Genomic DNA, 144,179 nt, shown 5'->3' with positions numbered 1-144,179 from the left:
ATAAAGTGAGTAATTTGATTGAATTGTGTATTGCCTTATTCGGTTCCCTGAGTTCGAACTGGTCTTACCACTAGTGTAAGCTGATTTATTTTTATTATTTGGTGTACAGTTTACATGAGAGTTTTATTGAAAAATATATTGTTTTAAAAATTATTATTTTTATAAAGTTACACCAGGCACAATAATTCTCGAAGTCCAAATTAATTTCTAGTTGTAGCTTAAAACACAATTTGTATTTTATTACTCAGTTCCACACCTGTTTTTCGACTGATATTATGAATCAACACCATACATTGAAATATTAGAAATCAACACCTAATATTGGGACATCAGGAAAATCAGCATCCACCGATGCCACTTTTTTGATATACCAATAACAACAGTTGTGTCATAACACCACCCTCAGGCAAAGTGGCTGAAAACTGCCTAAAACTGTGGGCAGGAGGTAAGCCACCATATCAAGTTCAGGAGCACAAACACACACGGAGTTTTATTATTCTCATGGTTTTCCCAAAACCGCCATCCAGGATTCTCACACTGTGGAAGGGACATTCAGGAAGAAAAATTAATTACACCATTTATCTCTTTTATCTTTTTGAAAAAAGTCAAGTACTTTACAAAAAAACCGTTTTGCAAATCAACATGAAAAACCCAACACTGGACCTGGCCCACTACAATTTAACAATGCAATTAAATTAAAAAGCCAATAATTTCAAAATAAATTTTGCAATGCATAAAACAAGTCTTGGAGCAACACATGCTCCTGGTCCATATAGCCTATAATGGTTCACACCTGACCATCAATGCATCTTACGCAAAATCCATAGTGAACTTGTACACACAGTTGTTTCAAACATGTCCACAATGCATATTCAATCACACAACAAAAATGTACATATAAAACAATTTGCATATGCATATGAACAAATGCTTGCAATATACATTTTTCATTATCTATTTTACGTATAAGCTCTCAATTATGCACATGATCATATTCATGCATACAATAACTTTTCATACTCTTCCATGCATATGACATAAGCATTGAAATGAGGACAATTCAACAAATAATTTATACAACAAGTGCTCCGCAATTTATATGGATCAGATCTGAACATAACTACATAGTTCAGGAAGCATATCATACCAACTTGATCAGGCATATGTCATAGCCCATGCACAAGACAACATGTTGTTCCTGGGCATTGGTATGTTGTGGCAGCATGTTTCTCATGCAAAAACATGCAACCACACGTGTTGTGGATAACAGACAGTCCTGCACAAAAATGTGTCATAATATTCTTCCCTACAACAACCCATAAAACTCAAGCGTACAAGCATTAATCAACGCTTATGACAAACATATGACAACATTAAAAATAATTTTAGAATTCATCCAATCATGACAACATGAAAGAAATATCTTACGAGGGTGCTAACATGGATCGACAACAAATTAAGAACTCAATGTAATGCTCCCAAAATTTTAACCTTAATTATTGTTCAAATTTTGAAATTTTGAAGCCAATTTTTTTTTGATAAGTATAAGTAAATCAGATCTTATAATGCGGAAACAATTTTAAAAAATGGTTAAGATTTTGGGTAAGGTTACACTAAAGATAACAATCAAATCAAAATATATGAGATATACACATTTCAAGCCATGTACAATATAAGACTGAAATATGAAGAGTTTTAATTTCATTTCAAATCAGAGTATAAAAACAACACTTCAGTCTCTACATTATCAAGTACTTAAAACAAAAAGATCATGAATACCAAGATCGCAAGGTAAGAGTGGACCCTCGAGGATGCAGTTCGACCAGCCCTTTGCTCCAACTACTCATTATACTTTACCTGCATTACCTGTCCCCTATAAAATGGGGTAGGACTTGCTAAATTCTGGTAAAGCAACCCAAACTCAAACTTAAAGAAAATTATCAAGCATTTAACGGTAAAGACATGATATATTATTCATCAATCTCCAGGTGATAGACAAAGGAACAACGTCCTATGAGTCATTTATTTTAAGCATTCGAACATAAAGCATTTCATCACTTAATATTTTATTCAACATTAACTCACACAATAAAGCATAATCTATGTGCATTCAAGTCATACACGTCATCATATATATATATATATATATATATATATATATATATATATATATATATATATATATATATATATATATATATATATATATATATATATATATATATATATATATATATATATGCATCTAAGACATTTTGATCATTGCATCATTTTCATATGCATTCGTAATTCTTATAAACAATAAGTCAAATTATATTTAACCATTCCAGCATGAAACACACGCACATACATTCTAAATAATTTAGTTAGATATTCATGATACACATTAATCATGATACATAAGTATGATATATTCACTCAGACAATTATAATGCAATCATTTGCAATGAAACTATGTAGGCGTGATGTATCATTTACCTAATAAGTCAAAACTAGTTATTTGTAAGTGTGTCACCTATACGCTAATATAAGCGTCACAATCATAACCCCATATCAAGATATAAAATCAATAAGGATCCGATTCTCATATTTGAGTTCAACATAAAATCATGCTATAACAGAAAAGCCAAATCTATAGATTCATAACTGTCTATCTCAATCAACTCATAAGATCACCATAATTCATCATAATATTTTGTTTAATCATAATAAAGATTTACAAGATCCACGCTGAATCACCTGGTCTGGGAAATGTATAACCTCATAAGGAGTTACCGCCCTAGACGGATGGTCTGCCTGGTCTTGGAAATGCACTTTCTCACAGGAATATATCATCCTCGCGGGCTACCCGCTCTTGGACAATGCATTTCCTCACAATGACTTACCGCTCTAGCCGGATTACCTGATCTGGTCATGCACACCCTCACAGAGAATCCTTTGGGAACAGTTCCTCAACGGGTACCATATCCAATGAAAACTATTGTGATACATGCATCAATACAATAGACCACTCTCAGGATCGATAGTCACCAACATGGCACAAGCATGTATATAATCAATATGCATCACTTTATATGACACTTAAATCATAAAATCATACATTTAACCAATAAGGTTCCATGAACCATAGTTCATTATTGAACTTAAACATTTATCGCATGCTTTCATAATTTTATATCACATGACATTTAAATCATATCATGCATAAGCATATTATCCTACACATCATATCATCGCCACAAGAAACATTGCATTTCGTAAATTGAATATTGAAGCATGTGTAAACAAAACATGAGTTCTATGCATGCATACGTGAATATGCACATTTCATAATACGAAGCAACTAAACCTCAACATACATAACTCCTATATAGTTCAAGATTTGTACATTCGATAAAAGTCAGATGCATTTTTCATCACATGAATCAATATATCACCTTAGATATAATTATATAAGGGTAGGTCAAAATCTCATTGACCATCCCACCGTACATCATACACATATATTTCTCAAGCAAACAAGACATACAAGTTTAAAACAATTTATAACATTCGCAGTATGCATCGAACATGACTTATATACATTCATAGTAGTTATATGTGCACCATGTATCAAATTTATACAAACACACAAAGAAATATAGTATGCGCAAACCAAAGTATAATGACACACATTGTGTACATATTATACATTCATAAGTGCACGAGCATTCAAACTCACACACAGGTATACCTGCAGCAAATACACTCCATATTCCGTTAACTACAATCATGACAAGCATGATCTCTGAACTACAATCACAAGAGTCCTAGATATCCACAACTAAGTAAAGTATGTGAGCATAACTTGTATTTACAATTCATTTAGATATTCAGTGCAACAACATCATGCTTACATAATTAGTGCCTAAACATGCTCTCTATAATTTCAGTTAAGGTATCTTACCTTAATAATGTGAAGAATAATTAATTGATACCCAAAAGACCGAAGGCTTTCGAAGTCTGCAAAGACCGCTACCCAAGCAATACAACGAACCCTTCGTGTGCGATATAGCAAATGCCAAAAACTCAAAAAAATATCAATTATAACAAGATTAGCCAAAAATAGCAAATTACTCTATAAATCATTACCAAGAGCCACATAACACACAAATACACTCCAATAATTTATAAACTCCATCAAAAATATATTTAAATATAATATATATATATATAAATAGTGATTTATAGTCCAAAATAGTTCTATAAATGCAAATTATTCCCTGATTGACTTGAATAAACAAATGAACATGTAATATATCAATAAATGAAATTCAAAAGCTAAAAACACATTTCTAATTTAGAGATAAAAAATGAGTTCTTTATTTATTAACAATCCTTAAAAATTATGGGTTTTACACTCAAGGTTGGTTCGATGCCAACCCATACGATAACAACATAGTAACAACCATAAAATATACACAAAATAAAGTTCAAATAATATGATCATGACCCTTACAGCGGTCAGTTCAACGTACTCATGCCATATAATAGTGATTTTAATGAAATCAAGAAATAACCAACAAATTTAAATGGGAATCAACACTATCGGCTCATCCAGATTTATTTTTCTACATAACAACCCACAAATTGCTTGTATAGGAATTTTGGACAGGCCTTACACAGATCAACGTAATGGCCAAATCATAATATGATTTGCGTATTCGGTTTTGGAGAATCGACACACCAAGAAAGTCAGCCAGCACAAATTGAACAGCTTAGACAGATCTGGACCAGACCTGTCCAAGAGAAATACAGTGTCAGATCTGTCCAGATCTGCATGCATATACACAACAGATCTGATCTAGATCTGTCCATGAGAGGTAAAGTGACAGATCTGTCCATATCTGCCTGCATAAATTCAACATATCTTATCCAGATCTGTCTACAAGTAATGGCCTGTAAATCTATCCAAATTTACTTGTGTGAACATGGTAAGTCTGGACCAGATTGTCTGTATGTAGTGTTTCTAAAGAAAATAATATGATGACAGAAAATATGTATTAGCCGATGACTGTAAACATGTATGCAGTTGTATGCTTATAAAGCATGATATGTATATATTTTCTGATACATAAGTATGCCATATAATAAACTAATTATCAGATTCGTTTGCATGCATAATAGGCAGACTTGAACAAAAATATAAATTTCAGATACGGGAACAAGGAAATTATATGGATCTGAATTTTAATCAACACTTGTTTGCCTATATACAGTTAGCGGTTCTAGAATAAAACAGAAACTGCACTACAACATATTTTAAGTCAAAAATTAAAACCCATTTTTGAATATTAACTACATCCAAATACAATTTTAATATAAAAATACTATGACAGCCTATAAAATAACTTTATCAGCCATTGATTTAACGCATGAACCTATGCCTTAATGGTAGTTTAAAAAACATAACTATTTTAGCAATTGTAATCAGTATGCTGAGAATCGGGTTTGGATGAGATCTAATCCAAAACCAGACCTTGATGGGTCATCCAGATGCACGATCAGTCCCTTCCCCCCTATATATATATATATATATATATATATATATATATATATATATATATATATATATATCCAACATGCTTTTGCTATATCAATAATTTAGACATGGATTTATACATGAATAAACAAGAAACAAAACGTGCTTTCATAAAAAAATATTGAGTTACATGCAACCATGCATTGAGGCATGTGTTTATATAAACTTAAAAAATAAATAAATTTCTTATTTTCCAACTAAAATATCATATAAACGTGATTTAGCCTATTTCTTTTCGTTCAAATCAAGGGAGGAACCCAAGGCTTCGATCGAAGACAAAAAAAGACCGAAAAATACTCGTCGGATGATTAGAACGAAAGGTGATCCACCCTTTCTTCTTCTTCCTTCTCTTTTTTATTTCTTTCTTTCTTCGCTTTTTCTCTTTTCTCTCTCCCAAAAGTTTTCCTCTCTCTCTAGAATAACTATTCTAGAGGGAGAGAAAAACTCAAAACTCAACCCTTATATAAGCTTTCTCTAGATTTTTCTACTTTATCTTTTCCTCTCTCTTTTTTGTAGTTTATTATTTATGGACTCCTCTAGAGGGTGACGCCCCTCTAGAGTCCCAATCTTGTTGAGGATAGAGTTCTACAAGTGTAGAACTTTATCTCTCTTCCCAACTACCTCTCTTATCTATTTATCATATATTTTATTTTTTTTAATTTATTTATCTCTAACTACCCTGGGATCTTTTTAGAGGGTGATGCCCTTCTAGAATCCCCTCATAATAGGTAGAGTTCTACAAATGTAAAACTTCACCCTATCCAAAATAAAAAATTTGAAATTTATTAATTATTATATTTTTATTAATTGTTTATTATTAAAATATTAAATAATAAATTTTAAGAATGTTCCAAAGTGTGTCACCCCCCTCTGAGAGTCTTCTTAACATGGCATTTTACTCAATTTAACCTTTGAATTGAATTTAAAGTTTTAAATTGGTTGGACTTAGATTTTGGATCTGAATCTATATCCAATATCCATATTTAAAGTCCATATGGATCTCAACCTGGACCAGATCTTAGTTAATATGGGTCTTGGACTGGGTCCAGATCTATATAAACTTAGATCAAATAGATCGGATCCAACCCAGAAAAATGGTAAAACAGAGGCGGGTCATTTTTTAAAAAATGTATTTTTTGGGCCAACCGTAGCCTGAATTCGAAAAAATGAACTATCAATGTTCTCAAAATTAAGAGACATATCTAATGATCTTCTACCTGGTTTTCGCTTCTGAATTTTGCCTGAATTTTACTCAATTTTTCCTTGATTTTAAAGGTCAAAAACAAAAAAGTTTTACAAATCTTATTTGCCTCGTTTTGGTCTTGCCAATGGGTCATGGACCACGCCTAGACTCAGCTAATGTCACCTAAAATAAAAAAAATCTATTAACTTACAAAATACTTAGCCAAATTTTCAAAAATTTTAGAATTTAAAATGAAGGAAAAATACACTATATTACAAATTCTGTCCATAGTCTTTGAAAATGGGTGTGAACAGTGAACATTGTCAGTCACGAGACTGTATTTATGTGTGCTAGTTTGTTCTAGTGTTTAGGCGATATCTCTGCATCCTAGTGTTGATTCTCAGTGTTCTTGGAGTAATTGGAAAGTGTTCTTGGAATAATTGGAAAGGCATCAAAAATATCTCTGACTTGGACGTAAGCATATTCTATCAATACAGTCTCTGAAAATGGATGTAAATAGAGTTTCTGTTCGATGTGTGACTGGGCTCCGAGTGTATTTGTCTACCCTATTCATTGGATCATATCTTTGTGCCCCGATATTAGAACACTTTGATCTTTGGTGTTTTGAAAAGATAATTATCTTGACTATGTTTTCTCGGTTTATTGTTTTTTTAAATTTTGTGATCTACTGGGACAAATTCCAGCATTATCGGACACTACCCTATTTTTTATTTTTCACTCAAGTGCTTCCACAATAGAACTAGTAAGGTCGGTGTCTTGGTTGCAAACAGATTCACTGTCGGTCTGCACCATTTTTGGTTGTAGAGAAGCATGTTTGATGCTATGATATAGCTGAGGAATCTGCTGAGCAAGAGAGGCAAACAACACTTGTTGCATTGCTTACATCATGTCCATTTGAGTCTTTGGATGTCCTCAAAATTGTTATATTCTCTACATGTAGATATTGATATTAACTACATATGAAATATTAAAATCCCTTTCTCAGCATGTTGTTAAATTGTCAATGTTGAAATCTCCAAATGTACATATTGACATTCTCTTTCCAAGCATTGTTAATTATATGAAATGTTTTCATTTGCACCGATGATGCCTGAAAAAAATCAAATTTTTACTGGCGCAAATCTGCACCAATGAACATTATTTTTTCTGGCATAGGTTTTGTGCCAGTGAAGCATTTTCACTGGAAAAAATCTGATTGCCACAACTAGTGAAGAATTTTCACTGGTGCAAATTTGCACTAGTGAAAATGCTTTTTGTCTGCTTAGAGAATCTTCACTGGCGCAAGTTTGCGCCAGGTAAAATTGTTTACTGGCGTAGAAATTATGCCAGTAAAAATTATGTGAATGTAAAGTGCGCCAATAAAACATAATACCAGCGAGATCTTTATTGTCACTACTTCCAGCACATATTTGCGCTAGTAAAGGTTTTCAATGGCACTATTCATGCACCATTAAAACCCTTTTTCTTGTAGTGTATGATTGAAAATCTGCATGGTATGTCCAGTTCAACACCCTAATCTCTTCCAAAATATGTATTATTATACTCTACAAAATCCAAACGAACTTGGCCTCGCATGTGCACAACACGTGAGTTACCCTAGTGTTTACTATGTTAGGACTATCATTTCTAATATGCATGATTCTTCTTTTGAGACATGAAAATCTAATGGTTTACAATTCACAAAATTAAAGATGGCTTATAAATAGTCTATAATATCATGTTTAAGTAAAAAAAATTGTTCGAGGGAAAACATTTATGAAGTTTGTGTCAACTTTTAACATAATAAAATGACAAATATAACATGTTAAATATGCTGTTTGAGTTAGTTTTTTGTTTCAAAGCTTAAATGCCTAGGGTGGCCAAACGGCCGGTCATAAGTGCCCAAATGGCTAGCTCAAGGACACTGAAAAAGGATAGAAAGAGCATAAATAGGATCCAAAATGACCTTGGCAAGGTCAATATTCAGTCAAAGGTTAATGGTCAACATGTCTGAGTGGCTATAGATTGTTTTGAACCATAAATGCTCATGCAAAGACGTTGGGGCAAGGTCCAAACAGATTCAGGTAAGAACCAAAGGACATAAATATAAAGTCAGTCCATTAATGGGTTGGTCAAAGTCGGTTTTAGACTTAGAGATTAAATCCGTCTCAAGTACTAAAAAGATAGATCTAAACCCAATATTTAAATCCAAATACAAGTCCAAAGTCAAAGGTCAATATCAAGATCAAAGGTCCAAGAATAAAGAGATGCATAAACCCAAAATCTAATGACCTTGAGGACCTTGACTTTTAAGGCACCACCCATTTATATAAGAACAAGGAAGTTTCTACAACTTTTAATATGGGACTAAACTTGTACGAAAGATTAGAAACCCACAAACTTAGGAAAATAGGAAAAATAAAGAAAAAACTTAGGTAGTTTTGAACCAAAATTCAATAATTTCCCACGTCGATCAAAACTATAGAAATGCACTTAAGAGGCTCTTCCTGAAGATCCAATGCATAAATGATGGCACTTTTTGGGTTTGAACCCTCATGTTAGTATTATATAGTCTTAGTTAGTTTGGACCTCAATAGCATTAGCTTTGAATTGATAATCCTAATTGACATTTCAGATATCGTAACACACACTTTCATCTTAAGTGGTCATAGCATGTCTACCAATATATAAAAGATGCACATTAAAGGTTTAAGTTGTATCATAGTTTCATGAATATTCTAGAGACAAACTCCAAGTCCTGTAAAAGGTGACCCCTACCTTTACACTCACATAGGTAAGTCCACCAATTTTGTAAATATGTTTGAAACACTCCAGCCATAAGGCCTATGAATCTCATTAATAGTTGAATTTAACGCAGCCTCTGTACACAGGTTTTGAGCACTTGACATCAGGAATGAGAAAATATCAAGTGCTCAATCTAATCACTCAGAGAGTTGTTTTTCTCATTGAACCACTAGACATGGTTTGACCCTTATCATGTGGTTGAGTTTTCATCAACAGTGATTGCTTTTATAGACTTGATATAAAACCTACGATTTTTTTTATAATTGATTTAAATAAATAAATATGAATTTTATATGAATTTATGACTTGAATTTAGTTCATATTTGATTTCGAATTTATGTTGAAGTTATGGTTGAATTCCCTTTTTATTTGAATTTCAAGAAGAAAAATTTGATTCGAATTTGAAGTTGTATTTAGGAGGAAATCCAAATCTCAATTCGGATTTGGATTGAATTTCAATGTGAGTTTAATGAGAACTGAATTTAGGTTAAATTTGAATTTAATTTGGTCTATGTGGGTCCCACTTGAATCCAATTGCCTAGGTGGCATTTAGTTAATTAAATTAATATTTAACACACTAGGGTGGGATGTCCCCACTCTCTCTCTCTCATGTAATGCAATATATAAAAATAATTGGTTAATGAGGATGCTTATGTGGCAAGGAAGTTAACCAAAAGACTTTGTAGCTAAGCCTCCTAGGTAGTTTCTTAAATTAAAATACTTAATCAATAAGTAACCTAATCTAAATTAATACCTATTAAGAGATTGTGTTGGGTTGAAATATGACTCTCACCCCCCTACACAATTTTGAGAGGAGTCATTCTCATAGTTTGGTTGTTTGTGGGGATGCCAAGTGGCATAGCCCCTTTGATAATATAATATATTAATTAATATTTAAATAGATTAGAGTTTATTTGGTGTATATTCTACCTTGCGAGGAGGTTGGGGTAGAGCCCAAGCCCTCTACGTGATTATGAGGAAGAGACCTCATTGGATATGACTCTTGTTGAGGCGATGCCAATTGACACTCCCTCATAGATTGATTATTTTGGTAATTATTTAAACTAGCTATTATGATGTGGCATTAGATTAAAGGGTTTAGAGTGAGATCAAGGGTTGAGATTGGTTTAGAAGTGAGATTAAGTTTAGGAAAACTTATAAAATGGAGGTGAAGGACCCCCTATCATGTTTTTCAATGTGAGCACTTTCTCTCTTCTTGGTCGACCCTCTCTCTCTATTCTCTTCTCCCTCACACGCCCTAGGTGGAGATCCTTCATTGTTTGTTCATGTTTAGAGCTACACTTTCGTTTGTGGCATAGCGAGAATGATTTGTACCCTTTGAAGACAAAGGATACATAGACCCAACTTGATTGAGATAGGGTTTCACTAACCTTGGATGCGTGTATGGGCTAGGGTACACAATCCATGCATGGGGATGAGTTCTCTATGCATCATACGATCGAATAACAGTCTAGATTTAAGTAGGATATGAGATTTAATGTGATCTAAAGTATTTTCATGATTTTAAAACCCGAAATAGGCTTTTAGAAGATCGGTTTTGGAAAAGTCATTTTCCTTATGCTTTCTTGATGTGTTTCATATATGAAAGCATGGTTCAATTTGTAGATTTGTATGTGTAACATGATTAGATGGTATTTTAATGGATCAAAGTCTTTTTTGGAGGCTTTCTATGGTAGATCTTGATGTATTTCTTGAATAACATATTATCTATGATTTTGGTTCCGAGCAGTGTTTTTGTAAAATCTATTTCTTGATGTGTTTAGTATATGAAAGCATGATTCAATTTATAAGTCTGTATGTGTAGCATGTTTAGATATATTTAATCATGATTAGATGATATTTTAAAGGATCAAATTCATTTTTTGAAGATTTCTACGGTGGATCTTGATGTATCTTGGATTGTTGATGTATTTCTTGAATAATAAGTTATCTACGATTTTTCTTTTGAGCAACGTTTTGTAAAATCTAATTTCCAAATCTAACCATAAAAAAATCTAAAAATTTATGGAGACATTCTACTCATGTAGACAAAGATTTTGACCCAAACCTTGCATTCATTTAATTCTGTATGAGAGAGATATGGCTTCTGCAGGGTAAAATAGAAAATTTTTTCGGGATAGTAAACCTGTTTTGACAGTTTTTCATTAGAAAAAGCATAACCCTCTGATTATGTATTTTTTTATCCAATTTCTTTATGATTGATTCTTGGTACATATGTGAACCTGTAATAAAAATCTTGTTTCTAGTTCATTGTATTTTTTGAATTAAAAATCGAGCAAGATGTTCCAAATTATGTGTTTGTTTGTGTCATGTCATGTCCAGGGATAAAAATTATAGATAATATAAAAATTTTAATAAAAGTTTGGTAACATATTTGGCTCTAATTTTTGGTGATTTTATTTTGGACATGTCTAGTTTTACATAAAATAATTGCAAAAATTTATTTTTGTTGATTATTATATCTTGATTGAGCTTGCATGGATGGACAGGTTCAGACATGTCGGTTCTGTCAACAAAAAATAGACTTTCATTGTAGAATTTGTATAAATTCATTTATAATGCTTTTAAGGAAGTTTTCGCCTATATTTAGGTAAGACAAGTGGGAGTACACTGAACTAATTTGAAGGTCAAATATGCACGCATGAATTATCGATAGATTTTACAAGTTGGGTAAAATTTTGTCAATAGTTCTAAATATGGAACATGTATTTGCTTGGTTGTTCAGGTTCCAAAAGTGGACCCTATGTACATGTAATGGTTTCTTGATATCTTACCACCCTAGGAAGACAAATGTTGTCCCAAATGCCTTAAGCAGGAAGTCAAGTAATTTGTCATGTGTCGTTATTAGCCAGTGAAAATTATTGGAAGACTTCATTGAGTGAAGACCCTTCGAACCAGAGCAAAGCAAGATCAGTATAGCTAACATGGTTGTGAGGACCGATATTATGAAACATATCATAACAGAGCAAAAGGATGATCCCAATTTTCAGAAATTGATAGCAACATGTCAATAGGATGAGTCAACCCTACACTTGGAGGAAGACAGTAACATTTGGTTTGGAGAGAGGTTTTGGGTGCCAGAGGATCCTAAGTTGAAGAAAAAATTACTTGATGAGGCATATAAATCTAAGTATACCATTCACCCCAGCAATACCAAGATGTTTAAGGATCTACAATAAAAAATTTAGTGGAATGGTATGAAGCATGACATAACAAAGTATGTTTCTGAGTGTTTGGTTTGCCAACAGATCAAGGTAGAACACCAGAATCCTGGATGGATGATGCAGAAGCTCAAGATACCTCAGTGAAAGTGAAAAGATTTTACCATGGATTTGTGGTAGGTTTGCCCAAGACAAGATATCAGTATGATGCCGTTTTGGTTATCATTGATCGCCTTACAAAATCAACACATTTCTTGTTGATTAGGGCGAACCAGTCTTGACAGAGTCTTGTAGACTTGTACGTGGAGGAGATTGTGAGACTTCATGGTATTTTTTTTATCTATTATTTATGATAGAAACCCGAGGTTTATTTCAATGTTTTGGGGGAAACTTCAGAAGGCTTTAGATACAAAGCTCAAGTTCAGTATAACCTTTCACTCTCAAACAGATAGACAATAGAAAAGAACCATTTAGACACTTGAGGATATGTTGTGTGCATATGCTTTGGATTGGACAGGTCACTGGAGTAAATATTTGAAACTAGTACAATTCGCATACAACAACACTTACCATGCGAGCATTGAAATGAAACTGTATGAAGCATTATATGGATGACCTTACAGATCCCCAGTTTGCTGGAATGAGGTAGGTGAGAGAATTATGGAATCACCCATCATACTTTAACATTACAAGATCAGGTAAAGATGATTCATGAGAGGTTATTGAAACTCTGAGTTAACAGAAGAGTTATGCCAACAAAAGACCTTGGTGCTTACCTTTTCTGTAGGAGATCGTGTGTTTGTTAAAGTCTCACTGATGAAGAGCATGCTTTGTTTTGGTAAGAAGGGCAAACTTAGCTCTAAATATGTAAAACCTTTCGAGATTCTCAAAGAGATTGGTAAAACAGCATACTGTGTAATGTTACCTCCTCAGTACTCACAGATTCATAATGTTTTTCATGTATTTATATTGAGAAAGTATGTTCATGATCCCTCACATGTGATCCAGTATGCGGATGTGGAGATCTGAGAAGAATTAACTATGGAAGAGAAACAAGTGAAGATTTTAGATCCTAGGGAACAAGTGTTGAGATCCAAGATGGTTCTTCTTGTCAAAGTACAGTGGCAACATCATGAAATAGAAGAATGTACATGAGAGATAGAGGCGAGCATGAAAGACAAATACCCCTTCATGTTTCTATAGTACTTGTACTAAATTTCATGATCAATTTTTTTTTAGGGGGGTTGGATGTAAAACCCATAAATTTTTAATAATTTATTTAAATCAATAAAGATGAATTTTCTGTGAATTTATGACTTGAATTTAATTCATATTTAATTTCAAATTTATGTTGAAGATATGGTTGAATTTTCTTTTAATTTGAATTTCAAGAAGCGAATTTTGATTCGAATTTAAAGTTTGATTTGGGAGGTAATCTGAATCCCAATTTGGATTTGGATTGGATTTCAATGTGAGTATAATTAGAATTGAATTTAGGTTAAATCTGAATTTAATTTGGTTGTTTTTATGGGGTTTGGATTCTATAGGGTGGGACACCCCTCTATGTGGGCCCCACTTGAATCCAATTGCCTAGGTGGCATTTAGTTAATTAAATTAATATTTAATACACTAAGGTGGGATGTCCTCCACTCTCTCTCATGCGATATAATATATAAAATTAATTGGTTAATTAGGATGCTTATGTGGCAAGGAGTTTAACCAAAAGACTTGGTAACTAGACCTCCTAGGTAGTTTCATAAATTAGAATACTTAGTCAATAAGTAACCTAACCTAAATTAATACTTATTAAGAGATTGTGCCGGGTTGAGATAGGACTCTCTCCCTCTTTACATGATTTTGAGAGAGGAGTCCTTCTCATAGTTTGATTGTTTGTGGGGATGCCAAGTGGCATAGCCTCTTAGATAATATAATATATTCATTAATATTTTAATAAATTAGGGTTTATTTTGGGGGTATATTCCACCTTGTGAGGAGGTTGGGATAGAGCCCAAACCCTCTACACGATTTTGAGGAAGACACCTCATTTGATATGGCTTTTATTGAAGTGGTTCCAAGTGTCACTTCCTCCTAAATTGATTATTTTGTTAATTATTTAAACTACCTATTATGATGTAGAATTAGATTAGAGGGTTTAGAGGGAGAACAACAGTTGAGATTGGTTTAGAGGTAAAATTAGGTTTAGAAAAACCTATAAAAGGGAGATGAAGCACCCCCTTTTACGTTTTTTTATGTGAGCACTCTATCTCCTATTGGTCGACCTCTTCTCTCTCTACTCTATTCTCCCTCACACGCCCTAGGTGGAGATCCTTCATTGTTTGTTTGTGTTTAGAGTTATACTTTTGTTCGTGGCATAGCAAGAATGATCTATACCTTTTAAAGACAAAGGATACATAGACTGGGCTTGATCGAGGTAGGGTTTCACTAACCTTGGATGCATGTACGAGATAGGGTACATGATCCATGCATGGGGATGAGTTTTCTATACATCTTACAACCGAATAACGATCCGGATATAAGTAGGATATGAGATTTGATACGATCTAAAGTATTTTCATGTTTTTAAAATCCGAAATAGCCTTTCGAGAGATCTATTTTGAAAAACCCGTGTTCCTTATGATTTCTTGATATGTTTCATATATAAAAGCATGATTCGATTTATAGATGTGTATGTGTAGCATGTTTAGATATATAAGCATAATTAGATGATATTTGAATAGATCAAAGTCATTTTTTAAGGATTTCTATGGTGGATCTTGATATATCTTGTATGCTTGATGTATTTCTTGAATAACATGTTATTTGTGATTTTTGTTTTGAGCAGTGTTTTGTGAAATTGATTTTTTCAAATTTAACTATGAAAAAATCTAAAATGTTATAGAAACATTTTATTTACATAGATAAAAAATTTGGCCTAAACCTTTCATTCATCTGATTCCAGATGAGCAGTTATGACTTCCGCAATGTGAAATAGAAAATCTATCTAGGACAATAAACCTATTTTGATAGATCTTTATTATAAAAATCATAACTCTCCAATTCTGTATTTTTTTTACCCAATATTTTTATGATTGATTATTATATATATGTAAACCTACAATAAAAAGTTTGTGTTCTAATTTACTGTATTTTTAGAATTAAAAATTGGGCAGGATGGCCTAGATTTTATGTTTGTCTATTATGTCCTGTTCAAGGATAAAATTATAGTCTGTGCAAAATTTTTAATAAAAGTATGGTAATATATTTAGCTTTAATTTTTTGTGAGAACATTATAACATATCAATATTTTCATAAAATAATTGTCAAAATTTATTTTGCTATGTATGATGCCTTGATTGAGCTTGCATGGATGGATAGGTCCAAACCGATTTGTTTTGTCAATAGAAAATAGATCTCTATTGTAGAATTTTTATAAATTCATTCGTAATGCTTTTGTTGTCAAGTTTTCTTATGTATTCAGGTAAGACATGTGGGAGTGCACTGAATTAATTTAAGGGTCAAATATGCTTGTATGAATTGTTGGCCGATTTTATAAGTTGGGTAAAATTTTGTATACACATTTTCAAATATGAAACATGTGTTTCTTGGTTTTTCGGGATCCAAAAGTGGACCCCATATACATATAATGGTTCTATAGGTGAACCTAGTTTGAAATTGACTTATTGATGCACTGTATATAGACTTAATAAGACGTTGAACTATACTTTGGTTTTTATGCATGATTTATATGCTTTTATGCATGTATGGTTTGTGGTTTGTTTATATAACATGAATAATACATGTGCATGATGCTTTAATGTATTACATGAACATGCTATGTGTTATGCATCATGATATTCTTAAATGTTATATTTGTGTTGTAAGTCTTAAAAAATGCATTCACATTGGAAGGCTAAAAAACAGACTGTGGTTTGTCGATAACCAATGTTTTGCCCCAAAAGTAGGCGATACTTGAGCCTCACACAAAGACTCTTAACCCCATCTATGGGTGGTTATATATGTTAAAAATGCATAAACAAACAAGAGAATTAATAATTAAATATGAACATAAATTAATTTTCTTGGACATACAAGGAGAAGGTAAGTAGTACAAATGTGCATCATGGGTTGCTTTAAGCCCAGAAGGTGGCTCTCCCTAGCCTTGGAGTTGGGGGAAAATGCCTCCCTTAGTACCGCAGAGTGTTGACGAACTGATTTCGGCTAAATGAGTACTGATATATCAGTGATTGCATTTTGGGATTCTCTCTCAACATTGGATCACCCAATTCTGCAGTTAGACAGTGTGCAATGCCAGGTTAATAAAGCATAAATTGTTGAATGTACACCCTGAGCCTCTTTTTATTGTGTCGGCATTTGTGTATAACTGATGGTTCTTTTTGGTGGTGTTATTTTTAAAACCTTATTTCTTCATTGAAATGTTTTGGAAAATCACCCATCAAGTAATAATAAACCGCCTTTCCACGAATGTGGCGAGTGCGGGTCAAATCCACAGGGAACGGGATACATTCGCATTATATCTAAAACTTCAATTTATTAATATCACAAATGTTTACAACTATGTTAACATTACAATTCTAACTAAACAACAATGTAAAAATGAAAATGAACTGAAACATGGTTGCTAAGTCTTCTCCAGATCGCCAGGGGTAATTCGGTCTTTTCACCATACGTGCATCTGCACTTCGCATTGTGAATACACCTGTAGATATGTTTCTAACTTATCAACCTAAAACAATGAAAATAAAGAGTCAGTAAATCATCACTAATTAATTCTAAGTTACCTCTACAATTATTTCTGAACTAATTATTAAATTAAACTATAATTAAAAACAAAGAAAACTAAAACTATAATTTCTAACTAAACTAACTAATTAAATACATTCTAACTAGTCTAACTATTGTTAATTCACTAACTATTTGCTAGAAAACACGAAAAACTATCGAAAATCAACTAAGTAAGTGAATGACTGTTTTGTCCCTAGATAGTGCAAAATCGGATTCAAATAGGTTTTCACAAAAAGGAAGTATGAAGGGGCAAACTAAGTCTGATTCTAAGTATTTCTCTTTTGTTCTCTTTCTGACAGACTCAAGAGTCTGTCAGATTTTACGGAACTGAAAAACTCATCCAGAAACTCCGGATATAAGCATTTCAAGTTCGATAAAATTATAGAACTGTTTGACCCGAAATCTAAAATCACGAAAACCTAATTTTGCAGAACGCTTAAAAGGCAAACCAAATCAACTCGAAACGAGTTGATTTTTGGTTTGCACATAGTTAACACACTAATGAATAGCGTAGAATAATAATTTCAAGAAAACTCAGATGGTTGCACGTAAGGTATCGAGCTGAAATTAATGCAAAAACTGGGTTTCTACTTCAATACACTATTCACTAGAATAACTGCAATGTTCGCACTATCTAATCAACACATCTGCAAAAACAGCCTTCTACCTACCTAATGACATTAAACAAAACTAAACATCAGTAAATGAAACTAACTATGTTACGCATTACCTTAAACTATATAAAACTAAAACTAACTTATCATGCACAACTAATGCTAAGACAGCTTCACTCTAATTAAGCACTTAAAACACAACACAATCTTAATATCATAACTACACTATGTAGCTATCTAAATAGTAATTACTTGAAATTAAAATAGGTTGCCAACCCAAACCTAATGAGCAATGCAAAAATCAATAGAAGTGAGACTACTTCTAACCGACACTGGGATTAGGTCTAAACTAATTATGGTTAATCTAAATTAACTAAAATAATCGATGCAGCAGTTGATAATCATTTACTACATACTGAAAATAGAAATCTACCTAAAAACGCATAAACCCTATCCTATATGCAAAACTAACATCAACTAGCCTAGAGATAAATCTAATTAAGGCTAGCACACTAACTAAACTAATTAGGAAACCCAATCTAACACTAGTATAGCCCACACATTTGCAAACTAATTGACTCTAGCTGCTGCTCACACAAACAGGATAACACTTAAACCTACCTACACTATGACGCTTAAATCGGGTGGAGGAAGTCCACCCGATTTTGGTCGTTTTGCACTTTCTAAAACAAACAAATATAACACAGTAATGTAAACAAAATTAGCAACTCATTAAACACAAAAAGAACCTATTTAATTTCTGTTATTCAACCAAACTAACCTTATACGAAACAGCTTCAACCGGCTGGAAGCAATCGAGCCGGTTTAGGCGCAATTAGAGAAAATCGGGCAGCATTAGTTCGATTCAAAACAGAATGTTAATCTATGAATCTACCATACTTAAGCTAATTAAACCTGTACAGCAAACACAACTAATTTTGTACATTTTCTAAACTAAACTATAGCATATAATGATTCAGCCGATTGGAACCAGTCCAACCGGTTTGGGCGTTAACAGCAGCAATAGATTTTACAATCTACAAAAATGCAATTCAATCTTAAACAAAATCCTAAATGCAATTATAGTGCTGGCTTAAGCACTACACACCTATGCTAGGGCTGATAGAAAAACAGAGAAACAGAAAAATGCAGACCATTCAAAAATAAAAACCAAAAACCACACGCACGATTTGGGGTTTTAACTAGAAGAGGGGGCAAAGAAGACATACCTCATATTGGGATGTCCGACGAATGGAGGGGTAGATGAGGAGCGGAATTTGCCATGGATTTGTGCCACAAGGAAACCTCGTTGATGTTGTGCTATACCCTCTTTGCTGAAGATTCATTGGAAGGGGCAGGATGAAGACTTTGAAGGTGGCGTGATGGTTGGGATGATACAGAGAGTCGTCGGGGAAAGGAGTGGCTAGCCATGGAAGAGCAGACAATGCCCTTGCCATAGCTGGAGTGCTCCATTGCTGCCTCAACCTGCAAAAATGCAGCATGGGGTATTAGTCACAACAAGGGGAAAAGAAAAGGAAGGTGTGGAACGAATGGAAATGGAAGAACGAAGGGTGACAGCTCCAATGGATGTTGTGATTTCTCTACACGTCCATGGATGTTGAAGAACGTGGCTGCAAGGGGCAGCTAGGGAAGAAGATGAAGGAGCAAGAATTGTGCCCCTAGGGCACAAAATCCCAGGCAAAGACGCCTATTGCTTGGGCGTCTCTTTGGTTTTATACTTCAAGCCCTCTTTTCTGGAATTTTCAGAAAAGAGATTAAAAAATACTTAATGGTTGGGCGTCTATTGTGGAAGGGCTTTTAGCAAATACTTTTAAAAACGAGTTTGGGGTGGAGTGTGGGTCGGATTAAGGTGTTTTCGCCCAGATTCAATGCCTAGATGGGCAATTTGGATCTGAAATGACCCGGTTTGCCCCAAGGTTTGACCCGCTTCACTGTAAATGCAATAACTTTCTCGTTTTAAGTCTGATTCGAACGAAATTCGAACTGTAGCTCAATGCCATCTATATGCACCTAAGTGTGGGTTCTAAACCTATAAATGATGCATTTATGTAATGAAAATGTATTAAGATTATGCATATTTAATGCATCATCAATAACCGCAAACTATTCGGGAAGAGAAACAAAACTTGTATTATGCATGTGAATATAAGATTTACAAAATTTTAGAATTTTAAATAGGAATTTGGATGAACAATGCAAAAATTATAATTTTTCTATCAAATTGGCATGTGTGACTTGATTGTGTTTAATTATCATTTTTTTCTCGTTTATTTTTGGTATAGTTGATGATTGTTGATTAACTGCCATATAAATTATGATTTTTTATGTATTATCAAATCAGTGATTAAAATTAATACTTGGGTTGATTTATTTCATTAAGGTGCTAACTACACTATTAAAGCATAATTAACTAAGCTAGGGAATTAAAATAATAGTTAGAAAATAATTAATACCAAGTGAAGAATAAATAGAAATTATTTATTCTTTAATTCTTATTGGATAAAAAACAAATTAAAGAACAAAGGAAATAAAAATATAAAAAATATAATAATTATCATCTAACCGGATTAGGGGTTGGTTAGAGTTGGATTTGGACCAACCCATTCTCAATGGGTTGGGTCGATTTCCAAGAGGATGCCCCTTGAAAACCGCATGGAGGTGAAGAGGAGTGGGGCCCACTTGATAGTGACCTCTCACTCGCTTCTCTCTATCCTAAAAGATCTTTCTATCTTTTCAAAACAAGGACCACACTCAATCCCTATGTTAATTCCGAATGGGCAATTCTTTTTTAACCTTCTTTTAGCTTGTTTTCATTCTAGTGAAATTATGAAAAAGAGAGATCCCCTTAAAAGTTAGTTTATGGGAGGAGGGGATTGACTCAATCTCCATCCTCCATCCTCCCTCAAACACTCTCATCCATTTATCTCTCTCTAAACCCTCCCTATTTCACAATTTTTAGAGGGGTCCAAGGCATCCCCTTTCATTTGCATTTTAGGTTTTCTTTGTGCTCATATCTCTTCTCTCTCTTTCCTTGTTCTCTTTCCATCCCCATCGAATTTTTTGAAGTTCTTGAAGCTCTAACCAAAGATTTGGAGGAAGGTTTCTTTTTTTGTGTTTAGCATCTTCATTCCGTCTAACTTCATTTAGTGTAGTGTGAGGTACCTATTGGGACTTCACCCTATACCTTTTGGAGAGAAGGTTTTCTTGTTTTTATTGTTCTCTTGTGATGTTTGTTCTTCAAGAAAGTAACTAAAATTACTCATATTTATGGTTGGGATGTTATAACATTCATCCACTATCTGTATATATATTTTTGTAGTACATATAGATATTGTATTGATGTGTATGAGAAAGCCCATATTAATGTCTTTAAAAGCTTTCAATGATTTATTTGTGTAAACTAAAAATGCTTATAGAGTTAATGGTTTGTATCTTTCATTCTATATATATCTCTAGATATAGATGCTTATATGGATGTTAGTTCATCTAGTTGCATATGCATGTTAGTTTCATTTAAATGCATGTGTATGTTAGTTTTATCCAAATGCATGTTATATTAGGTTCATTTAAATTCATGCATATGTTAGTTTCATGTGTATGTTAGTTTTATCTAAATGCATGTGTATGTTAATTCACCTAAACACATTTACATGTTGTTGAATAGTTCCTTTTTGTAAATACTTATGAAATATAAGTTGTTGCATACATAGTGTTAGATGTGTTACTCATAAAATCGGTTTGCCTATGAGGGTTTAACAAAAAAATGGGTTACTTATAAGTTATGACCACTTGAAAAAATGGTTTCTATGTATGCAAAGTTTAAAAAATAAGAGAATGTAAATAAGAAATGATTTTTGGACCATGTCTTAATGTCCAAGAGTATAGGTATATTAATTTCCTTAAATCTAGTATGTAAATAAATGTTTAAAAATAATTATATATATTGCTTTAAATATGTTCAACAAAAAAAATATGAATATGCAGTTTTAGAACCTAGGTATGTGCAGTTTTTAGAACCTAGGTATATACGGTTTGAACTATATATATATATATATATATATATATATATATATATATATTCAGTTTGGAACTATGATATAGTTATATATATATACATATATAAATCAGTTGGCCTATATGTGTAAGGGTTCAGTCCAGCTGAACCAATATACTTCATGGTTGAACCGGTGCACGTTAAGGTTCAGCCCAGCTAAACCGGTACATGCATGAGTTCAGCCCAGCTGAACCATGCCTAGTCACTTTAAAAAAATAAAAAAATAAATAATATATATATATATATACAAACGACAACATATGTGTGTGCATATAGGTGTCAGCCCGACAGAATCATCCCTTTCCAACTTCTAGCATATATATATGTTTCAATATATATATATATATATATATATATATATTTTTATTTATTTATTTATATGTGATGTTCTATGTATGAGATGCATATTTTTTCAATTATTGCCTATGTTTGAGTATATGGTTCAAGGAACCTTCGTGGTGCTATTGGACACCAATGTGTAGATAATATTGTTGTGCATTGAATATTGTGCTGCATGTAAGCCATGTTTGTATGTTTGATAGCTCATGTACGAGCTCGGGTCTAATAATAACTCATGAGGTATGCAAGGAAGCATCGTACTCGTGCATAGCATCTACACCCTTGACTTGTTATACCCGTCTTCAGTGTCGGAGTGCTCATATGGGCTAAAGGTATCTGAACAACACATAATGAGTTTGGGTATATAAAATTGTATCATGATGTAACTGCTGCCTTAGAAGTGGTACTCGGGCTTCTGAGCCCTCATTGCCTCTTTAAATGATATACATGAAATGATAAAATATTTAATTAAAAAAAAACTTTGTAACCCATTAACATTGATAATCTACCTTGGAGAGGGTAGCTTATGGCCTCCAATGCAATGCAATATAGGGTGATCTTACCATAATAAAAGCATAAAACTCTAACTATGTTATGAAAACCAGCAAATATTCCTCTCTACTCGAATTCCTTACATAAGTACTCTCCGTGCCACAATGCAGGAGCAACGTCCAGTCAGCCTTGCATCTGCAGCAACATCTTCCATGCCTCTATCTTCCTCCTATCAACACTATCCATAGTAGAAGCAGGACACTGCCCAACAAAGACACACATAAGACCCAAGCATATAGACACCTTACTAAAACTTCTTAAGACTTCACAAATAAACCATTGAGTTAACCAAGCAAAAGTAAATGGGCAGAAAAAAAATGACATCATCTGAAACCCAAGAAGAAAAGTGATGAATTGGACAAATACATCGGAAACATATCCTCAAACCAAATCATAAAAAACAAAGCATACAATAAGTGCCAGACAACCAAACATGAAACACCTCTATCTTTCCCGTGTCAAGATTGTGCATAGTGACATTCATTGAAGCAACGAATGCATAGAAAACTTAATAATAATTGTAACAATATTGAAATGACAAGAAAAAAACATCATTCTGAGGCCGATAAGAAGGGAAGAAAAGACATAACCAAGCAATGCATGAACAAAACACCAACAAATCTAGAAAGAACTAAATTGACAAGAAAAAACAACACCATCATGAGGCCAATAAGATGGTAAGAAAGGAAGAAAAGACATGACCCAAGCAACACACAAACAAAACACCAACAGATCCAGAAAGAGAATCATAAACAACACAACGTACAATAATCAGAGGGTCGTAAACCAAAGCATAAATAACAAATGTTGTATTAACTCCAAACGAAAAAAAAGGACCCACATGTATGTTCCTACCCTTAGGACCGTGCACACTGATATTCACTTCAGCAACGAAAAAAAAAAAACAATGAATCCTACATTAATTCCAAATCAAAGAAACATGCTATGTTCCTCCCCTCAACACCATGCACAGTGACATTCACTTCAACAACAGACACAGAGAAAACTTAGTGATCTAACAACACCAATGCAGCAAAAAAAAAAAGCAATACCATTCGAATGCCAAGCGAGCATTGTCAGCGAAAAATAACGAAGCATAAACGTTCACAAACAAAAAATTATGCCCAGCAACTGACGAATAGAACACGAACATATCCCAAAAGCAAACCAAACAACAGAGCAAACAATAACTATAAATGAAAAAAGGAATATCGAACACCGAAATTACATGACTTTCCAAACGTTTCCCTCCTCGTCTCTTCCTTTTTCATCAACCTTCGTAACCAGAAGAATAAGCATCTATTGTGTTTATTCTTTCTTCTTATAGTGTTTCTTAATCAGGAGACATGCACAAATTTACAGAAAGGTGCATGTTTTTTCAAAATCAGGTATGGATCGTTATATATATTGGCTTCAATTTCTTTCTCACAACCTGGCATACGTTTGTTGGCTATACTAGATCCAATTCCCACCTTCCACAAAGAACCCATTAAGGGAACGATCGTCTTTCAAACGAACTTGCATGCAGCCTCCTTATAACATGTGGCATCGAAAGGGCCATAAGGGTATCCGTTTGTGGCTGAAATTAAGCGGTGTTGAATTTATGGTTGAGTATATACAATGTGACACCAGTGTAAGTTGATGTGATGGCCAATTACTTATGCATACCATTCTCCCTTTCCTCCTACTGATATACTATGAAACAGAACTAAATGCAAAACTGAATGAAAACTACACAAAAAAAAAAAAAAAATCTTCACAATGTGACCCCTCAAAAAGAAAAAATAAAGAAAAAAATAAATTTACCCTCCATCACGTCACAACAAGAAAGGGAAGAAACATTGCTAGACGCATACAACAAGGAGACAACATATGGCGACCCCAACCTTAAACCGGTCGACCAGTCCAACAAGGGCCCATAACGAGGGGTACCTGTCACAAGCTATCGAGTACACGTATCCTACAAAACCTTAAAAATTGATAAGCCGATAAAGGACAAAGCAGAAACTCGCTAGAGGCCGAAGAAACTTGAAGCAGGTTATATGTTACCCCCCCCCCCCGAACAGGGCCGGTAGCTACGTCTCATGTTCGGGGGTCCCAATGAGCGCCACGTATAAGATCCAGCCCGGCTAGTATCCCCATGTGTGTCCGCATCACATAGCATCGTAATTTGTTGTCGTCGCAAAGACTTAAGTACCATTTACCGTCATTCTCTTCCTCTTCCTGGAACGGACATAAATGCCCTCCATGTAGAAAACGAAAATGGCGGTTCGTGAAAAGGACAAAATTGCCCTCCATCGTAATCGCGCCAAAATTTTCAGCAAAGTTTGCGTATGTAGCAAGCTTTATCTCTAGGATTTAAATAGTTCAAAACAAGCCATTTTCGCTTTAAGCAGAAAAGTCTACCGGAGCATACTTTGCCTTCATCTGTTGTCGCCGGATCATATGTTTCCTTCATCTGTTGTCGCCGGATCATCTGTTGCCGCCGGAGCATCCTTTCCTTTGCTCTACTACCGCCAGAGCATCCGTTTCTGTCTTATGCGCAGTCGCAACATCCTTGCCACCATCTATTGCGTATATGTTCTGAGTGTTTCTTACTCTACAGTTGGACTACCCAAACTCCTATCGTTTCGGTGAGTTTCGTGTAAAGTTTTGTTATGCAATCTGAAGGTTGTGATTTATAAAACGATTTGTAAGTTTGAATCTGCGACGATTTATACATTCAAAGCAATAGTTATGTGTTTATTAAGATACCTCGATTTGTACATAAGTTTGCTAAATCTTACAACAATGTGTACTTATGAAGCCAAATATTGCAACGATTTGTAATCATGATAATCGTTTAACAAATGGGATAATTTGTATGATTAATGTGTTGTGCAGGTTAGCAATGTCCGCGGCTCATCAGAGAAGAAATACCTCATCGTTCTATAGGTTGTGTATTAGAGAAGTGATTTGTCAGTCCCATCTATCTCAGTTTTTTGAAAGATACCAAAATATACTTAAGATTGAGAATGATAAAGACAAGGAAAAAGTGTTAGAATTGTATTATGCGGAGGATTATCCATCAGATATTGAGGTTGCAGACCAAAGGAAGAATGTTGAAGAACTAAAGATGCAGAAGAAGGATGACCAAGAGAAGGCAAAGCAAAGAAATAAGGAGGAGAATGAAAAGAAAAGGCAAAGGAAGAAGGCAAAGGAGAGGGAAAGGCAAAAAAAGAATGAGAAGGAGAGGGAAAGGCAATTGAACAATCTAAAGGAGGATGCTAAGACGGAAGTGTGAAAGCTGTTGTTGGAGCATATAGCAATGCGAAAGAGGGTAAAGCTACTGAAGGAGGTGGAGGAGAGGCCAAGGCAATTGAATAAGGACGAGCAAGAGAAGGAACGGAATAAGCTTCAGGATGAGGAAGAAAAGGAAAAGCGAAGGAGGGAGAAGGTGTTTGAGAAAGAGAAGGAAAGGCAAAGGAAGGAGAAGGAGTTTGAGGAAGAGAAGGAAAGGCAAAGGAAGGAGAAGGAGGATGAGGAAAAGAAGGAAAGAGAAAGGAAGGAGGAGGATGAAGAAGAAAAGGAAAGAGAAAGAAAGAAGCAGGAGGAGGAAGTGGAGGAAAGAAGGAAACAACATGAGGAAGAGAAAGAAAGGCGACGGAAGGAGAAGGAGGACGAGGAAAAGAAAGAAAAAGAAAGGAAGGAGAAGGAGGAGGAAGAGAAGAAAAGGGAAAGGAAGGAACAAATTGAAAATCAGATGATACCAGTGATGGAGCTAGGGACGGTAGAAGTGGAAAAGCAGTGGAAGGCAGTGGACCAACCAGAAAGGCCTAGGTTGGAGGGATTGGTTGAACAGGAGAAAAGTGCGACCAAGGTAAATAAATTTGTCCTGTCTATGAAGATTTAATACTATGTTTAGCAATTTTTGTATAGCGATTACTATGTTATGTATTAATATGTATAGCGATTCATGTGATAGTGTGTGTGCAACCAATATTATTTATAGCGATTAGTAGAATATTATTTATAAGTACAAATGGTACTAATTTATAATTGGTACGAATAATATGTTATTGTGTGTTACAGGGAGGTCAGAAGAGAAGTAAAGCACCAAGTGAAAAGCTCGGAGGTCGGTGTCAGTGGCCTGTAGTTCTGTCGTAGTATGGTCAGCTGAGTGCATATCAGAAGGACCGATTACGAAATATGCACTTCGGTGGCCTTTTGGACCAGCAATATTTTGAAACTTGATGGAAGACCATGACCCACCTGGTAAATAAGTGGAATGATAAGATGAACACATTCCAATTTGATTCTTTTAAGATCACCATGACCCTAGAAGATGTGGCGCGGATAACTGGCCTTAATTGTGTTGGCAGTGTTGTCCTATTACGGGATTCAAACTATAACGCAAGGGAAAATGCACAACCCTTCTAGGAATCTAGATGGACGAATGGAGTCAATGTATTTTTGGTGGAATCAATTCCACATCAATGAAGGTCTCATCTTTTCGTAATAAATGGGAAGGTCACTCCGCTACTTATGCATCTGAAATAGCTGACCAAAAGTTGCACGGCTTCCTTCTTTATTTTTTTGGTCTTACTTTATTTTCCGATTGTTCTGGTTCGAGAATAAGTTACATGTTGCTATAGTACTTGGAAGACTTAGACGCAATCGACAACTATGCATGGGGTGCCGCTATGCTCGCACACTTGTACAGTCAACTCTACCGTGCGAGTAAGGGTACGAAAACAGTCAGGGGATTTTGGCCATTTGTTCAAGTATTTGTTTATTACATACTTAGTACTTGTAGACTAAGCTCATTAAAGGTTGTAGTGTTACTAATATATTGTTTTTGTTAGGCTTGGGCGTGAGAACATATTATCCCATTGAGTCTACATTGTGGCCTTGCAATTTGTGGTTTTTCAAAGATCGGTCACTGAGCTAGAATAAATTTCACAGTTCATAATGCTAAGTTTATTTTTGATGGGTTGTAACTAAATGAGGTAAGCGTTCTAAAATTGTTTACAATCGGTTCAGCATTTATCATTCTGTATTATAAATCGTTGAAATGTTTAATATTCTTAAGTAATCATCGCTGCAGGATTTTGTCTTCCTTAGTACATATCGTTGTCGCCATATCATTCTTAAGTAAATTATAATATATTTGTCACTCGTTATTAAAAAGAATTACCAATGTATAGGTTTTGTGGAGATCATATGGAGATGGGGAGGACGATGACCAAGACGTTGTTACCGAGGCTGTTAGATTGTCTGACCGCGATTTGTGGTTGTTTTGCAATTATAAAGCTGAGTTGCAGCATGGTAATTGAGTTCTCCTACAATCTGGCTTGGGGCAGTCCATCCTAAATAAGCCTTTGTAAGTGAGAAGGAAGATGAATAGTGGGGGGGCAGGAACGTGAATTGGCACGAACGTTACAAGGACGAATTATTAATTTGGAACACAAGTGGTGTCTGTGCTTTAGCATATGATTATAAAGGACGATAATTTGATTCTTTCTATTTCCAAAGGTATTGGGGACCTATGCGGCGAAATCTGGAGATTGAGAAAATTGGGAACCCATGCTTCCCAACTGCCCCCTTTTATGTTGCATCCCAGCATCTACAACCTGTCTGTTGTCCCCCTCCGACTACAACAACGATTCCCTCAATAACAAATCGTGATGAGGAGCGAACACATGTTACAAAAGAGAACGTTGTCTTCATCGCAAGGTTCGAACTGATGGAGAGGGAGAATAAGAAATTAAGGACGGATGTAAGGAGTATGGGGAGACAATTGAACTCAGTGGTAGAGATGATGACCAGTTTTTTTAATCAGATGGACACAACCAAGAGGCCATCGAGGATAGACAGTCCACCAAGAAAAAGAAAGAGACGAGTTCTCTATCATATTTTATATGATTCGTCAAGTGCCACGAAATAAACCCTAGCTATTCTTTTTTATCACGATAGTTATTTGTTGTAATTCTACAAGTAATTGTCGTAACGTGACATTCTTTTATTGTTTAATTCTTTTTTATTACATCTAACAGACATGTTTCGTCTATGGATCTCGTAAATAAATAAACTTTAATAAAAAATAGATGTCTGTTATTCAAAAATCGTGGCATTGACTAACCTCCTTGATTGAATGAAAATCGCAATATAACTCGCAATATAACTCGTCATTTTTTAATGAAAATCGCAATGAAAATCACAATAGATGTCTGATTGGCATGAGTAATATTGTTCATAAATCGCAATATAACTCGTCATTTTTTAATGAAAATCGCAGAACACATATGTGATTTATGTGGTCAACAAGGTCCCGTAATCGACGTTAGAAAATGATTAAGGTCAACATCGATATAATAGATAATTTCTGTTCAGCAATCGTTGTATTTCTCTCCGTCTTGATAGAAAATTGCAAAAAGGATTTGTGATATATGTCGTGAACAATAATTGAACAAGTTCTGACGTCGTAAATGATAACAGTCAACAGCGATAAGAAAAGTTTGATGCTCAGGAATTGCTATTGATCAGTAAATTAAAATCGCGCAATAGGTTGGCCGCCAAAAGCGGTAAGATATGGTTCCTGCTCAGAAATCGCTCATTTGCAGGGACACCTTAAATGCAAATCGCGAGATAGGATTGCAATTCATGAGGTCAACAATGCCTTATAATATTCGGCTTTCGTAAACGAAATCATGGATAAGAAGATTTTGATGATCGCAAATGGTTATATTGCTCAACAACATGCACAAAGCAGTAATCGAGGTCATAAGGCATTCTCATCCAATTGTCGTACTACTGACACGCCTCGTATGTTCTAGATTACACTAAGTGGAAAGGGATATAGGTCATCAATAGGCTTGCCATGTAGGAAATGGAACGTTTGTTGTTTACAAATCGCAATTTTTCTCGTCGCCAATGAATAAAAATCGCAAAACTCATACGCGATTAATAGAGCCAAAAATGCCTGTTATAGCATAGCCTCTTTGAATGTGACATATACTGTCAACAATCACTGTACACGTTAATTTTAATTGTATGCAATTAACAAAGGTTACTAATGTTTGGTCGTGTAATAGGTTAGTGATTCATGCAACCGCCAATGGCTTGTAATAATCGCCCTTTGTAAACGGTGTCAGTCAACATCGATTTGCGATATATGCGGATAACAAGACAGAACAATTTTGTCGTTGTTAAATGATAATAGTCTAAAGCGATAATGAATGTTTGTTGTTAAAAAAGCGATAAGGAACGTATGTGTCATGAATATATCGATGTATCCACATATGATAACCAATACAATAATCATCAAAGATTATACATACCTGGACAAAGAGTTTGGTCGGGTCGGGTCAATCTCTCACCCAACTATTGTTATAATATGCAGTCGAAACGACATTTTTTTTTATTTATTTAAAACGCAATCAATTAATTTGCGCATGGTTTTTGAAAAAGGGATGTATATGAAACGACGTTTCCTTTATATTTGACTGGCAGGTCGATTTTGTAGTTGCGTCGCAAAGGGGTCATCGATATCTTCGTTCAGGCATGGCACCGAAGAAGAGGACGATGGGAGCAATATGACCAGGCATGACGCTGAAGAAGAAGGCGACAGATAGACAGTCAGCGTTGACGAAGAAGAAGACAACCACATCTACAAGACCAGCACTAGCGCTTAAGGCATATATTTTTTGAACCTCATGACCGGTTTAGGCAATATTTGCCTTTTTATGTCGTATATTCGATTTGTGTTGTTTGCTGTAAAAAATAATTTCAATGTCGAATTCTGAATACTATGCTCATGGTGCACTCAGTGCAACATCCACAAACAAGGGTGGGCGACAACGCCCTAAAGAGTTCAAAGAGAATATCAATCAGATGCAAGATGAATTTGCAGACAAGAACACTATCAGTAATTTTGTACGTATGTAACCACTATCATTTTCTAGGTCATTGGTTTGTATGTTTTGAAGTTCGTAAATTTTTACAACCAGAGAATATGTGATTTCGTCAATTATATTCAAAGCAACGCAACAAGCAATATCGTACGCATCATCACCCCTTATTTCATGGTATGGTTGTTCTGTTATTGTTTTATTTGCTTTTATGACTTACTCACATTTCTTGGTGGTTAAACCTTACTATTTCGTGCAACAGACATACGTCCGGCGAAAGCCATACAGCAGTAGATTCGTATATGCACTACCTTGTTGGAATACTGATGATCACTGCGTAGACTTTTCGAATTTTGAAAAGGTATGTGAACAAACCTCTTCTCAAAGGTTTAGTCCTAACATCCCCATCACGATATGTCTATGAATTTATAAAATATTGTATCGATTCACAGATTTTACTTCCTACACTCTGGCAAAATCCTGAACATTGGGTCTTATACGAGATGAATTTATAGGAAAAACAACTATGGTGCTACAACTCATTGGATTGCCACAGTGGTGTAGAACGTGACGTTATGCATTTGGTACGCTTCTGTCCATAGGTGAATCGTATCTTTTTGCGGTGGACCGGATTGTACTATATTCTTCATTTATCACAGGCGAGATTCCTAAATGACGTTTTGGGTGTCGACATTGCCGAGTGGATGTTGCTTTGTGCTGACGATGCTCCTTTATAAAGTAATGGGGTCGATTGTAGCATATTCGTAATGAAGCATATTGAAGCAATATATAATAAAGAAGAACCTTGTTTCGAAGTTGTATGAATTTTGTATCCGCTGTTATTGGGGAATCCTTTTATATATTGGTTTCACATTACATATTTTGTTGCAGAAAGATATACCGGAATTACGCAACGAACTATGCCGAAATTTGATTGAGTTTAAAAAGTCGACGGACATAAATAATCAGCCAACAACACTACTTATAAAGGAAACGAACGGCAAGATCCAGAAAAGTTTAAAAGGATGTAAATAGATTTCTAACAAATTTTGGAGACTGTCTACACCATTTTCCGTAGGCAAATTTTGTAAATCTGTCTCGGTTGAAATATAATTTGAACTTTACTAAACACACTTGTAAATCGTTGTACTGCTTCATCTACAAAAATTAAATCGTAACGAAAAATAGTTTTGTGTTGTATGCGGTGAACCAATGCTAGTAATGTTGCTCTTCAGTAATTAAAAATACTGCACAACGAAATATATTTTGTTGTTGTTCCGAAATCTTTGTATAACTCACACTCCGTGAATGAAAATCGTGGAAATAGATTTCCGCTTTATGTGGTCAACAAAGGCATGTAATATTCGCCCTTAACAAATGACGAAGTAATTATCGATAAGAAAGGTTTGTTCCTCAGAAATCGATGTATTGTTGAACTTACGAGAGTGAAAATCGTAATATATATGCCCCATCGTGAATGAAAATAGTACATAGTTAGAAGAGATGTTTGATGCTTAATGCTTAGAAATCGTTCTATTGCTCAATCGCATTGAATTAAAATCGCAAATGGCGAACCAGTCTGAACAGTGTCTCATTTTCTGTGATGGGTTTAGTTGGGAGAGTGACTCGGGCCGACCCATTGTCGATGTGTAAATCCATAATCTAGACCTAAGGCAATTTGTTGGGACGAGGGTGGACGAAGTTATGGATTTATATAAGACCAAAAAAGATTTCTATAATCAAACCCACACGATACGTGCTACCGTGATTTGAACTATTATGTCCAATCGCATTGATTAGTTTTGTATATAGCCATATGAAATGACATTGTTTAATTTCATTAATGCGGAGTGTATTTTATTTGAGATTTGCTCGCTATTTTTGAAAATTGTCGTATTTATTTGAAAACTGGCGGAGGGTGATAGGATGTTTCATTTATATATGAATGACACATCACACAGGTTAAAGATGTGTTCCACTTTGCTTCATGAATAAGGAACTAACAAACCGACAATTCCTGCATAAACGACTTGTTCGTGAATCGAGTGTATAACCAGCTTTGTTGAAATTCAGGTATCCGTCTAGACTTATTTCAGATGTCCGCAAACTCATAATTAAAGGAAACGTCGTTTCACAGTTCAAAATTTTTCAAATTATTACACAAGATTTCAGGGTAGTAGCAGTCAAAATGACGTTAGACCATGATTTCTGAATAGCGAACTTGTGTACTATTTCTAATTACGAAAGCGACATTAATGGCACTTGTTGACCACACTCATCGCGAATCTCTTTTGCGATTTTCATTCAGGGAGTGTGAGCAATAAAGTGATGTGTGAACATCAAGCATTTCCTATCGATGTTGACTATTATCATTTCAAATATTACAAGCCTTTGTTGATTGCATACACCGCAATCTAATTTTGCGATTGTCAATCATGCGGGTTGAGCGCACATCTTTTATCAATTAAAAGATTTCATAACTTGCGCATGTTGACCATATAAATTGTATATTTTCCTTGCGATTTGCATTCAATGACGATGAAGAATATTGCGATTTCTGAACAACAAACGTTCCTTATCGTTGTTGAGTATTATTATTTTAGGGCGAACATATACATATTTTTTGAGAGCATGCATAAATCATGTTTGCTGTAAGATATGCGCTCATGATAAAGGTCAAAAGCGGTAAGATATGTTTGCTGATCAGAAATTGCTCTTTTGCTGAGACACTTTAAATGCAAACCGAGAAATAGGATTGTGATTCATGCGGTCAACAACAGCTTGTAATATTCGGTCGAAATAGGATTAATTATACACAAGTTGGTTGTACCGTCTCTAAAATCTGCTTGAAATAGACGAACATGAAATTACTCTGGCGTGGTGGGCACCGCTGTCCGTTGCCTTTTAGATCCTCGTGGCGGCTGCGTTAGTTTTTCCTCCACAATTAGAAATGTCATCGTTTTTTGGCAGAGTTCTTTACAGAATCCAGGTATATCAACCTGCAAAAAATTTTGTAATGTGGAACCAATAAACATCATTTAATCCCCAATAACAGAGGCCAAGAAATGGCATACAGCATCGAAACAAGGTTCTGCACCATTATATATCGCTTCAATGTACTTCATTACAAATACGTCGCAATCAACGCCATTATTTTGTAAAGGAGCATGGTCTGTCGTGCGATAGATCCACTCGCTAACGTCGACTCTCAAAATGCCTTTGACGAAACCGATCTGAGAATAATGTTGTCGAAAATAAATTCATGACTCCAGTACATGACACGATACTCCTATAGATGAAATCTTACGATATGGGAAATGTCAAGCTATAAACCACTGTCAACATCCAACGAATTGTAACACCATAGTTGTTTTTCATGTAAATCTATCACGTATAAGACCCAATGCTTTTCAGATTGCCAGAGTGTAGGAATCAATATCTGCAAATGGATCATAAAAATGTTGTTAGCACTGTTATGTTGTAACCTTGCACTCTAGGTTTGTTTACTTACTTTTTCACTTGACAAAAGGTCTCTACAATGATTATCGTTAACCCAGTAAGGTAGGTCGTCTTTAAATCCACTGGAGTATGGCAAATGACGTACGATAGTCTGTAAATCGAAACATTATTAACAACAATGTTAAAATACGAATCAACTGGACTAAATCAATAACCAAAAAAAATATAAAATACAACCGATATACCATGAAATAAGGGTTGACGATGCTTATAGTTTTGCTTGTAGCGTTGCTTTTAATATAACTGACGAAGTCAGATATAGTCTGTTTGCAGCAAATATGATGTTGTTAACGTACGTACACTTGGCTTACGTATATAGATAACTCCTACTAGCTTCATACGAACAAAATTACTGATCATGTTGCATTATACGAATTCATCGTGCATCCGTTTGATGTCCTCCAAGAGTGATTGACTGAGTTTTCACCCAACTTCCTCGGTGAATGTTCTATTGAAATGAATAAGGAATTTGCAATGAACGATATTGAAATTACATTAAACAGTATACAACACAAATCGCAAAAATGGCATGAAAGAGACAGATTTTGATGAAAATGGAGACTATGTGTAGAAAATATACGCCTGATTCGCCATCGTTGGTCGTGTAGTTGTCTTCGTCTGCCTCATCAACCACAATTTGCTATGTAGCTGGTTACATGTTCGAGTGACGAACTTGAGGTTTATAAAGGAACCGTCGATTTGATTGTTGCTCGTTCACGAAGTAGAAGATAATCACACCATCCAGTACTTGTACGACTATTTATGAGCTAAAAGATTTATTGCTCAACCACCGTGATCAATGAATAATGTACGATCAATGAAAAAATTGTCAATATATCCTTTGTTGTCTGTATGAATTGCATGTGTCCTGCGATTTACATTCAATGACTATGAGGAAAATTGTGATTTCTGAACGACAAACGTACCTTATCGCTGCTGACTATTATTATTCAACGGAGAACATTACCATGTTTTTTTTACAGCATACAGCACAAATTTATTTTGCGATTTTCAGTATAGGAGGTAGAGAATTACATTGATTTGTGAACGTCAATCATTTCTTATCGATCTTTACTTATTATCATTTCCGAACGTCGATTACATGCCTGTGTTGACCGAATAAATTGCAAATATGTTCTCCGATGTTCATTCAGTTTAGGGTATAGGGTTTATGTTATAGGGAATCGGGTTGAGGCTTCATGTTCAATTTTCATCTTGATTTGTACTGTATTATGTTATACGTACATCGATTTCTGTATTGAAATCATTACTTTGTTATAAATTTCTCATAAAATCGATGCACAGTATTTGAACTACGAATTGTTGTAAATCTGTATTAAGCGTATACGAATGATTGTTATAGATTTCTCATACAAATCGCAGTCGGATGACTGCACAAATCGCTATACAGTGAATACGAAATCGATTCACGCACCACCAAGCACGGACCACAAATCGTCACTGACAAATCAAAATTCAGCGAATACGAAAGACTTCATCGGCAAGATCAGTGGACGTCCTAGGAGTTCTGTTGCGGTCCGAATAAGAAGGGAAACCCAAAAATTTCTCAGTAAATGAGCTCTGCTGTAAACCCTAAACTCTTAACAAATCCGACAATGTGAAAATCGGGTCATGCAAAGAGGCATGACAACTTAATTAATAGCCCAAACGAGATTCCTGTGTACCAGTTTTCTCTTGCGAATTCATCAAAGCCTGTCATAAAACAGAAAATATAAAACATTGCCTTAAGTTTCACAAGAAATGCAAACCTCATCCCAAGATTGATTACATACCAAAAGCCTTGTAAAACTGAAGCTATCGTTGCCGGAAATCTGGTCTGGAGGAATGAAGGTTAACGCGTTGGGTATTACATATTTAGGGTATTGCTGCATGTTGGACATTACATGAGTTAGATATTGACAAGCTTCACGTAATGCGAAGCAATATAATGTCTTACATACATATTCATGAGAAGGGCTTTGTTGCTTTTGATTAGAGGTTGATTATTTCTTAGACCTTTTCTTGCCAACCAATTCTAGTGCACCCTTTGTCCTCCGACGACTGCGATCAGAGGCAGGTTTTCTTTTAATACCCTTCGCTTCATGAATATGTTCATCATAATCAATAACGTTCACTACTGACTTGTTGAAGATGATGTTTAGGATACGGTGCAACTTCTCAGGAGTGTCAAGCGAAACATGATTTTCACCTACGTTGTTCGATCTCATTATCTTCGACTGGTATTCATTTACCGCAACGGACTGAAGGTTAATTAACTGCACGTTTTAAAGAAACTCCCTTGATGCTTTTCTCATGCATACATAGCCTTCTTTACTTCTCGATGACAAATCAGCAACATGCATAAATGACCTACACAGTTGTTGGTAACGGAAGGCTATGTGGCACTTCTCGTCGACACCAGATTTACTCACATTGTCCATAACAAGCATTTCAATCTTTGCTTGTCTTCTCCATCTTCGCATTACATAAGACTCCGGTATTTCTTGTATCTTCTCTTGATTAAGTGTCATTAATGCATGACAGCATAAAATACCTTTGAATTCATACATTTTGCACGAACATTCAACTCTTCCATTGTCTACATTGTACGTGACATGTGCTTCTTGCCTTTTGTGATGCTTTTCGCCCTCCCATAAAATATGGTATTTGCGCATATTCTCGGTTTGCACGGGTCCTTCTATATTGCAATTCATGACATGAAACACATTTTTCTTGATCCATTCAAATATAGTTAGTGTATACAAATCTGCAAGTCGCATCAATATTTTCATGTCAAAAGTTGGAGGTCGTGTATTGAAGCATTTCACGTCTTGTTCAAGCTCATTCTGTCTTAGACCGTCTACAAATAATTCATATTGTTTCATGAAGCGAAACATTATTAAACATGAATACAGGGTTTTCTTCAGCGTGGCATGCATAGATTCAGCTCTTTGTGTGCTTAACATACCTGCACAAAAGTATTGTCTTTCATATGCCAAAGCCCACTTCTCTTTTTCTGCATATACATTTTGTAACCACAGACAATCTTCAAAGTCATATATCTTAATCATTTCCTCTCATTCAGACATAAAGGTGATCTCGTCTACGCTCTCAAGTACACACCTAGTAAACTTTTTATCAAACCCTGTCTTCTGATTAAATATGTGTCCTATGTTCTTTGCTGCATTTTGAAAGATATGCCACAAACATAGGCGATGATGTGCATCTGGCCACACATGAAGCACTGCAGCCGCAAACCTAGTAAACTTTGAGAATTATAGTTTCAATGGGATATCTACTTGAAAACTTTACATGATGGTTTACTGCATTAATGTATGCATCTCTATCTGATTATTTCATTTTGTAGTTACGATGATATATTTGTTGATAATCTCATTATTCTATCTTACTTCTTACGTTCGTATGCATCTTCATTAAATACACTCTTTTAAATTTTCACTGGCTAAAACTTGGGGCCATATTCCCCTAAAAAAACAAGAGAAAAACTCCGCACAATATAAAAAGTGTTTGATTTAAAGTTATATCTTGCAAAAACATCTCTTTAGTTTTAAAAAGCACCTTGCTTATCATGTAAGACTCCACTAGATTGTCTCTACTTCATTTATTTGACTTACACAAATCCCTATTGTTTCATTAAATTCATCAACTTGTTATAGATAATAAAGTATTAATATATTTTTCATTTTTATACTATAAGGCATTCTATTCTAATTATTTTTATCGAATTCATCAACTTATTATATAATAAAAAGATCAATATGGTTTAGCTCAGTACAACAAGGTATTCCACTTTAATTACGTATAGATTTTACTAGCCTTTACATTTAATTAGTACTCAATGTATTTTACTTTTATTATGTTAACTTTTGATCCATTTTTAAGGGTGAAAAGATCAGGTGCAATATGATTGCACAAATATTTGTGCATTAAGCACCTGATCAACCTCTATCTTTGGGACAGGGCCTGTCAGGTGTGGTACCCAAGACCTGAGAATTATAGTTTCAATGGGATATCTAATTCTCAAAGGCAAGGAGGCATGCCACAAACCTAGTAAACTTTTTATCAGACCCTGTCTTCAGGTGGTTTCTCGTTCATTGCCTGTGTAAATACTCTGAACAACCACTCAAAGCTTTCCTTGGTCTGGTCATACAAAAACGCGCCGCCTAATATATAACTCTGTGAGTGATGGTTCACTCTGACAAACTGGGCAAATGGCCACTGTTCAGTATTAATCTTTACTGTAGTATCAAATACAAGCACATCATTGAAGCATTCATAATCTACTCTTGACTTTGAATCTGCCCAAAACATATTCATAGCATATCCATCTTCATCCAGTTGCATTGCACTAAAGAAACCAGCGTCATTGTTTGATTTCTTCTGTAAGTAATCAACCAAAGAACATATTTCTCTATTCTTCATGTTATTTGTCCTCTTCTTTCTCAAGTGGTTTCTTAGATCTAGAGGTGTGAATGACACATTATCGCGACCACCATCTATGTGGGCAAACAAATTGTATGTCTTCCTTGGTACAATGTCGGCACTATCGGCTATTTCAGCCATTGCGGCATGCGCTACAGTTACTTTACGATGTGACCTTAACATAGGAGTCATAAATGATGTAGATAAATCATGATTATGATCACTGATTAAAGTACGAACTAGAAATTTCCTATTCGGATGTCTTCTCAAAACCATTCTCGCTTGACATCCACATCTTGATTCTGGCATGCTCCTTGTTGGATTTTCCATTGATTTCTTCCAACCTTGCTTGGAACAAACATATGTCTTTCTCACCACGACACCCTGTGTATTTTTTGACCAAAAAAACCTTCTCACACTGAAGCCAACTTTTAAGGCATAATCATTGTAAAATTTATATGCAGCTTCCTCATTATTAAACTGCATTCCTTCTACCGGAACATAGTCAAGTGTACTTCCATGTTCATTCCCAGTGCCTATACTTTTATTATGTGTATTGTCATGATAATCTACTTCATTATTGAATTGCATTTCTTCTACTGGAACATTCAAGTCAAGAGTGGGTCTAATGCCTGCACCCTGTTACGACAATGAAGCCATACATGATACTTCAAGTACAAGGTTTTGATGATGAGCAAGTAGAATCAACTGCATTTTAGCTAAGGCTATGAATAAATTGAAGAATTCAGTGAAGAATCCTTGAAGACTAGTGTGCAAATGTTTAATTCATTAAAAGTCTTAGATTCTTGTAAGAGCCTTACTTAGAGTGCATATTTAGGTTGCATTTCACCTTAAAAGTCTTTAGAAAAACTTTTCTAAAAGAAACTCTTTTGAAAATCTTTTTAGAAAACTCTTTTCTTAAATTTTCATGTTTATTAGTCGACCAATAGACTTATCAGTCGACTAATCCTTTCGCGCCATATTTTTTAAAAAGTCATTCTTATCAAATTAGTCGACCGAAGGTTTTATCAGTCGACTGGACAGAATGACTGTTTTTTAGAAAATTAGCAGCAGTCGACTAATGGTTTTATCAGTCGACTGAACAGAACATGTGTTTTCTGAAAATTTAGCAGCAGTCGACTAATGCTTTTATCAGTCGACCAAACAGAATGTTTGTTTTTCAAAAGTTTTTAGCAGCAGTCGATTGAAAGGTTTTTCAGTCTACTGATGATATTATCAGTCGACTAATTTTTCTCTAGTCGACTAAGTTTCAAAAGTTCAGATTTTCAAACGGCTCGATTAACAGATCAGTCGACCGACGATAACTGTCAGTCTACTAATAACTAACTATTAGTCGACTAACTGATGTTTCAGTCGACTAATTTTGCCATTTTCCTGAAACTTCAAAAAAGGCGTGTCTTTTCATTTTTCAAACGTTTTGATCGTTCGAAATAGACCGTTTTGACACTCTTTCATACTCTCAACGTATGGAATCTTTTAACTATAAATATGAGTGCATTTTACACTCAAAGAACAACAATTCAATCGATTTGAATCTTGCTTTTCACTCTTATTCAGTCAAGTATTGATTTTCTCACTCACGTGATATTTTCACCTCAGTTTTTTACTCAAATCACTTTGAGAGATAGTGAATTTGTGAGTAGAGTGTTTCAACAACCTCAAAAGTCAATTGCATCTCATTTGCATTCAAAAGGAAGGCTCATAGGTTGTATTGTAAGTTGTTATTTCTTTTGTGTAAAAAAGAAGGACTCCTTGGTGTAAAGGAGTTGTTTGCTTTCAGTGGGATTGTTACTGAAAGTGGGACCGGTTATGGTCTGTGTGATCTTGTAGTTTACAAGGTTGATAGTGGAAAATCTCAAGCGGGTTTTGCTTGGGGACTGGATGTAGGTCGGGTTTGACCGAACCAGGATAAAATCTTGTGTTCTTTGTGTGTTTGCTTTGAGATTTGCAAAATCCTTCAATATTCCGCAGAAAGTTTTAAAAGCACTATTCACCCCCCTCTAGTGCTCGTTGCCTCGATCCTAGTGCACTTTCACACCCTTCTTATCATGTGCATCATTAGTGCAGATGTCCAATTCTTCAGTTGCGTCATTAGTATAGATGTTCAATTCTCCATATCTTTCAATTGATTGAGCTAGAACATCTTCATTACAACCTGATGATAAGCTCAACAATGTTATAATCAATATATCAGTTTGTGTTGCCAGCAAAATAGCAAACAAATCGATATTAACTAACAAAACAATATCTCACAAATCGGTAGTATGTTACTAATACAGTGGTTTGAGATACAATGCATATAATGAGTGAATGTAGGATACCTAATGGGGTAGAGGCCCTTCCTAGCATTTATAAACAAGCATTCTTGTCAACAGGTCCCAACGTCTTACAAATATCGATAAGTTTCCAACCATCGTAAGAACAAGATCTATCTGCAGTAACAAAACAATGCCTTAATGGCACACAAGACGACATGCGTTCTTTATCGATAGCATGATGAGATGGAAAGCTACTCACGACGCTTTAATGGCACTGATCGGAATGTTTATGCGTCATTGCTTTCTTCCATAATGCCTAACGACAACGCAAAAGAAGAGAAGACACAAGAATGTTTTGTAAGCAATTTATCATATTGCGTTAGCAAGCTCATATGTTTACTACGATTTAATCAGGATGCATATAACAATGGATACCGATAAGGGTTAGCAAGTCAAAGAAATGATTTAATGAATGACAGTATAAAAGCAAGTGTGGTTTGATATTTGCTTATACTAAGCATCGAGTTGTCACTTACCATGCCAATAAAAGACACGAAATGTCGTACATGTGTGTTGACGATAACGTCGTCAGTACATCCAAGAGGCTGTGAAGCGAGTTCAATAAAAATCGCTGACAGAGCAGCGATTTGAATGCGAAAATCGCCACTGCATGCGTGTAATGCGAAAATCGCCACTGCATGCGTGTAATGATGTGTTTCTGCATGCACATGTTTTCAAAGTCTGTGTACAAATATCTTATGAATACATATTACAAAACATATAATATCTTACAAATCGATATATATATATATATATATATCGAATAATATATTGAAAATCGATACGGTAGTTCAGCATAATAACTTACAAATCGACAATACAAAACCATAATATCTAAAAGGTCGATAAATATATCGCACAATAAATTATAAATCAATGCGGAAAAAATTGAGCATAATAGCAAACAAGTCGATATTAACTAACAAAACAATATCTCACAAATCGATAGTATGTTACTAATACAGTGGTTTGAGATACAATGCATATAATGAGTGAATGTAGGTTACTTGATGGGGTAGAGGCCCTTCCTAGCATTTGTAAACAAGCATTCTTGTCAACAGGTCCCAATGTCTTACAAATATCGATAAGTTTCTAACCATCATAAGAACAAGATCTACCTGCAGTAACAAAACAATGCCTTAATGGCACACAAGGCGACATGCGTTCTTCATCGATAGCATGATGAGATGAAAAGCTACTCACGCCGCCTTAATGGCACTGGTTGGAATGTTTGTGCATCATTGATTTCTTCCATAATGCCTAACGACAACGAAAATGAAGAGAAGACACAGGACTGTTTTGTAACACAAGGCAAGCACGAGAAGGCAACAATGTGTTGTAAAACAGGATAAAAAACAAGGCAAAAACCTCGACTGGAGACAAAGGCAAAGTTTGTGTTGACAATGGGAGCTACTGTTACAGCAGATGGCACAAGAGTTTAATGAATAGCGAACGTCTACACCTTAAATAGTTAACATCAAACTTTCTGGATGGAGGACTTTTTTGTCCTTTTCTCGAACCGTAGTTTCCAAACTTTTGAATGGAGGATATTTTTGTCATTTCCTCGAACCGTAGTTTTCCAACTTTTGAATGAAGGATATTTTTGTCATTTCCTCGAACCGTCATTTCAGAGCAAGAAAAGCAAGTAAGAGTGATTAAGTCTTTGCAACAACACCAGAGTCTGATGCAAAGTTATGTCAACATACACGGGAATACGAGCCTCATGTGCGCAAATACGTGGCGCTCATTTGCCCCCCCCCCCCCCGAGCACAGACGTGGGATTCAGTGAATCATCGGGGGGTAGCATACACCACCCAAACTCGTGAGAACACAAAAAATACAAACAAGGTACAATACGTTGGGCAAATCCAATATATGGAAAATAAGCTAAAAGAAAATGAAATAAATGAAAATAAAGGAGAATGATACTGATCACAAGCTTAGGTAGCCCTCCTAGACGATTTGGCGAAAGTAACACCATTCTGACAGATGGAGCTCCGTGGACGTAGGTCTGGTAGACGAATGAACCCCAATAGGCTTGGGGGGTTGACCTAGAAACTAGGCTAGATGGTCGCAAGTTAAATATTCTAAATAGAACATTCCACTTGAGAGTGGCTGTTAGAGAAGGTGGTTCGGGTTCGTTGGATCAGGTCATGGATCCACCAAAAGCTAACGTGAATCCTATCTCAGACATGGCAAGAAAGCAATGTGTGTAGGTTTCCATGAGAGACAAGATGAATCAGTAAAGCACAACTTATGAGGACTCCAGGAATCCTCTAATTAATTAAGAAAGATCGACTAAGAGGAAGTCATGCTCATCAAGGAAACCTTGCTCACCAAGGAAACATATTGAGCTCTGATTGTAATCAAGATTGTGTTAGTCCCTTGATCAAAGGTAACACGTACTGTCCTTATAAAAGAATCAATGGAAAGCTCTCTTTGTGCATGAGTTGGGAGGGAGAGAGAGAGCTCTAGTGGACGTGTGTGTGTTTGATATCGTTTAAACTCAAGGTAGTTCCTACCAAACAATGTCTAACACATCCAATGATCTAGATTGAGTGCTGCGAGATGTTCTTAACCTCGATGCACATAGCTAGGGGGGCACACTAAAATTTGGAGAACATCTCTCTCTCTCTCTCTCTCTCTCTCTCTCTCTTACCCATATTATTTGCATGGATTTAGTCACTGAATGTTAGATTTAACCATGTATGTGTCTAACATGGTTTTATTTACTGTGTTGGCAGGTTTGATCATATTCAATGTGTGGAACAATTCAATTTCCAATATGGTAAAAAACTGACTGCTCATAGTCCATGTAGGGATCATTGAGTAAAGCCCATTTTTTTCCTTTTTGCTAGGCCAAGAGAATACCCTCCATCACTGACTGCATATTGGCAAGTCTTTGGTTAGTAAAACCCTTGAGGTTCCTCCTGCCCACCAGTTGGTATAAAATTAGTTTCCATGATCCAAGCTTGTTTTTTGCTTCTGCTTTTGGAAACCAGATCTTCGTAATTAAAGAGTTGTGTATGACAGTAAGTTATTGCAGTTTAATACAACACAAACCGTATCATATATAATTGTTTTAAACATTTGAGCGTGCAACGTGATTTGGAAAAGGGCGGTTTAGCATACAAACCCTACTACTAAAAACACTAAAAGTGAGTGTGTGTGTGTGTGTGTGTGTGTGTGTATATATATATATAAATGGTTGGTACCATGATATTATCGTATGGTGCACACTCTTGTGTGTATGGATTTGGCTACCAAATATCCGATATAACCTTAGAAATATTTTAACATGGTTTCTAAATTATGTTAAATGATTTATCACGTCTAATACACTATAAAATTCAGCTTTTAAAGCAGTGAAAAAAGGACAAACCAAGTTATTTTTAATTTCATTGGATGATTTAATGTGTCAGCTAGTCATTTGGAGCCTTAAACCAACTTCAGTGTATCATATATTAAACTTCAAAAACAAATTTATATTGTGATCACTAGTGCGAAAAACTTCCTTCGAAAAAAAACTATTTTCAAGATTATGGGCATCTTGCTAATAAATAAAAAAGAAAATATGGGCATTCTTTTAAATAACAATTGGATGCTATGTGACTAATGGAAATTGGAAATAATGTTTTAACGTCATACTTCCGGAACCGCTAATATATGCAAATGTTCTACAAAATAGACAAAATACAAAAATCTCATGGGTATTTAATATGGTTCTTTATTGAATAATAATTTTGTTTCCTATTTGAACAAGATGCAGCACTTTAATGTTGGAACCCCACTACATATCCACGTTACAGCACTAAAATCCCATTTATGAGTTGCTAAAAAACTAGCCTATATTGAATTATAGTGTCATTAAATGGTGTTTAAATTTGAACTGGTGGATAGTTTGAAAAGTCACCAGTTTGGTAACTAGACTTGGCTCAGCCACAACTGGTAAATGAGACAAGCTTAAGTGTTCAAGCTTGACTCATTCTTATGGCTAACCAAGCTGAGTTTGAGCTAATAATGTGTCTGAGTTATATGAGCAGAGGTCGAGCTAGCTTATGCGGAGCCGGAAGCAATATGATTATTTAAGAGCAAGTTGTTTCATACTTGAGAGTCATAAGATCTTATCTCTAAAATTATTGCTTGCAAACTTCTATTATTTTCTTTACACTATATCTTACTACTTAAAGATGGAAGAGGGTCATTAATGCTCCCAAATATTTTGCTTTAGAATCTTTTTAGAAATTACAAAGATGTTTTGCGGGTTTGATTGTTGTTTTTAAATTCTCAAGATATTTGACATAATGCCCCCATCACGTACAAGAGAGAGAGATTAGGAAAGTTAGAGAGAGAATCTCCAATGTCATATTATCAAAGAGAGAGAGATTAGGAAAATCTTAACAGTTACCAAAATAAAATTATGCAAAATATTGAAAGTTATAGAGAAGGAGAGAGAGAGATTAGAAAAACTTATGTACGTGGGGATGTTAGAGAGAGGGAGTCCACTGAGAACATTAGAAAGAGAGAGATCCTATTAAAATTACCAAATGTTTTTTTTGAAAGAAAAACAAATTTACGTTAAAATTATAAATTATATTAATAGTTAAAGTTAACTATAGATAATTTTTGAGTAACCACGAGAGAGCGAGAGAAGGTAAATCCTACTAATTAAATTTACCAAAGTTAAAATTATCTAACTGAATTTAAAGGTAAATATAGATAATTTTAGAGTAACCAAGAGAGAGATTTTTAAGTTACCAAAATCCAAAACCCAAAGAATTCATATAGATCTTTCATCCTATTTATTAAATGAAAAATTATCATATTGTATGGTAAAAATGACGTGTTTACCTAAAAACTCCACAATTTGCTAAAATTTGCTCGATTACCAAAATTGTAAATAGCTAATTTTGTTAGGACCTTTTTACCCTTCGTATATACGAAACTTATGAAGTTCACGTGCGCCCATCGGATATTGCAAACTCTCACTTAAAAGGAAGTCTGCGTGTTTTTTTTTTTGCCAACATCACAAGAGCGTAAAATATTATGTTATTTATGTAGTCTTCTTTGTTAATCATAAAATTGTAAATACCTTAGTAAAATTACATATTTTATACAAAAGTTATGGAAAATCATGTGAACCGCTTTTCTCCTTTCTTTAACCCTCACTTAAATGTATGTTCATACATATTTTTTTGTGGTCTTCACGAAATGCACAAAAACAAGTTTTGTGAACCACCTTATGATAGTAACTTCACAAATATCTTAGCAAAATCATATATATCCAGTACCTATAGAATGCGATCTTCTTATAAAATTTATGAATTTTCGTACAAGCATATTATAAAAGCAAAGGTAGGTTTTACATAATCTAAGGTTTTTGTAGTCTCTAACCAGTGAAAACTTATGGTCATTTTTTTAGGGCCAAGCATCAATAGTGAGAAAATCAACGGTGCTTCATCGACAAAAGATCATCAATAGTGAGTTTTTTCGATAAAGGCATCTTATTGTATGGGTGACATTGGAAATGAAATTTGCAACCCATTCTTATTATAAAGAACAAGAATAATGATGATGTAGAAACGATGATATATTATATTTTCTTCCTATAAGCACAAAGTTGATTATCTCATAGTTAGCATTTAATCACATAGTAAAAAATTGATGATATGCAGTATTCTTGAGGCTCAGAGGTACCTTAGCATATACTTTGTTTTCTCTCCATTAAAGAGACAGTGTGAAGCAACATTCTTGTGAAAGAATAAAATGAATATAATGTATGACCAACTTCGTTTTGTAAAAAAATTGAATGAATGCAATGTATTACTATTTATTCATTTTGTAAAAGAATGACATAAATGCAATGTATGAGCAACTTTATTTTGTAAAAGAATAAAATGAATGCAATGCTTGAGTATACATGCTTTGCAAAATGTAGGATTTGTTAAGAGTTGTTTAATAATGTATGAGCCGATTTAGTTTTGAACGAATAAAATAAATGCAATGTATGAGCATGCTTATTTTTTGAATGAATGAAATGAATGCAATATATGAGCATGTTCATGGTTTTTAATAAATACAATGTATGAGCAGAATCATTTTCTTAAATGAATGCAATGAATGCAATGTATTAGTAAGTTCATTTTTTTTATATGAATTGAATGCAATGCAATGCATAAACATGCTCATTTTTTTTAATGAATGACATGTATGAGAAAGTTCATTAAACAATTAAACTATAAACTATGTTTTGTAAGTGAAGGATATTCCTTAAATAGTTAAACTTGTGAGAATGAAGAAGTTCACATAAAATATTAGAGAAAAATGGCAAATATTTGTAAGGTTAAAGAAGTCTGGATAAAATATAAGTGAATAATGACAAATATTTGTGAGGATGAGGAAGTTCAAATAAAATATAGGTGAATAATGATCAATATTTGTGAAGATGAGGAAGTCATAATAATGATAAATATTTATGAAGATAAAAAAGTCAGCATAATGATAAATATTTACGAGGATGAGGAAGTCCACATAAAATATAGGTGGATAATAACCAAATATTTGCAAGGATGAAGAAGTTCGTATAAAATATAGGCAAAAGAATACAATGTATTATTATTCATTCATTTTATAAAAGAATGACATAAATGCAATGTATGAACAACTCCATTTTATGAAAGAATGGAATGATTACAATATATGAGCAACTTTATTTTGTGAAGAAATAAAATGAATGCAATGCTAGAGTATGTATGCTTTGTAAAATATAGGAGTTGTTAGGAGTTGTTTAGACTAAGTTCATATATACCTTACGAACTTCCTCATCCTTGCAAATATATTCACCTATATTTTATGCAGACTTCCTCATCCTCACAAATATTGGTCATTATTTGCTTATATTTTATGCAAACTTCCTTATCTTCGCTTATACATTGCATTCATTTCATTTTTTCTCTAGAATGTTATATATCACTGCATCTTTGATGAAGAGAAAACACAACATATCATCGTTGATTCTACACTCTTGTTGTTTTCTTAATTTTTCTTATCTACCCATACCATATGATCAAATGTTGACTGTGAAATATGTCAACTCTATGCTGATGGAGAGAAAATACAACATACCTTCATCATCATTGCTCAAATTCTCTATGAAGAGAATGAGTTTTCAGCTAATCAACTACAACACTCATGATGAATTTTCTATCTCACCCATACCAAAAAATACCCTTATCGAAAAAACTCATCGTCGATGATTTTTCATCGATGAAGCATCACGAATCTTCTCACCACTGATGCTTGGCCCTAGGAAAATAGCCATAATTTTCCACTGGTTTAAGACCACAAATCCCTAGATTCTATAAAACTGTAGCTTTATTTTATACTATGCTCGTACAAAAATTTGCATATTTTATAAGATCACATATCTAATTATGAGAAGAGATGCAATTATGTCATGTCTCGAAATTCCCCAAGATAAGCAATGTAGTATTCAAAATTTTAGTAAATATTTAAATAAAAACTGTATGAAAATTTTAAGGCATATTTCATGATTTTTTAATATACGATTGTATTCATATCAAAATTTTGATGAGAACGATCTTTGTTTCATAGAAAACGGAATTGAAATGAGTTTGAAACATGCCTGAAAAGTTTTGGGGGCAAAATAATTATTTTAGAAAAGATTCGACTACAATTATGACCCAAGGGTCATAGTTATCCAACCAGTGTTTATCGACTCCGTCAACTACACTAGGGACATAGGTGTCATTCTATTTAATTAAAATGTCAATTTTAGATATTTTTCTATTAAGGATTTATTTGAAAATTCTATAAATAGGTAGGGGTTTTGGATCTAGTTTCATTAACTAGGTTGGAACCTAGTTAGTGAAACTAGGTCCCCAACCAAAAACTTGTTGGATCGAAATTAAATCACACAAGATCCAACCCAAATCCAAAACCCACCCATGGGTTTCACACCCATGATTTTTGCACACATAGTTTTTTTCTCCTCCTACACTTGGCCATCACACCCAATCCACGTGGTTACCACCCCTCCATGTGTCACCTCCCCACTCCTCCTCTCTCCCTATAAATACCTCCCCTCCCTTCTTATTTTTTTTCAAGAAATCTCTCTATATATAATATTCGGGATTTTTTTAGACCATTTCGTGAATTTTTTAATTTTCTTATTAGGTGCCAAAATGAAATCTTAAATTTGGTTGAAAAAATACCTTGGAGGACTCGTAGGGTTTAGATAAAAAATAAAATAAAACCCTACATGCCTAGAGCTTTTGGAAATTCGAGTCATATTTCGATAAAATTTGGATTTTTACCTTAGTAGAATCAATTAAAATAGATAAATTAAATATTTAAATCTTTGAAAATATATTAATAAAATTCAATTAGGCATTAATCTACTTAAATTACATTCATTAGAATTTATGTGAATTTTGATTTAATTAAGAAAGTATTTAAATTTAATTTATAATGAATTTGGCTTGAATTTTATGGAATGGATTTCAAAAACTAACTAGAATTTTTAAAAGGGTAGGAGTCCATAGGTGGGCCCTCCCATGTGATGTGGCATCCTAATTTAATGTTTAAAATGTTAAAAACCAAAAAAATCAACTTGAAAAAAAGAAGAAGTTAAAATCAAGTTACCAAAAAAATAAAACAAGGTTGAAAAAGTCAATACTTACTAAAGTTTTTAAAAAGAGCCCCATAGTGGGGGCGTCAAGTTTGGAAGACCCTAGAAGGGTCCAGCATGGGCTGGACCCAATAGGAAAATAGGAAAGAAAAGAAGGAAAGTAAAAGGAGGAAGAAGAAAGGGAAAAAAAAAAGAAAAAAAGACTACTTAGAATTGACTTGGCAAGTCACTTGCCAAATCCATTTTTGGGAAAGGGGGCCAACCCATGGGAGTCGACCACCCTTCTCCATTTTAGTATGAGTAGTACACATATAATATAATGTGTGAAATATATATATATTACATTATGTGCTTAGGCCAATTTAGAAAAAAACTTATATACATAATTATGTGTAAAGGGATTTTTTTTTTAGAAAAAAGTAATGAATAGGAAAGGGGATTGCTTGGGATATAGAAAAGGGTTTTCATTTGGATTAAGGGCTGAGATTAGCCCCAACCCCACTCTCTATATAAGGAGAAGAGGGGCTCACGCCCCCCTCATTTTGCCATTATTTTTTTTAAAGCACTCTCTCTATATTAAAACATCTTCTTCTCTACCCCTTCTCCTATCTCAACTACATTGGTTTTCACCTCGGAACTTCAAGAAAAACCTTCATTTTATTGAAGAAGGCTAAAGGAGATCCTAGTCAAGGTCGTAGTGTGCGTGGATTGGCCGAAGCTTGCAAAAAGACCCATCGAATTAGTAAGAGTGATTTTTTCGACAAAAATGTAGGTGGATTTCTACTTTTCTTGTGAAACGGAATTCGTTGCATGAATTCCACTGATTTTTTTTAATAATAGATCCTAAACAAACCCTCTCATACGTGGTTTTGTCCTAGGGCTATCGAAAGATGTAAAAAAAAGGTTTTTACGAGAGAAAACCCTTTTTCAAAACAAGTTTTGCTTAAAAACTGGTTTTTCAGAAAATAAATCTATAAATTTTGAAAATACGCAAATTATGATATGATTTTCTGAAAGTAATGATTTGGATTAGTAGAGTATGTTTTTGTAGATATTTTGTAAAAAATTGGTGAATTTCTATGGTCGAAATTTTGAGATATTGCAATTTTAGTCAAATCAAGTTTTTTAGAAAATATTTTAGTAATTTAGGAAAATCATGAATTTTGTGACTTAGATCATATAATTTTTTTATTGTAGTTGCTATAATATATGCATGTAGATATTCTGTAATTTTTATAGATTTTTTTGAATTTTATTTGCATATAAATTCTATGATTTATTTCATTAATTATGTATTTTCCTGAATTAATTTTTGAGCAAATAATGCGTGTGAGAGACGGGTCAATTTTTCTGGCCAAATGGCTGAGAAAAAATATGATTTGTCTCATTTATAGAAGATCAGACTTAATTGTGTAGTTTTATTTTAGATTTTAATTAAAATTATGTCAAAAAAATAGGAGTGTATAGATTCAAGTAACCCAGTTTGGGCCTACCCGAACGCATAGACGCAAAATTACAGTTTTACAGCTAGACATCTGACCAGTAAAATACTCAAAACTCTCACGTTCAGAAGAGTTTTGATGATAAATTTATTGCGTTGGAAAGCTAACAAAATTTCCTACCTTATGTGAAATTTTGAGCTCTGCTCATGAATTGAGCATGACTCTATGATAGTCGAAACAGAAAAAGATATATTAGCGGTAAAATATTCATAATTTCTTCATACGAAAAAAAAATTATGAGCAGTTTGTGGCTACAGAAAGCTGACAAAATTTTCTTCAATGTATAAAAATTTTAGCTGTGTTTACAGAATATAAAATTTTCTGTTAATTCTGTAACAGTCGGTTAGAATTGTGGATTTCACAAATCGGAATCGGTCTAAGGATGGAACCCTGATATTTGTATAGTTTATGTATTTCATAAATTCAGTTATTTTAGAATATGTATGCAGGTAAATGTTAGATTTTATACAGGGTGTGAAGTACCTATGATAAGGCATATAGGCCTGATAAAAAAAAGGATAATAAGTACATTTGCTCGAAAGGGGGCTATACATATACAAAGGACCGAAGAGTCCAAACCTGTGTAAAGTGTATATGTTCATAAAATCCCTGTTGAGATTTGTATGAAATGCTCATGATTATATTGATAATGGTGATGTTGCCATGTATGAATGGATGTATGCCAGGTAGTGAATGAAATTTTGCATTTATGCATATGCACTTGTTCATGTTTAAAAGCGTGAAATATATGAAATTTTCATTTATGCATATGTATGTATTTATGTTTAAATGCATAAATGAATTAATGTTTCACTGCTTTGCAAGTGCATCCATTGCCCTATACGAGGCCAAATCTTTTGATGGATTCAAGTATGATTTCATAAAAACATCAAGTAATCAAGTAAAACAATGCAACATCGCACATAAAATATACTTGCTGGGAGTGTGACAAGTGGTACAAAACTTCGTGGGTCAAGTAAGTTTCAAGGGTGAAAGGTTGCTCCTCCCCTCCCATGATTTTATAGGAAAACTGTTGCATTAGACTGCAACGTAGATGGTTAAGGTACTCATGAGAAAATCTGATGCATCAAGATTGAAGGTGTTGGAAATCTCTCTTGAATTATCATCCCTCACTCTGTCACTGGTGAAAGGTGTATGGTCAGGTCAAAGCCACCCTTATGTATGAAAATACCCCTGTGTTATGACCCTGATCCAATTTTCAAGCCTGTGTCATACCAGCGGGACTAAGAAGTGATAACTTAAATATATATGCGCATTAGTTAGGCATTGTATTCATCATTTAAAAAAGAACACTTAATCAAAGATAAAAATTTATGCATGCATTCGATGACTTCTGCATTTGGTAAGTTCATGTATTTTATTTCTTCATGCATTGAATTTGATTCGAATTAAAAATGAAGAATGCATGTTTATTCACATTTGATATGCCTGTGCTTGTTGCTTAATTAAAATGCATGATTAGTCATTTAGATTTAATTTACTATGAAAAATTAGATAAAGTTCCTGTTTAGTATTTCTGTTTTACAAGTTTAGTATGATTTATCCTACTGAGACAAATTGTGTCTGACCTCTCTGATTTTAATGATTTTCAGGTGATAAATATCTATTGACATGCAAAGGCGGAAGGTTGTGACGGGGATTGAGCCTACCTTTCCTTTGCCTTCACAAGAATTTTGGACTCTGATTTTATTTTAATTCAATTCAAAGACAATTATAATAAATTTTGGATATTGTGGACATTTAATTTTATTTTATGCATGGTTAATTAGTTGTTAAATTCTGAATTCCATAATTATATGTTTGCAAGTGTTCGAAGTAGAATGCCAAACTTTTGACCTGATATGTTTTTCTGCTATATTTGTTAAAGTATTTCAAAAAAAAAATCCACCATTTTTGGTATTATAAAAATTGAAGTGTTACATTCTCGCACCTACCATGACTCCTTCTCTATTTCGGTGAGCCAAACCCCCCATCGACCACCACCATTTTCTTCACTTTTTTTCCCCTTCTCTCTTCCTCTCACCATCGTGGAGAGTCGACCCCCCCCCCCCCCTCTCCCGCGTAACCTCACTATCTTTACTCAAACTCTCTTACTTTGTTTTTTAGTAAGGGTGTCAGCCCTCACCACCCAACTTCTTGTTTTTCCACCCCCATTGGTTAACCAAGCCAACCTCCATGCACATTGTGCCACCACTTGCGAAGAAGGCCATCACTCGATGACTTTTCCTCACTTCCTCTCTAATAGTGTTTTGTCACTCGCATTGTTGGAGTTTCGCAGCCACCTACTCCACCACCTCTTGAAAAGGTTTCTTTTGCCAGTGTTAAGACCACGCTCGGATCTATAATGCTATCCACGTTACACGTTTTGATGAAAAAATGCTCTGGGGAATTTTGGATTTTTTTTGCTTCTAATAAATCCACACGCGTTATAAGGTAGGTTTATATTGGCTAAGGATATATGTGTAGGTTTTCTTGCACAAATTGCATGATTCTATGTAATGTTTTAATATATATTTTTACACGTAACTTGTGAGTAAATCATGCAGAATTATCTCATTTTGAAAAATGACACTCGATGTTGTGAAGTACATGAGTCAACTCCTGTAAGCAAGGGTCGACCTCTGGTTGCTTCAAAGGTAGTGGCCAGACCAGAGGGTCGACCCTTGATTCTAGTGGGTCCACTCTCGTAAATCCCTGTTAAAAAGGAGTTGACCCCTGGACTTTAAATAGTCAACCCCCTTGGTTGCTTCATAGGTCACTATTCAGATCTGAGGGTTGACTATTGATTCTAGAGGGTTGACTCTCGTAAATCCCTGTTAAAAAGGAGTTGACCCCTAGACTTCAAATAGTCGAATCTGGTTAAAAAGAGTTGACCCCTACTGCATAAAGTTAACTTTTCTGAGCAAAGAGTCGACCCCTACTCTCAAAAGAGTCAACTTATGGGTAGCAAAATGTGTCTTATGGTTGTTTTAAGTTAAGGAAAGGGCATTTAAGCATGTGATTCAAGTGGATCACCACGAGAACAGACTGTGAGACCTATTCTTGCTATGATTTCGATGAAAATGCAACGATAAGTACTCAGTGGTCCAACAAAATACCCGTTTTGTGCCAAGATGCATAGGTATGCAAACAAGCATATAAAGATGTGATGTGTATGCACGATATTGGAATGTGAATGTATGAAATTGAAAATATGCCTTGCATTGTACTAAAAAAGTATATTGCTTATTAAGGAACTATGTAAATGAATAGTATGCTAATGCACAATGTTGAACATGCATGTAAATATCGGTTGATTATGCATATGGATAAGGTGTCGTAAAGTTGCATGTTCGAGCCCAAATGGATGACTCCTGATTTTGTGTATGCTCATGATTTTGTGTATGGCTAATTGAATTGAGATATGTTAGAGCCCTAAATGGGTGGCCGATAGCCTTATAATAAGTTAATTCAAATCATGCATGCTTAGGATTTATAGAGGATATTGAATATGTGAAAGATTAATTATTGTTTAAAGGCATGTATATCAAGAGAATTAGTAAATGATAAAGAATGTGTATGTTAATCCTTTTATGGCTTACAATGAGAGAGTAAGTGGTACAAAAGGTTGCTTTTTCAGCCACTGAGATAGGGGATAATTACTATTGATGCCACGGGATGGTAGTGAGATTATTTCAATTGAAAAGAAATTCTAATATATCAGGTTACAATTGTTGGGATTTCTCTCTCAATTGGATCATCCCTCACCAAAAATAAGAAAGAAGATGTAAGACTAAGATAATAAGATACAAATTAATTGAATATGCCCCTGGGCTGAGCCTCTAATTTTCGTATTGTCAGTGTTGTATGATGATGCATAAATATCACATTTTATTAATACAATTTCACTGCATAAATGCATCATCTATAGGTTTAAAGCATACACTTAGGTGCATAATGATGTTAGGGAGCTCTGGTTCGAATTTCATCAAAATCAGAGTTAATTTGAAGGAATTATGACATTTACAGTGTAACGGGTCAAATATCGGAACCAATTTAAGAGATTTGGATCCAGACGCCCATTTGGACTTTGCATTTGGACCAAATTACATGGATTTAACCCAACTCCATCCCACTTAAGTTTTGTAAAAACATTTTCTAAAAACCCCCTGCAGAAAGAGGTGCCCAGTAATTATTTTTATTTTAATCGTGTTTTTGTAAAATAGCCAAAAATAGCCAAATCGTCTAAAAGGAGAGGGGCGCCCATTGATGCTCTTGTCTTTGCCTTGGTTTTTGTGCCCTAGGGGCACGATTCTAGCTCCATCCCCCTTCTCATCTTCCACCTCCTTCCACTTCCATTGAAGACATGGAGAAAAGCTTGAGAACCAAGCATTCAACCTTGTCTCCCTTTCAATTCTTTCCATTTCTTTATCTTCCATGTTGTTTAATCTCCATTGTTGCTGTGTTTTGCAGGTGCAGCAGAGGTGGGAAACACTTTTCTCGGGTGGAAGTGCGAAACACTCCAACGAGAAGGGCCGGCTCTACCTCCATCCGGTCTTCTACGCCCCCCGATCGAGAATCGGCTCATATTCCATCGTCGGTGGATCTCCAACGTGTAGCAGCTGCAAAGATGCTGTTTTTTGGTGAAGACCAGCATTCTCGAACTCTTTAGGACGTCCAACTCCAGCCACGGTCCGCCCTTCTTCATCCCCCCGGTCGTCGAATCTTCCAAAAGGTAGGTCTTCTTCTTCCTTCTCTTCTAGCTAAAACCGAATTGGGTGTTGGTTTTCTTTTTTTTATTTTCTGAGTGTTTGTTGTTTTCTTTTTGTTTTCAACCTTAGAATAGAGTTCGTGCATAGGCCAGCACGTTAGCTTAGGTTTATTTGTTTGATTGATTCATTTCAATCGAGTTTTTTTTAGATTTTTCATCCTTTTCACTGAAATCGGCTAGATCTTCATCTAGTCGATTCTTCAAGTTTGTCATAGGTGTTCTTGGGTATGTTCTACTGAAATTCCAATTATAAAATTCCATTTTTATTCATTTTAGTCGTGGGATTTGAGTGTGTCTTGTTTGCTTTCATTTTTGAAAAAGAAAAAAAAATCGGCTAGATCTATTCTAGCCGATCTTTGCATTTTAGTTAAATTTGTGTTTTTAAGTTAGTAAGTTGTGTGGTTTGCTGTATGTTTTGTATGTTAACAGCAGCATAAAATTGTGTTAAGTCATTTCATTATTTTCGGATTGTTCTAGAGAATCGTTTTTAGCATTTTGTGTTTTTGGTGTTTTGGTTCTATTGAAAAACAAAAATTACAAAAGTCGAATTTTTATTTCTTTATGTTTTTAATAAATTCCAGCATATTATTGTTCATGTTTGCATTTGTGTAATTAGAAGTTTGTTTTACATTTTAATTTAGTTTTATCAAATTGTTTGATATTTAGTTTAATCGTTTTTTTTAATTTAGTTTGTATTTATTTGTTTTTTTTCTTTGTCTTCTTCTTCCCCAAGGAGGGGCGGCAGCCATTAGAGCTCAAATTGAGCTCTAGGTCGATTTTCTTAGAAAGCATTCATTGCAATTTGGTAGATTAGGAAGGTGTCTAGATTCAATGTATTACGGTTTAGTGTCTTAGCCATTTTTAGGGGTCATTTAAGTTAAGTTTTGGGAATTAGGGTAGCATTCAATCCTAGAAAATCGTTCTTCTATTTAAGTTCTTTTATTCCCTAGGTAGCTTTAAGTGCATTAGTTTAGAAAGTAGGACTTTTAGAAGTTGGCGATTTTTGAGAAGGGAGGTAATTAAATTAATTGACATTTGAAAAGCTTTTGGAAAAAGGAGGTTCTTCAAAAATCGTGTGAGGCATTTAAGGAAGATTTGAATTTTGAATATGCATTAAAGAAGGAGTTACTCTTTCACTTTGGAAAGTGTTTTTTGAATTTAAACAAAAATTCTAATTTAGGCTCCACGATTTCCATAAAGAATTAAAGGCAATTCAATTCCATCTTGAAAAGCAAAAATCGTGGATTTCTATATTGAACTTTTCATTTTTCCAAAATGAGCTTTAAAGGCAATTAAGGAGTGTAACTCCCTCTTTAAATGGGGCGATTTTTGAGAATCCAAAGATTTCAAAGTTTGAACATTGGTAATTATTACATTCTTTTTCCAACCTCCTCCATTAAAATCGGTAACTTTGAATTAATTGTAGGAGAATTAATAGGGTACTAATTTAGTCGACCTAATTAAGTGAGTCAAACCCTAGTCTAATCTCCTTGACCTAGTCAAAACCGAGCGTATCTAACCAAGTCAAGACCGAGCCTAGGTCGAGTCAAACCCTAGTCTAAACCCATTTGAGTCTAGTCAAGTCAACTCTTAATTTGAGTCAACCGACCCTACCTATTGAACCTAATCTAACCTAGTCAATTAGATTGACTTGGTTAGGTGAGTCGTGAACCTAGTCAAAACCGAGTCTAGCTTAAGTCAAAGCATAGATCAAACCTAGGTCGAGTCCAAGACCAAGACCCAACCCTAGTCAAGCCTAGTTGAGTCAACCTTAGTCCGAGCCCACCTAAATCAAACCAATCTTAGTTGACTAAGTCAACTCAAAACCGAACCCAACTAGTTAGGTCAAGCCTAAGTCAAGTCATAACCCTAAACCGAACCCAACTAGATGAGTCAAGCCTAGTCGAGTCAACCTTAGACCGCCTATCTCTCCCAACCTAACTCAAACCGAGCTTAGTTGACTAAGTCAACCCTAAACCGAGTTCAACCTAGTCCTAATAAACCTAACCAAGACCAAGACCTAAGCCTAGTCAAGTCTTAGTTCAACCCATGGTGAGTCAAGACCGAACCTAGTCCGAGTCAACCTTAGCCAAGTTAACCCAACCTTAGCTAAGTCAAAACCGATTCATCCTAAGTCAACCGAGTCTAGTCAATCGAGTCTAGTCAACCCCGTGTCTTATTGTTCCCTATTAGTCTCATTTTTTTAGAATTAATTCATAGTGATTTTAGATTAGTTAGTATAGTTATTTATTTAATTGTTTAGTTAAAATTTACATTTGTTGATTTGATGTGTGCTTGTTAGTTTGTCGTTTGTTGATAATTTAGTTAGTGTAGTGTAGTTTATATTTGGTGCAGCACTTAGTCATATATTTAATTACATGATTTAGTGTTTTAGTTGTAATTGCATTATTATTTCATTTAGCTCATAGTCATAAAACGCATGTCATACTTCATTTAGAGTTCGTTTAGCTTCATCATAGTTAACATCTGCATATAATCAGTCATATAGGATTAATTAAGTTTGCATTGCATGTAGATTACATTCTTAGTGTGTAAAATAGGTTAATAGAGTGAATAGTGCATTGAAAGAAAAGACTGATTTTTGCTGCATCGCACTGTCGTAATTTCATAGTCAAAAATTTTGAGTTTTTAGCAAATTTTTGTTCTATTCACTTTATCAACGTGTTATCTGACTGCAGACCAAATTTCAGCTCCTTCGGAGTTGATTTGGTTTGATTTTTAAGCGTTTTGCGAAAACCGCTTTTTCTGGATTTCAAATTACAGGACTTTCGATATCCTGATTTTTCCCAGATTTGAAACGCTTATATCTGGAGTTCCAGATACTGTTTTTACATTCTGTAAAAACTGTCAGATTGTTTAATCTGTCAGTTGCAGAACAAAACAAATTTTGGGAAAATCGGACCTCGTTTGCTTTGTCAAACAGTGGTTTTCCGATAACCTGTCAGAAAGTTATTTTGCACTAGTTAGGGGCATTTTCGTAATTTCCTTAGATTCGGCATTTTAGGCCTGTTTTCAGTAGTTTCTGCATTTTAGGAGCTGCATAATCATCATACAGCATTAGTAGAATTAATTTATCTAATTTTAGAATTAGTTTAGTATTTTATTTAATTATTGTTTGATAAGTAGCATTTGTTTATTATTTTCATAAAATTAGACTTAGTTTTAATTATTGTTTGCATTGTTAGAATAGAATACTAACTTTGTATTTTTTTGCATTTTTAGGTTGAAAAGCATATTTAGTTTCCAGGGTTATTGTCCAAGTGTGGAGAGTGAATAATTGGCGAAAAGACAGAAATACCCTTGGTGTGGAGCAGAAGACTTAGATGCTTTTTTCATTTTCATTTTAGTGATTAATTGTAGTTGTATTAGCTTTATAATTGTAGATTGACATTTGTAATTAATAAATCAAATTTTATAGAAATATCTTGATTAATTCCTGTTCCCTGAAGATTCGACCCGAACTTACCACTTTGTGGAAAGTCGGTTTTTATACTTTTGGTTGACGATTTTCCAAAGTTTATTGCAAATACTTGTTTTAAAAAGATCATTTCAAAATACCAACCAAATTTTGGCGCCGTTGCAATTGTGTGGAGAGTTCAAGTAAATCGGATATGAAGAAGCCTTCAGAAGTAGAACATTGACCAAATGAGCAGAAAGATATGTAATTGTACATACATAGTGGTGGTGCAGAGTCCAGTCAATCGACAACTTCAGCAGTTTGAGTATGCCAGGTTGTATCAATCCTTTCTCCTTAGTCATTTTATTGTTCTGTAGTGTGCATCTGCATTGCATGTTTACATTATTCTGCATGCAACTAGGGACAGTGTCATTCAAGCATGGGGGGATGGTTTAGATGCATAAATTTTAAAAAAAATTCTTTATGTCTGATAGCTTAAAACTCATAAAAGTAGGTCTTTTGAGAATAATTTGTTGCATTTATGATTGTATTTCTCCATGATCTAACAATTTAGAAACGTATAAGCCCCATGTGAATTTTTTTTTTCTGATCTTAATTAAATAGAATAGTTGCTTATGAAATAGAAAAGAAAAGATAGTATTTGATATGTTAGAAAGTTTTGATTCACTTAAGTATAAGTATGCACAGTGTGTTTTATGAGAAAAACGAGCAATTGAATTATGTTTTTGAAAAATGAGCTTAATAGAATAGAGTTACGTTTAGTTGTTGATTTCTTCGTGAATCCAAGTAGTAGAACGCAGACACGAGTTGAAATGTTTGAGTCTATTACGAAAAGGATAATGAAGGAGATCATTCTCTTATCTAGTCGATATGTGTGGACTTTGTAGTTCGAGTAAGTAGAGTCTGAAGGGTGTTTTACACCTGGTGCCCTAAAGCCAGCTGGTTTGGGAGTCATCGATTCGAAACCTTGTTACATGGACTGCATAGAAAGCCTAAGAGATAGAGACATTGCACGTGATGAGAGGAAAACTATACGTAACTATTAGAATTGAAGGTTTAGTGACTCGAGCAATTAAGTCTGAGGGATACTTCGTATCTAGTGCCCTAAGGCCGGCCGGCTTGGGAGTCACTGACCTAAAGCTCGCTACACGGGTCATGAGACTTGATATTCGAAATAGTGCTCAATTTAGAAGAATGAAAAAGAGTGAAAATTGAATATCAAAAGAAAAAGAATGAACTTAAAGAGAGAAATTCAATGCTTAAGAATAATTATTGAATTACTGTGCAAAAAATATACAGGTGAGGATAAATGAGTAAAACATGATAATACTTGATTTTCTGAGAAAATTCATAAATAATTACACGTTTAGAGAAGTGAAAGAAAAATGATTTTTACTGTGGTGGCATAGAAATTTCTGAATTTGTTTTGAAAATGTAGATTACATGAAATATTTGTTTGCAATAAGTTCTTAATTGCCTATTATTTCTGAAAATTATTCATGTATAATTTTGATGTTTGTGGGTAGCATCTCTGCAAACCCTCACGAGACCTCACTCGTCCACTGGGGTAATCCAGGGGTTTAAAGGGCTTGTTGCATGTGCTAAATGCAATCGTGATTCCTACGAAAGTGAGTTAGTATTTTTTTATTATTTATTTTATTTTATTTAATAAGAGCTTTCATGTTAAATGGGTAGTCCATACTTTCATTGCATGGTAGAGTGTATTGCTAGGGACTAGCAATTATAATAGCATGGGGGTATTTGATGATGCATAAATATCATGTTTTATTAATACAATTTCACTGCATAAATGCATCATCTATAGGTTTACAGCATACACTTAGGTCCCCGGCAACGACGCCAAAATTTGGTTGGTATTTTGAAATGATCTTTTTAAAACAAGTATTTGCAATAAACTTTGGAAAATCGTCAACCAAAAGTATAAAAACCAACTTTCCACAAAGTGGTAAGTTCGGGTCGAATCTTCAGGGAACAGGAATTAATCAAGATATTTCTATAAAATTTGATTTATTAATTACAAATGTCAATCTACAATTATAAAGCTAATACAACTACAATTAATCACTAAAATGAAAATGAAAAAAGCATCTAAGTCTTCTGCTCCACACCAAGGGTATTTCTGTCTTTTCGCCAATTATTCACTCTCCACACTTGGACAATAACCCTGGAAACTAAATATGCTTTTCAACCTAAAAATGCAAAAAAATACAAAGTTAGTATTCTATTCTAACAATGCAAACAATAATTAAAACTAAGTCTAATTTTATGAAAATAATAAACAAATGCTACTTATCAAACAATAATTAAATAAAATACTAAACTAATTCTAAAATTAGATAAATTAATTCTACTAATGCTGTATGATGATTATGCAGCTCCTAAAATGCAGAAACTACTGAAAACAGGCCTAAAATGCCGAATCTAAGGAAATTATGAAAATGCCCCTAACTAGTGCAAAATAACTTTCTGACAGGTTATCGGAAAACCACTGTTTGACAAAGCAAACGAGGTCCGATTTTCCCAAAATTTGTTTTGTTCTGCAACTGACAGATTAAACAATCTGACAGTTTTTACAGAATGTAAAAACAGTATCTGGAACTCCAGATATAAGCGTTTCAAATCTGGGAAAAATCAGGATATCGAAAGTCCTGTAATTTGAAATCTAGAAAAAGCGGTTTTCGCAAAACGCTTAAAAATCAGACCAAATCAACTCCGAAAGAGCTGAAATTTGGTCTGCAGTCAAGTAACACGTCAATAAAGCGAATAGAACAAAAAATTTTGGAAAACACAAATTTTTTGCACAGAAAATAACGCTTGTGCGACAGGGCAAAAATCGGTTGTTTCTTTGAGTGCACTATTCACTTTATGAGTTTATTTAAACACTATAGAAGGCAAAGTAAACCTAATGCAATCTAAATGACACTGTATAACAGTGAATATGCAGATGAGTATTACAACTATGCTAAATGCATGACGAATGAAAAACGCTAAGCAAGTTATGACTAAAACTACGTTAAATAACGATGCAAATGCAACTATGCTACGCAATAAAATGCAATTCGACTACTAAATTAAATAATAACTAACGACCAATCAAACAATCACAAAACACATCTCACACACACGAAACAAATACAATACACGCACACACACTTCTACACTATATTAAATCAAATAAATGAACTACGTAACCTAAAATCAAAATAAATAAATCTAAATGACACTAAATACACTAAAGAACAAGGATAGGGTTAGGGTTCACTCAGTTGACTCACTAAGCTCGGTTTTGACTTGGGTAAGTTCGGGTTGATTTGGGTGAACTCGGTTTGGATTAGGTTGGAAGAGATAGGCTCGAGCTAAGGTTGACTCGACTAGGACTAATGTTGACTCGGATAGGCTTGACCTAACTAGTTGGGTTCGGTTGACTTAGGATTGGGTTCGGTTTGGTCTATGACTTGACTTAGGCTTGGGTTTTGACTAAGTTAGGTTTAACTAAAACTCGGTTGGACTCAGTTTTGAGTTGACTTAATCAACTAGGTTCGGGTTGACTTAAGTGGAATCGGTTTGACTTAGATAGGGTTGGACTAAAACTTGACTAGGGTTAGGTCTAGGTCTTTGACTAGGCTCGAGTTGGGTTAAGTAGGGGTTAGGTTTGACTCAACTAGGCTTGACTTAGTTTAGGTTAGGTAGACTCGGTTGACCTAAACTTAGGTTAGGGTTGACTCAACTAGGTTCGACTAGGGTTGGGTCTTGGTCTTGGACTCGACCTAGGTTTGATCTATGCTTTGACTTAAGCTAGACTCGATTTTGACTAGGTTCACGACTCACCTAACCAAGTCAATCTAATTGACTAGGTTAGATTAGGTTCAATAGGTAGGGTCGGTTGACTCAAATTAAGGGTTGACTTGACTAGACTCAAATGGGTTTAGACTAGGGTTTGACTTGACCTAGGCTTGGTCTTGACTAGGTTAGATAGGCTCGGTTTTGACTAGGTCATGGAGATTAGACTAGGGTTTGACTCACTTAATTAGGTCGACTAAATTAGTACCCTATTAATTCTCCTACAATTAATTCAAAGTTACCGATTTTAATGAAGGAGGTTAGGAAAATAAAGTAATAATTATCAATGCTCAACTTGGAAATGATTTGGATTCTCCAAAAACCGCCCCACTTAATGAGGGAGTTACTCTCCTTAATTGTATTTAAATTCTCACTTTGGAAAATGAAAAGTCCAACTTAGAAACACCCCACGATTTTTGCTTTCCCAACTTGAATAAAGGCATTTATTCTTTTATGAAAATCGTGAAGCCTAAATTAGAATTTTTGGTTAATTTCCAAAACACTTTCCAAAGTGAAAGAGTAAATCCTTCTTTAATGCACATTCAAAATTCAAATCTTCCTTAACTGCCTCACACGATTTTTGAAGAACCTCCTTTTTCCAAAAGCTTTTCAAATGTCAATTAATTTAATTACCTCCCTTCTCAAAAATTGCCAACTTCTAAAAGTCCTACTTTCTAAACTAATGCACTTAAAGCTACCTAGGGAATAAAAGAACTTAAATAGAAAAATGATTTTCTAGGATTGAATACTACCCTAATTCCCAAAACTTAACTTAAATGACCCCTAAAAACGGCTAAGACACTAAACCCTAATACATTGAATCTAGACACCTTCCTAATCTACCAAATTGCAATTAATGCTTTCTAAGAAAATCGACCTAGAGCTCAATTGGAGCTATAATGGCTGTCGCCCCTCCTTGGGGAAGAAGAAGACAAAGAAAAAAAACAAATAAATACAAACTAAACTAAAAAAAAAACGATTAAACTAAATATCAAACAATTTGATAAAACTAAATTAAAATGTAAAAACAAACTTCTAATTACACAAATGCAAACATGAACAATAATATGCTGGAATTTATTAAAAACATAAAGAAATAAAAATTCGACTTTTGTAATTTTTGTTTTTCAATAGAACCAAAACACCAAAAACACAAAATGCTAAAAACGATTCTCTAGAACAATCCGAAAATAATGAAATGACTTAACACGATTTTATGCTGCTGTTAACATGCAAAACATACAGCAAACCACACAACTTACTAACTTAAAAACACAAATTTAACTAAAATGCAAAGATCGGCTAGAATAGATCTAGCCGATTTTTTTTTCTTTTTCAAAAATGAAAGCAAACAAGACACACTCAAATCCCACGACTAAAATGAATAAAAATAGAACTTTATAATAGGAATTTCAGTAGAACATACCCAAGAACACCTATGACAAACTTGAAGAATCGGCTAGATGAAGATCTAGCTGATTTCAGTGAAAAGGATGAAAAATCTAAAAAAAACTCGATTCAAATGAATCAATCAAACAAATAAACCTAAGCTAACGTGCTGGCCTATGCACGAACTCTATTCTAAGGTTGAAAACAAAAAGAAAACAACAAACACTCAGAAAATAAAAAAAAGAAAACCAACACCCAATTCGGTTTTAGCTAGAAGAGAAGGAAGAAGAAGACCTACATTTTGGAAGATCCGACGACCGGGGGGATGAAGAAGAGCGGACCGTGGCTGGAGTTGGACGTCCTAAACAGTTCGAGAATGCTGGTCTTCACCAAAAAAATAGCATCTTTGCAGCTACTACACGTTGGAGATCCACCGACGATGGAATATGAGCTGATTCTCGATCGGAGGGTGTAGAAAGCCGGATGGAGGTAGGGCCAGCTCACCTTGTTGGTGTGTTTCGCACTCCCACACAAGGTTAATGGTCTCCACCTCTGCTACACCTGCAAAAATACAGAAAAATGGTGAAAATGCAGCAAGGAGAAAGAAAGAAATGGAGAAAAAACGAAAGATGGATCGAAATATGCTTGGAACCCAAGCATAGACCGGTCTTCAATGGCCAAAACGTGGGGGAGGATGGAGAGGAAGGAGTTGCTGCTGTAGAATCACTGTAGAATCAGTAATTATTTTTATTTTAATCCTGTTTTTGTAAAATAGCCAAAAATAGCCAAATCGTCTAAAAGGAGAGGGGCGCCCATTGATGCTCTTGTCTTTGCCTTGGTTTTCGTGCCCTAGGGGCACGATTCTAGCTCCAGCCCCCTTATCATCTTCCACCTCCTTCCACTTCCATTGAAGACATGGAGAAAAGCTTGAGAACCAAGCATTCTACCTTGTCTCCCTTTTAATTCTTTCCATTTCTTTATCTTCCATGTTGTTTAATCTCCATTGTTGCTGTGTTTTGCAGGTGCAGCAGAGGTGGAAAACACTTTTCTCGGGTGGAAGTGCGAAACACTCCAACGAGAAGGGCCGGCTCTACCTCCATCCGGTCTTCTACGCCCCCCGATCGAGAATCGGTTCACATTTCATCTTCGGTGGATTTCCAACGTGTTGCAGCTGTAGGACACGGTACCATGGCGTATTTCCAGCATCAACGAGGTCCCGAACGGTGCGAAGCCAAGCAAAGTCTGCTCTTCTCTTCATCCCCCCATTCTTCGGATCGACCAAGAGGTAGGTCTTCTTCTCCCTTTTCTTCTAGCTAAAACCTATCATGTGTGTGTGTATTGTGTTGGGTGTTTTCTGTATTTTTGTCCAGCCTTAGTATAGCTTTTGTTCGTGCAAAGGCCAGCACGTAGAATGTTTAGGGTTTGGTGTTATTAGAATATTATTTTTTTTTATTCCAACGTTAGAAGCTTTTAGTGATTTGGGTTGTGCGTGTAATGTGATTCTCGTTTGAATGTTGCCTGCATATTGTAGTTATTTCTTTAGTTATAATTAGATCTGGTTATGTTCTTCATAGTATTAGATTAACATAGATTGTTACTAGTTAATTTCATTTTAGTTATTGGTCGGATTAATGGTTTTTGTGAAGATCGTTTTGTAGGATGGTATAACCGGGTTGATTTAGTTCTAGCTGTAGTGTTTTCTGCATATTATTTGATTTGTTAGTTTTATTTGTTACTCAAGATAGTTAAAATGTGATTTACCATTAGGTCGTTTTACATTATAATAGGTTTAAATTTATGTTTTAGTTTAGATAAGTGGACTGTAGTAGAATTCTGTTCTAGCATTTTCCTGTTTTCGATTTTCTGTACAGCATAGTGGATTCGTTGCATATGTTTTAGATTTTAGTTTATTGTAGCTTTCATATAGTGTTTGTTCAAGTCGTTTTTTATTTAATTTTCTGTAGGAAACAGTTTGTTAGATTCATTTTTGAGATGTTTTGTTAGTTAGGATTAATCAGAGGTTAATGTTAGTAATAATGTAGTGTTTAGATTCTTTATAATTATTTTAGTTATTTTCATGTTAATTTAGGATTGTCGATTTTTGTATACTAGGTACATTAGTTTATTTCTTTAATTCGTGATGTAGGTATTTCATATGTGATATTAGCTTTAGTCATAGAGTAAGTAAAATTCGTGATTTTCATGGTAGTTAATTTAGCATTAAATTAGTTTTTTTTTAATTTAATTTTCCTGTAGTAGTTAATAGAGATAGGTTTGATTTTTGATAGCTTTCCCTTTATGCCCTTTGTTTGATTTGTATATATATTAATTTAGTTAGATTAATTTTATTTTAGTCTAGGTATGTAAATTCGTGTAGATTTTAGTCAAGGGGTAATGTGGGCATTGTATTGAGAAAACGGTTTTGGTATGAGGCACCTCCTTCAATTCCACGAATTTCAATTTGGGAAAGTTCTATTTTCCAACTAAGTTTTAAATGATTATCTTTTTTCCAAAGAGGCAGCCTTTTCAAATTCCCTAGGTGTTTTAAAAAGGGTCTACACGATTTTTAGGGCAAGAGTTGAATTGTTAAGTTATCATTTAAAGCAAACTCAAAAAATCGTGTGACACGTTTTGGGGAAGATTTTAAAAAGGGCTCTTGCTTTTAATGCCAAAATAGGAAAACGTGTGAATCATTAGTTGGACGATTTTTGAAAATTACACTTTCCCAATATGCATTTAAGGCAATTAAGAGGAAAGCTTCATTTCCCAATCCAATCATAAATGCCTTCTCATTTTCAAAGTTGGAAACCCTTTGGAATTCCAAAGGGCCTTATAAAGAGGGTTACACATTTTTTAAAAACCCTTTGGAATTCCAAAGGTCATGCTAAATATGGCTACACGTTTCTGGAAAAGATTGAAAATTTGAAATGAGCATTTAAAGTTAATCCAAAAACGTGTTTGGTGTTTTGGGAAAGGTTTTCAAAAGAAGTTAATGTTTTTAATGAAAAATAGTTGGACGGTTTTTGAAGATGAGCCTTTCCCTAAGTGCAATTAAGGCAATAATGAGAGGAGTTGGCCCCTACCAAAATCGTGCTTCTCAGATTTATTAGCCCTATTTATTCTTTCCTAGTTTAACGTAGCATAGGATTAATGCTAATTAATTTAGTAAGTTAGTAATAGTTTAGATTTTGTAAAATCGTGTAAGGCTAGTTAGGTATGTATTGACTTTAGTTATATTGCATGTAGGGATGTTAATTAGGTAGATTAATTAGATGTTAACTAACTTAGTAAGTTGTGTATTAGGATTAGTTGGTCAAAATCGTGTATACTTATTTAGGTAGTTGCTAGTCTTAGGTTACATTTAAGTTAGGATTTAAATTAGATTTACTTTAGTATTTTAGGAAATAATAATTAAGTATTAGTCTAGTAATTAACCCATCTAGGTTGGCGTGGACCCTATTCAAATCCTACTCTAAAACCGCCACCTAGACTAACCCTAGTTACCTAATCCTAACCGACCCTAGTCTAACCTTAGTTAGTTAATAACCGTAGTTAGCTAAACCCTAATCAACCCTTGTAAACCCTAGTCAACCTTAGTTAATATATCCTAACCATAGTAGATATTTAACCTTAGTTTAGTTAACTAGTTAGCCCTAGTTTAACCCATGTAACTAACCTAGTTAGTTAGTTGAGCCGAGCCTTAGTCTACCCTAGTTAGTTAAACCCTAGCTAACATTAACCGTAGTAGTAACTAACTTTAGGTAGTTAGTCTATTTAATTAGTTAGCCCTAACCATACCTTAACTACCCATGTTTAGTTAATCTTACCTTAGTTAGTTAGGAAGTAACCCAACTAGGGTGGCGTGAACCCATTTGAATCCTATTCTAAAACCGCCACCTAGACTAACCCTATTTAGTTAAACCTAACCCTAGTCATACCTCTAGGTTGGTGTGTAGTCAAGGCCATATCCTAAACCACCCCTAGCTAACCATAGTTATTAAACTAACCTTAGTTAGTATTTAGTCGAATTAGAATAATCTTAGTTAATTAGTTCCTAATCTTAGGTAGTTAATGACTCTACTAACACCAACCGTACCCTATTTAGAATCCTAGTTAACCCTACCTTATCCCATCCGACCCTTGTCCACCATAGTAAACCCTAGTTAACCTTAGATAGATAACCCTAGTTACTAGTTAGAATCTAACCCTAGTTAGTTTAACCGTAGATTAGTAATTTCTTTATTAGGTTAGAATTAACATTAGATTAATTAGTTCATTAGGTAATCATGTTAGCTAGAGTATGTTAGATTTAGTTAGATTTGTCATTTAGGTTAGATAGTTAATTAAGTTAGTAGTAAGTTAGTAGTTGTTTTAGTAGGTATAATTAATATTAGAATAGATAGTTAAGTTAGTTAGTGATATTAGATACTATACATTATGTTTAATTAGGGTTTATATTCAGTTAGATATCTTATTTAGAGTATTAGTGAGTTTAGGTTAGGTTATTTCATAGATTTTATAATTTAGTTTAATTGTTATTGTTTGTTGTGGTTTAACAGTAGGTTAGGTTCAGTTAGGACTGTTTTTGTCGTGGTTCAATGTCCAAATGTCAATTGTGGATTCAAAGGGATGAATAGTGCACTGAACCAAAACCCTAATTTTTACCCGATCGTGCACTAGTTATTTCATGTGGATTTTTCATGAGTTTTCTGGATATTATTTTTCTATTATCCACATTGGTGTGTTAACTGTCTGCAGACCAAATTTCAGCTCGATCCGAGTTGATTTGGTCTGGTTTTTAAGTGTATTATGAAAACAGCTTTTTCTGATTTTGAAATTTCGGGTCCAGCGATTTTCCAAATTATCCTGATTTTGAAACGCTTTGTTCTGGAGATCCAGGACGTCTTTTTCACTTCTGTAAAATGTGTCAGCTTTTCGGATCTGTCTTTTACAGAATAGAAGTGATTTGACTAATTTTGGAATTTGTTTGACCCCTCAAACAGTTGTTTTGCGAAAAGCTGTCAGAATCCATTTTTGCCTTCTTTAGGGACAAAATAGTCTTTTAACTATTTATCTAATTTTGTGTAGTTTTGCTGTTTTCTAACAGTGTAGTTAGTATATTAACAGTATTTAGAGTAATTAAAGTTCTTTAGTTTAGTTAGTTTACTTAGTTAGTATAATTTTAGTTTTAGATATTTAAATTAACTGTAGTTTAATGTATAAATAGTTTAGAATTAGTATTAGATGTAATTTAGATGATTTCTTGATTTAGTTACTGACTTTTTATTTTTATTATGTAGGTTGTTAAGTTAGAACAGGTTAACAGATGCAATTCAATTGTGAGGTGCGACTGCACTTGATGTGAAAAGACAGAAATGCCCCTGGAGACCTGCTGAAGACTTAGCCGCCTATTGTAGTTTATTTTTATAGTTAGAATGTTATTTAATGTAACTTGTACTCATTGACATAGATTGTAAACTTTTTATGTTAATAAAGTGTTATTTTAGAATTACTTCAGAAATATCCCGTTCCTTGTGGATTCGACCCGTACTCGCCACTTCGGTGGAAAGTCGGTTTTTATATCTTTGGTTGACGATTTTCCTTTGTGTTTATTGAAAAATATGTTTTAAAAATATCAACTCCAAAAGTGCAACCAAATTTTGGCGCCGTTGCCGAGGATCGGTGATATATTATGAATATTTCTGAGATATCATTTTATTAATATATGTGTTTAGTTTAGCTTAGTTTATTTAATTGTTTTATCTTGTAGAATTAACATAGTTAGAAAAATATAGGGTTCATTTGCTGTTTTTCTTAAAGATTCACTGAATTCCATGCTTCAATGATTTATTAAACATGTGAGTCTTAGATAAAATAGTTGTGAATTCCTGTATTTACTGATATTGTGATTTAGAATAGCTTATCTTTTATTTCATAGAGTAATTAACTTAGTTTAACATTGTTAACATAGTTGCATAGTTTAATTAGATAGCTTTAACATAGTTTAAAACAGTTAGTTGTTTAACTTTCTGATTTAGAGTAGATGTATCTTTTATTTCGTAAAGTAATTAGATTAGTCTGACATAGAGTAAAGTAGAGTAATTGCTAACTTGCTGATTTAGATTAGATTGATTATCTTAGTTTAATTCTAACATAGGTTAGCTGCTATTTTGTTTAGTGTTTTACTGATTTAGATCTAGCTTTAGGTTATTAAGTGCATTGATAGAATAAGTCTGACATAGTATAGTCATTTTATGTATTAGTGTTCTTAGGTTATTAACTGTAGTGTATGATGTATCATATGTATATTAGAAATAAATTAGTTAATTGTTTTAGTGTTTTGTTTTGTTTTGAATTTTATTTTAATTTCATTTTGGATTTCATGAATTACATGTATGAACATCCGATCCATCAATGTGTGAGTTCAAGTAAATGATTTTTACTTCCCAGTCGATTTCATTATTCTGGATATGGAAGGGGTAGACAGCCAGCACCAGACTCCGATTATTTTAGGCAGACCATTCTTGGCGACTGCCAATGCGTGCATCAACTGTAGGACCGGAGCCATGGATCTCTCATTCGGTAATCGGAAGGTCAAGCTGAATATTTTCAATGCCGCGATGGGACCAGCAGGAGACATGGACTGCTTTCATGTCGATATTGCACATGAGTTAGTGGAGGAGCAGCCCGAGTTGTACATTACTGAGGATTCTTTAGATTTGTACCATATAGAGAAGAATAGTGGTGTAGATAGTGTAGATGTGTCTAGAGTGTCGTCGGAGAGACCACCTTGGGGAGCTGTCATTGAGACTCTCCCACCACTTGCGGAAACCCCTGCCAAATTTTCGATCGAGTCACCTCCGAAACTTGAGTTGAAACCCTTACCGGATTCACTCAAGTATGCTTATCTCGGAGATGATAAGACTCTGCCTGTGATCATCTCGTCCCTGCTAACTGAGGAGCAGGAGCAGAGATTGCTGACTATTCTTCGAGAACACAAGGCAGCGATTGGCTGGGGAGTTGCTGATCTGAAGGGGATTGATCCTTCATTCTGCATGCATAGAATACATTGTGATGAGGAAGTCAAGCCATTTAGGGATATGCAGAGAAGGCTAAATCCCAACATGAAGGAAGTGGTGAAGAACGAGGTGGTGAAGTGGTTGGATGCCAAAATAATTTATCCTATTTCTGATAGCCAGTGGGTCAGTCCGATTCAGGTTGTGCCGAAGAAGTCAGGACTCACTGTGATTGAGAACGAGAAAGGTGAGAGAATTCCGATGAGAACCACCACAGGATGGCGAGTCTGTATTGATTATCGGAAGCTAAATGTGGCAACTAGGAAAGATCATTTCTCATTGTCATTCATTGATCAGATCTTAGAGAGACTCGCAGGGCAGAGCTACTACTGCTTTCTAGATGGATATTCAGGATACAATCAGGTAGTTGTCCATCCTGACGACCAGGAGAAGACCACGTTTACATGTCCTTATGGCACCTTTGCGTTTAGACGTATGCCGTTCGGGCTCTGCAATGCCCCGGCCACTTTTCAGAGGTGCATGCTTGCTATCTTCTCAGACATGATAGATGATGTGATGGAAGTTTTCATGGACGACTTTTCAGTGTATGGCTCTTCTTTTGAAGATTGCCTCCAAAAACTTGCTCGAGTACTGAGTAGGTGTGCGGAGACAAATCTCGTCCTGAGTTGGGAAAAGAGCCATTTTATGGTCCAGGAGGGGATTGTGCTCGAACACATTGTGTCCAAGCGTGGCATTGAGGTTGACAGAGCGAAGGTGGAATCCATTTCTCATTTGACTCCACCCACCTCTGTAAGGCAGATTCGATCATTTTTAGGGCATGCGGGCTTCTATATGCGGTTCATAAAAGATTTCTGTAAAATCTCTCGGCCGCTTTGTTCTTTACTGGAGAAAGACCAACCCTTTGTTTTCGGTGAGGATTGTATGAAGGCCTTCGAGATTCTCAAAGAGGCCTTGATTACTGCACCCATTTTAAGACCTCCGGATTGGACTCTCCCATTTGAGATTATGTGCGATGCGTCTGATTACGCTATGGGGGCTATTTTAGGACAACGCGTATATAGGAAGCCCTATGTGATCTACTACGCTAGTAGAACTCTGTCTGATGCTCAAATGAATTATACTACGACAGAGAAGGAGCTACTTGCGGTAGTTTTTGCATTGAATAAATTCAGGTCCTATTTACTCGGTTCGAAGGTGGTTGTCTATTCTGACCATGCTGCATTGAAATATTTGTTGAATAAGAAAGACACCAAACCGAGATTGATTCGTTGGGTTCTACTACTACAAGAGTTTGATCTCGAGATTCGAGATAAGAAGGGAAACGAGAATGTAGTAGCAGACCATCTTTCCAGACTCATCGTGGAGACCACGCAGGATCGGAGGCCGATCAATGATTCTTTCCCCGACGAGCAGATCATGTCAGTCGGTATATCGCAGTTACCCTGGTTTGCAGATATTGTGAACTATCTGGTTTCGAGGCAGATACCTGAGCATTGGAACAAGAATGAGCGTGAGAGATTACTATCTCAGGTGAGGCACTATTATTGGGATGAACCAGAGTTGTTCAAATACTGTGCAGACCAGATCATTAGAAGATGTGTTCCGGAGGAGGAGTACCAGTCCATTCTGAATTTTTTCCATGCATTAGCCTGTGGAGGGCATTTTAGCAGTAGGAAGACGGCTGCAAAGGTTTTGCAGTCAGGATTTTATTGGCCCACACTCCACAGGGATGCTCATGAGTTTTGTAGACGATGTCTTCGATGTCAGCAGATTGGGAACATGTCCAAGAGGGACATGATGCCCTTGCTTCCGATTTTGATAGTCAAGATTTTTTATGTTTGGGGCATTGATTTCAAGGGACCATTCCCGCCTTCATTTGGAAATTTATACATTCTTGTGGCGGTTGATTATGTGTCCAAGTGGGCCGAGGTTGTGGCAACCAAGACCAATGATCACAGAGTAGTGCTTAAGTTCATTAAGCACAACATTTTCAGTCGTTTTGGTGTGCCACGTGCGATGATTACGATGGTGGCAAGCATTTTAGGAATGTACAGATAGCTTCTCTGCTGAGAAGATATTCTGTCAATCATAGATTCACCACGCCGTATCATCCGCAGACTAGTGGACAGGTTGAAGTGTACAATAGGGAGATTCAGCGAATTCTAGAAAAGACAGTTCGCCCGGACCGCAAGGATTGGTCCCAGCGCTTAGATGATGCACTTTGGGCATATAGAACTGCATTCAAGACTCCCATTGGCATGTCCCTGTATCGCCTTGTATTCGGGAAAGCATGCCATCTTCCTGTCGAGCTAGAGCATAGAGCGTATTGGGCTATCAAGAAATTGAATTTTGACCTCACCCAAGCTAGCAAAGAGAGAGCACTGCAGCTCTCAGAATTAGAGGAACTCAGGAATGATGCGTATGAGAATGCCAAATTATACAAAGCTCGCACGAAAGCATTTCATGATAAGCATATTGTCAGCAAAGTGTTTGAGCCAGATCAGAAAGTGTGGCTATACAATTCTCGTTTACATTTATTCCCAGGGAAGTTGAGATCGAGATGGACAGGCCCTTACATTGTGAAAGAAGTATTTCCCCATGGAGCAGTAACATTATTCGATCCTATGACCCAAGGTACATTCAAGGTGAATGGGCAAAGATTGAAGCCCTTTATTTCAGATGCCATGCAGAATGGTGAGTGTGAGATAGTGCATCTCACGAAGGCATGAGGATTCAATCAGAGGGATGTATCATATGTACATTAGTTTGTTTGTCATTTCAGTATTTTCTTTATTCATTATATTATTTCATATTTGCTAACTTTTGTTTTGATATATGCAGGATGAATTTAACACTTAGTGTATCAGTTACCAGGTACAGAGCAGAGCTTTCAAAGAATTCAAAGATCAGATGAAATTCAACTTCAGAAGCTCAAGAGCAGATCAGGTTGTATCTATCCTTTCTCCCATATTCTATTGTCCTTTAGTATGCATGTGCATCGTATTGTGATATATTTTATATGCCACTAGGGACAGTGTCATTCAAGCATGGGGGGGGGGGGGGGGTTTAGATGCATGCATACAAAAATTTCAATTTTTTTTTCTGACTGGTAATTAAAGTAGGTGTTTGAGAACAAGTTGTAGCATATATGATTTTTTTGGCATAATCTAACAGTTTATAAATTTTTAAGCCCCATAAAAAATTTTTATTTTCTGAACTGAGTCAAATACAGTAGTTGTTTATGAGATAATTCAAAGAAAAGATAGTATTTGATTGTTAGAAAATTTTGAATCACTTTAGTATAAGTATGCACAGTACGTTTTGTGAAAGAAATAAGCAATGGAAAGATGTGTTTGAAAAATGAGTTTAAAAGATAGAGCTACGTTTAGTTGTTGATGTCTTCGTGAATCCTAGTAGTGGAACTCAGACACGAGATGAAATGTTTGAGTCTCTTAACGAAAAGGATAACGAAGGAGATCATCTTCTTGTCTAAGTCGATATATGTGGCCTTTGTAGTTTGAGTAAGTAGAATCTGAAGGGTGTTTTACACCTGGTGCCCCAAAGCCAGCTGGTTTGGGAGCCACCGGTTCGAAAGCTTGTTACATGGACTGCATAGAAAGCCTAAGAGATAGAGACATTGCACAGGACGAGAGGAAAACTATACGTAAACTATTAGAATAGAAGGTCTAGTGACTCGAGCAATTAAGTCCGAGGGATACTCGGTATCTAGTGCCCTAAGGCCGGCCGGCTTGGGAGTCACTGACCCAAAGCTCGCTACACGGGTCACGAAAACTGACTATTCGAAATAGTACTCATATGAGAAGAATGCTCAAGAGATCAAAAGTTGAAAAAAGAGTGAAAATGAAAGAAAAATAATGTGCTGAATGAGAAAATTTTCATTGCTTAGGCATATATGTGTATTACTGTGCAGAAAATATACAAGTGAGAATAAATGAGTAAAACATGAGAATACTTAACTTTCTGAGAAAAAAATCATGAACTAGCTACAATATTAGAAAAGTGAAGGAAAAAAATTTTTACTGTGGTGGCAGGAGATTTTTAAACTTGTTTTGAGAATGTCAATTACATGAAATATTTGTTACAACTGCATTCTTAAGAGCCTAATATTTTGGAAAAATCATCCTCGCATTTCATTGATGTTTGTGGGTAGCATCTCTGCAAACCCTCACGAGACCTTACTCGTCCACTAGTGTAAACTAGGGGTTTAAAGGGCTTGTTGCATACGCTAAATGCAACCGTGATTCCTACGAAAGTAAGTTAGTATTATGCATTCATGCTTAGCATTTCTTGTCTTCGCTGCATAGCATAATTTGGGTTTGTTAAGGGACTAACAAACATTCAAGCATGGGGGTATTTGATGATGCATGAAATGCACATCATGTAAACAAGTTTTTCATGCATTTTGTATCAAGTTTAAGGTTTTAAACCCATGTTTAGATGTACTTTGATAGTAAGGGGTTATGGTTCGAATTTCAGAAAAATCGGAGTTAAAATGAGAGAGTTATGGCTATTTCAGTGTTTGGGCACGGATTTCGAGATAGATCGGATCCATATCCGACCCAATTAGGTTCTTTGGACTTTGGATCAACCCTTAGAAAGCCCAAAACCCAGCCCACACGCCTATCCATATCCAAATTTAAAAAGTTTTGCAGAAAACCCCCCAGAAAGTGGCACCTAGCAAAAATTTATTTTTAACCCTCTTTCTGAAAAAGGTCAAAATTATAAATAGTCTTTTTTGAAGAACCCTAGGCGTCTTTGGCTGTGTTTGGATGCCCCCTACAGTGATTCTACAGCAGCAGCTCCTTCCTCTCCATCCTCCCCCACGTTTTGGCCATTGAAGACCGGTCTATGCTTGGGTTCCAAGCATATTTCGATCCATCTTTCGTTTTTTCTCCATTTCTTTCTTTCTCCTTGTTGTATTTTCACCATTTTTCTGTATTTTTGCAGGTGTAGCAGAGGTGGAGACCATTAACCTTGTGTGGGAGTGCGAAACACACCAACAAGGTGAGCCGGCCCTACCTCCATCCGGCTTTCTACACCCTCCGATCGAGAATCGGCTCATATTTCATCGTCGGTGGATCTCCAACGTGTAGCAACTGCAAAGATGCTGTTTTTTGGTGAAGACCAGCATTCTCAAACTGTTTAGGACGTCCAACTCCAGCCACGGTCCACTCTTCTTCATCCCCCCGGTCGTCGGATCTTCCAAAAGGTAGGTCTTCTTCTTCCTTCTCTTCTAGTTAAAATCGAATTGGGTGTTGGTTTTCTTTTTTTATTTTCTGAGTGTTTGTTGTTTTCTTTTTGTTTTCAACCTTAGAATAGAGTTCGTGCATAGGCCAGCACGTTAGCTTAGGTTTATCTGTTTGATTGATTCATTTGAATCGAGTTTTTTTTAGATTTTTCATCCTTTTCACTAAAATCGGCTAGATCTTCATCTAGCCGATTCTTCAAGTTTGTCATAGGTGTTCTTGGGTATGTTCTACTGAAATTCCAATTATAAAATTCTATTTTTATTCATTTTAGTCGTGGGATTTGAGTGTGTCTTGTTTGCTTTCATTTTTGAAAAAGAAAAAAAAATCGGCTAGATCTATTCTAGCCGATCTTTGCATTTTAGTTAAATTTGTGTTTTTAAGTTAGTAAGTTGTGTGGTTTGCTGTATGTTTTGCATGTTAACGGCAGCATAAAATCGTGTTAAGTCATTTCATTATTTTCGGATTGTTCTAGAGAATCGTTTTTAGCATTTTGTGTTTTTGGTATTTTGGTTCTATTGAAAAACAAAAATTACAAAAGTCGAATTTTTATTTCTTTATGTTTTTAATAAATTCCAGCATATTATTGTTCATGTTTGCATTTGTGTAATTAGAAGTTTGTTTTTACATTTTAATTTAGTTTTATCAAATTGTTTGATATTTAGTTTAATCGTTTTTTTAGTTTAGTTTGTATTTATTTGTTTTTTTTCTTTGTCTTCTTCTTCCCCAAGGAGGGGCGGCAGCCATTAGAGCTCCAATTGAGCTCTAGGTCGATTTTCTTAGAAAGCATTCATTGCAATTTGGTAGATTAGGAAGGTGTCTAGATTCAATGTATTAGGGTTTAGTGTCTTAGCCGTTTTTTGGGGTCATTTAAGTTAAGTTTTGGGAATTAGGGTAGCATTCAATCCTAGAAAATCATTTTTCTATTTAAGTTCTTTTATTCCCTAGGTAGCTTTAAGTGCATTAGTTTAGAAAGTAGGACTTTTAGAAGTTGGCGATTTTTGAGAAGGGAGGTAATTAAATTAATTGACATTTGAAAAGCTTTTGGAAAAAGGAGGTTCTTCAAAAATCGTGTGAGGCATTTAAGGAAGATTTGAATTTTGAATATGCATTAAAGAAGGAGTTACTCTTTCACTTTGGAAAGTATTTTTTGAATTTAAACAAAAATTCTAATTTAGGCTCCACGATTTCCATAAAGAATTAAAGGCAATTCAATTCCATCTTGAAAAGCAAAAATCATGGATTTCTAGATTGAACTTTTCATTTTTCCAAAATGAGCTTTAAAGGCAATTAAGGAGTGTAACTCCCTCTTTAAATGTGGCGATTTTTGAGAATCCAAAGCATTTCAAAGTTTGAACATTGGTAATTATTACATTCTTTTTCCAACCTCCTCCATTAAAATCGGTAACTTTGAATTAATTGTAGGAGAATTAATATGGTACTAATTTAGTCGACCTAATTAAGTGAGTCAAACCCTAGTCTAATCTCCTTGACCTAGTCAAAACCGAGCCTATCTAACCTAGTCAAGACCGAGCCTAGGTCGAGTCAAACCCTAGTCTAAACCCATTTGAGTCTAGTCAAGTCAACCCTTAATTTGAGTCCACGGACCCTACCTATTGAACCTAATCTAACCTAGTCAATTAGATTGACTTGGTTAGGTGAGTCGTGAACCTAGTCAAAACCGAGTCTAGCTTAAGTCAAAGCATAGATCAAACCTAGGTCGAGTCCAAGACCAAGACCCAACCCTAGTCAAGCCTAGTTGAGTCAACCTTAGTCCGAGCCCACCTAAATCAAACCAATCTTAGTTGACTAAGTCAACTCAAAACCGATCCCAACTAGTTAGGTCAAGCCTAAGTCAAGTCATAACCCTAAACCGAACCCAACTAGACGGGTCAAGCCTAGTCGAGTCAACCTTAGACCGCCTATCTCTCCCAACCTAACTCAAACCGAGCTTAGTTGACTAAGTCAACCCTAAACCGAGTTCAACCTAGTCTTAATAAACCTAACCAAGACCAAGACCTAAGCCTAGTCAAGTCTTAGTTCAACCCATGGTGAGTCAAGACCGAACCTAGTCCGAGTCAACCTTAGCCAAGTTAACCCAACCTTAGCTAAGTCAAAACCGATTCATCCTAAGTCAACCGAGTCTAGTCAACCCCGTGTCTTATTGTTCCCTATTAGTCTCGTTTTTTTAGAATTAATTCATAGTGATTTTAGATTAGTTAGTATAGTTATTTATTTAATTGTTTAGTTAAAATTTACATTTGTTGATTTGATGTGTGCTTGTTAGTTTGTTGTTTGTTGATAATTTAGTTAGTATAGTGTAGTTTATATTTGGTGCAGCACTTAGTCATATATTTAATTACATGATTTAGTGTTTTAGTTGTAATTGCATTATTATTTCATTTAGCTCATAGTCATAAAACGCATGTCATACTTCATTTAGAGTTCGTTTAGCTTCATCATAGTTAACATCTGCATATAATCAGTCATATAGGATTAATTAAGTTTGCATTGCATGTAGATTACATTCTTAGTGTGTAAAATAGGTTAATAGAGTGAATAGTGCATTGAAAGAAAAGACTGATTTTTGCTGCATCGCACTGTCGTAATTTCATAGTAAAAAATTTTGAGTTTTTAGCAAATTTTTGTTTTATTCACTTTATCAACGTGTTATCTGACTGCAGACCAAATTTCAGCTCTTTCGGAGTTGATTTGGTCTGATTTTTAAGCGTTTTGCGAAAACCACTTTTTCTGGATTTTAAATTACAGGACTTTCGATATCCTGATTTTTCCCAGATTTGAAACGCTTATATCTGGAGTTTCAGATACTGTTTTTACATTCTGTAAAAACTGTCAGATTGTTTAATCTGTCAGTTGCAGAACAGAACAAATTTTGGGAAAATCGGACCTCGTTTGCTTTGTCAAACAGTGGTTTTTCGATAACCTGTCAGAAAGTTATTTTGCACTAGTTAGGGGCATTTTCGTAATTTCCTTAGATTCGGCATTTTAGGTCTGTTTTCAGTAGTTTCTGCATTTTAGGAGCTGCATAATCATCATACAACATTAGTAGAATTAATTTATCTAATTTTAGAATTAGTTTAGTATTTTATTTAATTATTGTTTGATAAGTAGCATTTATTTATTATTTTCGTAAAATTAGACTTAGTTTTAATTATTGTTTGCATTGTTAGAATAGAATACTAACTTTGTATTTTTCTGCAGTTTTAGGTTGAAAAGCATATTTAGTTTCCAGGGTTATTGTCCAAGTGTGGAGAGTGAATAATTGGCAAAAAGACGGAAATACCCTTGGTGTGGAGCAGAAGACTTAGATGCTTTTTTCATTTTCATTTTAGTGATTAATTGTAGTTGTATTAGCTTTATAATTGTAGATTGACATTTGTAATTAATAAATCAAATTTTATAGAAATATCTTGATTAATTCCTGTTCCCTGAGGATTCGACCCGAACTTACCACTCTATGGAAAGTCGGTTTTTATACTTTTGGTTGACGATTTTCCAAAGTTTATTGCAAATACTTGTTTTAAAAAGATCATTTCAAAATACCAACCATTGTACCCACACAGTATTATAAAAGAGAAACAAAAGTCTATTGTGGATATAATAAAGCATGGCATGCATCATCTAAGACAAAAAATATAAATGAAAAGAATTGTAAAGTTACCCATGCCACATTGAATGCTTTGTTTGCACTGGTAAGTCATGCATGTATTAAATGCTCATGCATAATCAAGATTGATTATTAAAATGCTTGTGCTCTGATAATTGTTGTTATGTATGAAAAACAAGTTGTTTTATGTTTGCCTATTTCTATGCATATATACTTTGCCATTGTATTCATGGTGGGGGTTGTTCTGACCTTTACTAAAAACTATTTTAGGTACTGAGTAGTCAAAGTAATTGTGGGAAGCTGAGGTGGCGTTAAAGAGCCAATCATTTTCCTTTCTTGGGTATTGAATTTTAAGATACATATTTTATAAAAACATGTGTGTTATCAAGAGTTTTATAATTACTCTGACTTATATAATAGAATCATTAATTTTGAGAAATGTTATCCACCTTAAATTTAGTATTGTTATAGCTGTATCTTATATAAGGTTTTGACCCAAAAGCTTCGTTGATGATTCAAAAAAAAAAAGGTTTTAATTTTAACGCATTTTTTGAATTTAAAATCTTGAGGCATTACAAGCATTTTTTCTCATAAAAATTGCATGTTATAGGTATCAAATATATGCGCTTTTGTTAAGGTACTTGTGATGCTTGGTAAAGACCAAAAAATATGTGTGAACATACATTAAGTGAGGGTTGAAGAAAAGAGAAATGATGTTCGCATAGTTTTCTATAACTTTAAAATAAAATATGTGATTTTACTAAGGTATTTGCGATTTTACGATTACCAGAAAATACCACATAAATAACATAATTTTTTGCACTCTTTATGAGGTCCACAAAAAACATGCAAAACTCCTTTTAAGTAGGAGTTTGCGATAACCAACAAGAAGAGCAATATATCGCACAAACTTCGTGAGTTTCACACATATAAATGGCGAAAAGGTCCTAATGAAGTTGGCTATTTGTAGCTTTTGTCATCAGGTAGACTTTAGAAAATTAGTTTTTTTTAGGGATACACATCATTTTTACCTTACAATACACCAAATTTTTGTTTATTAAAAGGTTACACCCATGACAAACGACATGAAATTTACTATTCTTATGGATTTCATGTCTTGGGTTAGGGGGAGGAGATTATTTTAAGATAACCATTAGACGAGATTTTACTCTTGTAAGTGATCTTATGATCACATTCATGATTTGAATTGAGGCTTTTTTTTTTCTTATTTTTTATTGCCCGATCGGTGAGGATGGGCCGTGCATCTAGAAATATGTGATGTAATATACATATATATAGTTTATTTATTACTACTTAAGGTGGTTATAAATGTTAAGCCAAGCTTAAACTGTTTTACAAGTTTGTTTGAGCTTTTTATGAGCCAATTATGAATGGAGCCAGAAGCGAATTCCTAGCCCTAAAACCAACTAGGCCCAACAAGCATACCTGACCAGCACGCCTTAGTCGAGCTTGGTCCACCTAGACCCACTTTGGCTCAAGACCAAAGCCAAGCATGTCTCACATAGGGAGAACAATATTGGTAAATTTTTTAAAATACCTGAAAAGAACAAGATATTCTAGTGGCCGTTATAAATGGCCAAAGAGTGATATTTTGAAGTAAAGTTTAGATGAAAATATCAGAAGTTATGACTATCTTTACATCTATAACAACATATTAAACTATTTTAGTTTTTTAGTTTTCACTTATTTTTATTTTTCCTGACGACAAAAATCGCTATAATACAAAAAACCTAAAAATATCATGATTTTTACGGCCGATAAGTTGCGTTTCAAAACCTTTCACCATGCTGGCACGGAGCTCTCCAGTCCAGCACCAGACCCGGTACTCAACAATTCCTAAATAACCGCCGTTCTCGGGTAACACGCAGTCTCATTATTGGCTCCAAAAAAATTTCAGCCCTCTTGCGCCACGTGGAGAGCACGTGTTAGCTGAACCCTATCTCCACAAGCAGCGAATAATCCCGAAAGATTCCTCCCTTCTCCAAAATCCTAAACTTAGAAAAATAACTTTAAAACGGCAATTTAGTCGCCGTGACATCATTCGGAGAATATTATTACCTTCTTTTTTTTTTGTTATCTTTATTAAAATATCAGCAAAACTAGACAAATTCAAGTTAAATAATGTAAGAAAAACAGAAGCACATTAAAAATAAAAGCTCAACGATATTTTCACGATAATAACGTGCACATCTCAATAAAACCACGGCATTTTTTTTTATTTAAACAATAAAATTCGTGTTAATGTGATCATAATCCCTCGCGAACTCACGCCTTTTTCTTTCGTATTAAATAATAGGTAGATAAGAAAATATTAAATGATAGCCTGACAATTGAATACCTGAAAAAAAAAAGTTATTGCGGATGTTTCTGACACGTATAAGCCTGAAACGTTATTTCCCAAGGACCCTATTTGTTTTCTCGTCGGTATAAACGTGGCTTAAACTCCGTCACCTGGCTTGACTTTTTGCTCTTCTCTGGTGTTAGCGTATCAGAACCCAACAAAGATTGCGACCCAGATTTATCGGTACGTAAGAGGGGGATGAAAATATTATATCGGGCACCAGAAATAATTTTAAAAACCCAGCAGTTTTCTCTTTTCATCCTCCGCTATTTTTTTGGTCTAGGGTTTTCTGCAGAAGTGGAGGAGAACGAGGAAGATTTTTCGAAGGATTTTCGGGATCGGAGAATTTGGGTTTCTTTTTCTAAATTTTTTTCCTATCTCTATCGATATTGCGTTCTCTCCGAGAGACAAACGCAGGAATCCGGTCTAATTTTCAGGTATTTGGATCAGTTTTCACTGATCAAATTTCCCATTCTTTCAGGTGCTTTTGGTTTCCTCCAGCTCCCAGATTTAGGGTTAGGGTTGGCTTGTTTTTGTTTCTTGTTGGATTTGATCATCTAAAGTGATTGGAATCGATTACCGGTTGTTCTGCTCAATCCTGCTGCTGGTTTTGATTTTGGTTTCGGATTTGTATGTATTGGTGATTGCAGTAGAATTGGTTGCGGCTTTCGAGTTTGATCGAGACGGTGACGACGATTCATGGAATGAAGGTTTTTGATCGCGATTGATGTTGTTTGCAAAATCGGATTCTGTATGAAGTCTTTCTCCACAGAGTTGGGAGTTTTTATGGATTGGTAGGGGGTTGTTTCTATGGTTTTGATCTAAGTGGGCTTTGGAGCCCTCATGTGTAATCACAGGGTCGGATCGTTAGGATCCTCACAGTCTGAATCCGTGAGTAGCCAGAGCCACGTAAACGGGATGGAGAGTTCCGTGGTGGCGGCCGATGACGTTCCTCGGGTGAAGTTTCTGTGTAGTTTTGGCGGCAGCATCCTGCCCAGGCCGCATGACGGGAAGCTCAGGTACGTGGGTGGAGAGACTCGGATCGTTAGCTTCCCTCGGGATATCGGCTTCGGGGAATTGATGGCTAGAATGAGGGAGTTGTTCGAGTCGGCTTCGCTGTTGAAGTACCAACAGCCCGACGAGGACCTCGATGCGCTGGTGTCCGTTGTGAATGACGACGATCTGATCAACATGATGGAGGAGTACGATAAGTTGGGCCAGGGCGACGGGTTCACTAGGCTCAGGATATTCTTGTTCTCGCATCCGGATGATGATGCCCATCCGTTCGACGGAGATGAGAAGGAGACCCAGCGTAGGTATGTGGATGCACTGAACAGCCTGACCGATGTGTCAGATTTCAGTAGACAATATGAGATCAGTGGGCAGAGCGAGAAGTTCCAAGTTCCCGAGCAGTTTTTCAATTCGATGCAGCTTGATAGCATGAGGAATTGTGAAGTGGTGGTTCCACAGTACAATGCCCACCAATTGGGTGCCCTTCATCAGCCGCTTCTTGGGCACTGTAACGGCCAAGTTGTTTACCAAGATCATGAGATGGGCTTTCCGGGCATGCCACAGATAAAACCACTGGGAGCGGCAACTGCCCGAGAAGTGCAGCCGCAGTTGCATACACCTAGATATAATGAGATGGATATGCCATGGAGTCCTGCTTACTATTCATCTGGGCATCAGCCTTCTCATGATTCAAGGCCAGTATCAGAATTCTGCTCTTCCCCTTCAACTGGCCGTTATCGTGTTGCATTTGATCTTCATGACAGGGCATTTGACGAATGCTGTAATGGCCACAACGTTGGTCCTTTTGCCACGATGAGTCATCAGGCAGCTTATGATTGCCCTGGAACTCTTGTTGATAATTTACCCCGGATGCAACATGGCAATACTGTGGCTGGTGAGTGCAACGGGATTCAGCTCCATATGAACAACCAGCAACCTTTTTTTGAAGGAAATAACAAATGTGAGCAGTGCCATTATAATTTCTTACGTAATCAAGCCTTTTTAGAGTCACATTATCCAGATTCTCGCTGGAAACATGCACAGTCTCATCTGGATCAGGCAAATGAAATCAATAAACTCTCTTGTCATTCTAAGGAATGCTATTCACGGAAGGAGGCACTCCTGTTGAATACTGATGTGAAGGAGAATGGAGTTTTCCCCAAAGAACAGAATGAATCCGATCATACCCTTGGTGAATGTTATGGTCATGAGAGAGGGTGGAATGCACATTGCTTGAATCGCTGGCCAGATGAAACAAAAAATCATGTATCTGGAGTACAACTGACTAATGCGCTGTATGTTCCATTCCCACACAACAACTTGAACTACATCAATCAGGAGGGTGCTCACCAAGTCAATGCTGTCAGTGAATTCAGTAATGAAGGTTTTCGTGAAAGTTTAGGTGCTGCACCTCATATGCATGCCCCAGTTCTTGATGATGTTGGTATGAGGTGTGGGAATTTCTCTGCTCCTTCTGGCAAAGATGACCATTTTCATTGTTCACCTGGACCTGCATATACATTGCAGAAGACTGGGCAGACTGTTGTTCATGGAGCCCTGGCATATGAGTTGTCAGGTTTTCCACAGACCAATGGTGTAGCCGCATCTGGGGTTTTGAGGGCCACACCAGTTGGAAGTCCCAGGATCTCTTGTATGCGGGCAGATGATGAAAATACTGGGATCTTGCAATGTGGAATTCCACACAAGATTAACCCATTTGATGCTTCTTCAGCTGATCATGCTCTAAATATGCCTGCAAATATTGTTAATGATCAAAACCAGGCCATGTTTCATCTTGTTGGGGACAAAGAACTGAATACTGGTGCTGCTGGAGTTCGTATTGACGCAGTTGTGGATGCTGGATGCATTTATCCAAGTTGTCAGAGGCCTGTGAATTTCACCCATGATGACAGGAGCTCACATTTATTGGCTCCAATGTCTATCCAGCCTCAGGGGAATTTGGTAGGTTTTATTGAAACTACAGAACCTCGGCAGGTTGTATTATCATATTCATTCCAAAAGTGTGATACAATGGGTGCTTCTGCTACCTGTAATCCCATACTTAAGAAGAACTTGGATGTTGCTGCGGAAGAAAAATTGGTAGAACCAGAGGTTGCAAACAAAGAGGTGCATCAGTCAAATCACGCTGTGATATTGATGGGGCCTGATTCTTGTGGTACTCATTCCCCAAACAGTCGTGGGGAAGAAGAGGGTGTCCTAAGAAGCATGGTGCAAATTGGTGATGCTGCAAAACATGGACCAGAGGACACTCTGAGTACATCAAAAAAGCTGGAACTTCCCGCTGAATGTCTGAATTTCATACCTGAACTGATTGCATCAGTAAAGAAGGCAAAACTGGAAGGCATCCAACAGATTCAAGGGCAAGGAAATGATGATGCCCCTGACTTGCGTGTCAAAGAACATGATAATCCAGGGGTATCACCCAATAATACTGATTCTAACAAATTCTCTCTCCATGAGATAGATCCTGTGGTGAGTAGAATATCCTTGATTTAACTGTACTTCACGGGGTTCTATTATTTGCAGTTATATCTGCAGCTTTTTGCCACTTATTTTAGTTTGTCCATCCATTGAAATAGGATGAAGATCTTAACAATGAGAATCCCAAACCATCTAAGATTGAGATGACTAGTGCAGAAGCAGAAGCACTAGAGCGAGGGTTGCAGGTATTTATGTGATGTTTTTGTTGATTGCTTTCCTCCACCCTTCCTTTTTTTGTGCCATGTTCTTGTTTCAAATCCATTTACCGTTCAGACAATTAAAAATAGCGATCTGGAAGAGATCCGAGAGCTAGGATCTGGTACTTATGGGGCTGTCTATCACGGTAAATGGAAAGGTTCAGATATTGCAATTAAACGGCTTAAACCTAGCTGCTTCGCTGGAAGGCCATCTGAGCGTGAACGATTGGTAACTTTTCTATCAAAAGTTAATCTTTTTGGCATCCTTGTCAGGATTAGCGATTGAATGTAGCTTCATCTCAAATATTTTAGTGACAACTAAAATAGTATATTTTTTTGCAAATATGATCTATTTTTGCTAGAGAAACCTTGTTTGATTTTTCCTCTTTTGTGAACACGCATTGAATTTCTGTTGTATTAATGTTTTAATTGACGTGATATGTCAACTTCCAGTCTTCAAATTGTAAGAAGAAAACTGCAAAGGATCAGACCCACTGCCATAATTCCTGCTTCCCATCATCTCTTTTGAGATGGGGGTTTGGTTGCTTCTGCTGTCTTCTGTTCATTCTTCTTCCCAACTTCCTCACCTATTTCAGTTCATAATCAGGGTAAGGGTAAAGATATTTTGGTTGTACATTTGGAAAATCTGGCGAATCTCTCACGATGCATTCCATAACAGGGTAACGTAGAGAAATTTTGGTCCATTCTGGCATTATTAAAAGTAAAACCCTAGGAGCCTGGAAATGAGAACCTTTGATTGATTAAAGGAAATCTCTTTGGCTTGGAAGCAACTAATTGGGGTCATCTTATTAAATGCAAGCTACCACTCTCCAATATGAGACGTGATCTTACTATATGAGCATGGTTCTTATGATGTGATTTAAGATGAATCATGACCTGGCTGTATTATTGATGTTTCTCCTAATTATGCATTGCAATATTAGTACCATTTGATGACCAATTGTTTTTCTATTAGGGATGCAATTTTATAAATCAGTCACATCTACACAGCTAGATACAGGGATATGGCCATTATGGCAGAGTTTTTCATTAGAAGTTCGTAAAGGGATAATGTGTGTGTGTAAAAATGGAGTGTCTATGTGACATAGCTGTAAATGGATTGGGTAGTCCTGACCAGATTCAAGGAACTGTTTGGTGGACTCTCTTGGTTATGTTGGATCCGATGCATGAATGCTGTTTGTTCTTGGATATGCATTCTATCACTGTAGGATTTCTATAGTCCTAGATTAGTTGGGTCTAACTAAAAGAAAACATAGAAAAAGGCATATGTAACTACCTGTGAAACCTCCACCAACCTAATTGTTCTCTTCTTCCTGTCTTCCATCTTCCTTCAGTCCCCTCTCCTTAGCCATCAAGATGTCCTGTTCCTTTTATTGACCTTGGTGGTGTTGGCCTGAACTAATGAGAGAGAGAGAGAGAGAGAGAGAGAGAGAGAGAGAGAGAGAGAGAGAGAGAGAGAGAGAGAGAGAGAGAGAGAGAGAGAGAGAGAGAGAGAGAGAGAGAGAGAGAGAGAGAGAGAGAGAGAGAGCATGCGCATCAGTGCATGCAAGCATGTGCACACTTGCGTGGGTTAAACCTGTCTGTTACTCCTGAACCTACAGTTTGTGTCTGTTAAAATGTTTTTGTTGACTCTAGGAAGGATTTTTGGGGTTCCCTTTTTCCGCAGAATAAAAATGGTGAAATCCTTCTTCAATGCTTTCTTCAATTACAAAATCTTCCTAGATCAACCATGCACACTAGGGTATCTTTAGCGTAGTTTTCCTATAATCTAAATGGGTATTCTGCTGATATTTAAATCTCATCGATCAAGACGTAATTTATGTTGGATTATCTCTCCCTGATTCCATTAGTAATAGAATGATCATAGCTAGTGTTCATGTGCTGGTAGAACATTTCGATATAAAAATGGATCTAGTAATTGATTAATTGGAGACAGAAGGAGATTTGCATCTATTTGCTTTTAAAGTAAAAATTGAATGGATCACCCCATTATTTGGAGGAAATTGTCCAGATGACCCAAATAGTTGGAGAATTCCCCACATATAATGAGAGAACTATAAAGGTTTTTTCGAAGGGGTATGTTGTTGATTAGTTGGGATTGTCTTGCTTCTACACTAATGACAATCATTTTAGATGCCACAAAATAAAAATTGAGTACATTTGAGAAAGTGTTAGTCATCAATTAATTTGGAACTTATGCAACTATCATGTTTCATGTACTTAGATTTGAAGAGTTTCTTTTTGAGGAAGTTCCAAAAAAAACCCATTCACATAATATCTGGCATTCCTTCTTTTTCTTTGTTTTGGTTTCTCTAAAGATATTTTCATGGTAGTTCTATTTATATTCTTGTTGTAAATTCTTTTCTTAGTTGATTGGTAGAATCATAACTTTATATTCTTTTTGTTGTGCTTCTTTAGATTGCAGACTTTTGGAAAGAGGCTCTGATATTGAGTTCCTTGCATCATCCAAATGTTGTATCATTTTATGGTGTTGTCCGTGATGGCCCTGAAGGATCGTTGGCTACTGTCACAGAGTTTATGGTTAATGGATCCCTAAAACAAGTCCTACAGAAGAAAGACAGGTTAGTCATTTATCATCAGAAAATCCTTCTTTTCCATAGAGTGGCTTCCGTTACATCAGATAAAATTGCTCGCAGTTTTGTTAAGCATGCCACCTAGTGTTTCGCTGTATCGTGGGCTAACCTCTTTAATTTAATTGGACAGAACAATTGATCGTCGGAAACGATTAATCATTGCAATGGACGCATCATTTGGGATGGAATATTTGCATGGAAAAAATATCGTTCATTTTGATCTGAAGTGTGAAAACCTATTGGTGAACATGAAGGATCCTCACAGGCCTGTATGTAAGGTATGATGGAGCTCTTTCTATTCTGGATGTGTAATTAACACTTGTGCAGTTATTCTAGAGGAGCTATTCTTGGTTCAGGCCTTCTGATACTTCTGTCAGACAATCTTGTACCATGTTGGTTAGAATCTTGCAAAGTGTTGCAAACTTGGATTTCCATGGAGGGTCTGCATGTTGACTTATCTAGCATTGTTCTTTGACATGTTCCTATGATAAAAAAGGTTTCCATGTGATTTTTTTCTTCCGTATAATTATCTCTTTGTCACCCATAATAGTCACTTTTCTATATGTTATAGGAGCGTCCTCTAAGCTTGGCACAATATTTAACTGCCTGTGGATCCTACCTCTGACTATTGGGGAGCTCTATTTTGGATGCTGCTGAAGCATTTTATCTTGTATTTTAGTTTTTCTTTTACCATGTGGATGTAGAGTTGTTCTTGGAAGCTTGTCTAAGAAGAGGAGCCAGCTATGTCACACGGACTCTTCTAACATGGCACCACACCCGCGTCACACACTTGGACACAGCTTCTTTTGTGTTAGGTGAAGTCAACCACATTGAGGTCCATTTCTATCCAAAAGTAGATTCAGTTAACCCTAATCAAGTCCATTTTTATCTATATTATATATATAAATACATAAATGCACACAAATACACTTAGTGTTAACTTAAAACTGTTAATATATATATATATATATATATATATATATATATATATATATATATATATATATATATATATATATATATATATATATATATCCTCCCCGCACCCAAGTTTTTTTAAAGTGCCGCATCCGCACCCACACCTATGTGACATAGGGAGCCAATTTTAATGCTGTTTTTCAACAGAATATTGGTGGTTTCCTTTGCCTGCACACAATAAATCAGTTCTTTTCCATCCCAGCATTTGTTTGGACATTAAGATGACCACATTTTCTCAATTATTGCACACACCCTGAAAATGTGCTGAAACTTGCTTTATCTTGGCTCTTACTAAGGTATCCCTGTGATACAAGTTATCATGTACTAAATTCTTGAATGTGGAAGTTCAGTTACCTGACCAACATTGTGGTTGCCCATTATAGTGGATCAACTGAAGGAAAAAAGAAGCTGCTCGTAAAATTAACATTGGATCAAGCAACTACATCACATGGATATGGATGTGGGAGTGGATGTGATGTGGATACACTTGGTAGAACACAGACATATATACCAAATATTTATACCAGATATCTCTACTCCGTAGTTCCTTACCTTCGTTAGTACCAAATATTTACCCTATGTATACATGCATGCATTGCATACATATCTATGTATATATGTGGAAAGTAAATATCAGCTTTCATTTAAATGAGTGGTGACACACTGTAATCAAGAGAACAAAGTACCATACGTAAGACATTATAAAACAAAGAGATGATTAAGGCGTTGTTTGGGAGTTGTCTGTTGGAGAGGAGATGGGGACTCCCCAACACCAAGTTTGTTTGGGAGAAGGGATTTGATGGCCATGATGGAAGTCGTGTGGTATTTGCTAATGCCCAATCCTCAAACCATGGGATAGGGTTGGTATAACCAGTGGATACGCCGGCCACTCTTCTGGCTGGTCTTTAAATTCTTGCCGACCATTCCAATTATTTTATCATTACACCTTCCTAAGAAGCTTTAGGTACGACTTTGTCCATGAACCATATCCGATTTTCCTGTAAACAGAAAACAGGTTGGTTATGATTTACGATACAGTTTTAACATCAATCAACAATATTATGGAGCCTTGAACTCTATAATGTTGGATCTGAACCCAATTGAGATCCAAATCACTTGAATACCTGAGCCTAATCCAGATCAAACATGAGTTGATCCAAACAGACCCGACTAAACAACACCAACTTTAACCAAATCCTGCCAAACCCAACCAAATTTGCCAAGTCCTACTTGTGATAATCCACAAGATAACTTCCCCAGCTAACTCCAATTGAACCAAGTTAACCAAGCTTAGCAAAATGCTCATTATTCAATGTGGGGATGTAAATGGGTCGGTTCATGTCGGGTTTCATTAGGCTGATACTTTACAAGTTTGAAAAAATGGATCTGAATTCAGACCTATTTGATCCAAGTTCAGGTTTGATTCTGGTCTAACTATTTATTTTAGACTCAAGTGGGTTATCAGTATGGGTATAAATATATTAAAATAGGTATATGACTGCCTAAGTAGTCAAAAGCGCTCGTCGACACCTAGGCGCCAGCCCCCTAAAAGTCCTAGTCAGTGCCTAGGCAGGACTAGTTGGTAGGTGGGATAAAAAGAGAAAAATAAAAATAAAAATAAAAATTAAACAATTACAAAATTTCTTAAAGTAATAGAAAGTAATTATTTAACATAGTTTATGAAGCCAAACAACTAAAACTTAAAAAAAACCCTGAATCGATCTAAATAATTAAAACATAATTACATTTTTAACATTCAATCTCATGTGAACAAATATTCGTTTTGCAGCGTCACCTAGAGACGCACAAAAAATAAAATTATTTAAAATAAACATATAAAAACACAACAATAAGAAAAAATTATTGAAAGTATTTAAAATAAATGTATAAAAACATTCAATCTCATGTGAACAAATACTCAAACAAGGCATGATTATAATGTTGTGCTCCTCCCCCAACTTAGGTACTTGCCTAGGCACCTAGTGTAAAGAAACGGAAGCCACCAACAAGATCCACTACAATGCTAAAGTGAACACACCAAAACCCACAAATGGACTCACTCGCAAAACACATCAAAAGCCACAAATAGGCTCACTCACACATGAGCAAAACAAGAAGCTAAAATAAATAATATTTTATTGATAACCTTTATGCAAAAAGGATACATAAAGTGGGGGCTTTGCCCCATATTTATATATACAGGAGGAGGACTCCATAGAGATGTTGGAGTCCCAACAACTCAAAATAGAGCCGCCCGGACCCCCAACAACTCTTATGTTTGACTAGTCAACATGTGTAATTACAAATAGAGAAAAGAAAAAAAGGAAAAAATATATTTATATAAATATATATATATATATATATATATATATATATATACAATTTTTAACACCCCCTCAAACTTATCGTACAATAATCGAAAGATTGTCCAATAGAAAGTCGAAACGTGGAGCAACGAGAAGTTTGGTGAAGAAATCTGCTAACTGGTATTCTGATGTAACATAATGCAGATCAATGGTCTCATGTAGAGACTCCTCTCGAACATAGTGACAATCCATTTCGATATGTTTAGTACGTTCATAAAAAGTATGTAGATAATACTCTTGTCATAATACATGCGGGAGAATCCTGTCACTTGAGTTCCCATATCAGCCAACAACCTTCTGAGCTAGACTACCTCCATCGTTGTAGCTGCCATGGTCCAATATTCAGCATTTGCTTCTTGCATCGCCATGAAATCAGAGATTCACCTAAGAAAACACAAAAACCCATGGTTGAATATCTATTATTGGGATCACTGTAATCAAGTATGCAAAATCACAAGTATAAGGTACAAAAGCACCAAACAAGTCCAATAGTGGACAATTACAAAGGCACAATAGGCACAAAAGTGCATAAACAAGAAGTAAGAAACAATACACAAAGCCTCCAAAGGGCAACACTAAGTTAAAAGAATACAAATATTATTGAAGAGGTGCTTGGAATACAATGAGAGGAATAGGGGGAACACACCCCTATTTATATACATCAAAAGAGAGGGGAGACCATTGGGAGTTCTCCTAGTAGAGTCGTTGGGAGCCCCAACGACTTTATGAGTGGGGCCTCAAATGGCAAATAAAAGAAATAAAGAAAAGGAAAATAACCTAAGAAAAAATAGAAAAAAGTAGAATATAGTTTATAGAAAACAACTATAATTACATATGAAAAGACAAAATGTTCCTACCGGGCAAACTAATACAAGATATATATTATATATATATACACATGAGTATATATATATTTTAACACTCCCCCTCAAACTTACGGGGAAATAACCAAAAGTTTACTAAGGAGAAAAATAAATCGAGGAACAAGAAGAGCTTTTGTGAAGAAATCCGCCAACTGGTACTCTGATGTGACATACAACAATGCAATAGTTCTTCTCAAATATTCTTCACGTACATAATGACAATCCATCTCGATATGTTTAGATCGCTTATGGAAGGTATAGTTGCTTGTGATATGAATTGCACTCTTAATGTCTCAACACATCCTCGAAAGAGTTGAGATGATTATCCCCATATCACTGAGAAGACTTCAAATCCACACAAGCTCCATGGTTTTTGTAGCCATTGCACGATATTCAACTTCAGTTGAGGATAATGATACTTTATGCTGCTTCTTGCATCTCCATGAAATCATAATCACCTAAAAATACACAAAAATCGGTAGTTGTAACTTTATCATTGAGATTTTCACCCCAATTAGCATTAGCATAGGCATGCAAATCAAATGAAGAAGATGATGATAAAAAAATCTCCTTCGTTATAGTATTCTTGATGTGTTTGACAATTTTCAAGACAACACTCATGTGTACAGTGGTAGGAGCATGATGAAATTGACTCACAGAGTGAACTGCATGAGCTATGTCTGGCCGAGTGATGGGTAAGTATGTGAGTGACCCAACAAGTTGGAGGTAAGGAGTAGGATCTTCAAGTAGAGTCCTATCTTTCTTTTTGGGGTTTCTATCTTCTTATCATCTGTAATACCATACTTGGTACAAATATCATCAACAAGTTTCATTTGAGAAATGATGTACCCTTTGGGAGAGTACTTAAAAAACCTAAATCAGACATATCAAAATTTTCTTTTAAAATATTTTGAATATCACTGATTTCTTGTTTGTCACTTTCAGTAATAATTATATCATCTACATAAAGTAGAAGGATAACAACCATCGAATCTGTACTTCTAACAAAAAGAGCAGTGTCAGTATAGCATGAATGAAAACCCAGATGAGTCATTACATTATTAAATTTATCAAGCCAAGCTTTAAGAGCTTATTTTAAGCTATATAAAGCCTTTTTAAGTTTAAGAATTTTACCCTTTTCAATACAAAACCCTGACAGAGCATCCATGTAAACCTTTTCATTTAATTCACCATTTAGAAAAGCATTTTTCACATCTAGTTGGTAGATGAGCCATTTTTTAATAGATACAACAGCTACGAGGGTCTTAACACTAGTCATTCTAGCTACTGGGACAAATGTTTCTTCATAATCAGTACTATACTCTTGAGAGTACTCTTTGACCACTAACCTAGCTTTATATTGTTCTAGAGACCCATCACTTTTGGTTTTAACCTTAAAAACCCATCTACATCCTATAGATTTCTTTCCTATGGGTAATGAAGTTATTTTTCATGTTTTAGCTTTTTCAAGAGCTTTAAGTTCTATATTCATAGCGTCATCCCATTGTGGAAGATTTTTGGCTTCATTATAGCATGATGGTTCATGATTGGAATGTAATGTTATTAGACATGACTTATATTTTGGTGTTAATGTGTCATAAGATACAAACCTACTTGTTGGTTGGAGATGCGATTAGATCTTCTAAGTGAGGTTTCTTCTAACGATGAATTTTGAAAATATTTTTCTAAAGCATTTAAAGGATTCCTTTGTTCACGCTGGGCATAAATTCGAATAGGTTTATCAACTATATCATTATTTATAGATGACTCCCCATTCTTATTAATTGAATGCACATTATCATCACCATTTTCATTGTTATTTAAGGGATTATCCCTGATGTCTTTCAAAGAATCATCACAAGAATTCAACCCTTGTGGCAAGAGATTAAATAGAAAGGAATAATCGACTTCATTGTTTTCCTTGGTTCTCTCAAAACCATTTTCATTTTCCAAAAATGTTATATCTTTAGAAACAGATAGTTTGTTACTCGTAGGGTCAAAACAACTATATCCTTTTTGGTTCTCTCCATAACCCATGAATACACATTTAATGACTTTTGGAGACAATTTATCTCTTTTATGAAAAAGCACAAAACACTTACAACAAAAAATTCGCAACCGCTTGAAATTAGGTGTTCTTTCAAATAGTTTTTCATACGGAGATGCGTTTTGCAAGGATGATAAGGCCATTCTATTTATCAAATAAGTTGATGTTAGAGCGGTCTCGACTCAAAAACTTTTTGAAATATCTTTAGAAATAAGTAATGTCCTAGTGGTTTCTAAAATATGTTTATGTTTTCTTTCGGCTAACCGATTTTGTTGAGGAGTTTTAGAACATGACTTTTGGTAACAAATCCTCTTTAGTTCTAGATAATTTTGAAACTCATTTGATAAGTATTCACCACCCGAATCGGATCTAAGAATAGAGATGTTGCTTTGAAATTTATTTTTGACAATCATATGAATTTTTTTAAAAAAAGAGAATATATTGGATTTGAAATTAAGAAAATATATCTATACATATCTAGTGAAATCATCAATAAAGGTAACATAATATGAATATCCTCCTTTTAATATGACGGGAGAAGGTCCCCAAACATCCGAATGCACTAATTCAAAAGGTCTCTTAGAGACAAAGGTTCTATTAAGAAAGAGAGTGAATTTCATCTTTCCAAAGATGCAATCTTTGTAAACTAATTTTTTTTAATTACATAATTTTTTTCCAAAAAAGGAGAATATACAAATTTGAGAAAAGTAGTTATGCAAAGTTTCAATATCTTTATCTTGGACATAATTACAAAAAGAATTTAGAAGAAAGTTTAAATAGTTAATGAAGTAGAGATCTCCCTTCCTATAGCCTTGCCCAATCTGCTTCCCGAACCGGAGATTCTGCACGGAGCAACCCTTAGATGAGAAGGAGATTCCACATCCATTGTCGAAAATTTGTGAAACAAAAATAAGGTTTAAACATAGTTGAGAAACAACCCTTACTTTTGGAAAAAAAAATAGAGGAATTTAACCGTTGAAACATAGGAGGTTTTTGAATTAGTGCATAAATCAGATAAACCATTCTCATGATATGTCATATGGAAGGAGGCCCCAAAATCTAGGATCTAAGAAGATATACCTAGAGGAGAAGATGAGGCTATTGCGACATCGAATGTAGATGGAGATTTGAGTAACATTTGAAGTGCCTCCGATAATTGAGCAAGAGAAAATGAATCTTTTCCTTTGATTGATTCTTCCTTCCTTGGTGTGCTTTCTTCAACGGAAGCTACTTTGTTCATTGGGGTGTCATATAACTTGGGACAATTAGGTCGTATATGACTCGATTCATGACAATGATGACAAATAACCTTCTTGTAGCATCCATTATAGCTATGTTGCCTCCCAAAGTGTGGAGGCTTGTAGGTTTTTACATGATTGCCGGGCTTAGACACGGCTAACACTTCATCTCCTCTTTTTATTATGCCAAGATGAGTCTCCTCTTGACATATTTCAGCAACATCCTTCAAAGAAAGAGGCTTAGATCTACGAAGAATAGAAGATCTAACTTATTCATATTCGAGTCTAAGCCCATGTAAGAATTGGAAAAAATATTCTTTTTCTATTTGTTTTCTTCTTAGTTCAATATCTTCACTAGCAACCCACTTGGGTTCAAGAAGAGATAGATAAGAGACTAAGAGTGCTAAAGTAATCACGGACACTCATGTCCCTTTGTTTAATGGTACATATTTTTTCTTGAAGAAAGAATTGTCTTGTAAGATCTTTTTGTGTATACATACCTTTCATAAAAAATCATGTCTCATTTGCCTTGCAGAATTTAGCAATGTTGACACATATTTTGAGCTCAACATTGTTTATAATCTATGGTGAATTTTGACATGTTTACTTTTCCATTCTTCTATCTTGGATTGATGGTCCTCAGTAGCTTTTATGCGAGTATTTCCTTCGAAGACTTTTTCTTACCTTCCATCTTGGTAAGTTAGAGTTGAGGTTCCGGAATAGAGCTCATCAAATATCCCCAAAGCTTATTGCCTTTAAGGTTATTTTCCATGGCTGATGCCCACGTCATATAATTGGTACCATTTAACTTGAAGGAGAGATCAATCTTTTGCTTATTCACTATTGTGGCTTAGAGAGAAGAAGGGAGAGTATGGAAGAACACCGAAGAGCTCCTCCACTTAAGTTGCCGCAAGTATGTCGATTCCCGAATCTATCTTTCAATGGTCACTCTTCAAGAGACCAAGAGCACAACCTTTCTGATACCATGTATTCAAGTATGTAGAATTACAAGTATAAGGTACAAAAGCACCAAACAAGTTCAATAGTGGACAATTACAAAGGCACAACAAGTGCATAAGCAATATGTCTACGATGAGACAATACACAAAGCTTCCAAAGGGCAACACTAACAAGTTAAAAGAATAAAAATATTATTAAAGAGGTTCCTGGAATACAATGAGAGGAATAGAGGGAACACACCCCTATTTATATACATCAAAAGAGAGGGAGACCATTAGGAGCTCCCCTCGTAGAGTCTTTAGGGAGCTCCCAATTGGGGCCCCAACGACTCTATGCGTGGGGCCCCAAATGGAAAATAAAAGAAATAAAAAAAAGAAAAATAACCTAAGAAAAAATAGAAAAAAGTAGAATATAGTTGTTTGTAGAAAACAACTATAATTTACATGTGAAAAGACAAAAATGACCCTATCAGCCAAACTAATACAAGACAGGTTATATATATATATAAAATCACCTCCACAGTCAGCATCAGGATAAACAATTAAATATAAAGAAGATGAAACAAGGTTTTAAAACCCGTGACTCGGAACTCGACTCGTGACTCGGCGGGTCAACTCGGTGACTCGGACCGGGTTTTGTTAACTTTTGATTTTAAAAGAAAAACAATATATAATTTGTCTGAAACCATGTTTTTGAGTAAACATAGTCTCCAAATGTCTGTAAGAATATAAAAACAACTGCAAAGAGCTATAGAGGTTTGCTTGAATAATTGAATTTGATATCTATACAAGCACTTTGACTAATTCATGACTTGAATTAGAGGATTTGGTCACCATGAGTTCAGTCTTCTACTACCTAAGGTTCCTAAAATGGCCAATCATATATGCTAGCTTGTTTTAAAAGTTTTAATTCCCTCTCTAACAAATCCATAAATGTAAAATAGGGATATATGTGCATATTGAAAGTTCACAGAATGCCCAATATCAACATAAATAAGCAATTTTCTCATGTATAAAACTATGCAGAAAATATATTAATGGCACAACTATAAAAAGACTACTAATATTTGAATATGTACAATGCTTGTTCACATAACAAATGGATGATGAAACCTAAATGTGACTTCCCATAGGCACAGTTGACCCTCCATATATAGTGAGAATCATTTCTTTAAAATATTTTGCTAGAATAAGTTGATAACACAGGGTGGGTGAACAGTAGTTCGAACAACATGGCGATTTTATTCTATGGATTTAATTGCTTTTTTATCTTTAAATGATTTTTATTTTCTTTTTTATACAAAATCTGGGGGTAACCCTTGTTAAAATATATGTACTTGTATATTTCGAAACTGTAATTTGAAACTCAAAAAACAAATTTCAAACATCCCAAAACTCGCCCGAGTCAGGCCGAGTCATGCCGAGTCAAGCCGAGTCAAGCCGAGTCAGGCCCGAGTCAAGCCCGAGTTTTGGCTAACCGAGTTTGCCTTGCCGGGTTGACTCGCTGGAGGGCCGAGCCGAGCCGAGTCAGCCGAGTCAACGGGTTGACTCGACAAGTTTTAAAACACTGAGATGAAGTAGATAGAAAGAGGCCTCGAGAAAGAGAAGTCTTAATATATCTAATAATACACAAAACTGCTTCCATGCGAACAAAAGTGGGAGCGTCCTGAAATTGACTAGCTGTGTGTACGTGTGTTATGTTAGGTCTAGTAATTGAAAGGTAAGAGAGTGCTCCAATAAGCTGTCTGTAAGGAGTAGGATCTTCAACAAGTTCTCCATCATCAATTCACATCTTGGTGTTGGCAATCTCAGGGGTTTCAACTCTCTTATCATCTATGATGCTAGACGTGAAGACAATGTTAAAAGCAAATTTAGACTGAGATAATAAATATCCTTTAGAAGAGTAAGCAACTTCGATTCCTAAGAAATATTTTAAGAATCCTAAATCAGTCATTTCAAAATATTTTTTGAGAAGTTTTTTATATTTTCAACTCCTTGTTTATCTCTTCTGGTGATGATCATGTCGTCCACACAGAGAAGAATAATAATAATACCTGCATCAGAAATCTTAATAAACAGTGCAATGTCAGTCAAATAAGTTTTAAATCCAATATCAAACATAACTCGACTAAACCAATCATACCAAGCCTTTGGGCTTGTTTAAGTCCATAGAGAGTATTTTCCAAACAAAGAGCTTTACCTTTAGGAACACCTATACCTGGTGGTGCCTCCATATAAACTTCTTTAACTAGGCTTCCATTAAGAAAAACATTTTTAACATTCATTTGAAATATAGGCCATTTTCGAACAGAGGCTAATGCTACTAGAGTTCAAACAATGGTCATTCTAGCGACTTGAGCAAATGTTTCATCGTAATCTATGCCATATTCTTGAGAATATCCCTTGACAACTAATCTAGCTTTATATCTTTCAAAAGTTCTATCATTCTTTGTTTTAATTTTGTATACCCACCTACAACCTATAGGTTTCTTTCCTTTTAGAACATCTTGAACGGTCCAAGTATTAGCCTTTTCTAAAGCTTCTAACTCTATTCTCATGACTTCTACCCTTTCAAAATTGTTTTTTAGCTTGAGTATAAGTTGAAGGTTCCACATATGAATGAATTAATGCAATAAATGCCTTGTATTTTGGAGAAAAAGAATCATAAGGCGCAAACTTTTCAGGTGGTGACCTTCTAGTATGAAATTCAAGCTGTTCAACATATTTGTCCAGTGCACATGGTTGATTAAGGTCCCTACGCCTAGAATATTGTAAATAGTTTTTGTTTCTATGAGGTTGCTCTTCATTAATTATATCATCATGACCCTTATCAAGATCACATAAATGAAATAAAAAAGAAATCAAAACACCTGTAGCTTTTTTGGTTATCTGCATAACTCAAGAAGGCACAAGGAATAGCACGAGAGAAGCGTTTATCATTTTTGTTAGAAAAAACAAAACATTTACATAAAAAAATTCTTAGTCTAACATAACCAGGAGATACTTTAAAGAGTTTTTCAACTGGTATTATATTTTGTAAAGAAGAAGGCATTTTATTGATAGAGATACATAGCAGTTAGGGCTGGTTCAACCCAACATTCTTTTGGCACTTGATTTGCTATTAGAAGAGTTTTGGTTGTTTTCATAATACGTCAGTGTTTTCGTTTATCCAAACCATTTTGTTGTGATATATGAACGAAAGATCTTTGATGTGTGATACCATGCAAATTTAGATAATCTTTAAATTTCTTTGATAAAAATTCTTCTCCTGAATTTGTGCAGAAAATAAAAATATCCTTTTCAAACTTATTTTTGACCAAGTTGTGAAATATTTGAAAATGTGAGAAGACCTCGTATTTATGTTTGAGAAAGTATATTCAAGTATGCCTAGAAAAATCATCAACAAAAATCACATAGTATCAGTGTTTTAAAACTCGCCGAGTCAACTCGTTGACTCGGCTCGGCTCGCCCCTCCAGCGAGTCAACCCGGCAAGGCAAACTCGGTTTGCCAAAACTCGGGCTTGACTCGGGCGAGTTTTGGGATGTTTGAAATTTGTTTTTTGAGTTTCAAATTACAGTTTCGAAATATATAAGTACATATATTTTAACAAGGGTTACCCCCAGATTTTGTATAAAAAAGAAAATAAAAAGCATTTAAAGATAAAAAAGCATTTAAATCCATAGAATAAAATCGCCATGTTGTTCGAACTACTGTTCACCCTGTGTTATCAACTTATTCTAGCAAAATATTTTAAAGAAATGATTCTCACTATATATGGCGGGTCAACTGTGCCTATGGGAAGTCACATTTAGGTTTCATCATCCATTTGTTATGTGAACAAGCATTGCACATATTCAAATATTAGTAATCATTTTATAGTTGCGCCACTAATATATTTCCTGCATAGTTTTATACATGAGAGAAAATTGCTTATTTATGTTGATATTGGGCATTCTGTAAACTTTCAATATGCACATATATCCCTGTTTTACATTTATGGATTTGTTAGAGAGGGAATTAAAACTTTTAAAACAAGCTAGCATATATGATTGGCCATTTTAGGAACCTTAGGTAGTTGCAGACTGAACTCATGGTGACCAAATCCTCTAATTCAAGTCATGAATTAGTCAAAGTGCTTGTATAGATATCAAATTCAATTATTCAAGCAAACCTCTATAGCTCTTTGCAGTTGTTTTTATATTCTTACAGACATTTGGAGACTATGTTTACTCAAAAACATGGTTTCAGACAAATTATATATTGTTTTTCTTTTAAAATCAAAAGTTAACAAAACCCGGTCCGAGTCACCGAGTTGACCCGCCGAGTCACGAGTCAATAAAGAACGAGTCGAGTTTCGAGTCACGGGTTTTAAAACCTTGCATAGTATACATATTCACCCTTTGATATAACTGGTGCTAGCCCCCAAACATCTGAATGTATTAGCTCAAGCGGTTTAGAAGAAAAGAAAGTTTATTCACGAAATGGTAATCTCTTCATTTTACAAAGAATGCAGTCTTTACACGTAAAATTTTCAGTTACAAAATTTTTCCAAATTTGAAAAGTATTGAATTTTGGATACATTAGGATGACCAAGTCGTTTGTGCCATATATCCTTCTCTAATTTCTTAACATTATAACAAAAGTCATCCTTCGGTATTTCAAAAGAATCCATGTAATAAAGTCCTTTTCTATATCCTTTCCCAATCAGCTTCCTTGACTGCCGATCTTGTACTCAACATCCATCAGAAGAGAATGAGATATTATATCCATGGTCAAATATTTGTGAAACTGATAATAGATTTAAGTTTAATTTGGGAATATATCTAACGTTTGGAATGATAAATTTTTTGGAGTTTTGTAAAATCCTTTCAAAATTCCCTATTCTTTCTATTTCAAGAGATATACCATCGGCTGTAAAAACATTTGTAAAAATATTTGACATGCTTGAGTTGGTATATGACATTCAGATAAAATTTTACTATTAGGGGTCATATGATAGGAAATACCAAAATCAAGAAGCCAAGGAGTTTTACCGGGATCAGAGAAGGATGAAACTGTTGCTCCAGTTGAGGCTTTATTTGAAGAAGATACCTTTTTGAGAAGTAGTTGAAAAATCTTCATAAGTTGTGACATTGATACAGGTGCATCATTAGTTTCTTGTGAAGAGCCAACTGAAGCCACCTTATTTTCCTCTCTTCTTCTAAACTTTGGGCATTGAGGCTTAGTGTGCTCGGGTTCATATCAGTTATAACAAATAAATTTTTTCTATCATGCTCATTTCCTTGTTTCCAATAAGGCTTATTACCATGCTCATTTCCTTGTTTCCAATGAGGTGGCTTGTAGGGACGCATGTAGTTTCTCGGTCTAGAGACAGCCAAAAAAGAGTCTTCTTCATTTTTTAAAGAGTGACCTTTTAGCTTATTCTCTTCCATACTCAATTCTTCGATAGTGTCAATAATAGAGAGTACTTACCCTCTATGAACAAGAACAAATTTGGTGCTTTCAAACTCCGGTCTTAAGCCATTTATAAATTGATAGAAATGTTTCACATCAAGTTGCTTTTGCCAGAGCTTTATATCTTTTGCGTAATGCCACTTAGGCTCAAGAATAGATAATTCTTCCCAAAGTTCGGACAATTCATTGTAGTATTCCCTAATGCTTGTCTTTTTGAGTCATTGTCTTCACTTTATTTTGAAGATTGCACACATAAGCAATATCCTTAAGAGAATACATATTCTTAAGGTATTTCCAAGCTTTGTTAGCATGCTCAAATTTTGCGACATTAGAGCATTTTTTAATGTCCACGCTATTGATTAACCAAAACATGATCTTGGCATGCCCCATTCTTCACTCTTTCTGTTTTTTTATAAGTGGCTAGTGCCTTAGTCTTCTCCCCATCCGCAAGCGGCACCTCTTTTTCGTTCTCTACCTTTGTGAGGACTAGTTTAGGCTTCGGATCAGAACCATCAATTAATCTCCAAAATCCTTTTCCCCCATACGTGGTGCTTCATTATTGAAGACCACATTATGAAATTAGTATCGAGTTTGATGGGTACGATGGTGACTTTCTCGTTATCATCCATCCTTCGAAAGTAGAGAGAAATAGAAGAAAAGAAAAAAACAACATAATAGACGAGAAAGGGGAGTGTAGTAGTATTAGTACACCACCACGAATACACGAGCACTTGAATCACCAAGAAATTCTTTCTTTCTCTCATGAGCATGATAAATGAGGCAATATGCAGTCTTCAAAGAGTCAAGAGTGAACCTTGCTCCGATACCATGTAAAGAAATGAAAACCACCAACAAGATCCACCACAATGCTAAAGTGAACACACCAAAAGCCACAAATGGGCTCGCTCACAAAACACACCAAAAGCCACAAATGAGCTCACTCACCAAACCCATACAAGGGGCAAAACAAGAAGCTAAAATAAATAATACTTTATTGATAACCTTTATGCAAGAAGCATACATAATGCAGGGGCTTTGCCCCATATTTATACACAAAGGAGGAGGACTCCATAGAGAGTTGTTGGAGCCCCATCGGCTCAAAATAGAGCTATTGGGACCCCAACGAGTCTTATGTTTGACTAGTTAACATGTGTTGACTAGTTCAATTACAAATAGAGAAATAAAAATAAAAATAAAAAAAGAGCAAAATATATATTTATATAAATAACTATATATATATATATATATATATATATATATATATATATATATATATATATATATATATATATATATATATATATATATATATTATAAGGAAATGGGGATCTTCCACGAAAGCACAAATGCTTGTAATGAGTGTCTATTGAAGACACTACAATGATAACCCACAAAAGGGCATAAATGGAAGAACACAAAAGATAAAATAATAAACCTTATTTCATTCTTATGAAATGCATAAAAGCATTGTTACAATGGAGAGAGGGATCACTCCTTATTTATACACAAAATGAGAGGGAGAGAGAGGAGCTCTAAAGAACTCCATAGAGTCGTTGGAGCTACTCCAACGGCTCTCTAATTGCAGCCGTTGGACTAGCTCCAATGGCTACCTTGACTAGTCAAGATCTAGTTGGATTTTGACTAGTTTAAGGTTTAGTTAAATTTGAACTAGACAAAAATAAAAATACAAAAAATGAAGAAAGAAAAAGAAAAAGAAAAAGAAAAAGAAAAGAAAATAAATAAAAATAAAAATATAATAAATAAATATAGAATATTATATATTATATTATATATAATTACATGAATGAGTACACTTTTTAACATATATATGTACAATTTTTAACACCTAGGTGGTACACTTTCACCTAGGAGGCCTAGGCAGCATAGGCGGGATTTTAACTACATAGATGACTGCTAAATCCACATTCTCAATTGGTAGCTATCAAACAGGATGTGGGTGTATTTGTTAAATCCTTGGCCAGATTCTTTGGGATGTTCCAAAACAGGTAAGTAGAAATTTCTAAATCCATAACTCAGTGGAGCATCTATAGATTCCATAACAGCATCTCCAACAGTGAGTTTCCAAATAGAGCCTATATTTTTTCAAGAATGTTGAAGAGAAGCGACCCAACTAATGTCTGAATCTCTCAGTTTGCCTTGAACAAACATGGGCAATTGTGATGTACATGTAACAGGATTGTATTATGTCTCGTTTCATTTGTTCAAAGATGCTTATCACTTCCAAATCAACCTCCATTTTCCCTGCTTTCCCAAATCTAAGGTGTCATATTGGCCTGCCATAATGAATAAATGTTCCTTTCGTCAAATGTCCAATCTGGCCAAGTGAGAAGCAGTAGTCTCCTGTGAAAGGTGCAAGATTAGAAATCTGAGGTGTTATATTGGCCTGCCATAATGAGTAAATGTTCCTCTCATCAAATGTCCAATCTGGCCCATGTGAGAAGCAGTAATCTTCTGAGAAAGGTGCAAGATTAGAACAAGTGTTGCAAGGTGTTCTTCTTGCACCCAACATAGATGACATTGACTGACCAGATGCACCTCTCTATTTTTTTAGATTAATTTGTTGCAACATGATCCACAGAAACAGTCCACATAAAAGACTAACATAAAGGCTTGCACTGATAGCCACTAGTAGGGATGCACTACGAGCCAAGCCGTCTCGGGCTTGACCCGTTTAAGCTCGGCTTGAGCTCGTTCAAAAAAATAAATGAGCCGATCTTGAACACAAGTCCATTCTCATTGTGGATAAACGAGCCGAGCTTGATCAAGTTGCTGAGCTCGATAAGGCTTGCATAAAATTATATTTATATATATATATATATATATAATATGTTTGCAAGATAAAACCAGAAAGTCATCATTTCTTTAATGGGTAGGGTGTTAGTCTCTTCCTCAAGAGGTGCTGAGTTCGAATTTCATGCCCTATAACTTTTTTCTCTGTACAAAAATCTAGCGGGTTTTTAGTATATGTAAATTTTCTAGGTCATAATAAACACAACACAGTTTGGCGTAATGGTGCGGATTTTGTGCACCGTTTGGAGGGATTGGGGATCAAGTCTCACTTTTGCAGGACCCTTTACCGGTAAAATCTTTTTGGAACAATGGTCAATCTCGGCTTCGAGCTCGAGCCGAGCTTGAACATGCATTTTGAAGCGAGCCTAGCCACTAGAAGATTTTACTTATACTGGATCACTCGGTTTTTAGGAAGCTGCTTTGGAAGTGGGACACTATGGGCTGTGGAAACTTTTAGCTAATTTGGGAGTCTCATTTGTTGGGAAGCTGGAAAGCACCTTGGAAACTCGGTTCCTTATCATAGGTAAGGATGTCCAATGATACCAGATTTTTAACATGAGAATTGAACAGTTACTATGTTGGAACATGCTCAGCAGAAAACCAACTGCACAAAAGAGTAGCCTGAAGGCTTGGACACATGGCCACTACAAGTTTGCACTTATTTTGGGAAGCTCATTTCTTGGAAAGTCACTTTGGAAGTAGAAAACTAAGTGCTGTGGAAATTTTTAGCTATTTTGAAGGCCCCATTTATTGGAAAGTTGCTTCGAAAGCTGGAAACAAAGCACTTTCGAAACTCGGTTCCCTTACCATAGAGATGGATGGTTTGAATGATATCAGATTTTTAAAATGAGAATTGAACATTTACTAAAAAAACAACACTTAGATAATGAATTAAAATTTATAATCAGCACTACAATTCACCTATGGTAATTAGGGTGAAAATAAATAATCTTTGTAATTTCTTAGAGTGCAAACTTTTCTATTTTTATTGAAAACGAAGGTGCTATTTTAGGTTGTTAATTTAGGAAAATAAATCAAAGAACAAATGCTGAAAGCTTCCCATTGCCACTGAAAGCTTCTACGTATTTTGAAAAGCTCGTTTCTTGGGAAGCCATTTCAAGTTGGAAACTAAGGGCTTTGCAAGATTTTAGCTATTTTGAAAAGCCCATTTCTTGGGAAGCTGCTTTGGGAGCTGGAAACTCAGCACTTTCGGCACTTTGTTCCCTTGTCATGGGAAAGGATGCTCCCAATGATATCAGATTTTTAACATGAGAATTGAACTTTCACTAAAAAAACAAAACTTACATAAAGAATTGAAATTTAGAACCACACCATAGTTCACATATAGTAATTCGGTTGAACAATAAATTTAAATGGAAATACATTTTCTGTAGTTTCTTAGAATGCGAACTTTTTATTTTTATCAAACTCAAAGGTGTTTTAGGTTATTCACTTGGGAAAATAAATAAAAAACAAATGTTCAAAACTTCCTTTTTATTATAGGAACTGTACGCTATTGTCTACTCTCTTGTATATGATTTTGTTTTATGTTTGATATGGGTGTAGTAAACTAATTATTTCCAATAATATATACTTTACGTTTTAAAAATAAAAAAATTAGGTTAATAAATCTTAGATGAATTAGCATGATCATATAATATAACAACTGCAACTCTTCTTGTTTATGCATTCTAAAGGTACTTCTTAATTCACTTTTAACTGCCTCCCAGCTATGTCACAGACTCTTCTAACAGGGCACCGCCCGCACCCGCACCCAGGTGGGTGCGACACTTGGACACAGCTTCCTTTGTGTTAGGTGAAGTCAACCACACTGACGTCCATTTCTATCCAAAAGTAGATTCAGTTAACCCTAATCAAGTTCATTTTTATCTAATACACATAGTGTTAACTTAAAACTGTTAAAAATTATATATATATATATATATATATATATATATATATATATATATATATATATATATATATATATATATATATATCCTCCCCGCACCCCCGCACCCAAGTTTTTTTAAAGTGCCGCATCGCCGCACCCGCACCTATGTGACATATCTTCCCAGTCACTTCTCACTTCCCACTTCACAAGTGAAATATGAAAATCTTGTTTCTCACTTTTGCATCTGGCATCACTTCTCAATTCCATTTTCATCTTTGGCAACCTTGCCTGGTCCCCAAGTTACTTTCTTGAAAAGAACATAGAAGACTAAACTAGGAAATATAACCAGATTTAATAGAAAATTGCCCATATTTGCAGCACTTTCCTGATTACTTTATCCATCTCGTTCGAAGATGACTTATCTACCAATGCGCTTATTAAATAAGGCTAAGCTCTTGTAAGGTTAGAGTTTTGTTAGAATAATGTAAAACATAATATTTATATGTATATATATGGAGAGATAGAATTTTGACTTGTATGGTCTGTGGTTGATGTTGACAAGTTCACCAAATCTTTTCTCAATTACATTACTGAGGGATATTTTTGTAACAGTGTAGAAAAAGTTTTCTTATTAAACTTTACTTTTTAAGCCTATGTTTTTTACCTCAAAAGAAAAGTACTTGCATGCTTGTAAATTTAAGATAGCCAGCCACAGATTTGGCTGTCCAGGCCTTGCCCCCTTTCTGATTTGGCCATTTCTGAGTTGGTCGTTTTTGATTTGGCCATCTGAACTAGGGGTGGCAAAACCTTACACGACCCGCCAACCCACCTCTTAGGCGGGTTTGGGTTTGGCTTAAACTAACCCGTTTAATAAACGGGTCGACCCACCTAACCCATTTATTAAACGGGTCGGGTTCGTGTTAGGGGTATGCCAACCCGGCTGACCCGTTTAATAAACGGGTTAGGCGGGCGGGTCAACCCGTTTACCCGAACCCGACCCGCCAACCCGTTTACACGACCCAACCCGTTTATTAAATGGGTTGGCGGGTCGTGTCGGGTTACCCGTTTAATAAACGGGTCAGGTTCGTGTTTTCCACAGCCGACTCGTTTATTAAACGGGTCGGGTTCGGGTTGAGGTATGCTGATCCGCCAACCTGTCGGGTCGACCCGCCAACCCGACCCGATTGCCACCCCTAATTTGAACCCCATTGTCTTCTCAAGTTTAGCCATTCAGCCCCCCTGCCTTCTCTAGTTTAGCCGTTCAGGCCCCTTACGTTATCTAGTTTGGCCGTTTGGACCCTCTCTTCTCAGGTTTGGTCGTCCGGTTCCCTGCCATCTTAGGCTTAGCCATCCATGAGCTTAGTCATTTGGGGTTTCGGCCATCCAGGGATAGTCGTTCGAGCCTCTACCTCCCGGGACTGCACTTACGCAGACGTGCTAAAATACTGTGTATATATTTACCTAACTAATATACATATATTTATACAATATATGTATATCAGGGGTATTTTGGTCATTTAATAGTATATAATTTAGTACAGTCCAATAGGGATTGTAAAGTCTTTTTGTTTTCTTTATTTTTTTGTTTTTTATTTTGTAAACTCAATTGGACTGTTGGGGAGTGGGGAGACCAATAGAGCCTCACCACACTATGTATAATACGCTTTTTCTAAAGCATTTGTGTTAATACAAAATCCATTTTTTATATTGTGATTTTGTGGATTTTGTGCCTTTGTGCTCTCGTGGAATTTGTGCTTTTGTATATCTCTTTTATGAGATTGTAATCGGTCCATTAGAGACCATAGTATACTTGTGTAGTCCTCTGTGGCATTGTGATTGTGCACTCTTATTTCATTACATGGTATCAAAGCCAGGTTCTTGAAGTGGTGAAAGCTATCTTGGGATTGCTCTTTTTGTGGTGGTGCTCTTCAATCCTTGGTCCTCAAACACAAGTCTTCTTCGTTATGAGAGAAAGAGATTCTGCCTCCGTCATTTCTTACAAGTTCAACGAAAACAACTATTTGATGTGGGTGACCGCTATGAAACATCACATCAAAGGTAAAAAGCTTTGGGGGTTTGTTAGTAAAACCACTAATAACAAGAAGAGAAGGAGATCAAGTTAAAGCCCTTTTCGAAGAAGAAAAAAAAAGCTTTGCAAGAATACCAAAACAAGTTGGAGGATTGGGAAACTTGCTATGCACAAATTCTCTCATGGTTTATAAATACAATGGAGTTTAAGATCGCCACCAACATCATCAAATTTAAAAGGGCATGTGCTGCATGAATCTTCCTAAAGAGCACCTTTATTAAAAAAGATATGACTAGGTTATATTATCTTCAAGACAAGGTACATAATACCAAACAAGGAGATAAAAGTGTAAGAGAATTTTATGTTATTTTATCTCTTATCTGGGATGAACTAGCTATGTTAGAACCAAAATGGAAAGGTTCGACTATTGAAATGAGAAGGTTACACGTTGAAAGAGAAAACCTGTTCTCTTTTCTTTATGGTCTCCGATTGGAATTTAAGCAAGTTAGGTCCTCATTGCTTCATAGGACTTCGACTCCTTTTATAAGTGAGGCTCTTGCTCAAATTTGTTAAGAAGACTTAAGACTTGGAATGCACAAGTCTAATGTTGAGGTACTTGCCGTATCAAAACTCAGAAATTTTGTAAAAAGTTATAAACCACCTCACTTTGAAAGAAAATTCAATGGAGAAGGACATATTGGGGGAGGATACAAAGGAGGATACAAGGGTAAAATTATTTGTCATCATTGTAAAGAACTGGGGCATATAAGACCAGATTGTCCCAAGCTCAAGAAAATGGCTGCCGTAAGTGAAGAACCTCAAGAATAAAAGAAAGGGGGCAACTTCAGTGATTTAACAATTGCCCAAATAGCGGAGGTCGTTTCACAAATTCTCAAAGCCACTCCTTCTACATCCGGTGCCACCATCTCCTCTTCTTCTCCTCCAGGTAAGTCTTCTTGGATTTTGGATTCGAGAGCCTCTTTTCATATGACTCATGAGTCTCTATTATTCGATTGCACTAATTCATATTTTTCAAGTGTATCAACTGCCGATGGTACTTCATTGAAAGTTAAAAGTATAAGAAACCTCAACAATATCTCAAATTTTTTTTATTCCAAATGTGAGGGTTATTCCAAAACTAGATTTAAACTTTTTTCGGTATCTTAAATTTTTGATTATGGGTGTAAAGTATTCTTCTCATCTAAGGCTTGTTGGGTGCCTGATCTCCAATCAGGGAAACTCATTGGGCAAGGCCATAGAAGCGGAGATCTTTACTATATGGATTCCTTATGTTTATCAAAAAAACTCTTTGTAATCATACGAAAGAAATTAATTTAGATCCTTGGCATAAAAGATTAGGACACCCAAGTATATCCAAATTATCTCATTTTTCATTTTTGAAAAAATTTTGTAAGGATAAATAATTTGTACGTGAAGATTGTATACTTGGAAAAATGCAAATGATGCCTTTTGAATCTAGAACTTCTTTGTCTAATGAAATATTTGAATCAGTGCATTCGGATGTATGGGGTCCCGTTCCTGTTATATTAAAAGGTGGTTATTCATATTATGTTACATTCATTATTTTAGTAGACATACTTGGATCTACTTTCTTAAATTCAAATCCAATGTTTTTTCGTGTTTTAAAATTTTTCATAATCTTGTTAAAAATCAATTTAAAACAAATATTAAAATCTTTCGCTCTGACTCAGGGGAGAGTTTGTTTGAAATGAATTTCAATTCTATCTAAAAACTCATGGTATTTTATACCAAAAATCTTGTCCTAGGACCTCCAACAAAAATGATATTTCTGAAAAAAAGCATCGTCATATTATTGAAACGATTAAAGACCCTTCTTATTTCAAAAGAAATTCTAATTTTTTTTGGGCCGAAGCTGCTCTCACCGCAATATATCTAATAAATAGAATGCCTTCTCAAACTTTAGAAAACATATCTCCTATTGAAAAACTTTTTAAAATTTCTCCCGATTTAAAAAGATTAAGGGTCTTTGGATGTAAATGCTTTGTGCTTCTTGAAAAATATAACAAACTTTCTCCTAAATCTATAAAATGTGTTTTGCTTGGATATGTCGAAAATCAAAAAGGCTTTTCATGCTATGATCCAGTGTTGTGAATAGCGGTGAGGCATAGCGAGGCGCTCCACCAAAATCTGAGGCGAGGCGTAAGCTTCAATTTTTTTAACTTAAAAAACTATAAAAATTATCTAAAAGGGGAAAAAGATTCAATGTGAATGATAACAATAATGAGTTGTGGAGCCTGATTCAGAGTTTTTGCCCTTACAGAAGGGGGGTTCGGGGGTTCCCCCGGTGCGGGTCCCGCTGCGCGTTCAGCGGGCAGGGGTCAGGGGGGCACCCCTAGCGGGGGTCTCTGGGGGCAGAGCCCCCAGAACAATTTTTTTTGGGTTCATTGTTTCCTTATTGTTTCTTGCTCGCGTTTTTCTATATTCTCCATGTTTAATCTTGGTTGCTTTGGAAAACTGAACTCAAGGAGCATCTTAGTATGATTTATTGCTAACCGATATCTCTTTTGGTAAACAATCCTAATTTCCCTGTCCTGCAATTTTCCCCTGGAATCTCCAGTTTGTCATCTTAAATTTTGTTGCACATATCTATAAATGATGCTGATAAGGTTGTCATAGAAAAAAAATGAGGAATGAACTCATATACTTACACATTGTATGTTGAGAGGGACAAGGCTGCACCAATTAATTGAGTAATGTAATGTTTTCTCTATCTATCCAAGCTCCTAAGCACCTCCACAATCTATGTAGTGGTATCAGTCTAATGCACTTCAGAAAAAATGAAAATATCTTTTCAAGCAATTGAAATTTCATTAGATGACAGAACCAAAAAGAATGAAAAATAAATATAAATGTATAGACATGTAAGGTTGATGTATTCTGATAAATTCATGAGAAAGAAAAGCCTACCTTCTGCGATTCTCTAAACAAATTTGTTCGATCACGAGAGGTGGGAGACGCGTGAGAGACGAGAGAGACACGAGTGAGGGACTGTGAGAGAGAGATGAGTGAGAGACGAGTGAGGGACATACGAGAGAGACGAGTGAGGGACTGCGAGAGACGAGAGAGAGATAGAGAGAGACGAGTGCAGCGTGAGGGACTGTGAGAGACAAGAGAGAGATGAGAGACGAGAGAGATGAGAGAGACGAGAGACTGAAAAATTAGGGCCCCCGACCCTAATTAGGGTCGGGGGCATGATTTTTTAAAATTTTGTTTTTGGTCAAATGAGGGATTTGACCCTCATTTGACCAAAAAAATGAGGCGTGAATGCATCACATTGAGGCACATTTCGCCTCGAGCCTTTTACGCTTTATGCCTGTGCCTCAAGGCACAAAGGTCTCGCCTTGTGGCTAGGCACGCTTTTTGCGCCTCGAGGCGCGTTTTTAATAACACTGCTATGATCCAACAAATGATAAACTTTGTCTTTAGAAATATAATATTTCTTGAAAATGAAAATGGATTTGATCTTGAAAAACCTAAGGAAGAATCCGAGTATGCCTTCTTATTTGATTTGTTACCTAAATCAAATACTGAAATTATTGATAATAATGACATTGATAATTTTGAGTTTATTAACGGACCAAGTGAAGAAAGAGAACCAACTCATAACCTCTTATAATACTCTAGACAAGATAACGGGGAGCATCTATGTGATTTTGAAAGGTATAGTCAACCAACAAATGTTTAAGAATCTAGTGTTAGAAGATCTAAATGGATACATAGGCCTTCAAATAGGTTTGTCTCCTATGAATCATTTTCTCCAAACTATAGGGCTTGCCTTCTAGCAATTCATTCATATCATGAACCCTCTAACTACAAAGAAGTTAAAAACATAAAATAATGAGTAGAAGCTATGAAAATAGAATTAGATGCATTACACAAGGCCCATACTTCGGCATTCCAACCTCTTCTTAAGGGAAAAACGATAATAGGATGTAGACGGATATTTAAAGTCAAAATAAAGAGTTAAGGGTCTCTAGAAAGATATAAAGCAAGATTAGTTGCAAAAGGATTTTCTCAGGAATATAAAATAGATTATGAGGAAACATTTGCTCCAATAGCTTGCACGACTACAGTTAGGGCTCTAGTTGCAGTAGCATCAATTAGAAAATTGCTTATATATTAGTTAGATGTTAAGAATGCTTTCTTAAATGAAAATTTAAATAAAGAAGTTTGCATGGATCCTCCCCCTGGTCTGACTATTGAGAATGTAATGGTTCTTTGTCTTAAAAAAGCTTTATATAGGCTTAAACAAACTCCTAAAGCATGGTAAGATCGTTTTAGTGGAACTGTGTTGAATCTTGGATTTAAATCCTATTATACTGACATTGCTCTTTTTGTAAGATCTACAGGTACCTCACTTATCATTCTGCTTTTGTATGTTGATAAGGAATGATCGTAAGGAAATTGAAGAAATTAAAATTATGCTTAAAAAATCTTTTAATATGACTGACCTTGGTTTTTTGAGATATTTTTTAGGAATTAAAGTAGCATACTCACCAAGGGGGTACATTTTGTCTCAAATCAAGTTTGCAGTTGATATTGTTACGTGTTCGGGAATCACAGGCATAAAATATACTGATACTTCTGAAGTGATAAATGCTAAAATGAGAGTTGAAGACGGAGTTTTATTAAATGATCCAACTCCTTATAGGCAACTTATCGGATCATTAATGTACCTATCTATTACTAGGCCAGACATTGCGCATGCAGTGCATACTGCAAGTCAGTTTCAATATATGCCCACATCAGTTCACATGAGTGTCGTATTGAGAATAGTTCGATACATCGAGAAAACTATATCTAAAGGGCTATTCTTATTCTCTTCATCATCTTTAAATCTTATTGCTTATACTAATTCTGACTGGGGAGGAGATCCCAATAATCGTCACTCAACTATAGGTTTTTGTGTGTTTGTAGGTGATTCTCTCATTTTCTTGGCGATGCAAAAAACAACAGAAAGTGTTTTTATCTTATACGGAAGCTGAGTATAGGGCGATGGCTATAACAACAACCAAGGTCGTGTGGATGAGATCATTACTTTTAGATATAGGTGTTGATGTTTAAGAACTTTCAAAATTATGCTGCGATAACAAAAATGCGATATATATATATATATATCGCATTTCATGAACGAAGGAAACATATTGAGATGGATTGCCACTATGTTCGAGAAGAATAGTTGAAGGGGACAATTACTTTACCATATGTTTAGTTCGAGTTTCAGATTGTAGACTTCTTCACCAAAGCTCTTTCTCTACCAAGATTTTTGTATATTCTTAGCAAACTTTCGGTGATTTCACCGTAAGTTTGAGGGGAAGTCTTAAAATACTGTGTATATATTTACCTAACTGATATACATATGTTTATACAATATACGTATATCAGGGGTATTTTGATCATTTAATAATATATAATTTAGTTCAGTCCAATAGGGACTGTAAAATCTTTTTGTTTTCTTTATTTTTTGTTTTTATTTTGTAAAATCAATTGGACTGTTGGGGAGACAGTCCAACTAGTCGTTGGACTGCCCCCAACGGTCATAAATATGATTGTCGACTGTTGGACTGCCTCCCTTCATGGCATGTGAGGCTCTATAAATAGAGCCTCATCTCACTATGTATAATATGCTCTTTCTAAAGCATTTGTGTGTTAATACAAAATCCATTTTTTATATTGTGCTTTTGTAGATTTTGTGCCTTTGTGCTCTCGTGGAATTCATGCTTTTGTATATCTCTTTTATGAGATTGTAATTGGTCCATTAGAGACCATAGTATACTTGTGCACTTGTGTAGCCCTTTATGGCATTGTGATTGTGCACTCTTGTTTCGTTACAAGACCCAACTTCTAGCAAATTTGGTCGTCTAGGCCCCTATCATCCTGCTCTTTTTTGGCCGTCTGACAGATTTTGGTCGTCTAGGTCTTGGACTGTTCTTTGTTTTGGTCGTCCCGCTCTGTTTGGCCGTCTGGGACTTGCTTTCTCGAACCTATCTGCCATTTGTGGCTTCCCCTCTCAGATTCTACCATCTTAGGTAGGACCGTTCATGGGGATTTGCTGTCCCGGACTCTGTCATCCCAGGCAGGACCGTCTGTAGGCTTTTGCCATATCGAATTTTGCCATCATAGGCAGGACCGTCCGTTGGCTTCGTCGTCTCGGACTCTGTCATCCTAGGCAGGATCATCCGTTGACTTGGCCATTTGTGGCCTTTGCCATCCCAGGCAGGACCGTCCGTATACCTCTACCTTTTCATTTGCTTTTTTGGCATTTTTTTATTCTATTTTAAAGATTCGTTTAGATTTTTTTTATTTCTACAAATATAAGGTCTTTTTGCACTAGATGAATGCAATTAGGATTAGGTTTTTATCACATTTTAGAAACACTTGTTTGAGAAATACATGTCATTTAGAATGTAAGAATGTAGGAGAAATACAACCTCCATCAAGTTAGGATTGTGGTGAAACATTGTTTGATCTATTTCGTGCTCTTCTTATTTTTTATCCCCTCTTTTAGGATTTGTTTAGGGAAATAAAAATTTGTGAAACTTGTTAATGTCCAACAGTCCATAAACCATGCATGTTAACAGTGCTGGTATTATTGCACATACAATGGACATTAATATCTCTGTGATTTTACAAGTGCTGCGGGATCATCATGACATTTTAATAAAATAAGTTAAAGATATTCCATCGTGCTTTTTAAATTATAGCATATTTTTTCAATTATGATAACCAAAAATTCTTTATGATAAATCCACTATTTCAAAGATATTTAAAATCTTTAAAATAGTCTTATGTTTTTTAAACTTTAAATGGTTTGTACTTTCATATTATGGTTACATTTTTGTATATTAATTACATTTGTGTATACTTTTTTCTCCTTTCTGCTTTTTTATTCATTCAAAATTATCAAGTTGTTCTAAGGAAAAAACACATTTATAGATTATTGCTAGAAATATTCTCATGTTGTCAGATAAGCTTTCTTGTCTAGATAGAGTTACACTATCGTATTCATCTTTAGCTTTTTAAACTGACATTTTCTGGACTTTTTGCTCGTAACTTTCTGTTTATCAGGTAGCTGGCACTTTAGAGACAAACTGTTTCATGCCTTTTTAGCCTTCGCTTTCTATTGATTTTCAGCTAGTGCTCTAGATGCATGTTTCCACTAATTGTTTCTTGATGTCATTACTTGTTTTCTGTGAAACATAATCAGATTGGAGACTTGGGCTTATCAAAGGTACGACAACATACTTTAGTTTCAGGAGGGATTCGTGGAACTTTACCGTGGATGGCACCTGAGCTTCTGTGCGGAAAGAACAACATGGTTACAGAAAAAGTAAGTTAATCATTTCTGAAATGAATGTTTTTTCTGAGTAGTTATTGGGGTTATTTTCCGAAAACAAACCAAGATTCTTTTATGGTTCGAATTCATGCACAATAAATGCTATAATTAAGAAACTGGATGCAGTTTTCTCATTAATTGTCCAAATACAAACCCTTCATATCCTATCATTACTTTAAAGATGGTTGGTGATTGATTAATATAAAATTTAGCCATTTGACCCTCATTAAACTTCTTTTGTTTCTCTCTCATATGGCCAGGAGGAAAGGAAGTATTTAAAATTTCACAAGGTTTAAGTGAGAAGTATTTAAAATTAATATGACACATCCTCTGATGTACTGAAAAATCCTTGAAAATGGAATGCTTTCTTGCTGTGTTAACTTGCCTTCTTTTTTCAGAGAGAGAGAGAGAGAGAGAGAGAGAGCAACCTTCCATTTGTTTTGAAGAAGAGAGACGGGTAAATTTAGGAGAGAAAAGGGATGGGAGAAAGAGGAAAAGAGATGTATACTTAACTAGGAATACTTGTTATTTTTATTGATTTAAGGATGATGCAAAGACTTTTAAGGGAAAGAAAAACTATTATGCGACAATTTGGCTAAGCATGGTTTTAGTTAGCTATATAAAAATTTGCAGTATGCTTTTGGAATATAAAATTTCTAGGGTATGAATTGAACCAAAAAAAAACTAGGTATGCTTTTTTCAAATAACCCTAATGGTTATTCTTCTCATCTTTATAACTAACTTTATGGTTAATATGATTTAGATTGATGTATACTCATTCGGCATTGTCATGTGGGAACTACTTACTGGAGAAGAACCTTATGCAGATATGCATTGTGCCTCTATAATCGGTAGGTCTTGTACATTCTGGATAGCAGATTTGCTCTTTCTAGTAATTTCTTTGTTAAAACCTATTTGTTTACTGTGATTTTCATGATTCTCTGTCTCTCTCTCCTCTATGTATATATAGTTATATACATATATCAGTCACAAATGTTGTTCTTGGTGATAGAATAGAGATTTTGATTTTTTTTTGAAAATTCTCGAGAATATATCGGTCTACTAAGAAAATATTATAAATAAATATAATATAAAAGAATATAAATGTTTATGACTTTTTTTATAAGATTTTAGAATAATATGAACACATTTACACAAGCACTAGTCTCATATTGAGGAGGAGAGGGACTAGTGGTTTTATAGGTTGTTTTATAAGGTATTAATATAGTTTACAATGTAGAGGGGCAATAAATAGTCTTATATCAAAGAGGAGTGGAAAAAACGTTCCCTCCCGCATCTATTTAAGAGACTCCTTCCCTCTTTCTTTGGTGTATTTAAGAATGGCAGCTATCTATTCACGTGGGTGGAGTCCACTCAGCAGCTTTTCTATTATTTTTTTAAGTGGGGTTTAAATTCGTTTGTTTAAATAGTTTTTTTGTTATTTTGGTTTGTAGTTGCAATAAATGTGCAATATTATCACGAGATATTTAAAGTGAGCAAGATTTTGAAAATCTCTTGGTTATTATTGGGATTATGATGCTTGTGTAATGAAACAAGCGGAACGCAAAATCCATTGTGCTTTAGCACAAATACAAGTCCATTAAGGGACAATACAAAGGCCAAGGCCAATACAAAAGCACAAAAGTGCATACAAGAGCCACAAAGAGCCAACAATAGAGCACACAAATGTAAAAATATAAATCTATTGAATACCAGTGCTTTAGAAAACCATAGAACAAAGGAGGGGGCAAACACCCCTATATATACAAGTGCTAGGGCCTTGGGGACTTCCCAAAGAGTAGTTGGGATCTCCCAACGTCTATAAACATAGTCGCTGCTTGTCTTTGACCATAGTGCCCTCAAACAATATAAAAAAGGACAAAAATAAAATTAAAGAGAATAAAATACAGAAAAAGACAAATCTGTCCCTAGTGGACAAGACCTATTACAATATGTAAAATGACCAAAATGCTCTTAATGGGCATTGCCCGTTACATCAATGTGCATATTTATATTTATACATAAATATATAGCTATAAAAACATATAATAACACATATTTTAACACCACCTCAAACTTACGATGTGATTACCGAAAGTTTGTTACAGAGAAAAATAAACCGAGGTGCAGGAAGAGCTTTAGTGAAAAAAATTTGCAATCTGGTATTCTGACATAACATACGACAACTCGATAGTCCCTCCCAGATACTCATCACATACATAATGACAATCTAAGTCACAGGGATTCGGCTAGCAGGGTGCCGCACCCGCGTCGACGCGACTCGATGCGGGTGCGGCACCGGGTGCATTGACCGCACTCAGGGTCATTTCGGTCCATTTTTTGGATTTTTTTTTTTTAAAAAAATTTTGCCCTATGAAATGGGCTGCAGAATTTTAAAAAAAATTCTTGGGGTGTGTGTGTGTGTGTGTGGCGCTGCTCCCCTATAACCCCCCGCCAGTGGCGGCCCCCTGGACAGCGGAACCCGCACCGGGGGGAGCCCTCGGACTCCCCTTCCTGCAAGGGCAAAAACTATGAATCAGGCTCCACAACTCATCATGGACATGATCTTCTCTTTGAGAAAGAAATCTCTGACCGCCTCAGAAATGTCTTTAGATACAATAGACCAGAATGAAGTAAAGAAGTTATCTGGGTACTCATCTAAGCTTGGGGCGCTATCTTCATCAAGAATAAAGACCACCTTAACCACCTTCTCTTCCAACCCCACGGATCTGGACAACCTATAAAAGGGTTACGATTGATGTAGCTCCTGACAAATAACTTGAAGAAATAATTTGAGGCCTCTCAAAAAATACTCTCTTCCCACCACATAGGATTCGTCCTCCCTCTAAAGTCAGTTCATCTGTTTATGCTACGTATTGCAGTTTGTCATATGGTGGAAGAGTTGGGATGATCTGAACATCCAATGGTCATTAACGAAGCAGCGATTGATCCTACTAACGCGATAGTTAGGACCAACTTGCTTGTTATGCCAAGTAAAACATGTAGACCCATAATCAATCTCTATTAGTCCTGCTAAGTCTATGAAATCATTGAATTCATTGGCACCCATATGATAGGTAGTCAAATCCTAACATTTAGAAATATGTTTGGTAACCTTCTGATCACTAATGAGCAATCATGGATGCGGGACCTGCGCCGGGGGGAACCTCCGGACCCCCCTTCTCTCTCACTCTATATATATATATATTTTACATTTTTGCCCCTGCCGCACCCCCGCACCCAAGGTTTTTGAAAGTGCCGCACCCGCACCCGCACTCATGTGACAGAGTTTTTTTTTTAAACTTTCAAATCTTTTAGAACTCTCTTTCTTAAGTAAGAATATGGACTCCTTTAAAGAATCCCACTCAGCCCAAAAGAATAAAAATTCAGAATCGATATTATTTAATTAATTATTAATTAATTAAAATTATCTAAAAACTTTAAAAAATAACCAAATTAACCCAAAATGCTTCTCAACCTTATTAAACTCCAAATTAAGGCTTTATATTGAATTTAAAGTTGAAAAAGGTTGGGTTTGGATTTGGATTCGGATTTGGATCCAAGATCCAACCCCATACCCAAAATGAAAATGGATAAAGACCTGGATCAAATCCAGATTTCAGTATGACTTTAATAAGACCCAAATCCATATTAGTTTGGATTGTAGGTCTTGGATCCAATCCGATCCAACTCTGGATCCATTTCGACAAACTGCTAAATTTTTAGAAAAACACGATTTCCGGACCAATCGTAGCCCGAATCAAGGAAAATAAAATATCGCTGCGCTCAGAATTTCGAGACGCATCCAATGAAATACTAATATCAAATTCTGAATTTCGCCCGAAAATAACCCAAATTTCTCTCGAATTTAAAGGTCGAAAATAAAATTTTTTCTCAAGCATCGATTGGCTCGTTACGACCTTGTCGATGGGACCTGGGCCAAGCCCAGACTCAAAGACATTAGTCTAAAAATCGAGCCTCAAACGATTTTTCTCCCAGACTTAGCCAAATTTTCTAAAATCTTTAATTTAACTAAGTGTGAAAATACGCGATATTACAGAATGCCTTATCCAATATATGCACCAATTCAAATTTATCTTGTGTTTCTACGTCCGATGGAACCATTTTGAAAATTACGACTATAGGAACATTAGATTCTAAATTTTTTTAATTTTTTTGTTCCAAAAGTTATTGTTCCCAAACTAAATTTAAATATTTTTTCGGTTTTTTCAAATTACCAACCATGGATGTGAAATATCTTTCTTATCTAAGAGTTGCTTTGTGTAGGATCTCCGATTCGGAAAACGGATTGGGCAAGACCACAAGAAGGGAGATCTTTACTTTATGGACTATTTGTCTCTTCCTTTAAACTCTTTTTGTACTTGTGTTCAAGATATGGGTATTGAAACTTGGCATAAAAGATTTAGACATCCAAGCAATTCTAAAATGTATCTTTTTTTTTTGGGAACAAATTTTGTAATGAAAACGATGTCTTGTATTGTTTGGATTCTTGGAAAAATTTATTCATTCCATTTTCAAATAGAACCTTTGTCATAATACGACCTTTTGAATTGGTGCACTCGGATGTGTGGGGTCCTTCTCCGGTCATATCTAAAGGTGGTTACTCGTATTATGTGACTTTTATTAATGAATTTATTAGATATGGGTCTACTTTCTTAATCTTAAGTCGGAAGTTTTCTCCTTTAAAGAATTTTACATGAAAGTTAAGAATCAATTTCAAAGCAATATATCTATTCTTGGATCGGATTTGGGTGAAAAATTTCTATCTAATGATTTTCAAAACTATCTAAAAACTAAATGGGGTTTGCTATCAAAGATCTTGCCCTAGGACACCGTAACAAAATGGGCTAACGGAAAGAAAACATATATAATAGAAACCTATAAAACTTTACTTATTTATAAAAATATTCTCAAAAGTTTTTAGGTCGAAGCCGTTTTAAATTTTACTTATTTAATAAATCGAATGCCATCATTCACGTTAAAAAATATTTTCCTTTATGAAAAACTTCTCCAAATAACACCCAACTTCAATCGTTTATTAATTTTTGGTTGTAAATGTTTTGTGCTTTAAACAAAAGAGACAAGTTATCACTAAAAGCAATTGAATGTGTTTTCATTGGACATGGTGAAAATAAAAAAAGGATATAGATGCTTTGATTTGAAAAATAACAAACTTTATGTCTTTAAAGATGTGACATTTTTAAAAGATGAAAATTGTTTTAAAGAATAAGATATACATGCTAATGATGACTCTTTGAATCATTAGTGAAAATATAAATGATATCAATCACAAATACCTTAATATTGGGATATCACCGACTAGTGATGACATAATTCTAAAAATATTCAAGTTTATACCCGGCGTGAGAAAAATAATCCTATTAGTGCCTTAAAATTTTTTTCTCAATATGGTGAACCTATAGAAGAAACTCGTCTTAGAAGATCTAGTAGAGAATCTATTCCACCAAATAGGTTTGTTTCTTATAAGACATTATTTCCTAATTATAGGACTTTCATAATAACTTTACATTCACAACATAAGCCTTCACATTATAATGAAGCTAAAAATGTTCCTCATTGGATTGAACCCATGAACATAGAATTAGATGCGCTCTTAGGAAAGCAAAAACTTAGGAAGTAGTTAAGTTACTTTCAAACAAGAAACCCATTGGATGCTGATGGATTTTTAAAGTTAAAACAAAGAGTGATTGAACTTTAGAGAGATATAAAACGAGGTTAATAGCTAAAAGATATTCTCAAAAATATGAAATTGACTATGAAGAGACTTTTGCACTTGTAACTAGAATGACTAGTGTTCGGACTCTAATAGCCGTTGCATCAACTAAAAAGTGACCTATATAAAATGCTTTTCTTAATGGAGAACTAAATGAATAAGTTTATATGGATCCTCTGCCATGATTTGAAATTGAAAAGAAAAAAACTCTTAAACTTTTAAAAGCTTTGTATGGTCCGAGGGTAGCCGATACATGAGTTTCAACGTGGTGAAAATGGTAGGATCAGGAATTCACCTTTGGATCATATTTTTTGATATAGAAATATGATTTTTTTTTCTAAGGGTTGAAAGTTCGGTACTCTGTAGGATGTTCATTTTCACCCCTTATAAAAACTTGACGTACATGTCGGGAAAACATGATCCAAAGATTGCTTTCTACCAAGCCAAACATATAGATCACATCTGGAGGGTCTTTCACTGGGGGTTTGGAACCCATGAGGATGGCAAAAATTAAGTATGTTTGTATGTATTACTATATCAAAGCTACTACAATAAAAGGATATTTGTGTCTTCTGTTCCTCATGTTGTCTTTTTTTCATTATTTTTATCAGAGTATAGTTATCAACTTATGACTGGTCATTGTCTGCGTGCAATTGGAGATGCTGTATTTGTTACTTCCACTTTATGTTAGCTTATAAGATAACGTTTGGTGAAAGGAAAATGTTAAAAGTGAAACATGGAATGAAATCATTGAATGAGTTTCTTGTATGCTTCTGTAGCTGAAGCCCTATGTGGATCTTGCAGTAAGCAAAAGTTAATGCTCCAACTATGCTCGTGTCTTCAACTTAAAATCTATTGAAAGTAATGCATCAATGTTTCTATAAGAATTATCATATTTTTCCCCAAAAGTAGGGCATATGCACGGACATGGTGTAACGACCCCAATTGACCCTCGAAAGATAGTAATTTTTTTAAAGCATTTGCGGAAAACGCTCCCAAGGACCCAGGGCACATCACAAATTTAATATAACCAAACCACAAACCATTTCATGCATTGAATCAACTTGAAATAATAAAGTCAAACTTCATTTATTAATTCAATAAGTCAAGTCTAAGAACATAAAATTGACTATATCAAATTCATGTCATCTGGTCAGGACCCAAACATCATCACAAATCTCGGATCCTCCAGCTAGCAAGTCCAAGACATCACTGAGCATCTATGCCTATAAAATAGTTTTAAGAAAACTGGTAAGAACCATAGTCCTCGTACGAATTCCTCTAAAAATCCAAACAGTAAAGGAAATAACATAAATTAATTCATGCATAAATTTTTAGAAGAAATCACAAGCAATAACTTACCACAAATATTGTACCATTCAAGCATTCAACTAAATATCATACAAAACCAAATATGCATAAATGCATGAATTAATGCTGAACAGTAAAATATGCATGATTCAATGCATATGCATGAATAACTTATTAAGTTATTTATCAGAGTTGCTTTTGCATGCATGTCTCTATTAAATGCACAAAAATTTTAATTTTTACTTTTCCTTAAACTTACGGATACTCAAAACGGACACAAATTCTCGAAGTTCATGTTAGGTTTTCAGTCATAGCTTAACACACAATTTGTATTTTATTTACTAGGTTCCACACTTTTTCCTCGACCGATATCAAGAATCAACGCCATCAATCAGAACATTAGAAATCATCTAATTCGAGACATCAGGAAAATCAACATTCGTTGACGCTACTTTCTTGGTATACCAATAACTACAGTTGAGTTGATAATACCACCCTAGGAAAAATGACTGAAAGCTCTGTAAAACCGTGGTCAGGAAGTGAACCACATATCGAGTTCTAGGGCACAATTGTACACGGAGTTTTAGTATCTTCACGGTTTTCCATAACCACCATCCATAATTCTCACACTGTGGAAGAAACATCAAAGAAGAGATCAAGTACCCTTTTGGTCTCTTTTATCATTCCAAATCAATTTCAAAGTTCTTTACACAAGAACTATTTTGCAAATCCACATGCAAAAACAATTTTGGGCCCTGACTTTCATAATTTAACAGTGTAATTATATTTGAAAAATCAATAATTTCTATAATTCATTTTGCAATGCATTTACAAATTAAGAACATTAGAGTAACACATGCTCCTGGCCTACACAAGCCCAGAGTGGTTCACACATAACCAATAACATATCTCAACAACTAATTTATGCCAGTTGCTAAATTTCAGTGAACATGAATACACATAGTTCCCAAACATGTTCACAATGCAAATTCAAAATACACAAAGAATGCACATTTAGCCAAGCACATACACATGCGAATAAAAGCTTGTAGATTACACCATTTATGATCAAATTTTAAGCATATGATTAACCAAACATGCATATGATCACAGTCATGCAAACATCTAATTAATTTCATATTCATGCGTATGATATGCACAATTGCAAACTGATCGGTTTAGAATTAGATTCATATACCAAATCAGAAAAATATAATTTTTGATCAAATTCATGTACATGATCATCTTCATGTACATAAGTTGGCTATGCAAAATTTTTTCAAGTGCCAATTAGATTTATGTGCATACTCAAATCATGTGCACAAATCGGCAAAACAAAAAGTATCAATGTGCTGGTCCGGTTCATGTGCATGATAAGATTCATGTGCATGATAAGATTCATGTACATGTATCGACCATCAGAAAACTAGCCACACCTGCATGTACATGAATTGAACCAGTCACAAGTATCATCAGCTAGGCTGATTCATGTACATGAACAAATTTATGTACACGGATTGGCTAGACATGTATTAACAACAACGGGTCTGATCCATGTACATGATCAGATTCATGTACATGGGTCATCCAGATATAAGTTATTATATTCAATAGCCGGTTGATCCATGTACATGATCAGAATCCTATGTCATAGGGACTCAGCAAACTGGGTGCCGCACCCGCAGCGACGCGACACAGGTGCGGCACCCAGCGCGGTCAATGGGACTCTGGGTGTGGTCAATGCACCCAAGGTCATTTGTGTCCATTTTTTGGACAAAAAATGCTCTCGACTTTTCTTTCGGCGAACGTAGAGAGAGAGAGAGGGGAAGGACGCGGCAGGGGGCCCGCCAGCCTTCCGGCAAACGCAGAGAGAAAGGGGGAGGGCACAACAGGAAGCCGCCGACCCTTTGGCAAACAGAAGGAGACAAAGAAGAAGAAGAGAAGAAGAAGAGAAGAAGGAGATGCGTACCTGAGAGAGAGCCAGCGTCATCATTGGCGCTGGGGTTCGGTCGCACGTCGGGAGCGAGAGAGAGTGCACAATTGAGAGGGAGAGGAGGAGTGTTGAAGGCTTCCCCCTCACCCTTGCGTGATTTAAAGGGCATGAGAGGACGCAAATCGGGAAACCCTGAAGGGGTTTTCCTTATCAGCAGAGGGGAAAAAAAAAATGAAGGCCCGCGGTTGCGCGGGCGTTATTTTTTTTTAAAGGGAAAACCCAGGGTTTTCCCTGGACTCAATTCCGGTCCGGGTCCATTTTTTTTTGTAAAATCATGGGTTTTACACCTACCCCCAATGAGCAAGGCCCTCAGAGAGATGAGACAACTGACCCTGGGTGCGTTGATCGCACCCAAGGTCATTTATGTCCAACTTTTGGACTTTATATATATATATATATATATATATATATATATATATATATATATATATATATATATATATATATATATATATATATATATATATATATATGCCGCACCCCCGTACCCGCACCTGCACCCATGTGACATAGTCATAATCATGTACATGGGTCGGCCAAACATAAGTTATCATATTCAATAGCTGGCTGGCCTATGTACATGCGGGGCAGGAAAATAAGTAAACAGTTGGCCAGACACGAAATAAACATGTTAACAATCAACTGGGCTGATTCATCTTCATGAACAGTCATGTACATGGGTCGGCCAGACTTGAGGAAACATGTAAATAGGTTGGTCTGATCCATGTACATGGGTCGGCCAAACCTGAATATTCATCTAAATAGCCTGGTCTGATCCATGTTTCATGTACATGGGTCATCCATACCTGAATATACAATCTAAATAGGCTGGTCTGATCTATGTATATGATCAGAATCATGTACATGGGTCGGCCAGACCTGAATGCTCAACAGCTGAAAATTAAAATTAAAAGAACATATACATAACAAAAAATATCAGGACTTAAATGCACATATATTTTTCTTTAAGCAATGAAATCGACAATCTGAACTACCTGTATATTCTCATATACATGAACAGGTAAATCGTTAAGTCTGAACTATATGCATAGTTTTAGATGCATGAAAAATAGACAAATCTGAACTAGGTATATATATTTAGATGCATGAGCAGGGAAATAGACAGATCTGCAATATATATACATGAATATATTCAGCTTGCATGAGCATGAAACTCGACAAACCTGGAATATATATATATATATATATATATATATATATATATATATATATATATATATATATATATATATATATATATATATATATATATATAAAGATTGCGTGGGCATGAGAAATTCGACAAATCTGAACCACACGAAATCTGAGTGTATATATATATATATTATATATATATATATATATATTATATATATATATATATATTCAGTATGTATTAATAAGAAAAATTGACAAAACTGATCTACATGCATACTCTTGTAAGCATGGGCAAGAAAATAGACAGATCTGAATTACGTACATATTTTTAGATGCATGAACAGGGAAAATCGATAAATCTGAAATATATTTACCTATATATATTCAGCTGCATGAACAGGAAAAATCGACAATCAAACAAACAATATATATATATATATATATATATATATATATATATATATATATATATATAAAATCAGATTTCCCTTTTTTCCCCTCTAAACGAATACTTAAATCGATTTATATGATTCCCTTTCCCGAGCGAATTAAGAGAGAAACTCGTACCTTGATTCGTAGATCAAAAAACTAGAGAAAAAATTAGAGAAATCGATGGATGCTTGAATCTTCTTCTTCTTCTTTTCCCTCTTCTTTTTTTTTTCCCTCTCACACAGTTTTCACTTTTCTTGTTTTTCTTAACTCTTCTCTCTTTCTCTCTCTCTCTCTCTAGAACACGAGTTTTAGAGAGGGAGCCCTCTAGACCCCTTTTATATATTTTTTTTCTAATTGTTCTAGAGAGGGGTTGACGTCCTGTGTAGATTCCTCTCATATGGGTAGAGTTCTACTAAGTGTAGAACTCTACTCCCTAACCTCCTTATCTTCTAGATTATCTTTAATATTTATTTTATTATTTTTTTAATATTCCTAAAGAATATTCCAAGGGAGGTGCCCCTTCTAGAAATTCCTTATGAGGTAGAGTCCTCGTCCTTATACTTATTTAAAAGTTAAATTTAAAACTTTAAATTCAAGTTGGTTTTAAAATTGCCATGGATGGATTTCGGATGCAGATTGGATCCAAGATCCAAATCAATATCCAAATCCAATTGGATCCCAACCTAGACCAGATCCTAGTCAATATGGATCCCCGACTGAGTTCAGATCCATATTAACATCAAATGGAGCGGATAAAGTCTGATTCAACTTAGAAAAATCTCAAAAATAGAGACCGGCCATTTTTGAAAAACACATTTTTTGGGCCAACCGTAATCCGATTTCGGGAAAACAGATCTCCTACGAGATCTACGTTCCGAGGCAGATCTAACGGTGGTCTTACCTAAATTTTGCTTCCGAATTTCACCTGAATTTAACCTGAATTTCGCTTAAATTTTGCTCGAATTTAAAAGATAAAAACTAAAATTTTCTCAAATTATACTTCACTCAATTAGCTCGTCAGTGGGCTCTGGGCCACACCCAGACCCTGCTGACATCACCTCTATTTAATCAATTTCCCATAATTTTATCAATTAAATATAAGTATATAATTTAAAAATTATATTTGTAGCTTTAAAAATCATGGAAAAATGATGAGATATATGACACATGGAATCTTTGTCATGGTTATAGGATATGAGACCTACCATCATCAAATGAGGATGACTTGCTTGGTATGATCCAGCTGTCTCTAATTTGACTGGCATGGATTGGCTAAAAAATTCAAGAAAAAATCTTGTGATCATGTGATTAATGTAGTCGTTTTGCATTTGGAAAATGAATACACAATATTGTTTTGTTCTAAAGATGCTGGATTGTGGATGCTCTTAATATGGTCTGCGGAAACTTAATAATCTATTTTTGTTGACTGACTTGTACAAATGCCATAGAATGTTCTTTTTTTTTTCTTTTTAAGGTTTTTATTGTGTTTTTTGACTCCTTGATCATTTTATTAACAAGGAAGTTTCAGTAAATTATTAACTCATTTTGATACTCAGAATTTCTCGGTTGCATATGGTACCTGTTACCTCATGAATGTCGCTCCCTGCACAATGCTCGAGTTTTAGTAAAATAACAGCTCAATTGGTACTTTTAGTTGTCTAAGTGTCGGTTACTTCAAACTATTTTCCTTTGGTAGTAGACCATGTTTTTGTTTCAAGTAGAATGTTTTGTCTATGAGTCACGGAGTTATGTGAAATTTCTGAACAGGATGCAGATATGTAAGTTGAGGAGTTTTTTATAATTCTAATCAGTTAGTCTTCTCGCTAAAAAACTTTGCATATATTGTACCATGTTTCTTTTGCATTATATTTGAATTCTCACTGTGGTGTTAACGTCTTGTTATTCTTCAGGTGGGATTGTGAATAATTCATTGCGTCCACAAATACCTCCTTGGTGTGATCCTGAATGGAGATCTTTGATGGAGAGCTGCTGGTCATCAGATCCAGGAGAGCGGCCATCCTTTGCAGAAGTTTCTCAGGCATTGAGGAAAATGTTTGGAGCAATCAATGGAAAGTGATGAGTCAACCTTGAGGATACAAATTCTAGAAGCATTTAGTCTCTTGTTCTCCTCTTTCCTCTATGTGTATCTACATTTTCTTTTCAGAAAACCTTAGGCTTGTGTATTAAGGTCATCATTGTCACAAGATATGCATATTCAGGTTTGTAGGGATGCACCATGTTAAGCGTGGAGTATATATCCATCTGCATGGTGGTGTTTCGTAGAGTATATGGGCAATTACATGCCCTTATGGTGCAGTTCTCTTGTAAGGTACAGTTATCAATCAGGAGAGATGAATGCTGGTTTTCAGTGTAAGTTGCTTTTTTACTCTTTCGCATGCATCTGCTTATCTTCCATTGAATTTATGTTGCCATTCGTATGTGAAGTTGGTTGATCCTTTCATGATGATACTTGCAGGAAATTGTCATTGTCGCTGTGCATGGTGGATTTTTATAGACCTTTTGCAGTTTTCTAAAATCCAGAGTATCCTGTGGCATACTTTAATTCTGGTGGAAGCTGTTTGAGGATGTAAATCAATTTTGTGTTCTATTGGCTGTGATCAGCCATGCTGAGAATGATGCACTGCATCATGTTAGGGCTGGACTTGGAAGTTGTGAATCCAAATTTTGTATAAAGCTGCTTTTGCAATGTACCCAGATCTTTAACAGTTTCATTTTTTCAAATAAATTTTTCCAGTCAGATGTATAAAGTTTATACATACAATATATTTTTTACATTCTTGAAGTTATAATTCCTTACCAGTTATACTTTAGGTTGTTCTTGATTCTTCTTGCTGTAAACGAGTTTCAATATTCTAAACTGTTTTGGTACTGAGTGCATTCTAAGATGTTTCTTGGTACGTCTACGGAATTATTAGAATTCAAACTTATTTTAACTGATTGCAAGTTTAGGCCGCCTCGTGTAGAATGAGTGCTGATTTGCGGTAAATTAGGTCATGCTTCTATGCTGAAATTTCATTGAACTATTTATGGAATTAATTAAAAATTAAAATTTCTGTTGTAAAGTAGGTACTACCATGGTCCCATGGGCAGCATTGTAATAGCAAAGGAAAAGGATGTTTGACAAAAGAAAGAAGATCACAAACAACAAGAGTGACGTTGACAATTAGAAAAGATATTTCATTACCAGGGATTGGGTCTTTACTGAAATTATGATAATTGCGTTGTTACTTTAATGAAAGAAGTAAATAATTAAAGGAGGCTTGGTTACCCAGGCAAAGTCGTCAACCATGAAGTGAACATGCTACATGAATAGAATGGAGGCATTATACGAAAGAAATGAAGAAAAAATTGACAGTAATCAGGCTGACAATTAAGCAAGAGTGTTTTATTATCAGGAACTTGGTCGTCATTGAAATTGTGACAATTGCGTTGTTATTTTCTTAAAGAAAATAAATAACTAAAGGATACTTTGTTACCTAGGCAAAATCGTCAACCATGGTGAAAATGCCGTTTCGAAAAAGGATGTCTTCTGATAAAAAAGATTTATATGAAGGAAATAATTTTATTAAAAAAATGATTCAGAAACAAAATCATGGATAAAAAGGTGGGCAAACAATTTTTCCCCACTCTAGATAATCAGAAGATACATTGGGTCTAGGAAAGATAGAAAGAGTAACAAAAGGGCTCCAGCTATATTTAGCAGCATGGTATGTTTCGGACCACCGAGCCAACTTTAAATCGAACTTTGGAATGATGTCCAAGTGTCAACACGCCTCTGTCTCTGCGAAAACTGTCTGACATATCTCTCTGGTTGACAATTGACATAGAAAAATGACCTAAGCAACCTATAACACTTGCCACGCCCATAGGTATAGCGAGGCAGTGACTCCTGTCGATTGAAGTAGTCTCAAACGATTTCATCTGTATGCAGACTCTCGATCAGAGCTCGGTACTGGAGAGTAGGTTGGGGTTCTTTGCCATTGTATTTGATGGAGCTGACTCTTGTTGGCACATGTTGGAGAAACCAAGATTGTAGGGCATAGGTACACCCTTCCACGAGGACTGCATCCTCGAGGGTAAAGCGGGTCAAGCCACGGTAAAGAAAGACCATGGTGGACATGGCAATAGAAAGGCGTCTGGTTTGCTTATTTCTCCATCTTCGCAAAAGCTGAACGGTTCTAATATCCACATATCTTCGTCCATCCTGGAAGAAGATCAATCCTACGGTGCACAAGACCATGGCATGTTGAATTCTTTATCTGGTTGTCCTAGACAAAGTAGAGACATCCTCCTATGTCCCATACTGGCGGTAGAGCTCAAACAAATCAATATATTGGTTTCTATTTTTCTCAATAAGTGGCCAAGACTTACGTTCTGTCATTCAGGCTAGAGCATCTCAGCGATCAAGTCCTCCCATATTGATTAGGAATTGTTGCTCTATGGGATCGTCTGGCTGACTAACTCGTTCGGGTAATCCCAGGATGTCAGTAAACTCGTCCAGGAGCAGGGTCATCTCACCCCACGGAAACCAAAAGATGTAGGAACGTGGGTTTCATCTCTCTGCTAGGGCTTGGATGAGATTGCCGTTGATAGTCTGTTTGCCCACTGCTGATGCTAGCTCTAATCCACCGTCATTCAGATGGTCTGAAAACATACGAGAGAAGTTGGTGAACCAAGAGTAGTACCATCGAGGAAGAAAATGACCGGTGTCTAAGATCCTATGCTCTGGAAGACCCTGCCTTATCTCATGTGAGATGTGGCCTTCAGGAAAGACGATATCATTTTGGCTGAATGCCATTGGGATACACTGGAAATAAAGAATGGCGAGAGTTAGAAAAATATGATGACAAAATCTAAAGGAGAAACAAGATTTATTGAAGATAGGATGTGGCAGGATCACATCTGGTTGAAGAATGGAGATCCAAGGTAAAAAGGAGGGAAAAAATATACACCTGGGTTTTTTAAAATAAAGGAAAAATTTAGAAAAGACGCCCAGGGTTTTGAGAACAACTATTTTACCATACAACAGATGCAGAAAATAATTGATAAGGACCCTAAGATCAAATTCAAACCACAACAGAGCAGCATAAACAAGGATGCACACACAACACTCCCTAAAAGCTGACTCTAACATGCATTGTTGAAAAAAGCTTGCAAGACACTAACCTAACTCTGGGGTTTCAGATCATCTGTATCCAATCATGGTATGCCTATATACTTGAGCCAAGGCTCAACGTACGTGTCATAAAATATCTCCAAGGTTGCTAAGGGTATGACTCTTCGATCTCCTTGAGCACTTGTCGATATACCTTGGACTATGGCCCATGGTACTAACAAGGGGGTTATTAGCCCAGATAAGTGGTCCAGTTGTGGGGCTTAGTCCAGAACTATGGTTCAGAGATAAAGCCTGACAGCGTAATGATCGAAACAAAATGGGTAGAGATGTTTTGTAAATATGATTCAATCATGCACAATCATAGGGCTCTAATGCAATAGGCCTAAGATAAAGATTTAAATAATAAAAGAACATACACTTGAATACATGGTTTGCATTCAACACCTACATTGAGGAGGGTTGTATGTGACCTAGGTCTAAGTGAGCATGAATAAACCTCCTCAATCAGTCCTTCCAAACCACGCTTAAGCCTATATGCATCAATGTTAGCTAGGTCAGATTCTAGGCTCTTAGGTTCACAAATAAAGGTTGACATTGTAGAATAATAACTGAAATATTTAAACACGACAAGACATAAGTTCAATCAGTTTGAAGACAAGTCCCATTTCGGTCGTCAATCTTGTTATCATGTAAAATTTTACTTTTGCAAGTCAACTAACCTTTTGAAAAAGTTTTTAGAAAACTCGCCTCCGTTTTAAAAAATATGAGAAAACTTGAGAAATTGGGACTCATCTGTCAGTATGAGGTTCAATTGTTCCTCACGCCTTAACCAGAGGTAATTGAACCAAGGATTGAACGATATGCCTTGTTTTATTTAAATGCCTAAGAAATTATTCCGAATCCTAGAATGCAGAAAGAATCGAACACACATGACATGATTTTGAAAAGAAGTTTATTGAAAACATGATGCATGCCTAAAAGTGTTGAAAATACTTTGAAAGGAAAATATTTTGAGATATTTTGAAATTGAATTTCTAAAAAGATCAAATGATTGGGCATGTGGTCTTGTGGGCCCATGCATGATGCAACCTAAGTCTAAATGATGCATGAATGCAATTTATAAAAATTCTCTTTTGAAAGATTTGAGAAAATTTATTGATAAATCCCCTTGTTTTAGAAAATTATTTGGATATAAGAAGTTTTTGTGCTTTATAGAATTCAAGTGAAATAAATTCGCCACATATTCATGACTATGATCATAAATATGTTTTAAATATATTTTATTTAAATCCTAAGAGAAAGGTTTTGAAAAGTATTTTGAAAGTATGCAATGATTTTGAAAATAACTCAAGTGTTTAGGCTTTTGTAACTTAAAAAAGATTAATAAAACTTGAGTTTCGTTCGTATTCTGACTATGACCACAAATACAAATTCCACTAAGTTTATTAATTTCTTAAAAGAAGGTGTGCATGCCATTCGTGTTTCACCATTGTGGAATTTAAGAAGTGCATGTACATGATAAGCAACAATAATTAGTAATAAGAAAATAAACTATATGCTTATGCAATCCTAAGCTATGCAGAAAAGTAAATTTTTACTATTTTTGGTCTTTGATTACAATTTACATTGAGAAATTGAATGATAAAATAAAGAAAGAAAAGAAAAAATTAAATCTTAAACTTTCCTGCAAAATCAGCAAACATGTTAGTAGAAATATATAGGTTTTTTTCGGAATTTATTCAACAATATCTAGAAATTGAAGTATATTATCTCAAAATAAGCCTTTTCTATGTATTTATAAAATAAAATTCCTAAATGATCTAAATAAAGATGCATGATTTAATAAACTATAAAACAAAACATATTTCAAAAAATAAAATTTTGAAATTAAAGATAAAAGACCAAAATACCCCTAAAATCTTAGACTAATTGCCCAAAATTCTTCTAAGTATTTAGAGTTTTGAAGCATGTTTTAAAGCATACTTAATTCTGAAAGCTAAACGATCTCACATTGACACCAAATTGAGTGGAAAGCACCCTCACATGATCAGAAGAATAATCAAAATTTTAAATCATGAAATTTAAAATATAAGCACGAAAATGCCAAAACTGCCCCTATTTCTGCAGAAGAGGAATTTTGCAGAAAACCAGTTTTAGAAAATCAACTGAACGAAATACTAGATGGTGTCCTAAAATTCTGGGAATTGGTGTATGCCTTCCCAACAGTATTAGGAACAACCTAGAATAAAATTTTTTGAGTAAACTTGAAAGAAAAGTACTGATTTGACCCTTGGTATTGAACACTGCAAAACAGATAAAGTACCTGAAAGAAAAAGATCAAATAAAAAAAACTGTTATGGTTTTCCAAATGGACGGGCACCTAGACAAACTCAATTTTGGCCCAGATTAAGTCTGTAGACTTAGGACACACCCTAGAAACACATCCTTTTTACAGAATCCAAAAATATTTTTTGATTCTTGAGATATTGCAGAAACAAGTGACTTTAGAATTTGTAAAAGGGGAAGGGATGACAAGAAACGAGTTTCTGTAATTTTGATAGCTTAGAGGGTAAACAGAGTCAATTTTCCCAAAATTATGAGAGAAGTTGATTAAGAAGGCCAAGAAAGCACACTATTTTTCAGAGTTTGAAAACCTGTCATGGTTTATGCACAACAACTTCACGAAGCTGTCACTCTATCTTAGAAACTAACCTGTTATAGAACATGGTATTCTGTAACCAGTCACGGTTTTGGGTTGCAATAAAATAGAAAATGACCATGGAAAATCACCAAATTTGCTAGAGATATACTAGACATAATAACGTCAAAACCCTTTTTTTGAAGATTTGAAAAATCATCTCTGGTTAGGGAGATACAACTCTGACAAGTTAACCCTGATTATGAACAATGACCTGACAGTGTAGGGGAACATGTTCCATTTTTTATTTTTGAAAATAGACTAAAAGATGTTGAAAAATTATGAAACTTGGCCAGAATCATGTAGACACATGAATGAACACTTGGTAAAAATTTCAATTCAAAAAAAGAAAAATAACTCCACAAAATAACAATGATAACAACGAGATTGATTACATGAATTTACAGGAATAAAGTACATAATTAAGAAAACAAAATACATGTAAGGGGGCAAGGCCAAAAATCCAGCATTTAATCTAAGCCTAGATGATATCTAGCCTATTCTAAGCCTAACGTGCATGAAAATCAAAAGAAACCAAACAAATGCATGGTAAAGTATTTGATTTAGCCAATTGAGAAAAAGAATTCAGCCATATGAGGGCTGAAATCTAAGTTTCTACTGGCTATATGTGCATAAAAATATATGAATATAGCAGCCATTGACTATACTAAAGCATCTAAAATAATGGAAAGAGAAGGATGGGGAAGAGATCACCTGCTCTCTCTAAAGGGAGTTTTGGTCTTCAACTGAGTTGGAGAAGAGAGGCTTTGCTTCTTGTGTAGGCTGGTAGATTGGTGTTGGCTTTCACCTCCATGCTGCAACAAAAGAAGAAGAAGACAAGGGAAAAGATGAGAAAACGTTGGGAAGAGAGTGGGAGGGTTGGAGAAAAATTCGTAGGTCAGATCCCTTTTGCCTAGCCCCATGCACCCCTTTTATAACACTTTCATTAAGAAAAAAAGAAAAAATTACAAGAAGGAAAGAAAAGAAGAAAAAAGAAAAGGAAAGCAATAGAGTGGGAATGGAAATATTGAGAGGGAGGAAAGGAAGAGAGAAATAGAAAGAGAGGGAGGAGGTCGCCCCCCCCCCCACCTCGAAAACAAGGTTTGAACTGGCTTGAACAGGGTTCTAAGGTTTCTGAACTCAGGTGAACTAAGAGGCACTATCTCAACGAGACTCCCATACCAGCTGATTGAAAACAAACACAATTCTACATGAAATGATGAGAAATTCACTATAGAGTGAAGTGAGCAACGAGAGTGTACTGGATTTGAGCTAAAATGACAGTCAACTGAACTAAGCTGAACTAAATTCGGAGTTTAAACGAGCTAAATCTTAGCTAGGTTAACTAGGGTCAGTTCAATTCTAGCTAAAATGAACTGAGTTGAGCTAAAAATGAACTCCAACAATATGGAAAAACAAATTTGAATTAAAGCTGGAATACTTGAACTCCTGATAAGCTCAAGTTAAGCTCTAGGATAATTGGATTGAATTCGAGCTAGAAATGAGATCATTTCACATGAAATGAACCAAATTTAGCAAAAATGAATAGGGTCTACTCATTGTGAGCTCAGGAGAGTTAGAAATGATTGATATTCTAACTCTTCTAAGCTTAAAATGAGTTTGGTTGGGCCTAACTGACAAGGATCTAAGGTTACCTAGGAGAAAAATGGTAGTTTTTTGGTAAAATGACACCTGAATTGGAATGATCCTAGGGGTTAGATTCCTACACTGTGCAACAAGGATTGGCATCTATGAAAGGGGGTGTCCAGAAATGAACTTGAAAAATTTGGGGTGTTTACACTATGCAACTTCAATAACAAACATATCAGTACTAACACTCTGCTAAAATACAGTAAACAAAAATTAATTATGCTAAAAAAATTAAATCTAAAAATAAAACCGAAGTTATCTTGAAGGAATTAACTTAACTTTAACAAACAAGTAAACACACAATTAGGTTAAATGAACAAACCTAAGCTAATATCAATGTTAACTAAGGTGAATGCAACCTAATGTTATATGTCCTTATATGAAACCTACTCACACATTAATAAAAAAATACAAGACATAAAATACCCAACATGGCATACACGACTTACCTAGCTAAGCGAACTTAACTTAATACCAACACAATCTAAGGTGAGTCGTCCCCTATGTGGGACCTACTAGAAATTTAATTTAAAAGAAAACAAAACAAATGATCATAAAAGAATGACTACCTCACTTAATATGTAATGCTCATTTCTTATTGACATAAAAAAAATGTTTAATTGAAACTTACCTAATTAATTAAACTATGAAAATAATGTGCATAAAACTAACCTAAATAAGATGAAATATAAAGCACACCTATGCTTAAATGTAACCTAACTAAGAAAAGGTAATTAATTAATATCTAGGCTAAATGGAACTGAGGTGGGCCCCTGACATCTTTACTTAAAAACACCAGCCCTAGTGGGCCGACACGTTTTTGCCTAAGAATCCTCTAATTAAGAGGAGATCCTTCTAAAACCAACTAAATTTGAAATATGAAGAGACTTGAAAATTAAATCCACTTACCTAATATGAAGAGAAGGAAATCCTCTCTAGGCTGGGTCTTCAAGGAAGACCCAGACTTTCCAAAATGAAACCTCACGAAAATTGGAAACCCCACTTAAATATCAAAATCGCCTATTCTTTAAAATTCCCAAATTGCCCTTTATAAAAAATTAAAAAATTCAAAATTCAAAATGATAATAAACTAACTACACTTAACCTAATCTATATAATGTCTACATTAACTAATGTACGGGTAGAATTAGAATGCAAAAAAAAAAAAAAAACCGTGAATGCTAATTGCTTAAAAAAAAATCTAGAGGCTAAATTAACAAACTATTGACTACTAAAATTGCTATGACCTAAATACAATGAATCTAATTTTGAGAAACTACTAAAATTACTAAATTTAGTAAAAAATTGCAGCTTCAAGGTTCAGCAATGGCTGTCTTCTCTATGGAGAAGACGACAACCATTGTTGAACTTGAATTTTGAGGAAAACTACAAATCGAGTTGGGCTAAAATGCTAAGCTAAGAGAGAAAAAAAATTCACATAATAAAATACTTCAAGACTCGATCTTATACTATTGAAAACATGGTTTTAACATGATGCAAATTTTGTAAAAAAAAATCAGAATAAAAAAAATGTTTGGAAGATAAGAAACACATAGACATAGTCTAGCCGTTTTTTTGCAAAAATAACAAAGAAAGTAAAGAAACAAGAAAACGAGGATCTTACCGGATGATCCACACTTGATCCAAGACTTGAGGCCTCCCATGGCTTCTTCTAAGCTTTTGAAAATGTCTGCAACTCCAACAACTCAACGAAAGGAGCGGTGACGGTGGTTCGAAGGATGGTAAGAGGGAAAGAAGAGCTAGCCCAAAAAACTCCTTAGCTCGCTTGAGGGCCTGGAAATCTCCTCAACCGGATAGCACTCGAAAAACTCCTCCGTGCGAAGATCAAGCTCCTCCAATGGCTGCTGTATACTGCAAACAAAAATCAGATTTTTAACAGAAGTTTGACAAAAAAAACAATACACATAAAAGACATGGAAAGAAAGAAGGCAGAAGACGCCCAGAAAGCTCCTCGACAGCGCAACACCCGAAAAGCTTCTCTGTGCGACGAAACGACAATGGAGGATGGGAAATGGAGGTGACTGGTGCTGTGGAGGTTTTCTCAAAATTCTGAACAAAACTGCAGCAAGAGAGGCGTCCCCTATTTGTTTGTTTCAAATCTCAAGATTTTAAAAAACCCTCTTATGAAAAAGTATTTTCAGAAACACTCAAAAATTCTCATAAATTGCTAGGCACCCTTTTTGGAAAAACGTTAATGGATCTATGGATTGGGTTAATGTGATCTAATCTGATACAAAATCCAAAAATTCATCATTCTTATATGGGTCTGGATTTGGATCATCACTGGATTCACTCATTTACACAAAAATGCTCATAACTTCGCCAATTTAACTCCAAATTGGATGAAATTTGAAACATAGCTTCTTATGACTTGAATCAACATAAACATGGGTTTTAACTCTAAAAATATAGATAATGAGATGCATATTATGTTTAACTTATAATGCATTTAATGCATTATCACTTGGCATCGTTCAACACGACGGCAATCTCAAATACATATATACTACAATATGCAAGAGCTTTTATCGTAAATATCCAACGATAGTGTCCTAGAGAGTGTAAACCAAGGACTAGGGTCAGATACTACTTCATAACGTATATGATATCTAACACAACACAAATCAGCAAATACTTGAAAGAGAGTGATCGACGAATCAAACTTACTAAGACACATGGCAGTGCTCTAAAGAGGTGGTTGAGGCACTCCTAAGTCGTGGCTGGCATGTCCTTTACATTCGGTATAGTTACAACTAAGAGTGTCTCTTACAACTTTCAACAAAATGACAATCCGATGAAGTCTAGACCAAGAACCGGTTTGGACCTAGCTTAGGTCTAACTAGGTTCGAACCTACCTCAACTAGGTTAGGTTTAGTTGAATGGGTTAGGTTTGGTTAAGGAAAGGGTTTAGAAGATCAAGTCGGCAGGACAAAGGGGTCTAGTCCAAACTGGGTTAAGTCGGTTCAAGCCCACCCTAACTAGGCTAAGTCTAGGTCAAGTGGGTTTGACCTAAGCTAAGACCAAAACCAAAGAGGAGAGAGAAAAGCTAACCTGTTAGGTCAAGTGAGTCTTGACCAACTGGGCTCAGCCTGAGCTAAGTAGGTCCAAGCTCACTGCAAGTGGGCTCAGGTGGGCTAGGCTAGGTAGGAGAGGTTTTAGAGAGAGAAAGAGGAGAGAGAGGAAGGGCTGAAATATTTCTAAAAAAGGAGGGGGTCTCCTCTTATTTATAGGCAAAATTATGGAACTTGGATCCACATAGGGTCTGGGTCTAATCCAAAACCCCTTACTTGATCCAAGACCCAAACTTGAGGATAAAGTAACAAAATAACTTCTATATCCCTATAGAGCTCACCTAATTAATTCTATGGGACATTTTGTGGGTTTTATAAGATATTTTATGAGATATTTTTATGTGGGACCCGCAAACATTTTTGTGGGTCCCAAAAAATTTTCAAGATTTCGGCGATTTTTTTTAAAAAAATTCTTAGTGCGTCATTCTCTTCGTATCGACAAAACTAAGAATGTTGGCTCATACAAATCTCCTAATTTTACTCATGGAAGAAGTTACGGCTCCCTTATTGTTTGAGCATATATTTGCGAGGATACGTAAATATTAAGTCTAATTGGTTCGTTGAATTCTATTCATTTCACATTTTGGGTTTATATGCTATTTTCAAATAAAAATGCCTCGTGAATTTATTCAGAACTTTTATTGAAAAATTGCAGGTCTTACACTCACGGATTCATAGGACTTTGAAGATTTGCTCGATTTCTCGCACCCAGTTTTCTACTGCTTTCGAGTCAAACTTTCTAGTAAAATCGGGAGGATTCATATCCATTAACCTCTTATACAGAGTTCTGTTCATCGTAAATGGTATAGTTGCAGTGCAATCATGTGCAACCTATTGGAGGTTGTCTCCCATAGCTCGCATAGTTTTGACTTGTTATTCTACAACCTTGGTGAGGTTGGTTATCATGTCCATAATCATGTTACATCTTCCTTGCCATGCCATCTATTCAAGAAAGTATTATTTTAAGTGAGGTTTGGTCTTTTGTTTGGTGTCATATATCGAATAATGTTGCACTTGTCATGGTTAATCATTCACACCAGTAATAGCATAAATAGATATGTATATTACTTTAGCCGATGTCCAACGAAAAGAATAACATAAAGAAAGAACACTGAGGTACCCATCGATGCTTGGCAACACAGTGCCCACAAAAACTTAGGAGTTGCCAACTCCTACATAGGTTGGATGCTATCACATCTTAGAGATGGTAGTATAATGCCCGCAATATTGCGGCCCTTTTCCAGTGCGCCTTCTCTTGGACATAGGAGCATGAGGTGGTGATGCTAGCATATACTATGGAGACTCGGGGGTGTGTTGATTACCCCAAGGGTGTACTCATGGGACGCTAGTGTGTAGATTGGTGAGTTTGGCCCGATTCCCATATCATTGGGTTCGGGTCTTCCACAATTAGTGGGAATGGCATTGGGCTACTCTGTGAGAGTACGTCTACTTGCATCTCAACATTTACTTGTCATTTTTCATGCTCTTTCTTCAACTGGCACTCGTCTCTGATGTGCTCTCTCATACCATAGTAGATATAGTCACATAACTCTCATGGACATATCTGTAAAACCCGTAAATTTTTTATGCTTTTCGAGAAATAACATTGAATTAAGGCTAAAACCTTATTCAAAATTAAGTTAGAAATTTAATTATAATTTAAGTATTAATTATGATTCAAAATAAAGTTCGAGTTGAGAATTTAGTTTGAATCAGGGTTTTGAGTTTTATCGGATCTAATCTGAGTTTTAATCTTAGTCAGGATTCGAACTAAGTATATATTTTAATTTGAAATCTTATTGAATTTTGATTTCAATTTCTGAAGTTTGATCATTCTGGATTTTGATTCAGAAATTCGAATTCAGATCAAATTTAGATTTGAATTCAGATTCAATAACTGTCTCAAATATTATAATTGGATTTAGAGTTGATTGAAATCTAATTTAACACTTAATCAGATATTAGTTCAAGTTTGAAACCTAATATACAAAACCAAAATGAAATCAAATAGTCAATACAACATAGGTCCTGCCGACTCTGGTAGGAATTGTTTCAAAGTGAATTATTGAGAAAATGATATTTTTGGAAGAAAAACTTCATAATGATAATGCTATAGGATTTAGAAAATATTAATAATTTGTGAAAGAAACCCCTATACGCCCCTGGGGTCTCATCGACCCCATTGAGGTTTGAATTTTTTAGAAATTATTTCTAAATAATTTGAATTAACCCTTAAGAAATATAAATAATTTACATAAATAGACGTTCACATTTGAATTTGTAAATATTTGAATTTGAATTTAATTTAAATTCAAAGTTAATTTAGGCATAAATGACATTTAGAATTTAAGTACAATTTAAGATGAATTTGGAATTTTGAATCATATTTTTTGTAAAATTTGGAGTTAGCCTTAGTGAAATTAATTAAAAATAAATAAATTAAAATGTTTAAAACTTTGAAATATATTAATAAAATTTAATTAAATTACATGCATTAGTATTTTATGTGAATTCCAAAGTAATTCATAAGATATTTTAATTTAATTTAGAAAAAATTTAACTTGAATTTCATGGAATGGATTTCAAAAAAATTAGCTAGAATTTATAAAATGGTAGGAGTCCATAGGTGGGCCTCCCATCCTATGTAGCATCCTACTTAAAGCTGTAAATTAGTAAAAATATAAATAACTTTGAAATTAAGGTTAAATTGAAAAGTTTCTAAAAATCAAGGAAAAAGCTAAAAGTCAAAACTTGCCAAAACTAAAAAAAAAAGGCCCCACAGGGGTGATGCCCTTTTTGAGAAAGCTCTAGAAAGGTCCAGCAAGGGCTAGACCCATGAATAAAATAAATAAACTAAAGCTTAAGGAAAGAAAAAAAGAAGAAGAAGAAAAAAAACCAAAACAAATAATGACTAAGTCAAACTTGCTTGCCAAGCAAGCAAGTTTGACAAAGTTCATGTTGGAGAGGGGAAACCCCATAAGGGGTTAACGTCCAATTATTGTGGACTACCCCTCATACAAATTAGAAAGGGTAGACCCATGGGGGCCGACCAACCCTTGCCCTACTATATACTATATAATATGTCTAATATGTAGTATGATATATGTACTACATAATATAGGTCCTAAGTTAAAAAAAATTAAAAAATGAAAAAGGAAGGGAATTTGTCAACTTGCTTGCGCAAATATAGTAAAGGGGTCAACCAAAGGGGGGGGGGGGGGGGCTCGACCTACTCTCTCTTTATTATAATTAGTTCATGTTACATATAGTATATTAGGTATATAAAGTATATATATTACATAGGCTATACTTATTTAAAAAAAAGAGAGATATCAAGGGGGTGCCTTGGGATTTAGAAACTAAACCAAGGACTAGATCAA

General features: G+C 35.2%; 1 protein-coding gene across 1 annotated transcript; it reads left to right on the top strand.

The window, feature by feature from the left end:
- The first annotated feature begins 83,493 nt into the window (after nt 1–83,493).
- On the top strand, nt 83,494–131,053 carry LOC149848982 (RAF-like serine/threonine-protein kinase 20). Its single transcript, XM_089998279.1, has 10 exons — nt 83,494–83,667; nt 83,881–86,734; nt 86,842–86,928; nt 87,017–87,169; nt 89,380–89,543; nt 89,686–89,833; nt 117,445–117,567; nt 118,337–118,424; nt 130,133–130,592; nt 130,699–131,053. Exons 2-9 carry the CDS (start codon nt 84,074–84,076, stop codon nt 130,297–130,299), a joined length of 3,591 nt encoding a protein of 1,196 aa, XP_089854405.1. The 5' UTR covers nt 83,494–83,667; nt 83,881–84,073; the 3' UTR covers nt 130,300–130,592; nt 130,699–131,053.
- Nucleotides 131,054–144,179: the final 13,126 nt, after the last annotated feature.

This window comes from Nuphar pumila, chromosome 1 (assembly GCF_984573655.1).
Source record: "Nuphar pumila chromosome 1, dmNupPumi1.hap1.1, whole genome shotgun sequence".
Taxonomy (NCBI): domain Eukaryota; kingdom Viridiplantae; phylum Streptophyta; class Magnoliopsida; order Nymphaeales; family Nymphaeaceae; genus Nuphar; species Nuphar pumila.
The sequence above is the reverse complement of the archived record's forward strand: the minus strand, read 5'-3'. Positions and strand labels throughout refer to the sequence as shown.

Coding starts and splice junctions, on each gene's coding strand:
- LOC149848982 (XM_089998279.1), top strand. CDS start 84,074: ATGTGTAATCACAGGGTCGGATCGTTAGGATCCTCACAGTCTGAATCC. Junction 86,929..87,016: donor CACTAGAGCGAGGGTTGCAG/GTATTTATGTGA, acceptor TTTACCGTTCAG/ACAATTAAAAATAGCGATCT. Junction 87,170..89,379: donor CATCTGAGCGTGAACGATTG/GTAACTTTTCTA, acceptor GTGCTTCTTTAG/ATTGCAGACTTTTGGAAAGA.